The 117343-nt window shown below is 37.7% G+C and overlaps 6 protein-coding genes across 17 annotated transcripts in view; 4 read left to right on the top strand and 2 right to left on the bottom strand.

The window, feature by feature from the left end:
- Positions 1-12692: 12692 nt before the first annotated feature.
- LOC104589136 (pentatricopeptide repeat-containing protein At3g20730) lies at positions 12693-29648 on the bottom strand. 3 transcript variants are annotated; one of them, XM_088889375.1, is made up of 5 exons: positions 28862-29648; positions 27955-28740; positions 24194-25428; positions 13386-13557; positions 12693-13088 (listed from the first exon to the last, which is right to left on the bottom strand). In XM_088889375.1, exons 2-3 carry the CDS (start codon positions 28664-28666, stop codon positions 24365-24367), a joined length of 1776 nt encoding a protein of 591 aa, XP_088745501.1. In that variant the 5' UTR covers positions 28667-28740; positions 28862-29648; the 3' UTR covers positions 12693-13088; positions 13386-13557; positions 24194-24364. The 3 variants fall into 3 exon arrangements, with proteins under 3 accessions (XP_088745501.1, XP_010245665.2, XP_010245656.2); XM_010247363.3 differs by having other exon boundaries at positions 13393-13557; positions 27955-29648; XM_010247354.3 differs by having other exon boundaries at positions 13398-13557; positions 27955-29648.
- Positions 29649-32603: 2955 nt separating this feature from the next.
- LOC104589112 (uncharacterized) lies at positions 32604-47289 on the top strand. 4 transcript variants are annotated; one of them, XM_088890541.1, is made up of 9 exons: positions 32604-32759; positions 32871-32905; positions 34877-36650; positions 37027-37277; positions 37383-37521; positions 37602-37730; positions 37921-38011; positions 44380-44520; positions 46522-47289. In XM_088890541.1, exons 4-9 carry the CDS (start codon positions 37129-37131, stop codon positions 46635-46637), a joined length of 765 nt encoding a protein of 254 aa, XP_088746667.1. In that variant the 5' UTR covers positions 32604-32759; positions 32871-32905; positions 34877-36650; positions 37027-37128; the 3' UTR covers positions 46638-47289. The 4 variants fall into 4 exon arrangements, with proteins under 4 accessions (XP_088746667.1, XP_010245639.1, XP_010245614.1 ...); XM_010247337.3 differs by lacking the exon at positions 34877-36650 and having other exon boundaries at positions 46645-47289; XM_010247312.3 differs by lacking the exon at positions 34877-36650.
- Positions 47290-52378: 5089 nt separating this feature from the next.
- LOC104589100 (beta-fructofuranosidase, insoluble isoenzyme 1) lies at positions 52379-57126 on the top strand. The gene is made up of 6 exons (XM_010247294.3): positions 52379-54688; positions 54784-55637; positions 55771-55929; positions 56053-56291; positions 56405-56495; positions 56623-57126. The coding sequence occupies exons 1-6, from the start codon at positions 54490-54492 to the stop codon at positions 56800-56802; spliced, it is 1722 nt and encodes a 573-aa protein (XP_010245596.2). The 5' UTR covers positions 52379-54489; the 3' UTR covers positions 56803-57126.
- A 2770-nt stretch (positions 57127-59896) lies between these two features.
- On the bottom strand, positions 59897-66931 carry LOC104589092 (1-aminocyclopropane-1-carboxylate oxidase homolog 4-like). The gene is made up of 2 exons (XM_010247286.3): positions 65950-66931; positions 59897-60441 (listed from the first exon to the last, which is right to left on the bottom strand). Exons 1-2 carry the CDS (start codon positions 66784-66786, stop codon positions 60187-60189), a joined length of 1092 nt encoding a protein of 363 aa, XP_010245588.1. The 5' UTR covers positions 66787-66931; the 3' UTR covers positions 59897-60186.
- A 5058-nt stretch (positions 66932-71989) lies between these two features.
- Positions 71990-106041, top strand: LOC104589073 (Endoplasmic reticulum vesicle transporter protein). Of its 5 annotated transcripts, none has more exons than XM_010247269.3 (13): positions 71990-72145; positions 72276-72508; positions 78043-78150; positions 81590-81672; positions 81859-81934; positions 82059-82126; positions 82820-82904; positions 90344-90459; positions 90538-90621; positions 96508-96654; positions 102142-102250; positions 102334-102453; positions 105687-106041. In XM_010247269.3, the coding sequence occupies exons 3-13, from the start codon at positions 78063-78065 to the stop codon at positions 105758-105760; spliced, it is 1050 nt and encodes a 349-aa protein (XP_010245571.1). In that variant the 5' UTR covers positions 71990-72145; positions 72276-72508; positions 78043-78062; the 3' UTR covers positions 105761-106041. The 5 variants fall into 5 exon arrangements, with proteins under 5 accessions (XP_010245571.1, XP_088745372.1, XP_010245563.1 ...); XM_010247274.2 differs by having other exon boundaries at positions 72010-72145; positions 72258-72508; XM_010247261.3 differs by lacking the exon at positions 72276-72508 and having other exon boundaries at positions 71997-72145.
- A 2857-nt stretch (positions 106042-108898) lies between these two features.
- Positions 108899-117343, top strand: part of LOC104589058 (pentatricopeptide repeat-containing protein At3g20730-like) — a 22059-nt gene continuing 13614 nt past the window's right edge. For 2 of the 3 annotated variants that reach the window (XM_088889214.1, XM_088889212.1), the window contains exon 1: positions 111030-112034. In XM_088889214.1, coding sequence (XP_088745340.1) covers positions 111323-112034 — 712 coding nt within the window. In that variant the 5' untranslated portion in view covers positions 111030-111322. Of the gene's footprint in view, positions 109617-111029; positions 112035-117343 lie in introns of those variants that run through there. The other variant, XM_088889213.1, reaches the window with a different exon arrangement.

Genomic DNA, 117343 nt, shown 5'->3' with positions numbered 1-117343 from the left:
AAAATAATTACTAGAATAATTAAGGAAGGGCAGACAAATTCGGGAATCCCACTTCTCCATAGCCCATAGAGATGGGTTTGAGATTAGGATTTTTAGCCCCGATGAGATACAGGTGAAGATAGAGCAGGGCATTTGAGTATGAAATTAAGGGCCGTTTTTTTTTTTAAGAGGGAAAAATTGGTCAATAAGATTTTGAATTTTGGTTCCCATTAATCAAGATACCTATTTTCTTTTTTCAAAATCGAATTTCCTGCATTTGGTTTCGTATATGCTAAGGTGTACTTCCAATCGAATTTTAACACGTTGAGGTTCACATGCACATCTGGCTCACATGTGCCATAAAATTATAGAAAATTTGTCCCGCTGTATTTTCTGTATAACATTTTTTGAAACTAAAAAAGATGTGAATTCATCTTCTTCCCCAACTCGACGACTGGAGAGTGACGGCTGGCTTCAGCCACGGTGACCGGAGGAGCAGCAGATCCCCTTCATATTCTAATTTCCCTAATAATCGACTTAGACTAGGGAGCTAAGACGGTAATAGTAGTAGGCTCGCCATTTTGGAGAGCGAAGTGTGTTGACCTGTGGGCCGGCACGGCCCAGCCCGCAGCCCGGCCTAGTACAGCCATGGCATAGTCCATATATATATTATATATATATATATATAATATTATATAAATTATAATTATATAATAATATATTAATAAAATAAATATATTTTTTTATTTTATTATACTAATTTATTTAATATTGTATATATAAGCAATTGTATACATAAAATTCATATAAAATTAAAATTTTAAATTTTTTAAATAAATAGCTTTGGCCTGATGCATGACTCAAGGCTCAGCCTACGGGCCAGCCCAGCCCACAACACGGCATAGGCCCTCATGGGCCTGGGCCGTGGGCAATGTCAGGCCAACCCCCAGAGTTTTCACTGGGGAGGGCAGCACGGACCGTAATGACCACAGGCCAGCATGGCACGGCTCATGCAAAGTGCGGGCTGCCCAAAGGCCGTGCCATGCCAACTCGGCACAACCCACTTTACAGTTCTAAGTACATCTCAGCATACATGAAACTATGTACAGCAAATTCAGACTCTTTTTTCATATTTACATGGGATCTAAGGAAAATTTATTTATTAATACTTGAAATAAAATTATCCCTTTTAATAATTGATTTTTTATAAATAAATTGACCATTTTCTTAGTTTACCTGAAAATAAAAGAAATATAGATAAATCCACTTATCTAAATAAGTATTTCTTACATTTTTACCTCGATAAATAATTTCCCGACAAGCAAATGAGGCCTAGGATGGAAGATGCAAAACCCGATGCCTCTCTGCCTCCTGCCATTCCTAGAAAAGACGTAGACAAAATCAATAATGTAATTACACGTGGTTATGAGCAGGTTAGGTGTCCAATTGGTGGTCACTCCTTTCAAGCCGAGGTGAGACAAGCAAAAAGATGTCAACACTAGCGGAATTGAGCATCAAAACGTCATTAGCAACAACAGTTTTACACGTTTTTTAAAATGAGAAAAGTTAGAATGCAAATACGTGTTTTAGTAGAGAGCCACAGAAAGTGCATGCTGGGGTTTAAGCCCAAACGAAACACGCAAGTGGGTAGAGACAGTCTGATCCCACATCTGGTCCTGTTATTTCGGATTTGGATGAGCCTCATTAATATTTTATTTGGATTTTGGAATCTGGTGTTGATTTGCCCTAACCAATCCGATTAGGATACAGTCCAATACGCATGGGCAGGGACTGTAGAGACATGTTTAGAGGGTCAAATGGGTGGGGTCAGGGACTCAGGGTCAGTGTGGGTTGTGATTAGACTTTTTAATTTACCGAGTAGCCTGATAGGATAGTCTGGCCTTGCCCGTTCTAAGTCAGGTTTGGACATAATTTTAGGTCTGTGGGTTTGGGTTTGGGTTGGGGCTCAACTTTTTCCGGATTGTGCTTGAGATTGGGCCTAACATTTTTTCGGATCAGGCTTGAGCTTTTTTAAAAAGGCCTGACCCAAATTAGAGCCCAACTTGATAATATATATATTAATTAATAAAAATATATACAATATTTTTCTATGTTCCTCTTCTCTTTTTTCAAGTAATAGTGAGATCTTTTATTATTTTTGAGTTTTGAAGGTTTTTAATATAAATAAAACACTTTTTTATTTAATAAAAAAGAAAATTCAATTTTTAAATTTCTAATCGTGTTCAAGCTCGGGCCTGGGCTTCGGGCTTTATATGAAGATTGGGCTTGGACTCAAGACCTAGGTCCAATGGTCAGGTCGGGCTCAAACTCGAGCCTGAATGCATTTTTTTATACATAGACAAATGGGTTAATATGGGTGGAAAATGGGTTAGCGGGTTAATATGGATGTGTTGATGCTCAACCCACACCACATCCAACCCAGCCCATCTATTTGCCACCCTTACTTTTCACGTTTCGAATGGAACATTAAAGGGTTTTAGGTTGTAGGATACTAAGACCTTCTTCATTGAAGTCTTCCTTTGTCTAGGGTTGTCAACAGTTCGGGTTTGGGTTGTAGGATAGTAAGACCTCCTCTACTTCATTGATGTCTTCCTTTGTCTACGCTGTCAACGGTTCAGTTTTGGGTCAGAACCAATTGGAATTGGAATTGGCTTAACATGAAAATGTTGACGACCCAAACCTGATAGGGTCTATAATTTTTGGATATGGAATCGAACTGATCAATTCTTGGGACAATTGGGTCTAACAAGATAAACCCGATTATAACAAATAAAAAATAAATATTTATGTTTAATATATATATATATACACAATATTGACCCTGACCCTTTCAACCCATCCATTCTAGCAGTGGGCAAACCATTAAGGCCAGGATGGATTGGGTCGAGGGAGTCCGTATACTGTAAACCCGTGGCTTCACAGGACGCATGAACCCGCCAATGAAAAGCTTCCACATCGGTTGGGTGCCATTCAATGTAATGTTAACAAGCCTTTCGCCGTTAAGTGAAGTGGTTGGTGGAACTGGATACAAAATGACAAAAATCTATATATCCTCTCAGTTCGAACTCTACTCCTCTCTCTCCTCCCTCCCATTTTTGTTTCTCCTCCACCGAACTCTACCCCACAAGCATAGCGAGTTCAATCCACACCGACGTCCGTCAAAGCATAAGCCACAAGCGATGAGAGGGAAATCATATGGCGGTATGTTCTTCGGTCGTTCTTCTTCTTCCTCTTCCTCTCCCTCTTCTTCTTTTTTCCTACAAGCTTAATATTCTTTGTGATTTTCCATTAAAGAATCGAAGCTCACACCGATAGTTACTAGTAATTTTTTTGGAAAAGTATATTGCTGAATTCTGAATTCCACTATAATCCTACATAATTCAAATGATAAATACCCTCATCCTAAAACATTAATATCAATTCCTGTATTGGCATCAATTCCGAACTAGCACCTACCCCAACTGAACAATAGAATTAAGAATTCTTAGAGTGTATTGAATAGTCATTCTATTGTTTTATTTGTTACTTCAAAAGAAGAAGAAACTAACACTTCTATGTTGATTCAGATGATTGCCGCCCTGCTCAAATTGTTATGACCTGGCCATCAGGCAATTCCGTGTGGAAGTTGACATCCACATAGCTGAGTCACTCTTTTATATCCCTAACAATTTGCCTCTCTGCTGATGAATTGGTTAACACAAGGCCTTTGGATCTTGGTAAAACTGTCGGTCAGGTGCTTGTCACCTACATCAAACCTCCAGATGGCATGTGGAAGTGCATATCCCTCGTAGATGGTAACAACATGTGTCACCCCTTCCCCACACTCCATCACAATTCCTAACAACAGTTCACTTCGCAATCCATCATCCCCATATAACAATAGGTTAATTTAATTTAATTGTAGAAGGAAAAGGTGTTAGCTAGAGAGATGACTTCTAAACATAAAAGAAACATCATATGAGCATTCTAAGTTCTAGAAACGAACTGAAATGAAGAGATACTGACTTTGAGCTATTGAGGTAAAGCTGGTGTCCATGGCTCTATTCCGATGCTAGAGACCTTCAGAAACACCTCTTCGGCTTTGCCACCTTCTCTTGTATTCTTCTCTATAAGAAACCGAACCAGACAACACCTTTCTCATTGCTGAACTGCAAAACTGAAAATAAAGCACAAGGGAGACTCTTCTCTTTAGTCATGGTTTCTCTCAACCAATGGATGGCTAGTACGTGTATGTATGTGTATAGGATTCTATTTATAGAGCCTAAACCGCCTAGAGAGGGGCCTTCCTTCATGGTTAAGGAACTGCAAAAACTAGAAGCTCCACAAACCATTAAATCTGAAACCATGCACTCCCTCTCTTAGTGGGAACTTTAGGTGGGCTTCTAGAATAGCTTGTCATTTCAGTAGCTAGCTCCAGACACCTCAAGCCACTATGAACTCTTGAATGAGTTCTAACAATCTCCCACTTGGCTGAGATGAATCTTTTTGTTTAACTTTATATGACCATCAATGACCTAGTATGGTGAACCTAAGGGTATCTATTCAGTTCAATTGAAACCACTATCCCCAAATCATTAAAGTCACTTGAATTTTGTCAATTTGACTCAAGACCATCGATGGTTATAGAGTTAGCAACTTCAACCAACATGAACAAACTACATGCATCGCTTAGACAACCTAAGCACGATCCACATATCTTTGTCTTACGTTATGTGTGCACACTTAAATTGAGAGAAAGAGTTATGTTTATCAAAATCAATAACTTTATTGTGATCACATACAATGGTGTCAATAAGACACCATTACACTCAATATAAATCCAATTGATCAAAACTGTCCACCAACCCTATGCGTGCTACATGCTCCAAAAAGAGCTTAGGTGAAGTCCTTTTGTTAATGGATCAGTCGGCATAAGTGTAGTACTAATATGTTATTGACACAATCTGATCTTGAACCCTTTCCCTCACAACAAGGTACTTGATGTCAATGTGCTTCAACCTTGTTCTTGTTTTGTTATTCTTTGAGAGAAACATGGCAACAACATTATCACAACAAATCCTCATCAATCTCTGAATGGAGTCCACTACTCAAAAACTTGAGATAAAATACGTAACCATATGACATGACCAGTTGCTTCATAACAGGCTATGGATTCTTCTTCCATAGTATATGAAGCAGTTCTTGCAGTTTGTTTTGCACTTCTCCATGAAATAGGCCCTTCCGCCATCATGAAGATATAAACAGAGGTAGATGCACGAGTATCCCGACATCCAACAAAGTTGGAATTTGTAATACCCTATTACCTCCAAGTTTTTTGAGTGCTTATAAATGAGCATATAATTCTTAGTCCCTTGCAAATAGTGCATGACTTTCTTGGTTGCCTTCCAATGATTGATACTAGGATTCCTTTGGTATCTTCCAAGCATACCAATAGTAAATGCTATATTAGGACGGGTACATACATCTGCGTACATAAGACTTCCCACAACCAATGCATAGGGAATGTTGTTCATCTGCTCTTGTTCTAATTAGTTCTTAGGGCATTGAAGTAAACTGAATTTATCTCCTTTTACCACAAAGGTAGTAATGCTAGCACAATTTTGCATGTTAAACCTTTTAATCACCTTTTCTATATATGCTTTCTAGGATAAACCCAGGATACTACGGGACTGATCTCGGAAAATCTGAATGCCTAAAACATAAGAGGCTTCATCGAGATCCTTCATATCGAAATTGCTTGATAAAAACCTTTTGGTCTTGCATAACATTGCAAGATTGTTACTAGCAAGCAAGATATCATCAACATATATATATGGTTAAGATGATGTAATTGCTCCCACTGACCTTCAGGTATATACATTGGTCAACAATATTTTTCTTAAATCTATAATTACACAAAATACTATGGAATTTTAGGTACCATTGTCGAGATGCCAGCTTCAGACCATAAATGGATTTTTTTAATTTACAAACTAAGGCTCTGTTTGGCAAATATTTTTGAAAGATCTAGTGGGCTTTTAGAAGTCCGGTAGACCAAAAACCGTCTTTTTTTGTTTGGATAATGAAAGTCCATCTCTCTCTCTCTCTCTCTCTCTCTCTCTATCTATCTATCTATCTATCTATCTATCTATCTATCTATCTATCTATCTATCTATATATATATATATATATATATATATTAAAATTGGACGGTCCATGTCAACATGTCTCTCCTTTGAGAGAAGCTATTTATCTATTTTCTCCATTTTTTACATTTATTCATATTTTCTTTTGTTTTAAAAATATAAAACAATAATTATTGCTTATCTTGATTAGATTAATAAAGCTTCACTTATTAGAGATAAACCTTTGGATTTTCTAAAGCCTCTTATTTTAATGCATGTTATTATTACACTTACAAAAGACATTTAAGAGAGAGAGACCCCTCGATTTTCCTAGGCCTCTTATTTTAATGCATGTTATTATTATATTTAAGAGAGAGAGAGAGAGAGAATAGTAATAATATAAATCAAAGTTTTTACAACCAAATCGAACAATAAACCAGTCAGAGGTCTGGTTCCTGGGTCGAACGGTTCGACTGTTCGAACCAGAGGATGGTCTATTCGAACCATTGGACAGTTCAAACGGTTTGACCACCCGAGTCAACGGTTTTTGGTGAAATAACGGTTCTGGGGTAAAACGGAACTGGTCACCTAACCGGTTCCCGGTTTTTCTAGTCCGGTCTGGTTTTGAAAACCACGATATAAATCAAATAATATAAATAGGTTGAGGTAAAACAATCAGAAAACTATTAATTTAAAAATCCATTAAACTCTCACTAAAAACAAATATTAACAAAACTTAGTAAATATTAAAAATGTGTTTCAATTCCACTTAAAAATCCAACTTAATAAACAATAATAAAAATAAGAAATTTAAATATAAAAATATTAATTGATAGTTTTAAAATGCCAAAAATTAATTAGAAATCCAAAAAATTATGAAAAACTAAACATAATTAAAATACTAAAAATATTGAAAATTAACAATATTTTATATTAAATATCATATATATATATTTGAGCTGGCTCGCGAGCGTCACGAGCTCGATTGAAACCGAGCTGAGCCAAGCTCGAGCAGCTCGTGAAAAGCTTGACTCGTTGCCACCCCTATGTATACATCAAAAATCATATGAAATAAAAATTTAAACATCTTTTTCATTTTTTTTAAATGGATCTATCATAACTTGGCCCGGTCCACGGCCTGGCCTGGCCCAAGGCTTGACCTAGCACGACTCGATTTACATCTCTACTTGAACGCGTTCAATACTAGGGACGGGGTGGGGAAATACGAGGATTCCCCATCCTTGATGAAGAGTGGGGTGCCTTGCCCCTAAACTTGCCCCCGACATTGAGGAGTGGTTGCCTTGCCTTGAACCCGCCTAAGACTAGGGACGGGGCGAGGATGGGGTAGAGTGTCTTGACTATGGGGTAGAAACAGGGATGGGGTGCCTCGCCCTGAACCCACCCCATTGTCATTCCTATATAATTTTAATTATTAGTGAAATTAATAAAAATGTTAGCTTTTTGTAATTTTTTATTTATTTAAATTTAGGGTAAATTACAAAGACCTCCCTTGTACTATGGGGTCTATGACAAAAACCCCCCTATACTTTGTTTTGCAACAAAGACCCCCTTGACCATTAAATCAGATGACGAAATGCATTAAATTACCAAAATACCCCACTAAAATTTTTCTTTTTTTTTTTTGCCCCTTTTCTCTTAAAACCTATTTAACCTATTCTTTTCCCTTTCTTCTCTTCTTTTCCCCTCCCTTACCATCCTCTCTCGTTCTTTCTCTCTCCTAACTCTCCGAAATGAACCGTGGCCTCCCTCACCGTCCTCTCTCATTATTTCTCTCTCCCAACCCTATTTAACCTATTGTTTACATGAATGAAGAACCCACAGTGCTCGTCAAAGATGGTCTTCTGTGGGTAGCCTGCAGCTAGCTGCTTCTTGACGTGGCTGGTCGAACCATGAGACGTTGCAGAGTAGACAAAGAGCCTATTTGGTTGGGTTGGCCCAGGAATTGAAGAGAACCATCGATCAAAGACGAAAAATTCACGCACCTAAGGGTGTCAATGGACCGGTTTTGGATTGGATCCCGTCCAATCCAAAATCAATTTAGACGGATTGGATGGACTAACAAGATATATTAGATTGGACCTGATCCGTCCATAACAAATTTATATTGGATTGGACTGGATTAAGCCAATATCTAGTCCATTGATATAAGATAAGAATATATGTATCAATGCATTGGGTTTGGGTTGAAACCAATCTAAATCAAAATGAATTTGAACAGATTGAACGGTCCAGACATTGAATTGGATCGGTCCAAATTAATCCAAAATATTCATTGAATTGGATTGGACCTGGTCCATTTATAATGGATTTACATTGGACTGGATTTAGTCCATCGGATTAGACCAAATCCAGTCCAATTGACACCCCTGTATATACCCTATTTATATAAAAAAAAATATGTGAGATATGCTCAAATACTTTTCACCTCCTTTACATTTTTTAATAAATTTCCTAGATGATTTAACATTCGAAATGATATTGAAAAGAATAATTAATTGAGTAGGAAAGAAAGTTACAACTAACTGTAAAGCTATTAAAGCCACTGGCTCCTGCTTTCTTATACTTTCCCTTTCCTTCCTCTCCCCTAATTCGTTTGCTGTGCCATTCCGATAAGGGTTGATTTATATATTGTTTCAGAAGTCTATAGATTCTTATTTGTACATATTCCAAAAGCAAGTAATTAGAGGCAATAGTTGGTTGTTCAGAGAATCAGAAAGAATGAAAAAATAATAATAATTAAGATTTTCTTGAAAAAAATTCCCAAAAGTTTTTGACTGGCCAGAAAGTGGATGCCATGGATTGCAGGTTTTATGGTTTCCAAAAGTTAAATTTCTGTTAAATGGTAGTTATTTATTCTTTGTATAAGTATTTAACATGCAAAGAGTGCAAAGTATAAAATTGATGTATAGGAGTTTTTCTCCGATCAAATGGTTTTTAGAAAATAGATGTTTTCTTTTAGGGTAAAAGAATTATTTAAAAAGAAGGTAGATTCTAGCTCTGAAATTCATATTTATACCCGTTACAATTAGGGGTGCAAATGAATCGGATCATGATTTGATCCAAAGTCCGATCCTATATTGTTGGATTTGGATATCTATCTTTCAAATTTTTGGATTGGATTGGATAATCGGATCTGAATAAAAATAGGATCGGATCGGATAATCGGATCTGATTAAAAATAGGATCGGATCGGATTTAGATCACCCCTATCTGATCCGAAAAGATCGGATCCGATATATATGTTATGTATTTATTTATTTATATATAACTATGTATGTATGCTATTTATTTATTTATAAATATGTTATTGGTATTGCATTTTTGTAAAATTTTTATATTATTTATTTTTTATAAAAACTTGTATATATATTGATGAAAATAGTTGAAAAAATACTTGTAATTTTTGTTTTTCTTTATTTAAACAGTTATATTTTTAATAATTTATTAATTCTTAAAAATTAATTCGGATTGAATCAGATTAAGATATCCGACATTTTGATCGAATTCAAATTCAAATCAGTATTTATGAGATCCAATTGGACCTTTGGATTAGATCTAGTGTTTTGGATGGGATTCGAATTCGATCCGATCTGTTTGCATCACTAATCACAACCAAATGCAATACAAAGTTTATAAACATGATGCAAAGTTTACTAAAATGAAAATTGAGTCTAAGACTCAGTTTGGAAGGAGTACAAATACAAATATATAGAGTGCAGAACCTTGTATTTTGTATGTATTTGTAATGTGCATATTTGTATCTGTCAAACCCGGCAGTCCAATTGCCATGTTTTGTTGAACTTAATATGGGTAAGGCATAAATTTACTAAAATGACAATTGAATCTAAGCTCATGACTGCCTCCTAATCTGTCAAACCTAGTCCTCGCGGCCATAATTGCTGCATTTGATAGAACTAAGGTGGCAGTCAAGGAAGAAAACCGCTGTCTTAGATTATGTAAACTGGCAATTCTATCAAGAGTCACTGTCTTTTGTTACTATGGCTGCGTTTGGAAATAATGCAAATGGAATATAAATCTCGGTTCATGGTAAATTTGCACTCTGATTCACTTTTTCCTATGTATTTACATCTACATAAGTATGTGTGCTTTTTGCACCCTTACCAAACACAAAAGGGAATTTCCTTTGCCTAGGCAAATGGGTTTTACAAGTGACTTTAACTCTCCCCTCATCCCCAAAACTCCCCTATACTTGCTTGATGAAGGCACCTTCCCTCACGTTAATTTCAAAAGGGGGAATATACTTGCTTTATTATTATACTTGAACCTCCTCCACTCACGTTAATAGACTGTTTTTTTCCGATTTTGAAAGGGGTGGAAGTCGGTCAAATGGGATTTTGGTTTTTATTGATAGAGATACTTATATATATATTTTTTTATTTATGTGAGATCCATAGAAAATTTATTTTTTCTAGGTATCACTTATCAGGTTAAGTACATGATACCCCATCTTTCATATAGAAAAAGTTTTCAACATTTGAATGGGACGAAATTACCCCTTTTGATAATAATTTTTTATGACTAAAACGGTCATTGTCTTATTTATTTAAGAAATAAAAAAGCATGGATAAGTAACTTCCCAAAAAACCTAGGCGGCCTAAAGTTTTCAAACTGTGGTAGAATCAACCAACCGGTAAATCCATCGCACAACTATGTTTCCAGGTCTGTTTCACACCTGAACTGAACTGCTTACAGAAAAATAAATGCAGAGAAACTACCAATTTACCAAGAAAAGAATCTGTCCCTCCTTTTAACGTGGGATGACATGGAACCAACTCAATTATAAGGTTGTTGGCCTGCAAATATCTGTTCATGTGTAATCTGTCCATGTCAGCTTATTCTCTTTTGCTTCTCATCTCTTTAGAATTTTTTAAGTTTTATTTTATTTTAAAAAACTAGGTGCAAGCAGGATTCGATCTCAAATCTCTGTTACAACCAGCAGGACACCTTAGCAACTGGTTGGCACAGATTTACCCTCTGAAACAAATATAGATTTTATCAAAACAAACTCCCTTAACCCAAGGTAAGCACTTCATATATATTTTCTTCCTGTAATTTCTAACCCTTTTGTAAAATGAAAAATCATTAGATTGCGTTCAATTAAACCAATTTGTCTTTCTTCCTTTGCCATGAGACTTTTGATCATAGCCCCATGTTCAATCAACACCTGCATTAATCTCTTATCTCTAAGCAAAACTTTTCCCAGGCATTAATTGCTTTATACATTTCTCTGTAAAAAATACTTATTATGCTATATATGCATATAATCCTTAGCCTCAATGTTCCAATCAATTATCATCTTCATGAGCATGTTCAACACATTCCTTTGATCCCAGCCCTCTTAAATCGCATCCAATCAAAAACCCCAAAAGTGGAATCTACACCATAGTCCCTAAAACGCCTAAGCAATAAAGATGTGCATTAAAATGTTTGGTTATAATTGAGCCCGAGAATCTAGCTATCCCACTCAAAACTTGAATCCTTCCATATTGATATAATCACTTAGAAAAAATAATTAATCACATCAAGGTCTCCAAAAGTGGTATCTAATTATCTTTCCACCGTAAGACTAAAACCTGAATTGTAATAGTGATTCCATTTGTAAAAATTATCACCTTTTGTAATCTATTTCTTCATTGCTACATGTCTTGTTCATCAGTATCCATGATTTAATAGGACAATAAAAGAATCTATACCATGTTTTAGAAACCCAATAGAAGCACTAAAACGCTAATTGGAGAATACTCATGAGTTGATGGGATTTTAGCTCAGGGATGTTAATTTTGTCTGTAAGGACATGTTTGGGGGGGTTGAGCTGAACATCCAGCTAAACTGGTATCGGCTGTTTTAAGGGAAAATTGCAGATTAATACCTTGTAAGTTGGGCTTAGTTTCACCCATATAAACTTTTTTTTTTTTGACTTCATGGGGCTACACAACTAGCTAGCCCATCCCCCAACCATGCTGCAGGTGGGTTTTGAGCCCAAGCCTTCGGCACCTTGCAACTGGTCCTTACCAACTTATCCATGTTCTCGTACTGCTATAATGGGATCCACATAAAACAAATTTCAAAGAGAGTAAGGGTGAGTACTATTCGGTTAAAATCGAAAATTTTGATTTCGATTATTTCGGTTCGGTTAATTTGGTTTTTAGAATTAGAATTTCGGCTAACCGAATTAGCCAAACTTTTTATTATTATATGTAATATATAACATATAATATATAATATACTGAAATTTGATTTCACAATATATATTTTATAATATATATAATGGAGTATATATTATTAAAATTCGGTTTTAACCGAAATAATCAAAAACCGAACCAAAAATTTTGGTTTCGGTTCGGTTTTAAAAATTTCGATTTATTTGATTTGATTTTTAACCAAATAAACCTAATGCTCACCGCTAACAGAGAGTACGCTACTTGGGCAACCGATACTCTCCTGAAGGATGGATAAAGTTACTCATCCACCCACGGAAAACGTAAGTGAAAGTGCCACTGAACACGCCACCAAAATTTACTCGAGCAAATAAGCACATCATCCAGATAATGAAAAACAAACGACGCCTTAAAAGTTCTTGGCTTAAACTACAGTTGGGGCCGAAATATGAGAGGGAGAGGATGGTAAATGACCAACCCTTGTTATTAACCTATAAATATTCTCAATCAATCTGTCACTTCTAATGTAACATTCCAAATATATAAGCTAAATTATCATAGTATGGCCAATATGATTGCTACAGAAAACGCACCAGTCAAGGGAAAGAAACCTGCGCTCCTTGCATGAGAATCACCACCTCGAGAACCACCCCTACCACCACCGGAGCTGCCAATGCCACCGCCACCACGACCCCCAGCAGCAAGGACAGTAGTTATTCTTGGGCTTCTCAGTAATCCAATCTCAATCTTTTCTTCTCCAGTGGCGCTTCATGCGAATGATAAGCTAGAAGCAAAAGGGTAGAAATAATTAGAGCTAGTGTAGCAGTTCATACTGATTATAAGAATGCTTGCATTCAAATTGATGCTATCTTTTTTACTCAAAATGCAAGAATACAAAATTGTCAGTGCAAAACTAAACAAACTTTGCATTTTTCTGATCCTGAGAGGTCATTAACACTTACCCAATCTCATCCCTTCTAATAAAAAAAATCCATAAAAAATCATAAATCACAAAAAAGAAAAAAAAATCGAAATAAGATCAAGCAAAAATATATATTTAGGCCAACATATCCCTACTTACCATAGACCTTACCATAGAGAGCCTGCAGTCACGGAGGTTTGATTTGATATCATGTTTTGTATTAGGAGGGGCACCAAATGACCATCTCAGCTACTTGGTCACGGCACAATGCAATTGATGGACCTTTAATTCTAAAATTGTTCATACATATTTACCCTCCTACCAGATCAACCTGAAACACAAAAAAAAAATACATGAGAAAATTATTACTTGATACATACTTAAAACCAGATATATCTTACACAAGGAAAATGGAAGATAAAAAACAAATCAAGACGATCAATTCATTGATGTTACTAAAAAGAACATATGTTCCAAGTTTAAGAGCACCAACTTGTGCAAAAAATGCGAGAGTTCAGGTCCATATCCAATCTACACGTCCCAAGACCCCAGATAACTGGGGCCGAAATTGGGTAATGGCCTTTTACTAAAAAGAATGAATAAACTCCATTCAGAAAACGAATGATGGGGTAAATTTATCTGACCATCCACCTGGACTTCAATGGTTTATTTGCAATCAAAGAAGATTACCAAGCAGGCTCTTTGCAGAAAAATCTGTCTTGAACAAATGAAAAAGGAATGGAAAATACAAATTGTGCCCATCTTAAATGGAAAAGAATCAACATATGTTTATTTTTCTTGCCATGTTTATCTGGATTGTAGCAGCCAAAGGGTTACTAAAGAAGGAAAACAAGAAAAGAACTATAATAACTGGGAATGAAAGAACTAGTGCTACAAGCCTTTTCTATCTTGCAGATAAATAAGAAGCATTTATTCAGTTAGTGGCAGGGAGTACAGTGAAGTGGTAAAATGTTGATGAAAAGGTAAGGACCAAGAGCGATCTAATTAGCCAGATAATTTCATTCAAAATGAAAAGGAGGTGAAAACTGCTAGTGGTGAAGATCAGGCAACAATACCCCCTAAAATCTTAGTGACCAGTTCGAACACAATACAGAAACTGATGATAGAATTGGAAAGAGGAGAATGGGAACACCGATTGATTTTAACTGCAGGTTTTGAAATTAAAGAATGGAGGAACATTTTAAACATTGTGGTGGAAAAATTGGGGAAAGAAACCAATGTTATTCTCATGCCATTTTATGACAAGAAAAAACTGTATTTGATGTGGGGACGAAGAAATAGAGTTTATGATGACAAGAAAGTTCAGTTTGGAAGGAGTACAAATACAAATATGTAGAGTGTAGAACCTTATATTTTGTATTATTTTTTATGTATTTGTACTGTACATATTTGCATTTGTACTCCTTCCAAACTGAGCCAGAGCAAGGTCTAGTTCTGGTGCAAAGACAGACTCCTTCGTGTAATGAGAAGATTGTAAAAGGAGGTAGTGCTAGGACTCCTGTTCCCTTTATGGAATGAGCCAGTCCTTGAAGAATCGCAAAATCCTTGGGAGGTATAGTTGAAGATTTGAATCTGAGAGACTTGTATGCTGCAAATCTTTGGATTGTATGGGTGAAACCTGAGAACATCCCTTGATCCATTGGTGTTCTCTCAGATGGTGTCTGGAATAAAGTGTGGTTGACTTTAGAAATCAAAGCGTCCTTCTGGAGAGGCGGTTCCATGGTTGAATACGATGGTGACCTGGCAATGTGGTGCACATATGGAGGAGAGGACAAGAGGAGATGTGCAAAGATTTTAGTGAACGAGGAAGGTGAACAGTCTACAAAGGAGGTTCGAATGAAGAAGTAATTTCAAAATCTTTTGAAAAAAGAGAGAAAGGGGCAGGAGTTAATTCTTTTGCTGATGTGGTTAAAAAAGGTACCCACTTCAATGTGAGATGGGGACCATTTGAAACTAAAGCAGTTTAGAGGGAACATTATCCGAACCAACTGGAAGGATCCCCAACTTAAGAGCTGAACTGGGTAAAGAAAAAACCAGTTCACATGACAACTTAAGTCATCATGTGAGCCAAGAGAAGGGCTTGGTTGGCAACAGGATTTTCCATCTATCATCTTCCCAAAAAGAATGGAAAGATGACACCGATTCCCAAAGATGCTCTTTACAGTGGGTTCCAAGGACAGATGCGCAAGATGATAGTGCTAAAATTTCTGTTATCGATCGCCCTAATCCAAGGTACACTACTGTTTGATTGGAAGAATGTTATGAAGATGTTGGTTGGGTGGATTGCAGTTCGGTGGAAGAAGAAGACTTAGATTCAGATTTAGACTCTAGCCTTGAGAGTGTGGGGAAGTTGCTCAAATTGAAAGCATTGTAGGGGAGACTCTAAATTTCAGGTACTTCATGCAGAAGAGAAAGGAGAGAAATTACAAGTTTTTTTGGATCCAATTGATGAAGTAGCAGAAGCAAATACTGCGATGCACAGTAAGGCTGATGGGGAGATGAACTGAAGCATGGACAAAGAGTTACCAGGGCCAAATAAAAATACTAAGCAAGGTCTCTGTAAGGAAATAGCCGAGGATCACTAGAGACTGAACAGGAATGTATTAGATAGGTAAAACAACAAGCTATGGGAAGCAATCAATGGATTGATAAAGAGATGGGAAGCAATCAATGGATTGACCAGTCACTATGTCCCCCCTTTGTTAGAGCCCGGGTAACTTCCTCAATTCAGTTTTAGCTTTTAGCTACTGTTGTGAGGATTATTTAATTGTTATTTTATAGTTGCTGTTAGTGGGTTGTCAGCTTAAGATGCTGTCAGTTAGTTATTTTCTTTCTTTCTTATTAGTTTGTTTCTAGGGAGTGCCGCCTGAGGCATACTTGTAATCTCCATTCTTTTTATATTAAGTTAATATAAATAATGAACTGGCGGCAGCCAGAAGTGGTTTTGTTCTTTTTCTCTCAATCATATCTTCCTCTTCTTCTCTTTCTCTCTCTCGTCTCTCTCTCTTCATGAATGATTACATGGTATCAGAGCAAGGTTCTGGGCTATAAAAGAATTGTGGTCTCTCCTATTTGAACCTACTTCGTCCTCTTTTCCTTCTTTGATTTCTTAGACATGGAAGACAGAGAAACCCTAGCAGACTATTTGCGGCTCTTCCTGTGGGTTCTTCCTTGGTTGTAATATCAAGGAAACCCTGTCGAAGAAGGGCGATGCAGAAATAAACTCCCTTTCTTCTCTGTTCAATGCTGTGAAGTCAGTTTCTGGTTGGCACCTTCGTACAGGTGCTGGACAGGGTATGTGTTCTTGTTTTTTTTGTTTTTTGGCCAATGGTGTGAAGGCCTTATTCCTTGGTTCTATACATTCGTTTGGATGCTGGATTGTTAGACTGTATGGGCTGTAGTCGGACTGATAGTATACTTTTCTAACGTCTGCCTTGGCTGGTGTTAGACTGATTACTGGGCTGTTTTAATGACTGAACCATCACTGAGTTGATTTCAGCAGTCTTTTTGTTTTCTTTTCCACATCCCAGAAGTAAATTTCTTGAGGGTTGGTATTCTGTTTGTGGCTGTTGTGTAGTTGTGTGGGATTTGGTTTGATTTCAGCAGTACTCTATGGCAAATTATGATTCAACTTCATTGAGGGTTACACCGACCCGTAGCACAGCTGGTATGGGAGGTGAAAACATGATGTTTCTCATGCCCATTACCCCTTTAAATGGTCTAAACTACCTGGAGTGGGCTAAAAGTGTAAAATTTTATGTAACGGTAAGGGGAAAAGCTGGTTACATAAATGGAAGGGTGAAAGAACCCAAGAGTGAGACAGTTGAACATGATAGGTGGGACCAAGAAAATAGTATGGTGATGTCTTGGCTCCTTGCAGCCATAGAACCTGATGTGAAGAAGAACTTTATGTGGGCAGACACCGTTAGTGAGATCTGGAAACAGGCCAAAACTACCTATTCTGAGCAAAGGCATTATACCAAGGTTTACCAGTTGCAAGCTGAATCCTCAACCTGTAAACAGGGAAATTGTAGTTTGTCTTCCTATTATTCAGCCCTTACTTCCATATGGAAAGAATTGGATCATTATCAGGTTATTGAGTGGAAACATGATGACGATGCTAAGGCCTACAGGAAGTTGGTTTCTCAGCAGCGTGTATTTGCCTTCTTATTGGGACTGAACCCTACCTATGAACCCTTGAGAGTTCAGATCTTAGGAAGCAAAGAGTTGTCGTCGGTTCACGAGGTATACTCCCTTGTTCAATCAGAAGAAAGTAGGCGGAGTGTGATGGTTACAACCGAGGGGGAGCAACAAGTTGCTTTGGCTGCAATGAGTAATAACAACATGGGGAAGAAAAGTGACACCAAGAAGGCTGATGATAAAGACATGTTGTTTTGTACCCACTGTCGACACTCACGGCGCTCACGGCATTCACGGGAAACCCAAGTGGGCAGTGAAAAACCAAGAACAGGGTAAAGGGCAAGGTCAGAAGAAGATGAACACAGCACATAATGCAGCACATGTGGCAACCCACTTGGAGTCATATGGTAGGGCTTTGCGACAGATGGATAGCTCAGTCACTAGTACTCCTACTTCATTTGCATCTACATCAGGTAATACGGCTTCTGCATTCCATGTCACTCCCACTGGTTCTCCTTGGATCATTGACTCAGGGGCCTCTAACCACATGACCGGTAAGCCAAACTTGTTTCAGAATTATAGCCTTTTGTCAGGAAGGGATAAAGTGAGGCTTGCAGATGGCTCATTCTCCTCCATTGCAAGCCAAGGATCAATATCTCTTTCCCATGGCCTTAACCTGAATTGTGTATTGCATGTCCCTCAACTTCCTATAAATTTGCTTTCAATTAGTAGTATCACAAGCTCTTTAAACTGTAGTGTAATCTTTTTTCCTGGTTCGTGTGTTTTTAAGGATCTAACTTCTAGGAGGACGATTGGTAGAGGGAGCCTAGTGGATGGTCTCTACATTCTCGACAACAAAGCTGATCTCTCAGTGTCATCCTCAGAGTCACATAGTCAGTCAAATAAGAGTCAATTTTTTTTGTGGCATAGTCGGTTAGGTCATGTTTCTTTTGAAATAGTAAAGTCTTTGTTTCCAGTTTTATTTAAGTCATGTTCAGTGTCAGAGTTCCAATGTCAAACATGTCAGTTGAGCAAACAATGTAGAACAACTTTTCACTCAAATAATAAAAGATCAAGTGTTCATTTTCATGTTGTGTATTCTGATGTATGGGGGCCTACTACTGTAATCTCTGAGGGTGGATATAAGTACTTTATCACATTAATCGATGACTACTCTCGCTATACATGGGTATTCCCTATGTGTAGTAGAAACAAAGTTCCAAAGATTGTGAAAGACTTCCAGAGGATGGTATTTACGCAATTCCATGTTGAAATATAGATCTTCCAATCCGACAATGCAAAAGAATACTTCCATGGTGAGCTCAATGAGTTCTTTGCCTCCCACGGATCTATTCATAGGAGCTCATGCACCAGAACACCACAACAAAATGATGTTGCAGAAAGAAAAAACAGACACCTCCTTGAGGTAGCTCACAGGATGATGTTACACATGAATGTTCCAAAAAGGTTTTGGATGGATGCTATACTTGCAGCTGCTTATGTCATCAATCGCATGCCCTCCAGAGTGCTAAACTACATGGCCCCTCATCAGTTGTTGTTCCCTCAGTCCCCTTTATTTTCCATTCCCATGAGAGTTTTTGGTTATCGTGCCTTTGTCCATGATTTGTATACTTCGAGGTAAGTTAGACCCTCGGTCCATTCCTTGTATCTTTCTGGGGTATCCCTCCTCTCAAAAAGGGTATCGGTGCTTTGATCTCGTTAGTCATAAGTTTTTTGTGTCTATGGATGTGTCCTTCTTTGAGTCTGAGCCATTCTTCCCTGCTTCTCCTCAGAGGGAGAGTAGTAGTGTGGAAGAGGAGAAGCAGGTTCAGGTCCGCCAAGTCTCTCTTCCTTCTATTCCGGACCTTGCTCCCTTTCGTGTCTTCCAACGTACACATCGTAGAGATCAGCAATGTGATAGAGATGTGGAGCAGCCAAACATTGGGCAACTGACACCGTTAGACTCCCAGGAGGTAAGTCCAATCCCTGATACCCCTACTCCTACTGTGGATGACCTTGGCATTCCTATTGCTCAAAGAAAGGGAGTCAGGTCATGCACTACCAAACACCCCATTACCTAGTTTGTCTCCTATGATCACATTTCCCCCTCATACCGAGCCTTTCTATCCGCAATTGATTGCATCCCTGTTCCCAGAAATGTTGCAGAAGCCTTAAAATGCCCCGAAAGGACAGATGCCATGAAGGAGGAGATTAATGCTCTTCATAAAAACCCCGTGGGGTGTAAGTGGATGTTTACAGTTAAACACAAGGCAGACGGAACAGTTGAAAGGTACAAAGCAAGATTAGTAGCCAAAGGGTACACTCAAGTGTACGGGGTTGACTATGATGAGACTTTTGCTCCAGTAGCTAAGATGAACTCAATTAGGGTTCTCCTGTCATTAGCTGCTAACTTTGACTGGGAATTACATCAACTGGACATAAAGAATGCTTTTTTGAATGGTGCCTTAGAGGAGGAAGTATACATGGTTCAACCCCCTGGATTCTGTGCCAAGGGAAGTGAAAATAAGGTGTGCAAGCTGAGAAAGTCTCTTTATGGTTTAAAACAATCTCCCAGAGCTTGGTTCAGTAAATTTCACATGGCAGTTCAACAGGTGGGCTTCAAACAATGTCAATCTGATCATACACTCTTTGTGAAGAGATGTCAGGAATAGGTTGTTGTATTGATAGTGTATGTGAATGATATCATCATTACAGGAAATTGGAGTTAAAAAATACAAAAATTGAAACAATTCCTTACATCTAAATTTGAAGTGAAAGATTTAGGTCCCCTGAAGTATTTCCTTGGAATTGAAGTTGCCCGCTCAGAAAAGGGTATCTTCATTTCTCAAAGGAAATACGCCCTTGATCTATTACAGGGCACAAGCAAATTAGGTGCAAGGCCAGCAGATACTCCCATGGATGTTGACCACAACTTGGGCGACTGTGATGGTGAACCTCTGAAAGATGTGAAACAGTTCCAAAGGTTAGTGGGAAAGCTGATTTATTTGTCCATGACCCGTCCAGACATTGCCTATTCAGTTGGTGTTCTAAGCCAATTCATGCACTCTCCTAAGAAACCACACATGGAGGCAGCAGAGAGAGTTCTTAGATACTTGAAAAAGTATCCCGGAACAGGTCTACTATTCAGTAAACATAATCACCTAAAGGTGGAAGTCTTTACAGATGCTGATTGGGCAGGTGTTGTGGATGACAAAAAGTCCACGAGTGGGTATTACACATTTATGGGAGGAAGCCTAGTACCCTGGAAAAGCAAGAAACAAAGTGTGGTAGCAAGATCAAGTGTTGAAGCTGAATATAGAGCTATGGCAAATGGGGTGGCTGAAGTCCTTTGGCTAAAAAATCTTCTAGGGGAGCTTGGAGTTGTTGTTCATAATCCTATGTCTCTTTACTATGACAACAAGGCAGCCATAAACATCGCCAGCAACCCTGTCCTACATGAGAGGACCAAGCACATTGAGGTGGACAAACACTTCATAAGGGAAAAATTGGAAAAAAGGGAAATTTGCATCCCTTATGTCAACTCCAAGGAACAACTTGCTGATGTCCTCACAAAAGGGCTTTCATACTCGCGGCACAATGAGTTATGTGACAAGCTGGGCATGATAGACATATTCAGCCCAACTTGAGGGGGAGTGTTGTGAGGATTATTTAATTGTTATTTTATAGTTGTTGTTGGTGGGTTGTCAGCTTAAGATGTTGTTAGTTAGTTATTTTCTTTCTTTCTTATTAGTTTGTTTCTAGGGAGTGTCGCCAGGGGCATACTTGTAATCTCCATTCTTTTTATATTAAGCTAATATAAATAATGAACTGACGGCAGCCAGAAGTGGTTTTGTTCTTTTTCTCTCAATCATATCTTCCTCTTCTTCTCTTTCTCTCTCTCGTCTCTCTCTCTCTCCATGAATGATTACAGCTACTAATCTTTGCTCTGTGTTTGATGCTTTTGTTCCAGATTCTCATCCAATACATAGCCACAAGCCCATGATAGAGCTAATGGTGATACTGAAAACGTTGGGGAGGTGATGAGGAGAAAGGAAGTAATGTCTTCAGAAGAAAAAATAGATAGGGACAAAAGAATTTGGGAACTTATTGAAGTACTGTTGGAAGAATTAAAAGTGAAGGAAATGCACAAGGAAAAAATAGGCAAGGCAAATGAAAGAGTTAAGGTAACTGAGGGAGGAATAGAGTTAGAGAAGGACAGAAGAGAGAATAGAGGGAAAGAGAGCGTAGAAACTATCAAAGAGGATTCGGTGGCAGATTTTGAAGGAAAGTTTGGATGTAAATTGAAGGATCCAAATGACTTGAAAGTTTTCTTGAACAAAAAGAAGGAAGAGAGTATGATGAGGAAGAGGGAATTGAGTGAAGCTGAAAGACTGAGGATGGATGTGGAAGGGGACAAGAAGCTTAGTGGAAGAAGGAAAAGGAAGAAAGGGAATACGTAGGAGGTCAACAGAAGGAGGGTAAAATAGAAGCAAGTTAACAATGAAAAAAAAATAAGTTGGAAAGTGAGAGGTCTAAGGAGTGCGAGGAAGAGATCATTAACAAAGTTGGTGATTGCAAAAGCAAACCCGGATGTGGTTTTAATTCAAGAATCTAAATTGGCAAAATTTGATAATAGATGGGCTAGAAGCATTTGGAAGGCTAGGGGATTAAATGGGCAATGGTACCATCTTGGGGATCCTCAAGGGGTTTAGTGACAATGTGGGTAAGTGAAGTGCTCATAGGCATTGAAGAACTTGTTGGTAATTTCTTAGTGTCCATTAAATTTAGACAAGTGGAGGATGGTTTTGAGTGGGTGTTGACAAATCTATATGGTCCCAATGGTTATAGGGAGAGAAATGAAATGTGGGAAGAATTGGGGGATATTAAAAGGTTATGGGAAGGACCTTGGTGCATAAGAGGATATTTCGATGTAATCAGATTCACAGAGGAATAACTTGAGGCAAAGAGTAACGACAAGCATGAGGAAGTTTAATTAGTTTGTGAGTACGTTTGAGCTTAAGGGAGTTTGAGGAAATAGATTTGGAGGAAGAAAGGGGTTATATTCACCTCAAAACTCTGGATACACCTCTCCATTTTATCCATATTGCTCTAGTTCTATGGAGGATATCCTCCTCATTCTCTCCTTTGTTATGAATTATTGAACCAAGGTAATGGAATAGGTCAAATTGAATTATCTATTGGTCTCCAATCCTAACTAAGTGTACCCTGGTTTGCACACCTAATATTACTAAAGTCACATTGCATCTATTCTTAGTCCTACTAATTTTAAAACCTCCTATTTCTAAGACATTTGTCCATAAACCTAATTTTGCATTTAATCTTTTGCTAATTCCATCAATTAATACTATATCATCAATAAACATCAAGCACCATGGAACCTTCTCTTGAATATGTTTAGTTAATTCATCTATGACTAGCGCAAATAAATAAGGACCAAGTTCTGAACCTTGGTCAAGAGTGAAGACCCATTGTAACTTTAAATCTGATGACTCTACCATAGTAGTTCTAGCACTGGTTTTTGCACCCTCATACATATCCTTAATTAGGTCATCAGACCAATTTGGGACTCCTTTCTTTTCAAAGTTCCACCATATTACCTCTCTAGAGACTTTATCATATGCCTTCTCTACATCAAAGAAAACCATATGAAGACCTCTCTTCTTCTCCCTAGCATGAGCATGAAAAGACAAATCAAGATCCATGACCATGAGAGTTTGGTGAAAGTTTTTGTGTCGGCTGTCAACCTGATGCAACCCTCCTTTATCTGGGCTTGGAACCAGCAGTGTAAGACAAGCTCACACCATTAAAATTGATGGATGTATGTGATTAAACACCATAATATAATGCAATACTTTACCTTAAAAAAATAGAAGCATAGATTATCCAAATGAAAGTATGATACCAAATGAAACATATTGCATGCATCAATGAAACCATGAGAGGACTTATTACTGAGGAAAACCAAATGAAAGTATAACACCAAGATCAGGAGCTAATTAGAGGAATAAATGAAGAACATGACCCTCAAGGAAACAGTCAGCTATAAAGAAATACAGGTAGCAGATTTACCGCTGCAAGGCTATATCTTCTATAGAACAAAAAATCCAATTCAAACCAACAAAAACAGAATCCAAACTACATAATGTCAAGTCAATCAATCTCCCTATGTAACATATATAGAGAATAGAACAGGTTAAAACAAACTATTTTAGTTATCTTCTTAGATTACCAAGCAGAGATTTGACATAAAAGCATGAAGCTAACCCATTAATCCTAGAAACCAAACATTCAAGTTCACTGAAGAGCTGAAACTGCTGAGAGGTACATACAAGAAATTAAAATATCACTTCATAGCACCCTGGACACATAATCAAGAAAGAGAACTATGCAAGGGAATCAAGGGATATATTCTTGAATTCTAGGAAGGCTCTTTAGAAAATCAGGAAGTAAAGGAACTTGAGGCAATAGTATCAGCTTATAGGGAGGAAACCAAGAGGTTCAAATCACTAATAGCAACAAGATTTTAAGGATTCAATCAGTAAGAACTAAGAAGATTGGCAAATGGTTTGGCCGATTCACTCGCCAAGCAAGGGGTTAATAGGGATCGATTGTATTGGGCTCAAGTGTAATCTGATCTGTTTTTGTGTGAGAGGATGCACCTCAATCCTCTCCTAGGGATACTTGTAATATATGTATATTTCTGATGTTTATTTAATAAATTTTCTTTGAAGTTTACCAATCAGAAAAAAAAAAAAAATCAGGAGGTAAATCCAGCTTTAAAGTACCTTAAAAGATCATCATCCTCATGGAATACAGGAAATAAATTAAGCCATCTCACTACTCCTTGGATGCATCCTCCATGGCTTGAGCCACATAAATCCTTTATATTCTCCAAGGAATATTGTTCGATGGAAACAACTCTATTCTTCATTTCTCCTCTAGAAGAATCCAAATTCCTATTTTGTGCATTGAATAATGCAGCATCCTGGATCCTTTTCTATACCTTTATCTTTCATCCCTTTCCTTGTCTTCCAAGCATCCTCCCAAGAACCTGCTATGGCATATATACTCGATAGAACGACATAGTTGACTGCATCCTGGGGGGCTAAATTAAATAGATGCCTCGCTGCCACTTCACCAAGAGACATATTGTCATATATTCTGCATGCCCCTAGAATAGAACCCCAAAGTGAGGCATTAGGTGTAACATTCATCTTAAGCACCAGATCATAAGCCTTTTCTAACTGGCCTCCACGTGCAAAAAGGTCAACCAGGCAAGCATAATGTTCACCTCTAGGATTAATGTTGTATTTGTTAACCATAGAATCAAAGAATTGATATCCTTCACTGATCAATCCACTATGGCTACAAGCAAAGAGAAGAGCCAAAAATGTCACATCATTAGGCTTCAGCTCACTACCTTCCATCTTCTGAAAAAGTGTAATAGCCTTTTCTCCATATCCATGTTTCCCATATCCAGCAATCAATGAAGTCCATGAAATAACATTTTTTCCCTGCATCTCCTCAAAAGCATGGTTAGCATCTTCAATTTCTCCTGATTTAGCATACATGTCTATGAGAGCATTACCCATTGCTGTATCATAGTTGGGTTGATTCTTTAAAGCAAAGGCATGAAATTGTCTTGATAAGCTCAAGGATGCTATATTAGCGCATATATTAAACATGGAACAAAGGATGACCTTATCCATTCTCATGTGCATCCGATTTATTTCATTAAAGAGATCCAAGGCATCAGTGGTACATCTCTCACGTGCATATCCAGTTATCAGTGCAGTACAAGAGATCAGATCTTTTTCTGCCATAGAATCATAAAGAAACCTTGCATTTCTCACACTTCCGCATCTTGCATAAGCATCAATCAATGATCCAATCACCACTTCATGATATCTAAAACCCAGTTGGATAATGAAACCATGAATCCGGTTAACCTTCATAAGATCTTTACCTCTATCACAAGCTCTTAGAACACTTCCAAAAGTGAAGTTGTCAGGCATAACACCTGCTAAATCATGTTAACATCAATAATACAACTGAAGGAAATCCAACCTGGTATGAAAATAAAAAATGCAAAGAGGAAGACCTAAGTCATATGGCAATATAACTTCTTCAGAAAGAAGCAACATTGAACTGCATAACAGAATAATACAAATAAGAAAAAGATTAATAGAAATTAGAGAAGACAAATTTTCAAATTTCCAATCTTCTCTTATCTATTTGTAACTTCTTTCAGAGTATCTTTCTATAAGAAAATATGCACTAGAATATGCAATGTAAAATAAAGAAAGTACAAAGAAACAATTCCAAGGAAAAAATCCTTATTATCACCCATGATGTCAAAGAATGTTATATGATTAACTAAGCTAATGGTGAATGAATTGATATTCTTCTGAGGTTTCAGGAAAAAAGAAAAAGGGAAAAGAAATTAATATTTCCTCAAATACATAAAGAACAGGGACAGAATCAAGGTGGGGACAGAGTAGGGGCCATCGTCCCCCAAAATTTTAGAAGAAATTCATACAGTTCTCTTACAAACCTAGGAAAAGATCCCTTGGAAAATTATTAGGAAAGTTTAACGTAGCCCACCAAAAATTTAAGTATGGTTAATTGGTTTAGAGTACAGATTGACAAGCATGAGACACTGGGTTGCAGTGGATGGTTGCAAACCAACCAACCAACTCCAGGAAGCTCTGGCATTTCTTACTGGGGTTGGTTGGTTTGCAGTGGATGTTCCCAGGAAGTTTTGATTGCTAAGACAATGGAGAGGGCACTAGTTGGGAAAATGTGGCAAAGTATGTTGGAGGGCTAGTATCCATGTGATCACATGAGATATTTGACCATAACACCTTTTTGGAAATCTAAGGGGCAAAGTTCTTGGACACCTTAGAACGTGAATTCTTACAACATCAGAGTTAGAAGGAACATTCTATGCCACACTATGAAGAATCTCCCTGTGATCCTACAAGCATCATTAAAAGATCCACTACCTAGAGTCAGTAGTTCACCTCCCTACCAAGAAATACCATACTCTGATTTGATAGCAGTTCTTTTAGAAATTCTGGTGCTAGTCAGTAGTTCATTAATATTATTTTTGGAAATAATGAAATAATATGTTTAGAAGATTTTTATCTTTTAGATATGACAGTTTACCACATTTGAGAGAAAATTTAAAGTTCTTAATAAAGAGAATTGCTATTTTTTCAATTAATATGCATGCAGATGGTATATAAAACTAGGGAAGTAGCCAAAAGTTAGTTCTTTATATTATAAAAATATAAAGTTCTTACCGCCTAGGCGACTAGACACCCCACTGTCGCCCAAAATCAGCTAGACACCTTGACAACTATGGTCAAAACAAGAAATAAACTTTTGAAGGAGTTGTAGATTCCCAAAACACTTTGTGAAGGAATGACTGACCACTAATGCAACCATTTAGTTGATTAAAGGAGTTCACAGAGAAACCACCACTGTTTGACCATTTCCACCATCTCTGGTCAGATTCATTAGAATTTAAGAAGATATTATGCAATCTCATTAGCAGGTTGGAGACTTCTTGCACTTTCCAGTCATACAGATAACAGATTTCTACTAAAGTTAGGAGACAAGTGCCCTCCTCCAACTCCATAATCATATTCCTGGGGAACTGAGGCATATAGGTTCACACTTCATAGCAGTATTCACGAGATTAGGGAACAAGTCAACCAATGGACTGCTGTCAGCCCAGCTATCCAGAAAAAATGGCACTAACCTTACCACCAGTTCTGTAATCATCTTATAATACCATGAATTTGATATGGTTAATTGATCAATGTTAATTTCATTGTATTTGATTACAGAAAGATGAAGACAATGGGTATAAATAGATGGTGAGGTAGAACATAACAAATAAAAGAATGCCAAGGATAACATCTATAGATCATACATATTCATAACACTTAGTTAAAATTTCTATATTTCTTGTTTCTTGTTCATTGTTGGATACTACCAGGATAATTTCTATCACATGACAAACTAATCAAATTATTTGCTTGAAGCAACAAAAAAGAGAATCTTTAGGTGCACATCTAAAGGTATTCGTTGATACTCTTTTTTATGAAAATCATTACCCTCCCAAATAACTTGTCAGATCAAGTACATGATGGATGACATAGTTACGTCTGTTGCTATCTCACTGAGATGCATAGTGTCCAATAATGAGCATCCAATCCACTTTTTTCTTATTGCAGCCTTGGGCCTTGAACATGCACTATTTGCATCAAGAATTAAACGCTAAGTTCTGTTTCTGATAAGAAAGTTATAGAGGCATCGTAATGAAACAATGGATGATGTTTCACCACAAATTTAAAAATATTAGGCCACCTCCCATATGATCATGCGTTGTGACCCTGTTTAAAAAAAGGCATACGAACCATTAAATGAGTAGCTTAACACTCAGAGAGTCTAGACAATCAAGTATTAATATTCTGGAAATAAAACTATACCATATAAAAAAAGAAAGAATATTCTAGTAAAATGATTTGACCATTACCTTCACACAGCATTGAACGAAACATACCAAAGGAATCATCTGCAAGCCCCTGAACAGCAAATCCGGCAATTACCGCATTCCAAGAAACCACATCCCGCTGTGACATCGTCTCAAACAAAAGCCTAGCATCTTCTATCCTTCCACACTTGGCATAAAAATCAACTAAAGCAGTCTGTACAAATAAGTTTTCAATAAATCTACTCTTCACAATACAACCATGTATCTGCTGCCCCTTTTCCAAGCACATCATATTCGTGCATGACCTCAAAACACTTCCATAAGTGAATTGATTGGCCTTAAGACCAGAAAGATGCATTTCGGAGAATACCTCCAGAGCCTTCTCTGAAGGCCCATTTTGAGAAAACCCCGAAATAATTGCAGTCCAAGACACAACACTTTTTTTAGGCATTTTATCAAATACATTGCAAGCAGCATCCATGTCTCCTATTTTCGCATAGAAAATTATCAGTTTGGTGCTCAAATACAGGTCCGAGCTGAACCCATTTCTTAGAAGATGGTCGTGAAGAAATCGACCTTCTTTCTCAGCCTTTGAATCAATACAGAGCTGCAAAATTGATGAGTACGAAGTGGAATTTAAGGGAATGTGTTTTGACTGGAGGAACTGCATAGCTTCTTCTAGCCCTCCAAGCCTGAGTAGAGATGACTGGTTTTCTACTAGGTGGTTGATCGCTCTCTTCCATATTCTGTTCATGTCTACATAGGAGCGGTTGGGGACGTGTGTTTCAAACTCGCCTCATCTTACGATGAGGGTGCCTCCACTTCATCCTGGTTCATAAGAAAGGCTTCAGCCTAGTTCATCAAAAAACGGGCCTTGTTTTGGCATAACGTAAGAAATGAGGAAATTTTTGTCTTTTGAATACTCCTAAAACATATCAATATTTTAAACCTTGGTCGAGAATGATTCCTTGTTGCTGATCAACATATTGAATTCCAAGGCTTCCCCTCCTTCACACACTTGTTCTTGGTTAATACAGTTGTGATGACAGGGGTAATAGATTTTATTTTTTGATCGTCTAAAATTCCCGATTCTTGTACAAGATGTTGTTTTTGATGATGTTTTATTTCTTCCTAAGATCAGAGTGGGTTAATTTTGCAAATGGGTTGCTGGTTGACATGAGGGAGTGCTATTTGTTTATTGCAGGCTACATCCTCCCCTATATATTTCCACTTATTTTTATTTCTTCCAGTGAATTGGTAACAGGGCAAAAACCAATTCGGGCCTCGTTTGGCTTCACCCCCTTACGAAACCCATTTTTTTTGTCAACCCTTCACATCCCACCCATATATGCATATACGTGCTCATGCTTTGGGACTTGGGAGAGAATTTCGTTTTCCTCTCACAAGAACTGCATACTATTTGCAAATTGCAACAAAAGTTTGAACTTATATTACAGTAGAACTATGTAATTTGACACATGGAACACATGGAAACAGAAAAGCAATTGTTACTAATCAGAACAGTCGCCAATTAAATGACAGGAAACCACAGGTTAGGCATAAAATTACATAAGTTTATGAATTGGGGGTATGTCGCTTTGGTGCCCTAGATTCAGGCTCTCACTCAAAATGCAGAACTATAGAATCCTGCTCTGATGAACTGAATATTCCCTGGGAATGGTCAATAAGTGATTTTTAATTTTCAACAAGAATTACTCTCTCTCCAGAAAGTCACCGAAGTATGCTCCTACTTGATGACTTGGTAAATGACTCAAGAAGCCTGTACATCCACCGATCTAGCATTCCTGTCATTTCTCTCTCCTTTTTCTTCTGTGTACATTCCAATGCTGCTTAATGAATAAAATTTATTCTGTTATTGATAAAAAAAAAATACACTAAACCTGCTAATGACTGAGAACGTTTTGAGACCAAGGTTATACAGGTCCACCTCAACAAGGCATTCTTTCCAATTGGGTGATGTAGGACAAGCAGGCTTTGATACCAAATAATGTAATGCACCAATAAAATTGAAGGTATCTGTTAGCTATAATACGGTCTAGATTGAAAAGGTCCTGAATCAAATCGCCAAAAATGGCAGGTTCTCCATAGGAAGATGTGATTACAAAGAAGAAATAAAACTAGGTTTACATTTTTAATGAAACATGTAATGATATATTCAGAATAATGCATCATTGGATTGTATACAAGATTAATCTAAACCATTCTAAGCACTTTTTTCTTTCTTTTGAGTAAAACATTCTAAGCACATTTTCTACAAAAGAACAAAAACTGCCTTTGTGGAAGGAACTACCAAAGTTCAAAAACTAGCCTTCTAATAGATTTTTTAGATGAAGTTTAGTGAAATGAAAGGTCATAAAGATCTGTGAAGTGCCCTTTATATATGATTACAATCGGAGAGTGACACAAAAGGATGATATTTGATATTTTGTCAACATCTTACAATTATTGATACAATTCATGATTTGAATAATGTATTCTAAGGGTTTATATTTAAATCTTATGTCTGAATCTATCCGTGTGTTGATGAATCTTATGATTTATACCATTTAGTCATGTTAAGAGGTGTATGGATACGGGTATTATGCCATTTTATCTTATTTTATGTTATATGCTTGGAGATGCAAATCTGTCCCATCTTTATTAGGGACAGATGGGTTATTTGAATCTCATTCTAAACATATAAATCTCTCTCTCCCTCTCCCTCAGGCTTAATACCATTTACATGGTATCAGAGCTTGTTCAATCACTCCAGAGAACATTCCAGATCTGATTGGTTGTTAGAAGGTGTTCAGCTCCATCGTTGTGTAGTAGATGTGTAGATGTGAGGGTTTGCAGCTATGGTTTATCTTGGAAGCATTCATAGTGTACAACATTAATCCCTCTTGAAGTTCCTTGCTGTTGCAACCAGTTCTGTAGTTACAGGCACTACAAGAAAATTTTGATTGATTTGTAAAATAAGGTATACTCCCTGTAGATTCCATCACCTGATTCTAAGGAACCAGATATCCTTTCTTGTTTTCTTAACATATTAGTCATTCTATTCTTCCAGTAGAAAATTATGTGTTTGGATTAAACATTGGACCCACTTTTTTGAGTGATTAAATACTCATTTTCTTAAAAATTCTAACAAATTCAGCATCGTCAGTAAAGTAGATTGATTGGGACTGTGGGGTTTTAGTTGACACAGGGTTGCATTCCTTGCCTGTGACTCCATTGATTGATGGGTTGACAGATTTCTTCAACCATCCGAGCATGTGATCGAAGGACCGGTTCTCGAGGATAAGGATTACAATGGTTTTGATGGGTGATTGGTTAGAAGCAGCAGCAGAGGAGAACAGTGGAGACAGGAGGGTATTCTCTGGTTCTGAATCTTTCCATGTGTGGTAATGACTAATGAAGAGGTGGAACTACAGCAAAGGAGATACTCCTCCAGTTTCTTTGTGAAGCATGAATGAACTGGGGGTCCGGGGCGAAGGTTTTTTCCAATGAAGTATTGTGGAATTGGATTTTCTGCGATTGCTCAAGATAGAGCTGAAACTGTCTTTCCACAAAAGATATTCGGAATTATAAAGCTCAGAGACAATAAAATCATGAGATTCAGTTCAATAACAGATAAACTGGGGAGGCTTTGATTCATAGATGTAGGTTGGAGTCTGAGAACATATTGGGTTTTTTTTTGGACAGATTGTCCAACTTGCGATGTTGTAATTGTAAAAACTAGTGGGATGGATTTGTTCACATATGAACTTGAGGTTAAAATTCCTACCCGCAATCGATTTGACTCTAATGCTTTTGTGGAGTCACAAGTTCCTTCTACGGCAATTTCACCTGATTAAATGTACATTTATGTATTTTCTCTCGTTGAGGAAGAATGGTTGGAGACCTTGCTTATTTGGTTGCTATCATTGTTGAGTACTTGTAGTGTGCGGCTGTGGAAAAACTCGAAGTACATCCAAATCTATATCTTTTGACCGTACAACTACTAGCTCGTAGTGATCGCTATGTAGAGCTTATTCTCCTTGATATCAAGTAGAAGAAAAGGGAGGAGAGAAAGGGGAAGGGGAAAAAGAGAAAACGGGGGAGAGAAAGAGTCGTGAGATCGGGGAAGATGAACAATATTTTTTTCCGAATAGTTATTATATGGGTAGTACGGAGATTTAAAAATATTGTAACGACGGATTTCAACGGAAGGGGGTCTTAATTGCAAAACAAAGTACAGGGGGTCTTTGTCATAGACCCCATAGTACAGGGGGGACTTTGTAATTTACCTTTAAATTTAATAAAAAATTCACTTAAAATAATAAAAATAATAACAATTATTAAAATTACTATAAATTATTAATAAAACAAAAATTATTCATATTAAATTAATAATAATAATTTTCTGTAAATCAATATTAAATTAAAATACAATTATTAAAATTTTAGATATTAACAATAATTTTGAATATTTTTAATTAATTAATAACAAACTTTGATTATTAATTAATAATAAATAAAATTATTAAATCATTCAGATTTCCCCCCACTAGTTAAGGTAAAAGATAAAACCCCTAAAAGACCGAAGGCTCAGTTTTGAAGGAGTACAAATACAAATTTGTAAATTACAAAACCTTCTATTTTGTATTATTTTCTATGTATTTCCAAAAGCTTAAAAGTCAAAATGCTCTTTATCTGAAAAGTTACAACCGAAGCTTTTGGTCTATTCGGGCTTTCCACCTACATCCAACAAAAACTCGAACTCTACGAAACATCCTTCGTTCAATCGTTCTCCGCTTTCCAAAGTGAGGAACTTTGCCCCAAGCGACTGAGAAGCATCTACGCAGGTAGTTCTTTTCCTTTTAATTCCTTCAATCCTCTATTTTTTTTCATCGTTCCATTAATTTCCCCTTCTTCTTCTTCTTCCATCAAGTACTAATTGACATTTTTTCTTGTAGGAGGCTAATTACTAGTTGTTCTTCACCGTGTTCAGGTATAATCAACTGCCATTGCTCATTTTTTTTTTCGGATTCCATTGACACATTAGGCTCCAGGTTAGGGCTTAACATTTGTTAGTGTTCTATCATCAACATTTTTTGATGTCTATTTACATTTTAAGTTTCTGCGGTCTGAACCATATATACATCTCAAAAAAGAAAAAAAAAAGATAAAATAAAAATAGTTGGCGTAGCAAATGATTCAGTCATATTAGGAACACTCGTTTGATGCGGTTTGGTGAACCATTTGTTAGAATAACATAACCTATTCCATCTGCTCCTGTTACTGGATCGTATGAGCCATCAACATATATGTAGGCTTCAGGATTTTTCTGGGGGTGTATTTGTAGTGTTCGGTTGGGACTAGGTGGACTAGTGCAAAAGCAGCCTGTGTGGGCACTGGGACTGCGGAGCATGGTGGAATGTTACGATCCATTTGTTTCACATTGGTAGTATGGGATGCTAATGTGAGGTATCCCACATTGGTAGTATGGGATGCTCTTGTGGGGTATATATGTGCTTGGGTCTCCCTTCCTCTAACAGCTAGCTTTTAGGGGTGAATTCTCCTAAGACACCTATCAGAGGTGACCGAGTGGAACTTAAAGCTTAAAGCTTAGGGGATGTCAAGGGGAACTGTATTTTATGAAATTCAGGGGTCTTTGGAGCACTTTGGAAAAGAATTCTTGTAATTTTGTTTCCTTCAGTGTATTTCTGTTAGGTTGTTGGTTTGTCAACTTGACAACCAGTATTTTGAGATGTACTGCTTTTTTCAAGTTTAATGAATTTTCTTTTTATCCTTCCCCCCAAACCACTCAATGCCTCCACCTTTCACCTTAAATCAAACACCACCAAATACCTACAACCTCAAACACTAATGCACAGCCTCCAGCCCATAAGCAAAATCTCAAAACACCCTCAGTTTGCTCTTGATTCCAAAACTGTATCAAATGAAAACAAATTAATCCCAAAAAATGCAGGACTTTTGTATTCAACTTTCTGTCGAGGAAACCCTAGTTGGTTTGCCTCTTTCATTCCCTCTCTACTTGTTTTTATTATCTCCATATCTATAAGAGACAGAAGAATTTCAAGGCTTTAAATTAACTAAGATAAGGTTGTACAAATTTTGGAATTCAGCAAGAGTGCAAAACTCAATGAGCGTTTGATGCCAACTATTATAAAAAAATTGAAAGTGTCTCACAATCTTTTTTAATTTTCTTGTTGTAATTTCAACTTCAACCAATGATGAGGGAGATGTATGTGGAAGAAAAAGGGTGTTATGACTTTTCTTCTTTTCTAATACAGGGGTAATTTGGTCCTAGAAACTTTTTCCTCTTTTTGTTCACTGTTTTTGCAATTAGTTTCTAAGTAGCTGAATTTTCCAATAGAACAAATAAATTAAATTCCAAAAGCCCATAAATAAATACATAAAAAATGAAGAAACTTATTTTCCAAAATAAATTAAATTTTTTGTTAAGCTTATTAGCTCAAGTTAACATACATAAGCATAACATATAAAACAAATTTAAAGTGAAAGTGAAGGCAATTGAATGTGGATCATACCAAAGCGCTTCAAGAAACAACAATTTAAGCTTGTGAAACTTGCAATGTGTTTGTCTATTTCTTAGCTGCATTACTTAAAGCAGCTAGCATGATGTTAGACAGGTTGGGGCCTTTACATTGGTATAGGAATAAGTCAAGTCTGTACAAGCCCATATGGGGGAAGGGTGTTGGATGCAATGGTTCTCTTTAGCCAATATGTATAACGGGGGTAGGTTTTGTGATTTTGGTTGCAGTTCATCCTATTTTAGGTTGATCGGAGATTAGTTGTATTATTGTTGCATATTTAGTAGAAGTTTTGCTATCTAATATCTTATCTGCAAAACCAGGTCTCCATGTATTCAAAAGGTCTTTGTTTATTGTTACTTAAGTTAACTGACTTACTGACAATTACTATTTTTTGGAAAAAGGTAATGTAAGTTTATTCATCATAAGCGAAAGAAGGTTACAACTCAGACCCAAGAAGGCAGTCTGAAAAGTAACCAAAATTACAACCTCCACCAGGAGCAAGACTGAAGCAAAACAGACATACCAAGACCTCTGAATTCCCCAGATGTGGAAATCCAAGAGATCAACTTGCCCACAGCTCTCTGAATTACATGATCAACATCCTTATACCTATTACAAAAGATTCTACTATTCCTTTCAGCCCAAATGGACCGCAGGATTGCAGCTGGAATTGTCTTCCACATTAGCTTCCCTCTCTTACTAAGACCATTCAGCTTCCAGGAACACAAGTGATCCTTAACTGATCTCGGCAAAACCCAGTTAGCGCCCAAAGCTTTAAGAGAATGCAGCCAAATCTGTAGAGAAAATGGACAATGAAGATAAAGGTGCTCCGTAGATTCTTCAACGGTCCCACAAAGCACACAACTTGCATCCGGAATTGGAATACCCCTTCTCAACAAGTTAGACCTGGAAAGACATTTATCAAGGGCCATCGTCCAGACCAAAAAGTTGGCTTTTGAAGGGCTCAGAGGGTTCCAAATCTGCCTAGCAGGGGACTCAGAACCTCCCACATTATCTAACTTATCAGCCATGGATTTCACAGAAAACACCCCATCCGGCTTCCATTTCCAGCACCACAAATCCTCCCCTAGCACATCAATCTTCTGAACAAGAAGCAGAGACATCAGCTCCAAGAAGTCATCCAATTCCCAATCAAACAAATTCCTCCTCAAGAGAGGGGACCAAGACACTGAATTCTCATTCAATGATAAGTAATCAGCCACAGTAGCCTCCTGATTGACTGCACATCTGAAAAGGTGAGGGAAGGAACTAGCAAGGGGACTGTCTGAACACCATTTGTCTTTCCAGAATTTTGTTCTGTCTCCTTTGCCCACACACATTGAAATCCCTTCCCCAAAGATAGGAAAGTACCTCATAATTCCTTTCCAGAGAGAGTTGCCCCAATTTGGAGGGGGATCTCTCGTTCCCCAATTTCCCCAATCCACCCCATATTTTTCAGCAATGAGAGATCTCCACCATGCATTCCTTTCAACTGAGAACCTCCAAATCCATTTGCATAAGAGAGCAGAATTAAAATTCTTCAATTTCCTGATTCCTAGACCGCCTTCCACTTTAGGAAGACAAACTTGGTCCCAATTAACCAGATGGACCTTATTGTCCTCCTCCCAACCTCTCCAAAGGAAATTTCTCTGAAGTTGTTCCAACCTTTTAGCCACATCAACCGGGATAGGGATAAGGGATAAAAAATAAGTTGGAAGATTTGAGAGAGTACTTTTGATCAAGGTTACCCTTCCACCAAAAGAAAGGTATTTTGCCTTCTAAGATGCTAGCTTTCTCTCCATTCTCTCAATGATAGGACCCCAGATCGAGGAAGAGAGCCAGTTAGCCCCCAAAAGGGAGACCCAAATACTTCACAGGAAGATAATCAATCTTACATTCCAAGACCTCAGCACATTCCTCTAAATTATCAACCGGCCCCATTGGTATGATAGAGCTTTTGTTCAAGTTCACCTTCAGACCAGACACCACTTCAAACCATATTAAAATACCAAGGATGAGATTCAATTGGGACAGAGAAGCATCCAAGAAGCACAATGTATCATCAGAAAACTGGAGAATATTAACCTTTTCTCCCCCCGGGCCGATAGCAAAGCCTTCCCAACTCCCATCATCAGCTGTCCTTTTACAAAACAGGGTCACAAGTGCCACTAAAAGGTAATTTAAAAGTTAATAGGCCATTACAAGGGTGTTTTAAGATTGCATAAAAAATAATAAAAAGCAGAGTGCTTATAGAAGGCATATGCCTAAGATGATGCGCAATGTGCATCACTCATGTGCCTTCTGAAAGAGGTCTTGAGGGAGGTGCATTCCTTAAAATGTGCCTCCCCTATGTGCCTATGCATACTTTGCTAAAACACTGATATTACCTTTAACAAATAATTGTAATAGTTCTTAATATATCTAAAGTTTTATAGCACTGTGTTGATTGATCCCATCTTAGCGTTTATGAAATTTGACTTTGAGTTGTTTCTTCATTTGTGCCTTCTACTGATCTTGATCTGAACTCTTACCACGCATACTCTCTTCTCAGTGAACATTGAATTGCACTGGAGGTGTTTTTGACTTGCTCCATGAGGACACATAATCAACAATGCATTTGATTAAATGAAGGGGCATGATCCTATAAATTCATATGGTCAATACAGCCAGGCAGGCAAGAACTGCTGAGAGGGAGCACCTTAGATTTGCAACAATGGTTCATGTTCTGGCATACACTATATCTTTTCTGCTCTTCCTTCATGGATGCAGTATCAGTTGTCTTTGTTTCAGTCACAAGAATATGTTAGTATTGATTTTTCATGGTTCCTCTGCTATCCAGTAACTGTTAATCACATAATTCTCTGTTCTTAAATTTGAAAAATGTTTTCTTTACTTCAAATTTCACAGCATAGACCACAAAGTGTTGAATGTTGGGGAAGAGCTATATCAGGAAAAGTTACCTTTGCAAATGGGTTCTCGCCTTTACCAGTTAAAAGGGCTTAAACCATCCATGTGGTACGAAGTGAAGATATCATATCCAGCTTCAGTATGTATGTTCTTTTTGTCCAGTGTTTACTTTTTCAGCCTTTCCTTTCTTGAAGCTTACCCAATTTTCTTGAATAATAGATACCAGCTAGCTTCTCTATTTTGCTGAAAAGGCACGATGATGTCAAAGGTCTAAATGTAAAAAGAAGACTACTCAACACTGAGAAACTCATTTTTAAGGCTGACAGTCCTGACATCCTTAGTCTTCAGGTCTGAGTAAAATGTTTCACATTTAAGGATTTCATTGTTTTTGCGAGAAGTTTGTGAATATATTATTATTATCATTATTATTTTTATTATTATTATTATTATTATTATTATCATTATTATTATTATTATCATCATCATCATCATCATTATTATTATTATTATTATTATTATTATTATTATTTTTGTGCAGAATGGATTGCATGTTCTTGTAATTGTGGAGCCTGCTGGAGTTGTTGCTATCTCGCATGGTCTGGAGAGAGAGTTCATTGTTTTCAACATAGGTAAGCTAGAGATTATTTTCAAGCAATTCTTTCCATAATATCTGTAGTAATATCTCTACCTTCTTCTGACTTTCCTCTGTCAACATTTCTATTACAGGAAACTAATTCTAATTCATGTCACAAAGTTATCCACTGTGGATATTTAAACTAGATCTTTAACTAATTTAAACTTGTATAGCTATTTGTTGGCTCCCATTATGCATCTTCTCTGCATGCCCTTTAGGGTTAATTGCTTCCTGTCATAGGCTGAAAATCCTTGGACTCAATCAGTTCAAAATAAAGATACTTGGGTTAAATATGTTTCACGATGGTTATGGGAAACTAAATACTAATTGAACCATCCAGATTTCAAAGTTCCTTCTTAGGCCTTCTCCATTAGCTCCCAGAAAATGATAACTCTTAATTTATTTGTAAGCTGTAATCTAAATCTTGGAATCTTTATCTTTCGTACCAAGCCCAAAACAAAAACCTTAAGAACCTTATACATATTTCCTGTAAAAATCATGTTTTTGATTCTCTTCTGCAACCTTTCCTATATACACCTTCCATATTTTTTAAGTTGCATGGAATCATAGACCATAGAGGGATGGGTTTAAAAATTGATTGCAAGTTGTAGATCTGTAAATCATTATCATCTAAGCCTTGTCCCAAGTATATGGGATTGTCTACATCAATCCTATTCCACCATTCCATCTTTGACTTACTGATTGGTGCAAAATGCTATTCCAAATCCATTTGGGAGCCAGTGGTTGAAAAGTTGGAGAAGAGGCTGGGGGCTGGGGGCTGGAAATCCAAATATCTTTCCAAGGGAGCTAAGATCACTCTGTTAAAAAAAGCTCACTAGCAAATCTTACCATACATGTCTTATCTTTATTTCCAATCCCAGCCCAACTGGCTCAGAGACTGGAGAAATTAGAAAGGGATTTCCTTTGGTGTGGTAAGGAGGGTGAGTGGAAGACCCATCAGGTGAATTGGGAAACTGTTTGTAAACCTTTGGCTGCAGGGGACCTAGGTGTGAGAAGGTAAGGCAAGTCAACATTGCTTTAATGGGGAGGTGGTTTTGGATTTTTAACTCCCAGCCTCAGAGACTGTGGAGGCAGCTATTGTGGAAAAATTTGGTACCAGGAACAATGGCTGGGACCCATGTATCACTTCCTCTTCTTTTGTTTGTTCAGCTTGGAAGGGAATTGAGGAGTTTTTCCCTAGTTTATTCAAGGGGTGAGGCTGAAAGTAGGGGTTGGAAGAAGGATCTGTTCCTAGCAAGAGCCTTGGTGTAACAATTCTGCCTTAATGGAGACTTTTCCTTCTCTGTTTATTATAACTGAGGACGAGAATGTGCTGGTGGCTGATCAGTAGGGGTTGGAAGAAGGATCTGTTCCTAGCAAGAGCCTTGGTGTAACAATTCTGCCTTAATGGAGACTTTTCCTTCTCTGTTTATTATAACTGAGGACGAGAATGTGCTGGTGGCAGATCAGTTTGAGTGGTTTGGGAGAACAGAGACCTGGTATCCTAAATTCAGGAGACAACTCAATGATTGGGAGATTGCAGTTCTATTAGCTCTGCTTCAGTAACTCCAGAATCAACATTTATACCCAAATCAGCAAGATTTAAGCGTCTGGAAATGGTCCAGTAATGGCAGATTTTCAGTGAAGTCCTTCTATAAGAATCTGATTGCTGGTGTTCCTCAGGTTTTCCCATGGAAAGAGATCTGGCTCCCTCACATTCCAACTTAGGTGTCTTTCTTGGTTTGGACTGCAGTTCATGGTAAGTGCCTCTCACTCTCAAGGGATCATCTGGGTAAGAGGGGCTTAATGCTGGATTCTTCGAATTGCGTGATGTGCGGTCAGGAAGTTGAGTCTGCTGACCACCTCTTCATACATTGCAAGGTTGCAAATTCGTTTCAGCCTTTTTTGTTCTATGCTGAATGCTGGTGCCAGCCGAGTTCCTTGTTTGATCTTCTGTCCTCCTGGAAGTTGCTGGATTTAGGCCAAGTTTGTGCTTAAAAATAAGAGTTTATTTGAATAAGCACTTATTTTGGGCTGGGACGACACCAATAAGCGCTTATTTGCATTTGGGAAATAAGCTTAAATAAGTGCTTATTCAAGAAGCCCAAATTTTGGGCTTATTTTTAAGTGCTTATTTCCTTTCTGGCCTGCCTTGGCCTGCCACATCATTTTGAAAATACCTATACTACCTTGTTTGAAATAAGTACTTCACCAAATGCTCATGGCTCTTATTAGAATAAGCACTTATTTTTCAAATAAAAACTCCCAAACTCCACCTTAAGTTGCAGAGGTAAGGTGTTATGGAGTTCCATTCCTCGTGTGGTTTGCTGGGTTCTGTGGAAAGAGAGGAATGGGGGGATCTTTGAAAGAAAGTTCAGCTCCTTAGATGATGTGGTGGCTCGGGCTGTGGCTACTCTGCACTCTTGGTTGTCTGCTAAGGACTCTTTCAAAAATATCCCATATCATCATTTTTTTTTTATTAAAGTATCCTTTTTTCCTTAGATTCACAGTCCTAGTTACTTTTTGTATTTATATAGAGGGCATAACTCTTTCTCAAAAAAAAAAAAAATTTCTATTCCACCAATTTGTTATTTTCAATGCCATATCCATTGTTAAATTATGAGCACTTGAATCATTCCTTACTACTTCAACCATGTCCTTTTTTGTCTTCCCATAGCTCTTCTAGGCACCTCAACTTGTAATAGATCACTTCATGTTGGTGTTATTAGATGGTTTGCTGTGTGTCTGACCAAACAATCTTAGTATACTTTCTCTAATTTTATCACCTACTGGATCTACTCCTAGGTTTCTTTGAATGACTTCATTTCTGACCTGTCCCTTTCTAGTTTTTCCACTTGTCCATTCAACATGCACATTTTTGCCACATTCTTTTTTTCAGACATGTTTGTTGGGATATGGCTTGAATGATGATGATGATTGTTGGACATGTTTCTTGACTTCCCAACAACACTCTTCCTACACATTTTTGGCTTCACAACCATTTAAGAATTTTCTTTTTAGCCCAAGTGGTATTCACTTATCACATAAGACTACAGATGAATCCCTCAATTTTTTCCATTCCTGTTCTAATTCTATGGGCAACATCCTCCTCAATCTGTCCCTTATTATGAATTATTGAACACAGGTAATGGAAGAGGTCACATTGAGTTATCTCTTGATTTTCAATCCTAAGTTTAGTCTGATTTGCACTCCTATTATTATTAATAATCTTACATTGCATATATTCTATTTTAGTCCTACTTATTTTAAAACCTCTTGTTTCTAAGGTATTTGTCCGTAAGCCTAATTTTGCATTTAATCCTTCATTAGTTTCATCACTAACTACTATGCCATTTGCAAACAATAAGCACCATGGGACCTCCTTTTCAGTATGTTTAGTCAATTTATCCATGATTATTGCAAATAAATAAGAAATGAGTGCTAAGCCTTGGTGAAGATCCATTGTAACTATAAGATCTGATTTCTCTCCTATAGGTGTTCCAAGATAGGTTGTTGCACACTCATACATGTCCTTAATTAGGTTTATATACCTATTTCAAACTCGTTTCTTTTTTCAAAATCCATCATGTGATTTTTTTTTTGATAACTATCCATCATGTGATCTCTCTAGAGACCATATGGTTCAAATCAATACATGGAAGCAAGAAGGATTAATTTCTTTGCTGCATCCCATTTAAATATGTTGGGATACAAGGAAAGGAATAAAAGACGATTTTTGTTTGAATCCTACGATTTGATTCATAAATCTTACGGTTTATACAATTCCTACGATTCATTATGATTTAAATCCATTCAATTAAGAATTTGTTCTCTACTTTTGCCATTTTATTTTGATTATATTTTTGTCAAGGGTGTCTTGTTTTAAAAAGCTTACTAAAAATTGATTAATTTATTTTATTTAAGTCAATATATTGAGTTTATTTTATATCATATGTTGGATAAAGAGCCATTGTATATGGATTATTTGACTTTCAAGTCAAACCTGATTATATCATCTTAGACTTCTATTGTTTAAGTGGTAAATTCTATCATTTTAGGTACACACATGGTAGATATGACTTAAAAAGAGGGTAAAACACTATTCTATATATATTTAGCCTTTTAGCATATCTATATTTAAATTTTTGACAAGTTTGTATAAAATAGAAATAATCTTACGATTTGTGATACAATTCATGATTCAATGATTTAATTTTCTCGACGATTTATGATACGATTATGATTTTTAGAACATTGATCTAGGGACTAGCTCATCATCCTACCTATAGGGCTGTCATGAACTTTGAAGCCCAATTTGACATCCAATCTGATTATTCTGGACCATATTTGACATCCAAGCATAACAAGTAGGGGTGTCAATGGACCATATTTGGGTTGGACCCCGTTTGGTTCACATCTAAATTGGATGGATTGGATGGTCCAAATTTTATTATCGGGTTGGATTGGTCCACGTTTTTGTTGTCCGTTATAATTAGCGGACCGAAATGGATGAACCCCATTTCTTTGCAAATCGTATGAAAGTTCATTGAAACCTTGAAGGCTAAAGCTTGGACATTTCATCATTGGCGTTTTTGAAGCTAGTCCCTCTCTCAAACCCTCTTTCAAATGCCTCCTCTCGGACATGACCCATCAACAAAATGGTCGTCTCCTTTGCATTATCGTTGACATGTTTTTGGTAGAGGTGTAAACTGGGCCATGCCGCTTGCATCTTGGCACGACCCGACATGATTTTGGGCCGGCCTGACACGACAGAATGCGGGCTGTGTCAGGCACGACATGATCGTACGGGCCGTGTCGGGCCTGGAGTTTCAGGTCCATGGGCCGACACAGCATGGTGCCTCCCGCGGCTCGTGTGTCGGCACGGCCCAACACGACCCATATATATTAATATATATTTGATATATATTATTTTTTTATCAATATATATGATATAAAATATAAAATATATTAATTTATATATAATTTTATTTTCAATTTTATTATACTATTTCATTTTATTATTGCATATATAATCAATTGTGTACATCAAAATTCATATAAAATAAAATTAATATATTAATTTTTGTCTGTTTTGTTAATTTACTTTAAATTTTTTGTTTTTTTTTAGAAAATATACCTTTCATGGCTTGACCTGGTCCATGGCCCGGCTTGGCCCACGACACGGCCTGGGCCTGCGTAGGATCAGGCCGTTGGCTGTGTCAGGCCGACCCCCCAAAATATCCCAAGGGAGGGAAACGCAGGCCGTGCCATGTCAGCCCAACACGACCTGATTTACACCTCTAGCTTTTGGGATGGTTGGCCGAGGTTGCCGATGACTTGGGTATATTTCATTCCATCTTCAAGACTTCAACACTAGCGGTGCTTATGGGATGGCCATCTACTTCTCCTTCTAGTCGCACTGCCCTCACAACCAAACAAATTCTCTCGAGTAGGGGTGTCAATGGACTGGTTTTGTATCGGATCCAATCCGATCCAAACCTTATCAAATCAGATTTGGACGGTTCATTATAATTATTGAATTGAGCCGATCCAAAATAAATTGGTCCATAATCTTATTGGTCTGAATCGGACTTGAACCAAATTCCCAATAATCCGATCATGAGGCCAAACCCTTATCCAATTTGAAACCGATCAAAACTGAAGCCGACATAAAAACGCTTTTATGAAAACACTTTTACAAAAGCACTTTTATAAAAGTAATTTTATGAAAAATACTTTTATGAGAGCAAAGTACTTTTACGAAAGAACTTTTATGAAAGCATTTTCACGAATGCACTTTTATGAATAAGTACTTTTATTCATTCACTTTGGATTGGATTGGACCCAATCTGATCCATTTGCATTTTAATTGGATTAGATTGGAGCAGGTGTTGTAGTTTTTTTATATATTTTCTGGATTTCTTATGTTATTTTGGTGTTTGATTCAATTTGGATTGGATTGGATCCAATCTGGTCCATTTTGCATTTTATTTGGACTGGATTGGACTTGGTTTGTATGGATTTGGAGTTTTGGACTGGATTTGGTCGAGTCTATTTGTAAATGGACCAATATTGGATTGGACTGGATTGGACAAAATCCAGTCCAATTGATAGCCCTAACAACAAGGCAGATGCAGGTTAAATCTGAATCTGATCCGATTAAAGTCGCACCTACCTATCAGCCTACTTTTTTTATTTTTAGTAAAATTTCTTTCTATTTATTATCAGAGAAAAATGATGAAATTATTGTGCATTTATTACTTTATAAATTGTTCTTTTTTGTGTTGTTTTTACTTCTTTGATCTCTCTAAAGAATTCATTAGCGATCATGGAATTTCTAACCATGTTTAATTGCAAATGCAGTTTGCGATGAATTATTAGTTGGGATTCCACACAAAGCTTGGTGGGTCGGTATGCTAGTATTTCTCTGTTTGGGATTGGCATTAATAATTCCATATTTTCTCCCATCATATCTATTAGAGAACAGTCAAAGCTCACGTACAGGTAATACAACTACTGTAAAGGACTCATGAATTTGGTTCTTTATTTCATGTCTTCCACTTGTTAATGGATGGAAAGAAATTACATCATGATTATTTGATTGATCAAATTGTACTTGAAACAACAAAATAACCTAACTTGATATGTAAATTTTCTTTGAAAGAAACTCAGTCCATGAATCTAAGAAATAGTGAGAATTCTTGATCTCTCTCAATTTGTAAAAGGTCCAGGATTTGAATTGATATTGTTTCATTTTTTACTCCTAAAGATTTCATTTAGATTGGGAATGTGCAAAATTCTCCCTAGACTAAAATAGGTTAATAGCAATGTTTTCAAAACCGGACTGGACCGGATGGTCGGACCAGAAAAACCGGGAACCGGTTCCATTTTACCCCAGATCCGCCTTTTGGCCAACAATCGTTGATTTGGTCAGCAAATCGCTGACCCGGGTGGTCAAACCGTTCAAACCGTCCAACGGTTTTTTATTTTTTTGGCAGAATGGGCCATCCGTTCGATTCGAATGGTCAGGACCATTCGACCCGGGAACTGGACCCCTGAATGGTTCGTTGTCCGGTAGGTTTTCTAAAACCTTGGTTAATAGACTAGGTCACGTAGAGAAACTCCCTACTCGATTAGGAAATCGTTTTCCATTTGTACAATGCTTAACATACTCTCATAAGTAGGATTTACCTTTATTAATACTATCCGTGTTAAGGGTATTTGTGTCTTGACGGAGGTGGTTTGGTAATTAGACCATCTTAAATGGTCACATGTAAAAGCAAAAGCAATGGTGAGCACAGCTGTCATTCTACTTGCAAGAATAGGAATAACATTTGTATTTTACAATAAGATGAGGTGTCCCGTAGGGCTATAGCCAGGCACACCATCAAGGCCTCAGGCTTTGAAATGCAACAAGATGGGAATGTACCGTTGAAACTTGAAAAATAGATTTTTCTGAATGGGAATTTATAGCAAAACTTGGAGGAAAGGTGTATCTGATGGGTGGAATTCCTTGTTCCATCTCTGTTGAGAGCAAGGCTTAAAATATTGACATGATAATGCCTGTCTCCGTTTTCATAGATATCGAGATGTGGCATATGTTGGCGCCTTCATTCCACATGTATTGGGTCTGTATCATAGGTATCACTTTGTATCTAAGCTGTACAGAACCGATAGATCTCAATAAGGACTGATTCGGATAATCTGCTGGTGGAATTATTAATGTTTGCTAGTTTCACTTCTACAGCACATTTCTCACTCGTCATTCTTCATACTAAACACTTGTGGCCTTGTGGGAGAGTTCCTATTTGCAAAAGCACTTTTGGAAGAATGCATTTCTTTTATTTAATCCTTCAATATTCAGTAGATTTACATGTTAAATCATTTGAAATGCAAGGATATATTGATTTGTTGGGTCTATGATGTTTCTGTAATCATAATGAATAACTTATCTTAAATGGTTTTGATGGTAGGAAAGAGTCATACAATGGATCTATGAATGATTTATCAAATCCGTTGTTCCATGAACAATTTATGCCAATAAAAATGATGTTTTAGTGATCTACAGATATAAAAATAGTAAAAACAGAACAATTGTTTTAGTAATTAAAATTTATGAATTGCATATAATATGATATGTTGATATGTATCTTAGAAATTCTAATGGATTTGATATATTTTTAAATTAAGATTATATATTTCTTGAAGTTTATATTTAATAATTTGATTTGTAATAAACAAAAGTAAAAAAAAATAAAATATGGAATAGTTGGTTTAATAATTAAAATATAGTGGTTGCTTATGATTTGTTGGTTGATGCATTATCATTAATGTATTGTATGATTTCTACATGTCTCCATATATTAATTGTAATGTATTTTTTCATATAAACTATTAATGTGTTTCTTACATGTTTGTACTTTACGTATAATGATTTCAACTTAAATTTTTAGTGTTGTTACTGTATCTGCGAGGTTCATGAGAGTTTTCCTATTGTTTTAATAGGTATCCAGATCTTTCTAATGTATCCATATCCATGTGTATTCAAAACATATTGCGACATATATCCAGTTCCAACCTTACTGATACATTGTGATACCGATATTTTGAACCTTGCTTAATATCTAGAGTGCGTAGGGAAAAATAATGGATTCTGGAGCCTTGAACTGCACAAAATACTTTGCCTTTTCATTTGATGCATCATCTAGGAAGATTGGCACTGCTTTCGGCAGAAAAATGGAAATGGTTAACCTGCATGGTGAAATGGCAAATGATCTCCGTCCCATATACAGAGAAGTTAAGGAGAAAAGGGTTACTGGGAAAATTGTATCTACCACAGGGGAAGAGGAAGAAGAAGATGAAAGGAGACGGGGGATTTATCAAAAAAAAAAATGAAAGGAGACGAGGGATAACTGGGATGAAAACAACGAAGCATTTCTATCTAGTGCAGAATTCATCTGGGAGAAGTCCAATTGCTAAACCTCTGCTCAGTTTGCAAAGAGTATAAAACAAATACTTAGAGTGCAAAACCTTGTATTATTTTATATTTGCACTGTATCGTAAACATTTGTATCTGTACTCCTTCCAAGGTTCAGTTTGGGAGGAGTGCAACTACAAATATGTACCTCCCAAACTGAGCCTAAGCGAAAACTGAGGTTTAGAATATAGTGGCATTATCTTACATTATGTATCGTTTTTTGAACCCACCAATACTGCCAAATATTAGGGTTAGAATATATACCCTTTCAAGGCTCAATTAATTTGGCTTGTTCATTCCTTATATGTTCTATATATTAGTTTAGAAAATGTTATATCTCTATAAACAAGGTTTAAAGTATCGTTATGTATTGGCCCGTATCGGCCGATATGTATCGTTCTAGGACCCTTTCGATACGCCCCTACAGTGGGTGTATTGGGTGTCTGACCGGTTTAGGGGATGGAGGGGTTCTAGACCGGCTCTCCTGAACCAGTTTTGATAAAAAAATAAAAAAACAAGTATCGAATTATGAAAAAATTGAATCATAGATATGTCTTTTAATTTTAATTTAATAACAGCCTGGATTGGCAGTCCAATCGTTTAGGTCCTGTTGTCAACTTGTCATTACTCATATAAAAAAATATATATAAAAAAGATAATCTGTAAGACTATAAAATTACAAAAAAATAAGCATACATCTAATATTATATATCTATCATATTAATTAAGCAAATATTAGTATGTTTCTAATATTGAAAAGGCATGAAACCTAAAAAAGGGATAATCAATCAACCAGTGGCATCCAATTTGTAAGCAACTAACCACTCAACTGGTATTCATTGGATTCTAATTTTCCTTTTTAATTGGTTAACTTAAAGTTTCTAAGGTTTTCATACCTTCCTAGTATCATAGAAACTTCTGGGAAAGGACATACACTAATCACTATTTATTTATTTGATATGAAATTTTCATTTTTACTTACAATGATAAATATGACGAAATTATGAATATAAGTAGAGTCTGACAACTATGATACCGAAAAGATATCTACCTAAAAAAAATTGATAACCAAATCATAGTAACCAATTAACTGGTATTTATTCAATCACGTTAGTAACTATTTTCTAAAAGATTTTCAAGTATCAAATATATCATATGCAACAAAAAAAATCCCCAAAAACTTTTGTCTTCCTTATATGACAAACTAGCAAGGGTGAGAATAAAGTAGTAGAATCTTCAAAAACCTTCTTAATTAAAAGTCTTTTTTAGGAAAAAAAGATTTGCTTAAAATAAACAAAAAATTAAATATATTTTGTTATATATAATTGAGGTTGAGAAAGGGTAGGGACTTCACTCCCCATCACCATCATTATCCCTGATTGGATAGTTGAGGAGAGGTACCAAGAGTGGATGGGGAAAATTGTCATCTCTCTCTCTCTTTCATGGCATTGGGTTCCACACAACCCCCTCTCACTTATAATATGACATATAATATAAAAATATCTTATATTGTAAAAACAAATGAATATAATGAGGTTCTACTTCATCCGGTCTTAGGCTTATATTGCAAGTTTTGAGCCAAAAGTGTCAATTAGGGAAAGTAGGTCATTGAGATTTGTTAACCTTCTCCACACTCCCTGAGAGAGAGAGAGAGAGAGAGAGAGAGAGAGAGAGAGAGAGAGAGAGAGAGAGAGAGAGAGAGAGAGAGAGAGAGAGAGAGAGAGATGGTTCTTGTCATTATTATTTTTGTTTAATATAATGGCATCATTGTAAGTAGACTTATTCATGGGTCAGGCTTAGGCTTGACTTTTACCAAAATTTGAATGGTTTTGACCCAAAGCCCAAGCCCAAAATAATATAATGTTGGGCTTGAAACCCAGCCCTTAAACAGGTCTAATTGTAAATAGTTAGATGTTTTGTTGCAAGTGGGGTGAGCCTGGGTCGACTCGGTTCGGTTTCATGGCAAAACTTGGAACCTACTCTATATGTGTCAGTTCTAGGTTTTTGGAACCGGAACCTACCCTATGAAGGTCGGTTCTAGGGTCGATTTTGGCCTTGATGGTTCCGAGGTTGGTTCCAAGGTCTACTTGTAAATATGATATATATAATTTAAAACTTATATTGAACAAGTTTTAAAAACTTGATTTTCAATAAATATGATATATATAGTTTAAAACTTGATTTTTAATGGTTTAAACTCTCCCCCTTGAAGAAAAAAATGTTCTTTAAAAATTTGATTTTCAATAAATATGATATATATAGTTTAAAACTTATATTGTCTTTATTGGTTAAATTGAATAAGTTAATATATAGGCTATTATTATATTGTTCAAAACTTATAATTTAAATTTAAATTTTGTACATATTACCCTTTTACATTACTTATTATACACATTCAAATATTAATACAAAAACAAATGATCAAATCACTTAAAGTAACTCAATGGTCAAGTGAGACTATGGTCTTTGTAACAATGAGTACTTGGGTTCAAATTTTCACATCCCTAAAAGTATTTCGGGGTTTATTTCAAGGCAAGTTCAGTTCCAAGACAGGTTTCACCAAAATCAATTCCACTAAGACCAACCAAGGTCGGTTCAGATATGATAAACCCCTAAACCCTAGAACCAGCTTGAGTGAAGACCAGTTTTAAGAATTTAAAACCAGACCAAATCAGGTAGGGTCGGTTGAAGGCCGGTTCAAGATGAATTTCATTCGATTTCGGTTTAAACTTATCCCTTTATTCATCCCTAATTGCAAGTATGGAATGGGGGATTTCTAAATTCCATTACATACAAGAGCAGTCCATTGATAGTGTTGAAGGTCATAATTTTACGCTCTAAAGCAAGGAAAAGGACAAAAAAACACAAAAAATAAAATAGCCCCCAGACATGGAACATTATTGAAGAGTAAGGTATCAATTTGAAACGATAGTAAATAAAACCGAATTAAAGTACAAAAAATATGAAGCAGTTACTTTGGGATACCGTAATTATTGTGGAATAGCATTCTGCACAGAAAGACATCGACACATTGATCCCATACAACTGCTGCACCATAAAGCTCTGAAAATTTAATAAATTATCTTACTTGTAACGTCACCCTCCATTGCCGTAAGTATCATCTGGACTCTAAACACCTCTACTTATAACATTCATACCCGCCTCTAAATTAGCATTAATTTCGAGCTGGCACCTACTCCAACTGAGGGTGAAATAAACAGTAAAAACCAATGTTGATTTGGACGGTTGGACTGACCATTTAGTTTAGAAACCTTAAAGCAACCGGTTTTGTTTAACCTTTAACTCATTCCTAGGTTAAAAACTATTGATTTTGTCATAAAACCATTGACCGGGGCAATTAAACCGTCACTCATTTGACCCAAATAACAGTTCTCAATTTAAGAAAGTTGCAGAGAGGAGAGAAACACAAATTTAGATCTGAGATCCAGTTTGAGACACGAATTCAGATTTGATATCCAACACAAAGAGAGAGAGAGAGAGAGAGAAGAAGAAGAAGAAAAAGACCACAGTATAGACATTGCAGAGAAATCAATCTCAGGTCTGCATCTGTTGCTGCTGCCTCGCCGTTGCCATTGCCATTGCCAATGAGTGTCGAATCATCCTCCTCCTCTTCCTTCTTATTTCATCATTCTCTCCTTTTGCTTTCTCTTTTTTTCTTTTTTTCCTTTGTCCTCCCTTCCTTTCTTTTTTTCTTTCTTTCTTTTTTTTTTTTTTTTTTTTCTTTCTCAACCAACAACAATCTCTTCTCCAATTCTCCTGTCTTGTATAAATATTTGCCTTAATACAAACCTTCCAAATCTTTCAATCCAGACGGTCCAACGGCTGACCCGAAAACTGATAACTAGACGTGTTCCATTTCTGGGTCGATTTTTAAAAGGTTGGTAAAAACTCCTAATCCCAATTGGGATCTCCTACCAATAATATCCGTTTCAACACCCAACCAACTTGATCCCACGCCACACATCTAATTATGAACGTACGTGATCTCCTACCAATAATATCCGTATCAACCTCAGTACCAGTACAGTACCAGTGAACGTACGTGAAACATGTTATCATGCAATGCAAACTATCAACCTCAACCCGTGCGCGATTGATGCGGGCGATCTGACACAAACCGTCGATGTCACATGCGGTTCTAAGTTCTAACAAGTGGATTACGATAAAGGTGGGGCCTACATGTGTGAAGTCAAGTCTCAAGTGTGAACTAACTCAGTAACTGCTGCTGATGGACCTCACATGGGTGGCACCTTCTGTCCTTCCCTTACTAAGGGCACGCTCACATATTTCCCTCCACTCACCCCTAATTTCAGTGGACTGAAATACCTCTATGGCCAAGCTTTGCTTGTGCTTGCCACAGAAATCTCTAGAAAAAAGGAAAGTCAGCATGCCAATAGAAAGTTCTTATCTGCCACGTCAACAACGAACCTCGAGGTAAGGCCAATTTTGTCAAACTACAGTACAAAATGACGAAGGTGAGTTGGAGGGAGATTAAACCAATTCGAATTTCCTACCCACAAAGACATTACAGTTATATATTAGGAATATCTCTCATGAATGGTAATATATAGATAGGAGAGATATTCTTGATGGAAGGCTGTAGTGATGCGTGGGTAGATATGGATAGGATTCTTGTGGGTAGGAGATTGGAAGGCAGAATAAACAGGGGCAGAAAATTTTCAAGAAGAAAACCGGAGAGAAATTAATTCTGTTACCTTGCACAGAATTTGAATCAATTCCTGAGAAATCACGTTCTTCAATTAAAATCGATTAATGACGGTCTTATCCAAATCGAAATACCTACCATAATTAACTCACCCTCTCCCTTATTTATTCGCTCTTCACTCTTCTCTTTCTACTGCATGTCCATTTTTTTTAAATTTTCTTATCTCTTTCTTTCCACACTGTTTTATCTTTTTTCCTTCTTCACTCTTTCGTTCTCGTTAATGGCGACTTGTTCAGTTCTCTCTTCGGTTCTTATCTTCTTCTACAGCAATCTTCTGATATGGAACAATGGCGTCTTTGTCGAAGCATCTCACAGGGTCTTCCCTCAGTACCAGCCTCTCGCAGTCTCAAAAGTTAGCCAACGTTACAGAACCGGGTATCACTTTCAACCCTCCAAGCACTGGATTAATGGTACTCTCTCTCTCTCTCTCCAAGTTAGTGGCTCTAGAAGAGAATATGGGCAATGGAGGCCTGCATTGCCATATCAACCGGAAAGGAGGAAAGCTCCATTTCCGTGGTGTATTATAGCATGCATGGAAGGAGAACCCATAAGCATTCAGAGTCTCTCTGATGAATATTCAATATTCAGGGTCTTTGTCTGAAGGTATCTGCCTGCAAATATCCAACAGAACCCATAAGGATAATTCTAACTAGGGCTGTTCACGGATCGGGTTGGGTCGGTTTATTAGCGTTTTTTCAACTGACCTGACCTGGTTGGTTTACCTAGAAATGAAATTAAAATTGATTCAATACTAAGTAAAACTGACCTAATCAGTTTGAATCCATTAGTTTTGTGAATGATTCTCTCACTGTAAACGATAAAGAATTCAAGTATAGAAAACAAAGACCGGATGCGCATCTCTTATCATTTCACATTATTATTATTATTATTATTATTATTATTATTATTATTATTATTATTATTATTATTAACTTTGGATGTGAAGAAAGATCTGAGGGATAAGGTTTTTTGAAAGGGCTCTTAAATCCTTTTGCTGTATTAATCTTTTCTGAGTAGTTTGAAAATTATATGAGTTGAATACATAATCAACCCTTAATCAATCTGAATGGTGTGGATTTTGCATGGTAGTCTCTCCATGTGGCCAATAAAGGTTTTCCTTGCAAAACTTTTTTGATGGGATTGCACTTCTCTGACGTCGGATAGGAATCTACTTGCACCCTGCATGTAACCCACCATCTAGGGTGTGATTTGGAGTTTTGAAGCAGTTAGTTTTCTGTATTTTCAGCCTTGCATGAACGCGGTTACTCGGTCCCCTCTTAACTAATGATACACTTTTGTGGTTTATTAATTTGACACGTGTTAATACCCTATCTCCATAGTTAAGCTTTGATAAATGTTTTGTAGGGAGGTTATAATTGGGCAAATCCCCCTTTTGATAAGAGGGACGCTAGGATGCATTCAAACATGATCTGTGTTTGCACATATTTCACCCATAAATTCCTTAATGGGTTCGAGTTTTATTGTGGGTCTCACTCTTGTAGTTGGGATCTGCTCTAAACTGAGCGCACCCCACACGGACCTCACAGATGAGGCTATGAAATCCTCATTTCATAACAAGATGCGTAGACACAGATCATGTCAGAACGTGTTAAAAATGTATTTTATTATGGGTGATCATAGGTTGGCCAGGTTAATACATATGATATGGGTTACAGTCCGGGTCCATTCTAGGTTTTTGGGCCTATGACTTTAAATACATTTATATGATAAATACACCATAGTAGGGAGTTCAGATCGGCTCCCCTCAGAATGCACCCCAAACATGCCTCACAGCACATCTTAGAATGCATTGAGACTTGAGACCATTTCCCGCATTTGTCATGGGGAGAACAGAGTTGTTCCTAATACACAGTTGGGATAGCTGTGGGGTCATATCCTTAAGCAATAAGCCATTTAATTCAACCATTTCACTTGATATAAAACGATCCCAAGAGTATATTCGCGAAGGGCCCATTTAATTTCCGATTAGTATCTTGTACTTTGGGTCTAGTGTCATTTTGGTCCCCGAACTTTAAAATGTGACAATTCAGTATCTGAACTTTCGAAACATAACAATTAAGTACCTGTCGTTAACTAGCTGTTAATCAGTTGTTGAGTGATATTTGACACAAATGCCTTTTGAGTGTCATCTAATTTTCTTTATCAACTATCCAAACATTGACAAAAAAATTAGTAGTCTCAAATCCTTACCTCTTCTATTCGAAAAAGTTAGGGTCACAAAAATGCCCACTCAAATGTTATTTCATTTATGCTAATAGGCCCTTCCCAATCTTTGTTGCCTTAACCCTACTAACATGATAGCCAGGTCTAAGTATATATCACCTCACCTTTTTGGGGGCCAAATCCACATTATATTATAGACATTAACCCACACAAAAACTAATAAATAAAAAAAAAGGATATTCTTGCTAATGTGGGGTTTGGGAAGGGACAGATGTTCGCAACCTTACTCCTATACATACATACAAAGAGGCTGTTTCCAAGATTTAAACCTTGATCACCCCTCACCTTTTTGGGGGTCAAATCCACATTATATTATAGACATTAACCCACATAAAAGCTAATAAATAAAAAAAAGGATATTCTTGCTAATGTAGGGTTTGGGAAGGGATAGATGTTCACAGTCTTACTCCTACACATACATACAAAGAGACTGTTTCCAAGATTTAAACCTTGATCACCCAGGTCGCAAATAAAATGGTGTGCTCAAAGCTATCCACTTTTAACAATGAGATGTGAACCATTGTATATGTATGCCATTGCTGAAGTTTTGTTCTTTCTTTCTGCTCTTTTGTCTTTATATTCTCGATTTGCTTCATTTGATACATTATTGCTAGTTGCTCAATTGCTACTGTATCTGACTTCTCTTCCTCCTTTGCATTTGGCACTTGATTCCCTGCAACAAATGAACCAAACAGACCCAAATGGTAAGTTAATTTGGTCGCTTTTCCTTCTAATATTGATTCCTATTTTGTTTCTCTTGGCAATGAACTCTTTACATCCATTTGATTAAATGAAACAGGACCAATGTATTACAATGGCATCTACCATCTATTCTACCAATACAACCCCAGAGGTGCTGTATGGGGCAACATCGTGTGGGCCCATTCAGTATCAACCGATTTGATCAACTGGGCCCCGCTCGAACCGGCTCTCTACCCAACCGAACCATTCGACATCAACGGATGCTGGTCCGGGTCGGCCACAATCCTCCCAGGCAATAAGCCTGTTATCCTCTACACAGGCATCGACACGCAGAACCGGCAAGTTCAGAACATAGCGGTGCCGAAGAACCTGTCGGACCCGTATCTCCGGGAGTGGACGAAGCCTGGTCACAACCCGCTGATGGTGCCGGCGGGAGACATTAACGTCAGCTCATTCCGTGACCCCACGACTGCATGGTGGGGAAATGGACATTGGAAAGTTTTGGTTGGGAACAAGAGAGGACGAAGAGGGATGGCTCTTCTGTACAGGAGTAGAGACTTCGTAACATGGAAGAAGTCGCCTCATCCTCTGCACTCTGCGCCGGGAACGGGGATGTGGGAGTGCCCGGATTTCTTCCCTGTTTCATTGGCCGGAGAAGAAGGACTAGATGCATCAAGAACTGGGGTGGGTGTTAAGCATGTTTTGAAGGTCAGCCTTGATTCTTCAAGGTTTGAGTACTACACGGTGGGCAGATATTTCCCGGAGAAGGACCGATATATTCCTGATAACACATCTGCAGATAATGCAATGGGGCTGAGGTTTGATTATGGCAACTTCTATGCGTCCAAGACATTCTTTGATGCTGGGAAGAAGAGAAGGATTTTATGGGGCTGGACTAATGAGTCTGATACTGCTGCAGATGATGTTGCTAAAGGTTGGGCTGGAATTCAGGTAATTAAATTTCTAGTTAGGCCAAATGATCATTGCTTTATCGCTTGTGTTTGCCTTCCTCAACTATCATTTCTGAGATAGAATAATGATGCTTCCCTTCTATTTATTCTGTGAATTTTTCTTTTTTCTTGAGACAATTCCGAGGAAACTGTGGCTTGATAAGAGTGGAAGACAGATAGTCCAGTGGCCCATCCAAGAACTTGAAGCGCTAAGGCAAAATGGAGTTCATTTGAGAAAGGTACATCTCAGAAAGGGAGGGATTGTTGAAGTTAAAGGAATAACAGCTGCACAGGTTAGTTAATTAGATATCTGTTTCTCATTTATATTTGTTTAGGTACTTCTAGCTAGCTGATCTTCTATATTAATGGCTTAGGCTTCTCCCATGAACTCATTTGGGTGCCAATGTTCTTCACAGGCTGATGTTGAAGTCACCTTTAGTTTGCCAAACTTGAAGAAAGCTGAGCCCTTTGATCCTAGTTGGGATGATCCACAACAGCAATGTAGTCGAAGGGGAGCTACTGTTGAAGGTGGCGTAGGACCCTTTGGGTTGTTGGCATTAGCTTCCAGAAACCTTGATGAATACACATCTATTTTCTTCAGGGTTTTTAAAGCACAAGACAAACATGTTGTGCTTATGTGCTCTGACCAGACCAGGTTCATTCATATATCCTTAGTGCATGCCCATCTGTTCTTATCAATTAGTATCTCTGTTGATTCACCTACTAAAAACCTGATTTTTGCATGGTTCATCTTGCTACCTAAAACAGGTCTTCACTAAGGACAGAAGTATATAAACCAGCATTTGGAGGCTTTGTTTATGTAGATTTAGAAGATGGAAAGCTGTCTCTAAGGAGTCTGGTATGGTTGCAGCCTTTTAACTATAACCTTAATTAATTTCTGTGGATACAAGAAATGGTTTTGGATCGACGCTGGCTTTAATTTGTTTTTCTCTATCTTAAGCTTTGGTTTTAATGAACTGTTACAGATTGATAACTCTGTGGTTGAAAGCTTTGGTGCTGGAGGGAAGACATGCATTACATCTCGTGTTTACCCTATCTTAGCAGTAGCTGAGGGTGCTCATTTGTATGCATTTAACAATGGGTCTGAGCCTGTTCAACTTGTGAAGCTGAAAGCGTGGAGCATGCGGAGACCCCGGATGAATTGAATGGAAGATAGATAAACTAGGAGGATTATTTAGCTGCAAGTCTTCAAACTTGGAGATACGTGCAGGAATTTTGTATGCAGTTTTCCTGTAGTATTGTTCCACCATAAAAGAAAAATCAACTTGAAGCTCTTCTGTTGTCAAAACCCTAAAGGTTGAAAGACTGGCTTCAAGTCTTACGTTACTTTGCTCTAGTTTTTGTTTTACTTTTGTCTTCATTGTAACAATTTGTAATTCATTTGCACTTACACTAGTGCAAATAAATTTTCATGGTAACAAACAAGGCTTAAATGTATCCCTAAGTTTCTTAAAATTGCCTTTTCAATATTACTAATCTTGTATTAAGAAGAACTAACCAAAATAAAAAGACCAATCAAAGATGGGCTTAATTAGACGGCCATCAATTCCTAACCACGACTCAAAAATCAAAACAGACCATCAAAGGGATCCAACGTCCACCTTGTGCCTGATACTTTATATCTAGTTCTGGGCCGAGGATCCAAGCATGCCAGACTGCCAGTATTAAGTAAAAACTATGGTTTTTCAAAAATTAAAATTTTAATATTAGTTTATAATTTTTTTTGTTGAAGCCAATTTAATTTTATAATCAAAATTACATATAAAACTATTATTTAGATATTAATATATTATGTTATATACATATATACATGCCATATTATCCAAGCTGGGCCGGGCCTGGAAGAAAATAGTTGCCTGGTCTTGTAAATTTGCAGGTTGGTCGGGTCATAAATGGAGGTGAATTGCGATGATTGAGCTATGGTGGTTGAGCATCCATGTTCTAGTAGAGTAGCTTTGTATCACAGTCGTGTTTCTTGTGTCCAGAATGCTGATATTGGCTTTCTAGATTTTCCCCAAACGCAGCTTTAGAATGTAGTTTCTGTATAGAGCCCAACTCGAAACAAGAGAAGCCACACACAAAAACTCTCCCATGTGGGCACTATATGTAATATGTGTGTAGGGGTTTCAGATTATTTATAAACAAGGTATCTCACCTGTTTCTAGCTAGGAATTAAAGAAGACTACAAGAAAATGGACCCATACACTTAGCATCAGTCCATAAACATCAATAAAAAAGAATCCAGCAATGGATCCCAAGTGTTTGCACTCTACGTATTTGTATTATTACTCTTTCCAAACCGAGCCTGAGCACAATGGCTGTTCAGCCTCACATTAACCCTAACACCTTATACTCCCAAAACCCTCTTCCTCTCTTAATGTGTCAGTGTTGAAAAGCCCTAGAATAGGGTAATACATATTTATATAGCGAAGGTTAATGTTATAGGCATTATTGTTCTGACTTCTGAGCTCAGATATTTGAGCCGTCGAGGCTCCTCTCAGAAGGTAATCCTTTGGTTATTTTCTAATTAAGCATCGCAAAATCATCAATTAGTAAGTAGATGTAAGAATCAGAATGAAGAAACGGAAGAATTGGAAATGGGAATTTAAGATGAATAGGATGATCACAATAAGAAGGCTCTAAGATTGAATTTGGAACAAGTGTCAATGTGTCATAGATGGATTTTTTTTTTTCCCTTAGGGAGCGTTTGATTTGAAGGAAAAGATGGGGAAACCTTTAAAAACATCCATCTCTCTGCCCAACCAGATATGCAAGGGCAAGTTTATAATGTAATTACTTCATGCCCATTTAAATAAGCCAAAGGGGTCTGTATATATAATTTCTGCCGAATGGTGGGAGATGGTGACTTAGGGCTACTTGGTGGTCATATTAGGAAATGCAAAAACATTTACGGAAAAATACCAAGGGAGGATTAAATAATTTATATACTTTTTAAGTTGTACTCAATCCGACCATACAGTTGGCCTGTGTTTGCTTTAGGTTGTATTTGATACCATTGTCACTTCTACTTGCAAGCTTTAGAGTAGTCAATATATTCTTTTCCATGAGCCCCAAAGTGCTCCTCACACCAATCTCTCACATGTCCAAGATGCAGATGGGGAACATCTCCCATACATTGTGTTGTCATTCATGGGGACATGCTTCCAATACACCATGGGATGGGGCTGTGAGGTTGGTGTGAGGTGAGGTACACTGAGTGAGGAGCAACAAAGAAAATCCTGATTCCTTTTCCACCACAAATACTTTGAATTATTAATACAACATTGCTTTCCACCACTCATGTGATGTCTCTACTACCACAAATGCCAATACCCAATCCAGTTTAGTGGAATTATGTAATGTAATGTGACAAGAAAATTTCTAAAAAATGCCAATACCAAATAGTGTGTTGTGGGCTTTAATAACATCTCAAAAAATGCCACGTGTCTAGATTTCTAGAAAGATGAAAATGTCACTATCTAAATGGTGGGGGCTATAGCCTTAAAAACATTCTTTTAATATATATATATATATTAGATTTGCTTCATATCTACACTACTTAGGGGGCTTTCTTTTTTCGGATTGTGAGAGGGGGGAAAGTTGGTCAATGGGATTTTGGTTCCCATTGACCAAGAATCCCATGTTCTTTTTTCGGATTTATGTGGGGGTTAGGGAAAGTTTATTTTCCTGGGTATCACTTACCCGGGTAAGTGATATCCATCTCCTATGTGGGTAAATAAGTTTCCCACTTGGGGGGAAAGTTGCCAACACTTGAATGTGACAAAAATACCCTTTTTAATAATGGATTTTTATGGCTAAAATAGTCATTGCCTTAATTACATGAGAAATAAAAGAACATGGGTAAATGCACTTACCCGATTAAATATTTTTCAGGAAAAACTTATCCAGGTAATTGCATTTACTAAGATAAATAACTTACCAAAAAGCAAACGGGGCCTTATAATCAGGCAGATTATTTATTCGGAAGGTCTCCATGCCTATTATCTTCTGCAATCCAAGCCCCTTCCCACTCTGCCGAATAAGTAAGGCTTGCACATGTTTCAGACATGGGTCGTTGGGCTTGGATGGTGGGTCTTTAAGTCCATGCGACTAATATATGGGCTAGACTGGGGAAGGATTTGGGGCCAAGGCATGAGCCTGTTCATAAGTCGTTGGCTCAGAACTAAAGCATTTGCGTAAATCGATCAAAAAGGGATCTACGAATTTGTAGGGCATAAAAAAATAATGTGTAAGAGGAATTTGGGTTTGTACAGATATACTAACTAGTTTAGTTAATGAGTACATATACAGATATACTACTGACACATCAAATCTAATAATACATTGATGCATAGAGGTCTTTGTATATACGAGTCTATTAGTTTGGGCATTAAGGAGGTTCCATCACATAAGACAAGAATGAAAACCAATAATTTGATTATTGCACATAGATTGTATGGTAGATATGATGAGATGTGGTTTTGTCAAAAATGGTAGCAGTTTCCTTTTCCACTTCCAAGCTCCACTCCTCACAGTTTAAAGAAATCTATCAGAGGCTTATCAGCAATCTCTTTGGTAAAGAACTTGTTTTCGAATTCTTCGATTGTAAATTTTCTGTAGAGGGCTGGTTTTTCGGGTGACAGCAGCTCTTCCAATGGTCCATAACTGTCTGAGTTTTCTGTTTTATCCACATTGATTAGAACAGCTATAGAGATTCGTGGCTCTCGGACACGGTTGGCCAATACACGATGCTGCCCGCTCATGTATTCATTGTTAGACAAGATCTGGACAATTACCAAAACAAAATAATTATTGTTAGCATGCCAAGAGTGATCCAATCTGAGGTGTTTGAACCCTTTGCTCAACCTCATCTTCAATCCAAATGTAATTTGTGTTTGGATTAGATTCAGGATTTGTTCTTTTAAAGCCCTAAAGTACAAAACCCCAATTTTAGGATTCACACTTTGGGGCTTGGTTTTAGATTGTTACATTTTTAGAAACAACTCTTACCGAATACTCAAAACACTTTTTTGCTCATTTTTGTTCTCATATTTCAAAGCTCAAAAGCAAAAAGTTTATCAGAATTAAATGAAATCTACAGTGAACTCTAATCCAACCCAAGCCATTGAAAGTGCATTTGGCTTAGGTTGGGATTGGGTTGGTATAGCTTTTTCACCTCTTTTTGTTTACAAAAAAGTGTTTCTGATGAGGACTGTTTGAGAGGGCTAAAGCCCACAACCCACTATCAGGCTATAGCCCCCACCATTCAGGCATGTGGCCTTCTCATTTTTCTGGAAAGCTAGACATGCGGCATTGTTTGAAGAGTTGTTGCTAAAGCACTAAAGCCCACAACCCACTACCACTATTTAGACGCGTACATCCTATTAAATCAAGAAATAGAATTCAAAAAGTGGGTAGTTTTATTTCTCAATATACAATTATTTATTATCTTAACACATGTTTATCCATAGTCTATTAAATGTAAATGGTGTGACCTATTAAAAGATCACTATAAACCCACACTTGTTTTTAAATTATTTTTTTTTCAAAAAGAAAATACTTTATTAATTACAAAATTGATTTAACTTTTATGAAGCAACCTATTTCTAACTTTTAAAAATAAATAACTCAAAATAGATTTATTAGATAAATAGTAAATACCAAATGAAGTGGGTTATTGTTTACCAATAAGATCTCATTTGATATCTTAAATTAAATTAAAAAAAAAACATAAATTAATAATGGGTTTCAAATAAAATAGATCAGAATAGATTGTCAATTACAAAGAAGTAAAACCCATATTAGTTTTTTTTTTTAATTTAATTTTTGATAACTACAGATCGGTGCTTCCGTCGAGGAACCCCTACGAACCGAACTGGTGAGTTTTTTACTTCAAAATTTAGATATTTTTGCCTGGTCCGTGGCCGACATGCCTGTTATTAGCCCCGGCCTGATAACTCACAAACTTAATACTGACCCTGTAGTCAGACCCGTTAGACAGAAGAAATGCAACTTAGCCCCTAAGCGCTGGAAGGCGGTCGATGAGGAGGTCGAGAAGCTCCTCGCAGCAGACTTCATAAGGGAAGTCCATTACCCAAGCTGGGTAGCCAACCCAGTGCTGGTGAAAAAGGCAAATGGCAAGTGGCGCATGTGCGTCGACTACACCGACCTGAACCGAGCTTGCCCGAAAGATTGCTTCCCCCTCCCCAGGATTGACCGCCTAGTGGATGCGACCTCGGGACATGAGTTGCTAAGCTTCCTAGACGCCTACTCAGGCTACAACCAAATCAGGATGGACTAGTCCGATGAGGAAAAAACCAGCTTCATAACCGAGTTTGGCCTGTACTGCTACAAGGTCATGCCCTTCGGATTAAAAAATGCTGGGGCAACCTTCCAAAGACTTGTAAATAGGCTGTTTCGGCCCTTAATTGGCACGAAGATAGAATGTTATGTGTCATCAAGACTCAGTTTTCACAAGAATTAATACAAGACTTAGATTCTGTCTTACAAATCCTGCGTCAATTTAGCATGAAGCTGAACCCTAACAAATGTGTCTTCGGTGTCACCTCGGGCAAATTCCTAGGGTACATTGTCAACCGGCGTGGTATTGAGGCCAACCTAGACAAGATAAAAGCCATCCTAGATATGAGACTACCCCGGAAAGTAAAAGAAGTTCAGAGGCTAAACGGCCGCATAGCTGCTCTAAGCCGCTTCATGTTCAAATCAGCAGACCGCTGCCTACCCTTCTTCAAAGCAATCAAAGGCAAAGGGTTTGAATGGACCCAAGACTGCCAGCTCGCGTTTGACGAGCTAAAAAGTTACTTCGCTAGTGTGCCAACCTTAGCCCGACCCGAGGAGGGCGAAGTCTTAGAACTGTACCTCTCGGCAAGCGACGAGGTGGTCAGTTCGGTACTAATAAAAGAAGCAGACCGGGTCCAGCGACCCATCTATTATGTTAGTAAAATTTTGCAGGGAACAGAGACAAGGTACCCGCAGATAGAAAAGCTAGCATACGCACTAGTGATAGCAGCTCGGAAACTCTGCCCGTACTTCCAGGCTCACACCGTCATCGTCCTGACTGACAAACCTCTGAGGCAAGTTTTACTCAAACCCGAGGTTTCCGGTCGACTGACGAAATGGGCCATCGAACTCAGCGAGTACGACCTCCAGTACAAGCCAAGAACTGCTATTAAGGCCCAAGCCTTGGCAGATTTTATCGCCGAGTGCACGTTTAGCCTCGAAACCCCTGAGCCGGTCGAGCCCGAGATCCCCAGTTCGGGCGAGCTCGGAGCTCCCAAGCCAATAGAGTCCGAACCCCGTGAAGTAGCACCCAGTGTAGCATCTCTCCTGGTTAGGCCAAACGCGAACTGGGATGAGGAGCCCTAGATCCTTCACGTAGATGGCTCCTCGAACCAGCAAGGCAGCGAGGCTAGAATAGTGCTACGCGGCCCGAGCGGAACAAAATTGGAATACACACTACGCTTTGAGTTCGCGGCATCCAACAACAAGGCGGAGTACGAGGCACTAATAGCCGGGCTGAACGTAGCACACAAGGTCGGAGCAAAGCACGTAGTTATCTGCAGTGATTCCCAGCTCGTGGTTAACCAAGTCACAGGTGAGTACGAAGCACGCGAGCTCACTATGATTGCATACTTGGCAAAAGTAAAGGAGGCTCTGCTCAACTTCCAGTCACACTTCATTAGGCAAATCCCGAGGTCAGAGAACATTGAGGCTAACGCCCTGTCCCGGCTAGCCAGCACGAGTCACAACGCCATGAGAACTGTGTACATAAAGGACTTACCTCGGCCCAACATTCTCGATGGGACAGAAGAGGTCGCTCCCGTCCTTGAAGCAGAGCCGAGCTGGATCGACCCACTCGCGAGCTTCCTGCTAGATGGAACCCTCCCTGCGGACCGCAATGCAGCCAAGAGGGTGTAGCGCCAGGCAGCCAAATACGTCATAATAGACGAACGGTTGTACCGACGATCCTACACGCTCCCCTACCTGCGTTGCTTGCGACCTGCCGAAGCCGAGCTCGTACTCCGCGACACTCATGAAGGCTTGTACGGCGGACACCTGGGGGGCAGAGCCCTCGCTCAAAAGACACTTCGACAAGGATACTACTGGCCAACGATGAAGGCAGAGGCCATCGAGCTCGTCAGAAAATGCGACAAGTGTCAGAAGCATGCCAATATCCACCATCAGCCTGCTGCCGACCTCAAGTACCTCACCAGTCCATGGCCTTTTGCACAATGGGGCATCGACCTTTTGGGGCCATTCCCGCCAGCAACAGGTGGGAGAAAGTTCCTAGTGGTGGCAGTAGATTACTTCACAAAGTGGATAGAAGCTGAACCCCTGGCAACAGTTACAGCCCGAAACATATAGAACTTCTTTTGGAAGAACATAGTATGTCGCTTCGGGCTACCTCGGGTACTGATCTCCGACAACGGCGAACAGTTCGAGGATATCAAGTTCCAAGAATGGTGCCAAAGTATGGGAATTCGTCAGAACTTCACGTCGGTTGCACACCCGTAGGCAAACGGTCAAACAGAAGTAATGAACAGAGCCATCCTCCGCGGACTGAAAGCACGACAAGACCGAGCTAAAGGGTTGTGGGCGGACGAGCTACCAAGTGTCTTGTGGGCTCACCGAACCACGGAAAAAACCGCTACGGGAGAGACCCCCTTTAACCTCACCTACGGCACCGAAGCGGTAATTCCGGTGGAAATCGAAGTACCTACACTGCGACTAGAAGCATACGACGAGCAGACAAACGGAGACGAGTTACGCACCAACCTTGACCTACTGGATGAGGTACGAGACCTCGCGCACATCCGAACTGCGGCCTACCAGCAAAAGGTAGCTCGGTACTATAACGCCAGAGTAAAGAAGAGGAGCTTCCGCGTCGACGACCTGGTTCTCCGTAAGATCACGGTACCCAAACCCAGCGTGGGGAAACTCGGACGCGACCTCAAGAGACACAGAAGTGACAGTGACTGGGGTCCCCCCCCCCCCCCGCTATTTATACTCACAGTGATCGAAAAGCGACGGCTTAGATCAAAGCCAATCCGACGGCCCACAGCCGCACCGATCGCGCGTCCCTTGAGACCGAGACGTGATTGGCGCACGTCTTTTCAAAACTGATGGAATGCCAGTGCACGCCTCCTCAATAAAAGTGGCAGCGACACACGTTTTTTCAAATTTGAAAAGACGCCTGCTATCGCACCTCCCAAGTGGCGCGCTTTTTTGAAAATTTGAAATAAAGTGCGCACCGTCACATCTATCGGCGCCTAGGCAGGCCGGCACGCTTCCCGCCTTTTGGACGCTCGAAGAAACCCAAGGAACCCTGACAACGCACCTCGCACCATCAGAACCAAGATCCAAAGGTCAGGGTAAATCTACTTGACACCTTGCGAACTCCCCGCGCCAGGGCAAGACGCTTAGCGCGAGGAGTGGGGGGCAATTGATGAAGGAAGATTTGGCCCGACCTCGCAATCACGCCACGTGGCAAAAACAAGTAGCTCGGCACTTAAAGCAACGTACCTAGGGTGCAAACACCAAAGGGAAGAAACCAGCAGTCCGAACTCCCCTCGAGGAGACCGAACTCCCTTCTAAGAGCTCGAACTCCCTACAAGGAGCCCGAACTCTCCCTTTAACCCCGAGCCAGACAAAGCTGTGACCCGAACTGGCCCGCCTCATGGCAGTTCGGGACACTCCCCTATCCGAACTCAAGACTTCGCCTCGCACACTGCTCCAAGCACTTCGCCTCTAGAGCATCGAACTGGACAAACCACACCGTACCTGACACCGATGGAGTCCGTATCCCGGGGCGGCGCACCTGACTGACTTGGGATCTGACGCTTGACAGCCGCACTTCAACGGCCACCTGCCACCGCCATCTCCAGTTACAGAGACGGCTCCGACAAAAAGAGCAGTGGTAGTTCTGCCCCAGCAGAGGTGATGACACCCGAACTGGCAGAAGCACAGAAGTAAACATACCCGACCTGACAGAAGCCTAAGAGTGAGTGCGCGAGGTGGTTATAAAAGGCTCTCTACCCCCCAGAACATGGTATGCAAACTTTGCGCTATCTGGTTTTATCTCGCCTTTGAAGGATTCTAACTTGAGCTTCGGAGCCTTTACACCGGGTTCCCCCCAGAGCTTCCTCATCTTCTCCATTTCTGGTTCCTTGCTGTTCAGTTCAGAGGCAAGGTCGTTGACAGCTAAGACCGGCCGGATTGGACACCATCAGGTTCAAATGCAAATATTGATGGATTTAATTTGGATCGATTACCTGTAGAAAGTCTCCAATGTTAATGACCAGAGCTCCGGGCAGGGGCTTCACTTCCACCCATTTCTCTCCATGCTTCACTTGCAGCCCTCCGATCTCATTTTGCAACAACACCGTTAGTACTCCTGGATCAGTGTGAGGTGGGAATCCCATTGTCAGATCTGCCTGCGGGCAATAGGGGTAGTAGTGACCCACCATTGCCCTTGATTCTAAACACTTGAGCTCCTTCAATTTACTTGGTGTGACGCCCAATCCTTCACACAACAATTCCATCACTGTCTCAGCCAGTCTCTTCACGTTCTCATCCCATGCCATCACTTCTTTCCGGCATATGGCCGGAATTTGGTCGAGTTCAGGTGGGTTTGGTCCAGTCCACACCTGGAGTGTATGTCCCCAGTTGGCTGCCTTGGACCGGAAGAGATCAAGATTGGTGGCATACCCAACGCTGCCTCTTTCTTGTCGACCGTAGTACTGCTTCTTCATCTCCACCGGCTGCTCGTGGAAGGATTTGATGGCGCTGGTCGTCTCACCGAGGATCTTCTGTGAAACACCATGGTTGACGACTTGGAAGAAACCGCATATACCGGCTGCTGCTCGGATTTCATTGACTATTTCTGCTCGACGACTGGAATTAATGCCGGCCAGACTGATAACTGGGATGTCTACAGAAAGGAAAGAAGAAGGAGACAAGGTGGAGAGCCTATCAGGTGGGTGCACAAAGAACCTGGGGATGGTGGAGAGGCCAGAATCGACAAGGCCTTTGACGCCAATCCTTGAATCGTCGAATTCTTTCACCTCCTTCATCCGATCATACTCCAGAGTTGCACCTGCAGCTGCCATCTTCTCTTCTTGCACCAAATGCTTCTGTGTTGTATGTTCAGTACAAGGGCAACATTAATTTAAGCAGCCTCCGATGTTGACCAGATAGTCAGAGTTGCGTAATCAGATTGAATGCCAAACTTAAAAAAGTAAATAAATAAATTGTTTAAGCCTCCCTTTGTGTACGTTTTTCCACAAATGCTTTAGCCTTGCATTCTGTAATTGATATGGCCACGTGGCCCTCGTCAAGTGACCAATACTGAAAATGACCTTACCATTCCTGACGCCGTAGCAAGTACGGGGCTAGTATTTTTTTATAACTTTTATTTTGTTTAAACAAAAAGTGTCTAATTTATTATTATTACTTCTTTATTTTTTAAAGATTATTTGTATTGTAATATTTAGTTAATTAATTATTATTGTTATTATTAAGTATTTAATTAATAATTTTATTATCACAATAATTATTATAATTAAATTTTTTTACTATAAAAATTTAAAGATTAATCAAAATGTAATATTTACTTAATTATTTAATTAAAGATTAATGTTGTTTTTAATTAGTAATGGCAATGATTATTTTCTTATATTTGTATTAATATTCAGTATTTAATTACTGAGTATTGTTGTTATAATAAATTTTCTAATTACACTAAATTCTGGTAATTTACATAACTTTAATGCACAATCAGTTTTTTAAGTTCAGTGTATTGGCCAACCATGCCCGAGAGCCACGAATCTCTATCGCTATTTTTATCAGTGTGCATAACACAGAAGACTCTGACAGTTATGGACCATTGGAAGAGCTGCTGTCACCAGAAAAACCGGCCAGCTACAGAAAATTTACAATCGAAGAATTCAGAAACAAGTTCTTTACCAAAGAGATTGCTGATAAGCCTCTGATAGATTTCTTTAAACTGTGAGGGGTGGAAGTGGGAAAAAAAACTGCTACCACAATTGACAGAATTTCATACCATAATATCTATCATACTATCTATATGAAATAATCAAATTATTGGTTTTCATGTTTGTCTTGTGTGATGGAACAACCTCTTTAATGTCCAAATTACTAGACTCGTATATATAAGGGTGTCAATGGATCGATTTTGGTTGGACCCCATCCAAATTAAAATTAATTTGGACGGATTGGACGGACCAATATGACATTGGATTGGATCTGATCCGTCCATAATGAATTTATATTGGATTAAACCAATATCTGGTCCATTGATAGAAGATAAGAACATAGGTGTCAAGAGTACCAGGAATTCGAGCAGATTGGACAGTCTCTGGACCGGTCCAAAATGGTCCAAAATATTCATCGGACTGGATTGGACCAGGTTCATTTGTAATGGATTCACATTGGACCAAATCCAGTTCAATTGACACCCCTACATATATACAAAGACCTTCTATGCATCAATGTATTATTTGATTTGATGTGTTAGTAGTATATCTGTATATGTGCTCCTTAAATAACTAGTTAAGCTATTGAAAGATAAATTGAGTTCTATTTTCCCTGGGCAACTGGTAGGGGTGGCCATGAGTCGATCTCTTTAGGAGTTATTTCAGTTCAGTTCAGCTCGGCTTCAACCGAGCTTCGATCCCAATTTGTAGGTTCATTTATTAGTCGAGTCGAGGTCGAGCCAAATAAAGCTCAACTCGTGAGGCTCACGAGCCGGCTCAAATAACTATTCAAATTCAACTCGGCTCAAATCCACCCCTAGCAACTGGTGATTCAACCTCTATATCTTATTTTTCTACCACAAACCCAAGTTCTTACATATTACTTAACCCTTAGAAATTTGTAGATCCCTTTTGATCTATACTTAACCAACGACTTATGAAGTGGCTCAGGTCTTGGCCTCAAATCCTTCCTCAATCCAGTCCATGGACCAATGCATTGTTCTGGGCTAAAGATCCACCATCCAAGCCCAACAACCCATGCCTAATGTCTAAAATGGGATGATCATCCCCCTCACCCAATCTTGAATTCGGGCTCATCACTTGAGTTTCCGACAAACCGGCTGCCTCAACACAAAACATTCCAAATCAGGTAGGCACAGAATTGTAAGCACATTCAATGAGCACTTAGAAAATTTTTAGATACTTTTTCTTTTTTTTTTTGAATTTTTGGACACTTGTTCCTTAAAATACTTTTGATAGTGGTTTGAGTATTTATTAAGTACTCATTGAATGTGCTTATAGTGCTGTGCCTACTAGATCCGGACTCAATACAAAATGGTTCCTCTCCAACATCAAAATTAAATTTTGAATTTGGGAAAGAGTTGTATGGTGGCTCTTTGAGGTAGTGAGGTGACGGGATCTGCTCCTCACAAATGAGCGCCTCACAAGCACATTCACCGTGCATTGAGAATATCTCCCGTGAATAATAACAGATAAATACGAGAGATATTCCCAATGTATGATAGGATGTATGTGTGAGGCACTAGGTGTGAGGAGCAGATCCGGTCTCGGTAGTGAAGTGTACTCCTTGATTCGAGTCTATTACTGTCCCCGATTGTACAAACAATTAAAACTTTATGAAGAATCATCTGAAAATATGCCTTTTGTTTATGGATAAACGCAAATACAATATGGCCGGATGCTAAAGATTATAGTTTCATAAAATGGTATTTACCAAACAAGAAAAAAATTTCTGGTGGAGTGGGGATAATATATCACGTCCACTGTTTTGTTGCACTTTTAGAATGTCCAAAATTGTATAGTATATTATGGTCACAAAGACCATGGTCTCACTTGACCACTAAGTTATTTAAATTATTTGATTATTTGTTTTTATTGTAATATTTGAATGTGTATAATACGTAATATAAAAGGTAATATTTACAAATTTTAAATTTAAATTATTTGTTTTGAACCATATAATGATAATCTATATGTTAAGTTACTTAATTTAACCAATAAAAATCTATATGTTAAGTTACTTAATTTAATCAATAAAAATAATATAAGTTTTAAACTATATATTATCTTTATTGAAAATCAAGTTTTTAAATAACATTTTTTTATGAAAGGGGAGTAGAGAAATAACAAGTTCCACAAATAGACCCTGGAACTGACCCCGAAATAACCGACCCCTATAGGGTAGGTTCTAGGTTATGTCGTGAAACCAAACCGAACCGACCCATACTCACCCCTATCTCTATTGTTTATATCACTTGTAATTAAGCATTTTAACTTGAGATGTCATTAAATGCTAATTTAAGTCACTTTTAATCACGGAATTTTGAGACACCATTAAAAGCTAATTTAATTACTTTTAATTAAAGCAATATAATTCAATCCACAGTTGAAAATATCTTGTTAAAAATCATAAAGTTTAAACCCTAGTCGTCCATTCACAAGTCACAACAACCATTAGTCCACCACTTTCTTATCTTGTTGTCAATAAAAGCTAAAATTTGATTATTAAAATTTATATACTAACAATGTTAACACAAATTACATTTATTACTAAAATTTAAGATAATATATATACATATTATAAATATTATCTAAATTTATATATAATAAATATTAGTGTATGTACACACACATTTTAGTTCCTCCATTATTTTTCAAAGATGACTAATTGTGTCTTGATGCATTATATAAATCATTAAAGTATGATTTTTATGTTTAAATAAATTAGTTATAATCATATAAAACTCAATTTTATTGTTGTTAATATATTTTTAAGGGTTTTTTTTTTGAATTTCCTAGTGCACTTGTGTATATTGATTTTCCGTCTATATCAACACTTATTCAAAGTGTATCATGATATATATTTTAAAATTATCTTTTCAATACACCTTGTGTTTTCAATGTTGTTCTGAGGGGATTTTTGGCATTGTTGCCAATTTCCTAAAAAACACTGCCATGTTGGTGCTAGTGGGATTGGCATTGAAATTTATGTTTGACTGGCTGATTTTTGTGAATTTCAAGAAATCACCCAAAAATCGATTCTTGAAACGAGCCCCTTTTTCAGGGATAACCATTTTCAATGATTTCTTGATTTCCAATTGATTTTGTTTTTTTTAGAATGACATGGCATATGATGTGGCGTTGAATAGTAACACCAATGTAAAAATAAATGACCCTTGAGAATTAATACTAAACGGATTCAACGTTGATTTCTCAAAAAATCGGCTTACATGGCATAAATGATAGCAAATAACAAAACGTATGGATTTTTGAAAAATGATTGATTTAAAAAATCACCAATTTTTGAAAAATCGATAAGAAAGAAACAAAACGGATGCCAAACATCACCGGAATTGCTTTAAGTGTTGCTACTGTTGAAAGGAAATCTTTTTTAATCCCATATCTTGGGGTGCAAGTTGAGAGGGTTGGGCTTGATCTATGGTTAACCCAGGCCCAACCCTAAAATTTGTGCTTAAGGCTTGAGCTTGAACCAAACCCAAGGTCAATCATGATCTTTTCAATCTGAGCCCAGCCCCATCGTAATTTGATATATTCGGATTTAGCTCGAGCCTAATCGGGCTTAAGTTGGTCAATGAATCTACTCTAAAATTATATATTATGCATATATATATATAAATATATACAAACAAAAAATTATAATATATATGTATGTATGAATATGTATAATTAGCCTGTACTTAGATTGAGCTCAGACTCTTTCTAATATTTCAGCCCGAAAAATAAAAGTAACTAGAATTCTTGGGCGGTTGGACCTGAGCCCAAACGGAAGACGAAAATTCAACCCATAAAATTTTGGGCTGAATCGGTTCGGGCTCAGGCTGGACCCGCCGAAGTTGCACCCCTACCCATATCGACGAGCTTGGTCAAATAAGTGTGTTCCTGTGCGCCGCGGATGATAGGACGTGGGTGTCATCTCATCGTTTGATAAATCATCCTCGTAAAATATTTTCACACTCAATGAAAAGATCGTTGTTGCCGCACATTGAGAATACCTCCTGTACTTATTTGTTTTATGGGCCTTGAGGTGCGCGTAAGACAGTCGTAAACTCGTAAGATTATGTTTGGTTTGAAGAAAAATATAGGGAAAGGTGAGAAAATTTTTACAAATTTTGTATGAATTTTCCTACCTTTTTCTTTCTTTCCCTGCTTTTTTCTTCAAACCAAACATACCTAGTCGTAACCCGGTAACCGTCTAAGGGGGAAATCTGGATTCTGATGCAGAAACTATCGAGTCCCACCTAAAGTCAATCGAATGATTAGGAACTCTTGACTCATGTGGGGCCGCCCTTCCGCGCGAAGAATTGTTAGGCATATAAATGAACGGCAGACATTGCGAGCAATTTCCGAATGCGAACATCGTGCGCGGTCTCCGTCTTTCTACCTAGCCGGCGAACGTTGCTCTGCAGAGGCCGGAATCTGGAATTCCTCGCTGGTAATTTGTATATTGCTTGAAATTCTCGATGTTCCACCATTATTTTGCTTCTTTTAGTAGCTTTTCATCCGTACTTCTGGTGTTTGAACTCCAAAAACTGAAATTTGATTAGGTTTTTGCCTGCCTTTAGAATTATAAATTCACCATCGTATAAACCAGAACAGAGGAGGTAATTCGCCGATCCGCTATTGTCATCCTCCTGAAGCAGACACACATTACCGTCATTCGCAGCTATCGTCACCGCCACCCATTGCTAGCATTCTCATCTTTGGCATCCAGATTAGTTCCCGAACTCCCCCTTCTTAGACGTGGCTCATTCATCACGGGTTTTCCAACTCCAGTTCATCGAATTCACTTCAAAAGGTGCATCCTTTTCTACCACAGCGGCAAATCAAAAAAGTTGAAGGCAAAATTAGGCATTAGTCTCGCCACAATTGCCTTTCACGCCTGTCCAATTTTCTTTCTAGTTTTTATTTTTTATTTATTTTTAAACTTTTACTTATGATTCCGACTTGTCTCACTTTGTTTGTTGATCTGTGATGATGTGTAATGGCTTAGTGTTGTAATGGATCGATGCTAGGATTGTTTCATGACTTGATTTTTTTGACCCTATTCAATGCTTCCCTTTAACGTTTTGTATAGCTATCCCGTAATAGTTCTTTCTAGAAAACCACCATGCAAAGGTTGAATTTAATCAGCATTGCTTATGGCGTTTTCTGGGTTTTAATCGGGTATGCTCATTCCGTGATCTTTGTCTTTTTTCCCTTTTCATATAATATAAATCAGATTAGCTAGGATCAATTAGTTTATTTGAGTGCCTATTTTCGGATTATCTAGGATCAATTAGTTTATTTGGATGCCTATTTTGTCTAGTTTCATTTTTTTTTGAAACAGGTAATATGAAAAATTCATTAAGACAAAAAGCATGTACAACAAGTAGCTGTACACGGGGATTTAGAAAAACTGCAACCAGCAGAACTATACCCCCAAACCCTGATTTACAAAAGGATTCCCAATAGCAAAAAAGGAACTAAAACTTCTGTCCTTAAATACATTGTTTACTGCTAACCAAGATAACATTTTTCCCACAACTTTCTAAAACACTGTCTGAAGAGCTATGGTAGTTCTTGAAGATCCTTGCATTCCTCCCCTGCCAGATGCACCAGAAAACTGCAACAGGAGTTATGGGAAAATGATTTGTGAAATAATAATCAAAATGACTAGTTCTCTCTGGCTAGAAACGTATACTAGTGACTAGTTAATGATTCTCATTTTTTTTTCCCTTTCTTTCTTCTTATTATTAAATACTGTAACTTAGGATCTTTTTAGTATTGAATAGTTCTCACCATCATCATTTGTGCCTTATCCCAGCTATATGAGGTCAGCTCCATGAATCTTGTTTTGCCTATCCGCTCGATTTAAAGCCACATCCACTGTTAAATTATTAGTGCTCAAATCATTTCTTACTACTACTCATGTCCTTTTTGGTCTACCCTGAGCTCTTCTAGCCCCTTCAATGTGTAACAAATCACTTCTAGGTTCTAGTCTACTCTTTCTCTCTCTCTCATTTTATCACCTATTGGAGCTACTCCTAGGTTTGTACAGATAACTTCATTCCAAATCATATCCTTTCTAGTTTCACTCATCCATCTTGGCATATATGTCTTTGCTACATTCAGTTTTTGGACATGTTGTTTCTTGACTGCCCAACACTTTGCTTCATACAACATAGCTGGCCTTACAACTGTTTTATAGAATTTTCCTTTTAATCTATGTGGTATTCTCCTATTACATAGAAGTCTAGATGCACCTCTTCATTTTACCCATCCTACTCTAATTCTTTGGGTGATATCCTCCACATCCCTCCCTTGTTATGAATTATTGAACCAAGGTATTGGAAATGGTCACATCCAGTGTAAATCTCTTGATTTACACTTCTATTATTACTAAATTTACATGTCATATACTCTGCTTTAGTCCTACTATTTTTAAAACCTCTTGTTTCTAAGGCATTTGTCCATAAACTTAATTTCACATTTAACCCTTCATTAGTTTCATCAGTTAAAGCAATGCCATCCATAAACAACATGCACCATGGAACTTCCTCCCGAATATGTTTAGCTAATTCATCTGTGACCAATGCAAATAGATAAGGGCTAAGCGACGAACCTTGGTGAAGACCCATAATAACTATAAAATCTGATGTCTCTCCCATTGGTGTTTTAACATTGGTTGTTGCCCCCTCATACATATCCTTAATTAGGTCTATATACCTATTTTGTACCTTTTTTTTCCAAGACCCAGCATATTATTTCTCTAAAAACTTTATCATATGCCTTTTCTAGATGAATGAATGCCATATGAAGATCTTTTTTCTTCTCTTTGAACTTTTCTACAATCGTCTCAAAAGAGATATAACTTCTATAGTTGATCTCCTTGGCATACAGCCAAATTGGTTCTCTGGTACACTTGTTTCAAAGCTATATTCTTCTAAGGTTCCCTCTAATTCCTACGATTTTTTCCAATATATCTTCCTTCCAGAGGTTGAACGGCAGACCATGGTTCAAAGTATCGATACGCCTCTGCGTATCGGCAGAGGCGTATCGGTACTTTAAACAGCACGGAAATATGATTTTTTTTATTTTTTTTTTCAAAATTTGGTTTTTGGGGAGTTTTTAACCTATATTTTTCATTAAAAAAAGTAGGGTTCCGATACACCTGTTTTGCAGGTGTATCGGGACCCAAAAGATACGATATGATACGCCCGATACGGGGCGTATTGTATCGATTTTTTGAACCTTGCGGCAGACCCATCACCTTCACCACTATTCTCAAGTCATCTATTTCTAATTTGTTGCGCATCATCTTCCACGTCTTGTACAATACCTGGCCTACTACTATTTTCACCATTAATACTTCTACCTCCTCATTCCTGATTTCTACAGCTCTAAGTCATGCTGCTGTGTTTTTAATCTGAATCTCTTTTATCACTGAGTTTAATATTGCTTGCCAGTTGTTCACCTTCCTTTTTGCTGTAATTACATACCTTTTATCCCAATTTCCTTTCTCCACCTCCATTGACACTTTGATTGTTGTCTGTAAGCTAGTAATTAGCATAATCTTCTTTTTTCTTTTTTTTTGTCTCCATTACTGTAGCTAGACTCACCTATAGTGGGGGCTTGGTTCTCGTCTTTGCCCTGAGACCCATCTCCTTTTATTGAGACTTCCTTTTGTTCCTCCTCCATATAACCTTCTTCGATATGAATCAGGTAAGTTTGCAAAGTCTCTGTGACCATCTTCTGTCCATAACACTCCTTCCCTTCCAACAAACATATTATTTGTTTTTTTTTTCCTTCTTTGAACTCCTCTATGATTGTTATAATTTACAAACCAGCCCTTCTTGTTCCATCGTAGCATCACTTCGTACCTACAATTTGATGAAGAGATTGAGCTCTTCCACCCGTGCTTCCTCACAGAGAAAGTTGCTCCATCCACGAAACTTTGCAGCCACTGTATAGCTTCTCCAACCAAGAAAACTGTAGCCTTTCTTTCCTCCTTGATTTTCAATGACCTTTGACCCTAGCTTTTGTGTTCTTCCAAGATAATTTTTTAGCTTCAACCTGTAACTCTCTTCTCCACTTAGTTGCATTCACAAACCCTCCTCTCTTCTCCATCACAAAGTGACTTCCTTCATCTTCGGATATATAAATTATTTATTCGTAATAACACAAATATTAAATGATTGATATGATTATGAATATATGGCTTAATTCTTATTATTGATTAAAATTTATAATAAATCAGAATTGAACTTTATAACATTCTAGAAAGGTGTATTAGTGCTTCTTTTATCATTAATATCATTGCATATTTCCACATATTTCACAATATTTCCACAATGTCTATACTTTTTACAATATTTCCATCCAACATTTCTAACATGTCCTACATTTGGGTAACCGACATTTCGATTGACAATAACATTTTAAACCTTGCATACTAGCAACAAACTTGCTTATTTTGTGTTGAAATAAGAAGAAAAATAAAAGGGGAATAATTTCTGAACAAGAAGAGAAGAAAAGAAAATGAAGAAAAAAGAGATGAATTGGCAGGTCAGATCATGTGTAGCATTGTTCTTTCCCACTATGTGATATATTAACTTCAAGTAATGTATGGTAAATAACAAATACACCCTTAATAGGTAAGGGTGGCCATAGGTACATATACACATATCTATGTATAAATGTATGATATAAAATAACACACAAACACACACATAAACAGACACATGCACACACACATATGCATACATGTAGTGTGTAAATAATTCTGGGCTGGGTCTTAAGTATTGGGCCCCAGGCCTAGTGTGGATATTTCTTGGCCTGATGTGGGCTTGAGTCCAGGCTGGGATTGGACAAAAGAACTAGGTCCAAGCCTGGAAATTTTCAGGCTATACTAGGCCTGGTGACAGATGATCACCCATAGGGGAAGGGCTTGCTAGAAAGAATCACAAATGGACAATCCAAAGAGTTTGCAGTCCAAAAACTATGGTTAGGCTTATTTGGCTCAATAACAACCCCTTTAACAGAGTCTAGCAAATTTAAAATATAGAATTTTGAATTTCCCTTAAACTCCTAAAACCATAGTTCTAGGCGATACTGTGAGGTGTAAAAGAGACAGGGAAGGGAATTGCTTCTGATTTACATGACGACATTGCAAGAAATAAGGAAAGCAGTCCTTTGGGGGACTGTCACCCATACATAGGTCTTCCTAGAATTTAATTTTGTTTCCAGAGAAGCATCATAGTGCACAATAACACAAGAAGAGGAACTTATCAAAGAAAAAAAAAACACAAGAAAAGGGTGATTACTCCAGAAATGGATTTCCAAAGTGAAGCTAGAGAATTTTTTGGAGCCAATCCAAATTCAACCATTAGCTAGTATACCATGAATTTCAGTCACCACCTTGTGCTATAGTTTATTGGTTTTCTATGAGAATCTCCACAGCCAGTGGCTAGAAGAGCTAGGGGCAGACTGAAAAGGACTTGGTTGGGAGTAGTAAGAAATGATTTAAGTGCCCATAATTTAAGGATGGATATGGCAATGAACAGAATAGAATGTTGAAACAGGATTCATGTAGCCAACCCCATATGGTTAATGATAATTATAAGAAAAAAAGGCATGGTTAATGATAATTATCAAAAAAAAGGCTTGGTTAATGATGATGATCTGTCTTCATTTCATTTGTAATATAAAAATGCCAAATGTTTTGAAAATTGTAATTATATTGTAAATTACAAAGAAGGTTGAATTTAATTGAATTGTGAATGACAAGATTTCTTCTGTTTTTTAAGAAATGTCAAAAAATTAAAAGCAAAGAACTTAATTATATATAGAAAAGTCATTTTACCCCAAAGTCCACGTCAATATGTACTTAAATATGACAAATTTTACTATTTGTACATTAGAAGTATAAGATGATTTAGTCAAGTTTGACTTGAATGCTCACAAACCCATCTTGGCTCTTTAAACTACATATGATGGAAAATAAACTTAAAGGTTTTGAAAAAGGTCTTAAATAACCTAAATAAATCTTTACTAGTAAGGGTTTTAAAACAATAGCCCTTTGGGAAAAGTTGAAAGAATTGAAGGAATGACAAAGTAGAGAACCAGGTCTCAGTTGAATTGTATAAGTTGCAGGATTGAAATGTTAACTATAGGACTTTTTTTTTGATCAATAAGTTAACTGTAAGACTTTCCTAGAAAAGTACTTAGATATATGGTTCAAATCAAAACCCTTGGGATTCATGACTTGAGTTGTATATTGTAGGATTTTGACAATAATGGATGGTCTTGGTTTCACATCACACCTCTGAAAATTGTAAATTATGGTGACAGGTCTTGGGGAAAAGGCAAATATGGGTATCAAACAAGCTTTAAAGAGTATTGATGCTTTTCCTCGTGCGGAAGAGCACTTGTTGCAGAAGACACAATCTGGAGCAGTTGGTAAGGATATCTTGTTTTTTTAGTTATGCTCACCAAAATATAAATAACATTGACCCTGTAAATTCTTTTATTGACTATTCTTTATGCATCTTTTTTTTAGTTCCTTACTACCAATAAAATAGGAAAATGACAGGGTTAACATTTTTATAAAATAGAAAAAAAATGTGCCCAACACCCCACAATTCAGATAATCTGGGAGTAGAAATGCCAGAGGAATTAAATGCCACCCATATTGTCTTGATTCCTAAGGCTAATGGGCCTGAGAAGGTTGAGCAGTTTCCATCCCAAAAGTCATTGTAAATGCTCTCTATAAAATCTTCTCAAAACTTTTACAAATTGTCTTTGTGATATCCTTACCAAAGTTGTGCCGCCCTAGCAAGGAGCTTTTGTTCTTGGATGGCAGATGTGGATAATGTCATCCTTGGTCATGAGATCATGCATTATTTGAGGAAGAAAGGATATTTTGGGGCGTTTGTACTTAAGGTGGACATGTCGAAGGTCTATGATAGGGTGAGTTAGTCTTTCCTTTTGGAGGTATTGGCAGCCTTGGGGCTTTGACAATAGTTGGAGTGCATTGATTCACAACTGTATATCTACTACTAAAATGGTTGTTCTTGTGAATGGTGAGCCTGCAGTGAGTTTTTTATCCTTCTCGTAGTCTACGCCAAGGTGATCTGCTATCTCTATATCTTTTCGTTATTTGTATGAATGTGTTGCTCATTTATCTCAATCATCTGCTTGAGATGGGTGGATTGAAGGATGTTAAACTTGGAAGGGGATGCCCAAGCATCTGTCATTTACTCTTTGCTCATGACCTCTATGTGTTTGGTCAAAGAAAGAAAGGTGAGTTTCGGATGTTACAACATGCCTTGGCTTTTTTTTGGGTGGCATTGGGTGAAGATGTTGATTACAGTAAGTTCGACATAATGTATGTGTATTTATTAATAATATATACTTTTATACATATGGACATGCTATTGACCGTGCTGTGGGTTGTGCTGGCATGGGTGCATATGGGTCACGGGCCATGCCGGCCTGTGGGTCTTAAACCCATAGCCCAGCCCGGCCTGGCATTGTGGGTTGTGCTGGGCACAACATGACACTGTAGCACGACGAGCCGTGTTTGGCATAATCCACATCGTGCCAGGCTGTGCTGCCCCATGGGTGGCCCAACCTGTTTTACACCTAAGTTAGGCTTTGTATTGCAGAGCCTATTCTTTGTAGGGCTATTCATCAGTAATACATTATTAAGATCGTTGGGCTTGTGATATACTGATGTTAGATTCTAGGTTCTTCTTCTCCACTCACTTCTTTGTCTAGCCTTGGAACTTGGATGGAGTCTATCTTCCATGTTGCACGTTAGAGTTAGGTTGAGAAGAGGAAGAAGGAGAAGAAGAAGAAAAGAATTGAATGGGTGTCTCACACACTATTCACACCTAGAAATTGATATTTATATTAAATATGTAAAAGGACAATTCTGTCCTCAAATAATGTAGAAAAGGTGTACAAGAAATAAAGAATATAGTGTACAAGGAGTATAGTATAAATATGCTCCCAAGATACATAAAAAGTAAAAGACAAAATTAACCCTATTTGTCTCTACATTCCCCCTCAAATTGATGTTGGGGAATGGGCATCAATTTGTCCATGAGATAGGTGTGCTGTGCTCTTGACATAACTTTAGTGAGAAGCTCTGCAATCTGAAGTCCAGAAGAGACACAAGGGAGAGAGATATTGCCTGCAAGGTGGAGATCCCTAATAAAGTGACAATCAACTTCAATACGCTTTGTACACTCATGGAACACAGGATTGGAAGCAATCTTGATAGCATTGAGATTGCTAGTAAAAGGAACAAGGGATGGGAGGTCAATATGAAGGTTGTGCAAAAGAGCCTTAAGGCAAATAACTTATTGCAGACAGAGGATATGGCCCTATATTCTGCTTCAATAGAAGATTTAGAAACAGTAAATTGCTTTTTACACTTCTAAGATATGAATCCCCTAGAAATACACACCAACCAGTAGTAGATCTTCGAGTGTCTGCACAACCAGCCCAATCAGCATCTGCATAGGCAGAAAGATGGAGAGACGATGATGATGAAAGTAGGCCATGAGATAACCCTCTTTGTCTCTACATTGCATACACCCTGAACTATCTTATATTTGGACTTGCTTTTCCTCTTTCTTCATCGTTTGAGTAGAATTCTTTTCCTCCAAGCCACTCTTCTCTCCTTTATATAACAGGGTTAATATTGGTATTTTCTTCATCTTCTGTTGAGCAACAGCATAGTACATTGTTTTTCTTTTTTATCATGGAAAGAGGTTGGTACTAGGCTTTAAATGTCCATAAATTTCCTTATACTTTTGCAACATATTTCCATTTCCATGGATACCAACATGAAATATTACTAGAATCAACATATTCTCCAGTGAAAACTACTGGTGCTATGTGGAGTACAAGAGATAGTATTATAACTTAAGTTGGCGACAACATTTTAGATATGTGGGATATCAGTTTCATTGCCTACCTAATGGACATGGTTGCCACTTTGAGCCAGCTTGAAATTTTTTCCAAACATGATGTTAAATCTTACCTTTTATTGTACGATAAATTATTTTATTGATCTATTAGAATCATTTGTACTTTGAATTTAAATTTTGCTTGAACTCACTTTATCATGTAGCTTTGATGATTTAGAATGAGATAATAATTTAAATGGGTCTACTTATGAGGGTAATTTATCCAATTGAAGGTTTAGATCTGTTGAGTTATTTGGGCTGTGAGGAGCATCTTTTTATATGGTCCACTCTATTTATTTTATGTTTTTACTTTTTAGGTTTTAGTTGTAATGGGCCTATTTGGTCTGTTCTTTTCTTTATTCTTGCAGCCACCCTCTTATGGGCATTATTGCAAATGTACACTAATGCATTTAATAGAGAGTAGCTTGAATATGTCAAAGGAGAAGGCTGGAGAACAGCTACGATTCCTTCTTCCCAAAACCCTCATTTCCTCCTTTTTTTTCTCAACTGTTCTAAACTTCTCACATATTTCTGCACTTATTCTTTGATTAAAACTTAAGATGTAGTGCTATTTTGGTCTTATAGAATCCTTCTGCATGGTGAAAATTGGAGACATGCAGCAAGCTTACCTAATTGTGGTCACATTGGAAACCATTTCCTATGTATACACTTTAAATACTTTTCCATCTTTTTTCTATATTAAATTTCATAAAGTAAAGATTTTTGGAAGTGAACTTTACTACATCCAAATCTAGCACATAAAATGTGAAATTCTTCTCCTTGACATATTCTATGTGGAAGGTGGGACTAATCTAATGTGATATCTGCCTCCATCCTATCCTTTATTTTTACTTTCTCAATTGGAATATACTGGATTTAGAATGAACTTGAACTTACTCCATTTTCCTTTTTCCCTGTAGTCTCCGTTATTGGTCTGGTCATAATGGCTACATTGTTCTTGCACGAACTGAAGTATTATCTCACCACATATACAGTCCATCAGGTTTGTATATCTGCTACAACTCCTTTATTTGTCCTGTATCCATCCTGCTTTTTCATGTATTATGTTTGTGTTCCGTTCTTTCCTGCAATTATATTTTTACAGTGTTTTAATAGACAATGCTATGAATGTTGCTGCTTTTGCCTGTTTCTATCTATTCTATGATTCTGACTTCTATGTTCTGGTCAGATGTCTGTTGATTTGAAACGTGGTGAAACTCTTCCTATCCATATAAATATGACATTCCCATCTTTACCTTGTGATGGTCAGAATTTCTCTTTCTCATTTTAGACCAACAGTCTGCCAGATTATTGTTGATTTGGAGCACATCTTTGTGCTGATAAACTTCATTCCCTGAATTGAATGATAAACATTAATGTATTTTGCAGTTTTAAGTGTGGATGCAATTGATATGTCAGGCAAACATGAAGTGGATCTTGATACAAACATATGGAAAGTAAGGACGTTGACATTACTTACTCTTTAGGTTTTCTCTTGCAAGTTACATATTTCATATATGTTGATTATTATTTCCTTATCATGATGGTATGTTTTTCTGTTGCTAGTGATGGGTTTATAATTTTGTATTTCTTTGTGATTTTCCTTTTCTTTTAGAGGTGTTGTCATTTCTCAGGATGCTTTCCCTTGCTTTCATGTCTTAAGATTGTGGGTGCTTGTATTATTCCTTTGTTTTTTGCCTGGTAATATCTTCCTTATTTACACCCTTTACAACTAAAAAAGAAGGAAAAAAAATAAGGGTTTATGATCAATGTTAGTTGGGTGAGGTAACTGTGGGCCTGTGGCTACCTCAAGGAAAATTTGGTTTTCTATATCATTGTACATTCATTTATCTATGGTTAATACAATGTACAGTTTCCAGTATATAATAACCACTCTTCACTTTATTTCTTTGTGGAAATGAGCCTGAAAAGTTCCTTGAATCTCAATTTATTTATTTGTTCTATTTATTTTCCTCCATTCATCTCCTGAGCCTTTGGCCTTAAAATCATGGTTTCTTCGTAAATTCCATCTTGTTTTCTCAATTCATTCTCCTGAGGCTGTGGCTTTCTTGTTTCTTCTTTCTTCCCGAGCAAAGCTGATTGGACTTAGCAGTATTCTGTCAATCTGCTAACATGTTGAATGTCTGCAGCTTCGCATAAATCAAAATGGTGATATTATTGGTACTGAATATATATCTGATCTTGTTGAGAAGGAGCATACAGCTCACAAACATGGTAAGTTTGCACATCAGGCATCCTTTTTTCTATTAAGAAATATTTCCTTGTAGTTTTTAAGTTCTTTTTTAGTGACATTAATATTATCTTCCTCAGTCTATTCTGAATGATATTTACTGGATAAGAAAGAAGGCTATCTCATTTATAGTCAAGTACACAATTGGTGGAAAAGTGGTTTTGCTTTGTTGTTTCAGAAGAGTCACCTTATCCAGAACCATTTATATAGAATTGCTTGTAGAAAATAATGAAGAAATCAAAAATTGACTTCAGACTTAAGATATGTTATATGTGGATACCTGAACATACATTTGGGCTACCAATATTAACATGGTATGACAAAGCTACTAACCCTTGATACTTGTTGAGTATTAAGTTCCATTTCCTAATGCTATTCTCTTGATCATATAATTTATGTACTTATTTGTAGCAAAATATACAGAATGATATTTGATAAATTTTACCATACGAAATTAAGTAGATTTTTGAAATTTCATTGAATTTGAGGGAATATAGATTAAAGACTACAAGTTGTGAAACTATTTCCAATTTACCAATCTTCTTTCTTTTTCCTCTGGCATTTTGGAGTTTTTTTTTTCTCATTTTTGGGATGTAGGTGGACTTCATTGGCGATGCAGAAAATCTTTTAGGGCCTCATGTTTTTTCTCTTGACCTAAGAAGAGATGTAATATCTTATTGAGATGCACAAGAGCTGCAATCCTGTGGAAGAAAGAAATGCTGGACTATTCAAAGAAAAGGCCCTAACCAGAAAATTTTTGATAGGACACATATCTTTGAAGGTGGTCAATTGGGTAAAATATTAAAAAGATCATTGTTCCTTTTTTTGTTGAAAATATATTAAGGGGATGCCAGGTTGTGGCTCAACCGTCATCAAGACATCTGCACCACCTTTCTTGTGGACCCCTCCCATCTATAACTTCATTAAGCTTGATTTAATGGTTAACCGAAGCCCTTCTTGCATAGATAGTTTTTTAGGAATTGTTGAGGAAGTATTTTTAAGGTATCTTCTGGTCCTACAGGCCATGAAAACTAGGGGTCCAAAAAACTGAAAACCGAACCACACCGAGGAAATCGAATCGAAAAATCTAGTTAACCCAACTGATTGATTCGCTTTTGGTTCAGTATTTTGCAAAAACCGGTGGTAACAGTTCAGTTTTTGTTTAACCTAAAAGAAAAACCAACAGTTAACCGAACCAACTGGTATATATATTTATATTATATTATATTTAATAGTATATATTTATTACCTATATATTATATATAAATTTATATGCATATATATTATATTTTTAATTGTCTATTTATAATATATTAAATAAATTATATATTATATATTTGTAGTATTTATTATATAGTATATTATATATTTATGGTATTTATATTATATTTTTATAATATATATTGATTATATAAAAAACCAAGAATTAAGGTGTTGGCTGATGGGAGTTATGAAACTGGCATAGGTGTTATGGTGACCTCTGCAAATATGGATAGAGATGTTCAGATGTTGGCAATTAGAGGGTGGTAAGTAACAGGTCAAAGAAATCCAAGTTTCAAAATGAAGGTAGGGGGAGGATAAGATCGGTGCAAAGGGCAGAGGAAAGAAGGGAGGGGCGAAGTGAGGAGCACCTTCTAGGAAGGGAGAAGGCAGGGGAGGCCCTCATTTCAGGGTCGCACCAAGCAGGGTTGTGGACGGGAAGTTGAGAGGCAAAGAAAGAGAGGAGCGTTTTGTGGAGAAAGCCAGATTGCCAAGCTGGTTGACAGAAGGGAAAGTGACCCTAAAGGTGGGTATGGAATACTTCTATCTCATTTCAGATGGGCAGGGGGAGAGAAAACAAAAACAATTCCTAGAATCTTGTTTCGAAGAACTAGGGATTGTTATTGGTTGCAAGGGTTAGGAAACTGGTTAGAAATAAGTTCTTATTCATTTTACCTTCGCCTGGAGAAACTTGAGAGACTTCATTAGATACAATTGCACACTTGAGGCTCAAAAAACCATAAACAAAAACTTTATAATCAAGTAGGAGAAAATTGAGAGACTTCATTAGATATATCTTTCTATTTATTTCCCTTTTAGTCTTTTAGCCATCTTCTCTTCATTAGAAAAAGGCAGCCCATCACACGAGGCTCCCACCAATGCGGGGTTTGGGGAGGGACAAACATATGCATAGAGAGGTTGTTTCCAAGATTTGAACCTGGTCACCCAGGTTGCAATGGAGCCATCTTCTCTTCATTTAATATGTGAATTACTTGCCATTTTTACTTTTTTTTTTGTTACCATAAATTTTGATTAGTTTGAGAATACTCTTTTGTAGTTATATGCATTTTACTTTTTCTTTTGAATTGTAGTGACTTTATAAGTGAGTAATATCGAAATAGTAAGCCAATTATCCAATCGCCAATTGCCCATATTTATTTTAGGAAAATATTTTAAAAAATTATAATGATTTTAATGAAATTCTGAAAATTTAAACCTTAAATATATACTCTATCAGTGAAATCTGAAATATCATTGACATATCAGCAATCCGGAATTGTCAGGGATTGGAGGAGTCTTGAAAACTGAAGAGAGCAATATCCTATCACTGTTTTCAGGCCCGGTGGGAGTAGGTGATTCTACAAGGGCTGAGCTGTTGGCTGCTGTACAAGGAATTCAGATTGCCAACCAACTTGGGATAGAGAAATTACTGATTGAAGGGACTCTAAGGTGATTGTGGATTGGTTGCTGGACCCTGATTCAGTTACTTGGAGCTATAGGGATCTTATGAAAAAATTAAATGGTTAACAAGACAGATGACAATTAGGGTCCAATGGCTTGAAATGCTTTCACTTTCTTGCCAAACAAGGGGTATCTAGGGAAGAGTTATTTTGGGCCAGTCTGTAATTTTTCTCTTGTTTTTCTTGTCTCACTGTAATGTCTAGGAGAAGCTGCACCTCGCTCCTCTCCAAGGGATACTTGTAACACCTTATTTTCTTTGATTAATGACTCTTCCCTAGATACCAAGCTCAGGTATGGCTTGTCCTTTGGTAGTAAGACTAAATTCTGGGAAGACTTTTGGGTTAGGGATGCCCCATTGAAGGATTGCTTCCCCTCTATTTTTTGTACTCTCTTACCTCAAGGATAGACCAATTTCCGACTTTGTCTCCTTGTCTCACCCTAATCTTGTTCTTGGTCCTTCTTGCAATTTTGGTTTGAGAAGGGATCTAAGGATATTGAGTTGACTCCTTTGTCTAACTACTTACAAGTTATTGATGGGGTGTATCATGTGTGGGTCGAGTTGTGTGTTTGCTTTTAAGTTTCCTACCCTTTTGTTTGTTGTATTTGGGAATGGTTTATCTCTCTTTTGGTTGCAGTTAGACTAATGTTAGTTTGGACAAGCTGTTTGATCCAAATACCGTTCCATGGCAAAAAAGAAGAGGGAGGATAATGTGGAGATGTACAAGAGCAGCTTTGATTTGGACAGTCTGGGAGGAAAAAATCAACCACATTTTTGTGGAGAGGAAAAGAAGTAAGGAAGCTGTCATTGAAAGTATAATGGTGAGATAGCACATTGGGTAAGAACATAGGAGGCTTTTGCGGACTTCATGATTGATGATGTAATGAGAAATTGGATTGCTGTGGTGGGACCTTCAATTAGGAGCAAAAGACAGTGAGGAGTTGGTCTCATCTGAAACCAGGTTTTATTAAACTAAATTTTGATGGTAACAACTTTGGCAATTTGGGGACCTCAGGTATAGGAGGGGTTTTTGGGAATGAAAAGGGAGTGATTTTTACATTGTTCTCAGGACTGATAGGGGTATGAGACTATGAGAGCAGAACTGATGGAAGTGGTGCATGAGGATTTGTGCATTGTCCAGAGATTTCCTCTCAAGATCTTCCCTGTTAAGATCATTAATTCTGAAATATCAATGGTCCACTCAGTCACCAACGCACAATTTCTGTTATAAGCTTTCTTCCATGTTTATGTTTGTCTTCGAAAATATGGATATTCCTCTTCCTCCAAATGCTTTAGCGGATGACAAATAGATTGTTTGACTGATAGGGTCATAATTATTGTTATTTGATCTTAGGCTTGATAATGATACTTTTTTTTTTCTTTTTTTGAGAGAAGATAAGCAGAATTCATTAAATAAAGAAGTACATGAGAAGATGTACAACTGAAAGAAACACTGCTGAAGATTCTGAGTACAAAGGCAGATTTCTGTTGCTATACAAATTCTCTCTCACGGCTCCTAGTCCTGACTTAGCTAGACTATCAGCTAGAGCATTTAGGTCTCTGGTAATCCAAACTAAAGACACAGTCATAGAATCTAAAATGTCCCTAGCCTCATTCAGGAAATGAACCAGCCTTCAAGGACCACATTATTTCCTTCATAACCAGTTTATTCTGTTTATGGTGTCTCCTTCATTATTCAAATTCAAGATGCCCAAATTCCTGTCAATTCAGATTCCAGTAAGAGCAGTTAGAACCTCTCTGCCATAGTTGAATCAGCAGTCCCAATAAGGCTATTAAAAGCCAAATAAACTTGATAATGATACTTTGTCTTATCTTGAACTTGATTTTCTTTGACATGCCAAACAACAAAGACCAATTGTGGGATACACCTAAGGAGATATTCTCTGAAGGGATGGGGGCAGGTAGTCATTGTTAAGGGATCAGGATCCACCCCTCTAATAGTTGGAGCTAAGTCCTTTCTTGAATGCATTAATGGTAAATATTGGAAGGGAATACCTTTTAAATACTACCAGATCATTATGACCTTCTTTTGGCTGGGTTTTGCAGGTGGCTAGACCTTTTGTGTAACCATATGGCTGTATTTGTAGCTGTACAACTATTTAGGCAACCACATGGAAAATGGTGTTGCTGTGACTTCTCAAACTGTTTTATTCCAAGTGAAGATTAGTGAAAGACTTGGATTTGATGCAAGAAGAAGGTAGGAGCTCTGCTTTGATACCAAGATGTAAATCCCACCTGTAAAAAATCTGAAATAAAATAAAAAAGATGTGGAAGATTGAAGATGGAAGAGAGAAATTATAGAGGAAGAAGATGGAAGAAAAGGAAGAAAAGAGGAGAGTTAATCAAACCTCTCTCCACTCCCCCACAACTATATTTTATTCTTTGATTGTAAAAAGAATGCAATTACATGAATGCCCTTGGTAGGGCAGCCAGCACTAAAAGCAATAGTAAAAGAAATAAAACAGGCCCATAACTAAGGCCTGCTAATCACAGATATAAAGCATAAACATAAATAAAGAAACAATAAGAAACTTTGGCCTATTTGGCCCACCATCTCTAAAAAATTCAAGAGCATATTTTAGTTTCAGTTTTGGGAACAAAAAACATATATGTAACCAAGGACATGTTTTTTTTTTTTATGTTTTTGTTTTCAGAACCAATTTGTTACCAAATCAGATGGTTTTGATTTATTTTTATTTGTCACTACAAGAAAAACAATTCACATTGGAGAACACCCCATAAAATATTAGGTGCTTTGAATCAATTCAGCAATCTGCTCTAATTCGGATTGTAGCATAACATTGAATCAAATTGCCATTTTCAAGATTTTTGGGAAGAAAAATAAGAAAAATACTAAAACAGCATAAAATAACCATGTTTTTGTACCAAATTTCTCTATAATCATCCTCTATTGGAAACTAGGGCTTCTAGGATCTGAGGTTTTAGTTGACCATATGATCTATACTTACATCATCACTGTTGTCAGATGATGTCAGTATTTTGTGGATTTTGCAATCTGTGACATGTTTTTTTTTTTTTTGAAACTGTAAGGTAAAGTATTTCATTAAAAACAAAAGGGCAGAATACAGAAGGCCCCTGTACAATGGGAGACTGTACAGCAGATTTAGACAGAAAAAACTCAGAAAAGCCAGCCTCCAAAAACAACCCAACAGAAAAACTATGATCTTCTTACAAAAAGGAAATCAGGCTAAAAAGAAGAACAAGTTTGCCTGTTTTTAAAGAGTGGATGGTTTGTCAGCCACGAAAACACTACCCCATAATCCTGTTGAGCACCTCTTCTTTTGATTTCTGCCTTCCTTAAAAAATTCTAAAATTTCTTTCACCCCATACTGCCCAGAAAACAGCAACGGGAAGGATACTCCAAACTACTTTTCCAGCCTTTCTGAGGCCTCCTAGGAACCAAGCCTCTAGGAAGCCCTTCACATCCTTTGGGAAACACAAATTAACTCCAAAAAATTTTAGCAGTCTTGTCCAAACCCAGTAAGTGAAGTCACAATGCAGTAATAAATGACTAGTACTTTCCACATTTTCCTTACAGAAAGTGCATCCCAGATCTTTCACTTCTAAACCTCTTCTATATAAATTCTCCTTGGTTAAAATCTTATCCAGAACTGCAGACCAAACAAAAAAAGCTAGTTTTGATGGAACAGGCCTGATCCAGACCCTGTTGCTCGGAAAGTGAGAGGTTTCTTCCCTTGACAGGTAGTTAAAAAAGGACTTTACTGAGAAAGAGCCCGACTTCTCAATCAACCATTTCCTTTTGTCCTCCCTAGAACCCAGAATCTCGGCATCACACAAAATCCGCAACAGGTTCACTAGAGACTCCACCTGTCAGTCATTCAAGTTCCTCTTGAACAGAGGGTTCCAAGTAACAAAACCATTTTGCCTCTCTATATAGTCAGCCACATTCATCAATGCTCTAATACCAACCTGAGTCTTTAGTCTAATTAGCTTATTGGTTTTAGAGAGAAATAGAAAGAGGGTGAGAAGTAGAAAGGAAGAGGGCAAGAGTAACTCATTTGAGGGCAAGTTCTCGTCATAAGTTGCTAGCCCTTCATTAATATTTGTGTAAAAAAAGTATAGTTATAAAATTGCTCTTATACATCATTGATTCCATGTCCAGACCTTGGAACTCAACTGTATAAAGACATTTATATACTTACATTTATGATTCATTTAAGGTTTAGTGATCCACATATAGAAACAGCTGGATTGTTCCTTGATCTGAACCATCTGATCTGTCCAATGTTTCTGCTAATCCGGATGCCTTTTTCTAAGTTCATCTATCACTAAATGACTAATCAATTGATTGCTCACTCATTTATTGATCCTATCTATGCATGAGATGGCAGTAATTCAGTTGGAGGGACCTAAGTTTTGTCTGCCATGTACATACAGTGTAGCCCCTTGGTTCTTTTTAGGGATTGTTTTAATTTCGTTGTGTTCTTTTCAAGCAGCATTGTTTGTTTCACCATAGGAGGGGTGGAAAATTTTAACATTGCAATATTTTATATTTTTGCCCCATTTTCGGGGACAACTTTGTTTTCTGCCATTTTGCCATGGAAACTCAGTCTTAGGGTAACAATGTCTCTAGTTACTGCATTCAGGAATTTACTTGTTATACGAATTGATATCTTACAAAAAAAAAGATTATTTCTCCAGATGGTGACAAAGAACATCATGAGTCAGAAAAGGCTCATACTCATAGTTTTGATCAAGATGCTGAAAATATGATCAAGAATGTGAAACAAGCAATGGCAAGAGGGGAAGGATGTCGGGTATGTCTTAATAGTGCCTTAGAATGCTCAAAGTATCTGCATCTATCTGGTGTTTGATTAACATACATCTCTCTGCAGGTTTTTGGTATTTTAGATGTCCAAAGAGTTGCTGGGAACTTCCATATTTCAGTTCATGGTTTAAACATTTTTGTTGCACAACAGGTTAAGTTTCTGCTCCTCTGCTGCATTTCTAGAAATACCCAATGAATGCACCTAAACTATTGGTGATAATCTAAGGCTATTATGTTTTTTTTTTTTGTGTCATTTTATTACAGAAAATCTATTGTTTTCTTCTATTAGCTTGTTGTATTCTACTTATTCCTACTTTTGATCACTTATTTGGAGTGCCCTGATATTGTGTTTATATGTTGATTCATTCAATTCTCTTTATTCTTATGTACTTTTATTATAGGATGTTGTATATCCTCTATTTGGAGCATTTTGTGGTCTTAACATGCCATTTGTAAATTGATTGCAGAAGTAGGATGAAACCCAAACATTCATTTTTTGCTTTGTAATAATTGCACTCTGGGCTTTTCTATAAATAAAGTCTTTCGGTAAGTGAGGTGACCCTCCATAGGCCCCTCGTTGCCTTGACAATTATGATTTCATATTCAGGGTTGAGTCCAGCTAGAAAATCAAATACCCAATTTCTATATCAGTTTCTGATATGTAGTTGCATCTTTTGGACTTTCCTATTGTATTGCCTCAAAGTGATATCTAGCTCTTACCATAAAGACTTAAGTGTGGAAAGGTAAATTGCAAAAGGTTTCTCTCTTGCTTCAAATTGTTTATCACACTCTATAGTTGATAGTGTTAGAGCCCAGCCCAACTACATGGCTATAGCTAGTCCAAGCCAGCCCCAGTGATTTAAAAGGCGCGCCTAGGCGCATAGGTGAGGTGCATTTTGGGGTATGTGCCTCGCCCATGTCCTAGGCGCACCCCTTTCAAGGTGTGTGCCTTTTTAAAATTTTGCACTTTTTGCATTTTTTTGAGTCTAACGGCTCGGCTGGGGGCTCCGCCCCCGGACCCCCAACCATGCCCCTCGAGGCAAGCCCGAACAAGTCTTATGTTAGGGTCTGAAATTCTAATTTCTCACATACACCGAAGCTCTGAGAACCCCCTATTTGCTAATGTTGTTCATTCATTCATTGCAATAAAAATATCTTCTTAAAAGGCAATGAAAGTTATAAAATCATTGTTTTTTATGTGAGAAATAAAAATTTCAGACCCTAACATAGACTTGTTCGGACTTGCCTCGAGGGGCGTGGTACAAAGGTGACTCATAGAATCAAGAATGCAATATGTTTTACATCACATTAGCTACTTGAAGTAATGCAATTAAGGAAAAAAAAGAGATCGTGGGTTTTACATGCTTGAAAATGCTTTATATGTTTGCTTTTATTTTTAAATTTTCATTTGAATATGCTTTACATGTTATGTTTATGTATTGTAATTTTAAATAATAGGTTTTTTAAAACATTTAGTTTACAATTTAAGTTTATATTTTTTATTAACATTATGTTCAATATTTTTTGAATTTTTGAAATTTTAAATTTTTTTAGCATTTTTTTGATTTTTTGACTTTTTTATTTTTATCTTTTTTTTTTGTAATTTTGCACCTTGCTTAAAAAGGCGTGCGCCTCGTCTTGCGCCTTGCGCCTCAGGCGCAAATTGTCCCTTGCGCTTTTAAAACACTAGCCAGTTCCAAGATGTTGTTGCAGTAGGTCCAGGTCCATCAGCAACTGATCTCAGTACCACTAAAAACCCACCCATTCATCAGACTGTTGGTTGAGTTTCTAGATTTGATTATAACGAACTCAGAATGAAGCATATGAATAAGGGTGACCGAGAACAAGGGCATAGAAACTTTACCTCAAAATTCTCTCTACTTTTCTTCTTTCTAAGGAGGTTGAGCTGCCCTCGAAGCTAACTCTTGAGTTGAGTAGTAACTTAAGAACTGGTATTAGAGCACCGGTTTGTGCCTAACACCAAATTAATATCGACAGAGGATAAATTATCTCATCGATGGAGGATAGGGTTGAATTGGTCGAGGTCAGTTTGCACAAATTTGAAGGAGGTCTAGAAGATATTAAGGAGGCTTTATCAGCGATCGTTTCTTAGAGATCCAAATCCAAAACCAATGGAGGAAGAGACCAAGAAAATGAGGGATCCAGTGGCGGAAGCAGCCGCAAAAGCTGTGGGTGTTCATATAGAATGATCAATGATGAGACTTCATTTCCCTTTCTTCTGCAGTGAAGATCTAATGGCCTGGATATCCAAAGCAAAGCGATACTTCAAAGTTCATGAAACGCTGGCATACCAGAGAGTGAATGTTGCATCATTTACCTGGAGGGCAAATCGATTTCATGGTTTTAGTGGTATAGGAACTCCTATCCACAGGACACCTTGGCGAATTTTACAGAAGAGCTCTCTCTTCATATGTTTTGAGATCTTAGCTTATGTTGATCACGATGAAGCTTTGGTGAAGTTGAAGTAGACCACCACTGCTTGCGAGTACTTGGTGGAATTTGAAAGCTATCGACCAGGGTCAGAAAAAAAAGGCAAGAACAACTTGGGTACTTTGGTTTTACAAATAATTGTTAGCATTTCTGTGCTTTATTGTAGGAATTGCAAGAAAGTGTTGTCAGAATGTTAATTCATTGAAACCAAATCGACCAGGCGTGCACTCATTGGTTGATTTGATTTTTTACTTGAATCAATCCCTTGTTATTGGATTTTTTTTTAGTATAATTTCTCACAACATAATTCACCCAATTAGACTAATAATTGGCTTTTTTGTTATTTGGGTAAGCCCCATTCGGGAAATCATGTAGATATTCCTTTAATTACATCTTTGCTAGGGGTAGGGAAAGCCTTTTGATTCTGATTCAGAAGTACAAATGAATAGACTAACTAAGTATCATTTTTTCTATAGAATTTTCCTTTGAAAATTCTGGTATATACTCCCTCTTTGTTTGAGAGAAAACCAGCAAATAAATAGACAAACTTTTTATACATAATAAGTAAATAGGTATCATAAATAGTCATATTTCATCAATAAGGCTGCCAATGGCCTTTAAATTGTGATTATATGCATTTATCATGGTGTGAGGAACCATGATCAACAAAGTTTCATGAACAAGGTTGTAGATGGTTTTCCCCTCACACATAGGTTAATAGGTTGTGAGGAACCATACTCAACCAAGTTTCATGAACAAGGTTGTAGATGGTTGTCTCCCTCACATATGATTAAAATGAGACAAGGAGAAGAAGAAAAAAAAGGAAATAATAACAACAAAGAAGGAAAGTGTGTGAAAGGAGTATAAGGAAAGACAAAAGTTTAATAGAGGAAGTTGTAGGAGTATCATAATGTAGAGGTGGAGGAATACTGCAATCCCTACCTTCTTCTTTCTCCCCTTCACCCCACTTAAAATGGGTTAAAGAAGGAGAAGAAAACTCTTCCTTCCTAAGGTGACAAGTGCCCCCCCCCCCCCCATTTAAAGTGGCTTAAGGAGGGGAGAAGAAAACTCTCCCCTAGGATGACATGAGTTCCCCCATTTAAAGTGGTTAGAGGAGGGAAAATAACTCTCCCCCCAGGGTGACATGTGTCTCCCCACAAACCTTGTATATGTTTCCCTACCTTTTCCTTCAAACCAAACATAGCATTACGGTGACATGTGTCCCCCCACTTCAAGTGGTTAAAGGAGGGAAAATAAATCCTTCTTCCTAGGATGACATGTGTCCCCCCACTTAAAGTGGTTAGAGGAGGGAAAATAACTCTCTCCCCTAGGGTGACATGTGTCTCCCGACTACAAGTGGTTAAAGGAGTGAAAACAAATCCTTCTTCTTACGCTGTATTTGGTTTGAAGGAAAAAGTAGGGAAAGGTAGGGAAACCTTCACAAACCTTGTATATGTTTCCCTACCTTTTCCTTCAAACCAAACATAGCATTAGGGTGACATGTGTCCCCCCATTTCAAGTGGTTAAAGGAGGGAAAATAGCCCTCTTGTTAGAATAGGACAAGTGGCATCCCCTTATAAATAAGTGGGGCACCTCACAAGAAATTAATTAATATGGATTTAATCTTTTAGGGCCTGTTATTCCATTAAATGGGCTCTACTGCAGGCCCATTAGATGCTTATTGCATTACAAACAAGCCCAATTAACTTGGGGCCTGTTGTTCACTAAACTAGACTGCAGGCCCCTTTCTTTATTAAAACGTTTCAGCCAACCAATAGGACTGACTGGGCTTATAAGAAAGCCCTGTTTCTTCTTTGTTATTATTATTATTTTTAAGCTGTGTCTGGGAGTATCTTAATAACCTGCTCTCAGTCCAACAAACTTAAGGACTTAACATCCCTTAACATGCTAGGCTACCTTGACTTTTCTAACTTGTCTTGGTAAGAAAGTAGACCATGTGACCACAAGCAACACATGTTAGGCTACCTTAGCAACTCCTAATAGTCATAGTAAGGTAGTAGACCTTGGAGGTAGCATCTTTTTTTTTTCCCCATCTGTTAGTGTTTTTTTTTAATGTCATTTGGGGTTGGAAAATAGCCCAGAAGTCATTGGGTAATTTAGTTTTACACATAATTGTTAGCATTTCTATGTTTTGTTGTAGGGTTGCTAGAAAGTGTTGTTAGAATGTTAATTCATCGAAATTAAATCAACTAGGCATGCACTCATTGGTTGATTTGATTTTTCACTTGAAGCAATCACTTGACATGTTAGGTTACCTTGATTTTTCTAACTTGTCTTGGTAAGATAGTAGACCATGTGACCATAAACAACACATAGTAGGTTACCCTAACAGTTCCTGAAAGTTATAGTAAGGTAGGAGAAGTTGGAGGTAGCCTCTATTTTTCCATATGTTAGCAGGTTGTTTTTATGTTATTTGTGGTCAGAAGAAGGGCAAGAACTCATTGGGTAATTTGGTTTTACACATAATTGTTAGCATTTCGGTGTTTAATTGTAGGGTTGCAAGAAAGTGTTGTCAGAATGTTAATTCCTAGAAACTAAATCAACTAGGCGTGCACTCATTGGTTGATTTGATTTTTTTACTTGAACCAATTCCTTAACATGTTAGGCTAACTTGATATTTCTAACTTGTCTTGTTAGGATGGTAGACCATGTGACCACACACAACACATATTAGGATAAATTAGCAGTTCCTGATTGTCATAGCAGTGTAATAGACCTTGGAGGCGGGCTCTATTTTTTCATACGTTAGTGGGTCTTTTTTATGTCATTTGGGGAAGGAAAAATGTCTACCACTCACTGGATAATTTGGTTTTGCACTTGATTGTTAGTGTTTTGTGTTTATTGTAGGGTTGCAACTTGCAAGAAAGTATCGTCACCATGTTTATTCATCGAAACCAAATCATCCAGGCATGCACTCATTGTGTGATTTGATTTTTCACACGTTAGTGGGTCTTTTTTATGCCATTTGGGGAAGGAGAAAGGTCTATCACTCATGGGATAATTTGGTTTTGCACTTGATTGTTAGTGTTTTGTGTTTATTGTAGGGTTGCAACTTGCAAGAAAGTATTGTCACCATGTTTATTCATCGAAACCAAATCATCCAGGCATGCACTCATTGTGTGATTTGATTTTTCACTTGAATCAATCGCCTAACATGCTTGGCTACCTTGAAGTTTCTAACATTTCTTGATAAGATAGAAGACCATGTTACCACAAACAACACATATTAGGCTACCTTAGTTATTCCTGATAGTCATGGTAAGGTAGTAGATATTGGAGGTATTCTCTATTTTTCCATATGTTAGTTGGCCGTGCTCTTTGTTTCCATGGGTTGTACTTCTATTTTTTGGCTATTTGTTTCTTTCTTTTGTATTTTCATGAGGAAGAATGAAAGAGGGGTGAGCATGGCTAGTTGAATGAAAGTTTTTTTTTTTGATAAATACTAGTTGAATGAAAGTTGATTTAGGAGTGTTTAATTTTATTTGTTCTTTGCTCAACTGATCAAAAAATTTATTTGTTCTTTGTTCAGTTTATGTTGATTATTGCTCTTAACTTTCTTTCTCAGATTTTTGAAGGATCTAGTCATGTGAATGTGAGCCATATGATTCATGATTTATCATTTGGGCCTAAGTACCCAGGAATTCATAATCCACTTGATGGAACTGTACGGATCCTGCGGGACACAAGTGGAACATTCAAGTATTACATAAAGGTCTGGATCATGCATTTTATTTGATGAGCACATAACAGTTGGCATCAGTTTTATGCTTTTATTTGATCTCGGCCTACCTCTGGAATTCCTGGTCATAACATGATGTCTTTTTACATTGGCTAATCGGAAAGAAAACATTTTCCTGATAATGATAACTTTTACTTTTATTAGTTGTAAAACATTCTGTTCAGGAAGCACTAGTAGAATGTCCAAATTGTTTTTAGGATTGTGGAAGGGTAGTGATGGTTTGGAAGTGAGAACTTGAAAGGTTTTTCGAAAGTGGTTTCTTTTGAGGTGGGTTGGTTGGACGAATCGATATCTATGCCCATTAAAGATACGTATAGGCTATCTGAGCAGAGTTTGAGGGATCATGTGGCACATTCTCTCTTAAATGTGCACATACCTTTGAGAGAAAGTTGCTTAATGGGCCACAATCTTTTGAAAAGAGGTTTTAGTAGAACTAAGTAGGTAGTTTGAGGCAAAGGCAAAATGGGGTGGTCACAAGATTTGATTGAGAGATAAGAGAATAAGAGTACACCAGTAGAAGAGGTCTATAGTACAACTGAGTTGACCTATTTGAAAACAGTTGAAGAAGGTAAGGACGAAGTGTCTTTTAAGAATGGTTTTTGCGATTCTGTGCTGTGGTTGAGGTCTTTGTTTCTTTTCAATTAGTTTCTGTGGGTGCACTATCAGAGGAAGTGCTCCATTAGAGTGTACAAATAAGGAGTTGGTGCTGGGTTTTCATGTTTGGAATAGCAAGAACCTTCAAAATTCAATATTGATTGTGTTCTGAAGACTGTTGCTGAGGGTGCTAAGAATTTTTCTTCTTCAAATCTTGCTTCCAAAGAAGAAGGCAGCATTTCAGAGACAGTAGGTAGACATTGTTTACAGATAAGTGCCACTGATGTTTTCCAAAAATATTAGTGGATGCAATGAAGAGTTCTTTGCTGAAGTAGTAGTTGGAAAGATGGGCAAGGATTTGGGTTGGTTCGGTGAATTTGAAGAGATCAGAAGGAATGTGTAATTATCATTTAATCCATGTAACCGAGGTCTTTTTTTGGTTGAAAGATGGTCTTGTTCATGTTGGTCCATTCCAGTGTTTTAAAAGCGCAAGGCACAGGGGTCAATTTGTGCCCGAGGCGCAAGGCGAGGCGTGCGCCTTTTTAAGCAAGGCGCAAAAATTAAAAAAAGGCTAAAAAATCAAAAAAATATTAAACATAATATTAATAAAAATATAAACTTTAATTTTAAAATAAAATTTTCAAAAAACCTATTATCTAATATTAAAATACATAAATATAACATGTAAAGCATATTCAAATGAGAATTTAAAAATAAAATCAAATATATAAAACATTTTCAAGCATATAAAACCCACAATCTCTTAAGACCCTCAGACTCTCCTTCAGGGTTTGGGTGGAACCTAGGTCTGAGAAGGGCAATTAGGGATGCAGACTTGGACCACCTTTTGTCTTTGTTAGCTATCCTTGAAAATGTTTTCTTGGATCCCAATAAGGAGGACACTAGATTTTGGGTTCCCTCTTCTTCAGGTGTTTTCTCTTGTGCCTCATTTTTTGAGACTTTAACTCAGCCTTCTGATCTCATTGGGTTGTCTTTCCTGGTCAAAGAAATTTGGAGTAGACCCATTCCTCCTTGGGTTGGTAGTTTTTGTTGGGAAACTTTTCTAGAAAGAATTAACACAAATGACCCACTTCAGAAGAAGAGACCCAACTCTTGTTTACTTCCTAATAGATGTACTCTCTGTAAAGCTGATGGGGAAACTGGTTACCACCTTATGGTTACTTGTTCGGTTGCTAAATCAGTTTGGGAGTGGGTCTTTTACCTTTTTGGGTACTCCCAGGGAGTGTCCAAAGTTGTTCTCTTCCTCCTTTTTCAGATGGCCGAAGAAGAGAGGGAAGACTGTGGAGAAGCATCAGGGCTGCAGTGTGTTGGAATCTATGGGAAGAAAGAAACTCACGAATATTTTCAAATAAGGAAAGAACCATCAGAAACTTATTAGATCTAATTCTGTTAAGGGTGGCACATTGGTTGAAAACTATGGAATTGTTCTCAGATTATTCTGTGGCTGATTTGGTGAGAAATTGGAAGGAGATAGCTTCCTCTGCCCTCTGTAAGAGGAGCTGTAGTCCTTTGTGGTCCCCTCCTCCTTCTGGGTTCATAAAACTGAATTTTGATGGCAGCTGTTTAAGGAGCCCAGGGCCTTTTGGGATTGGGGGAGTTTTCAGGAATGAGGTGGGGGCTATTATTGCTATGTTTTCAGGCCCAATTGGGGAAGGAGACTCTCTTAGAGCTGAGATCCTCGCAGCCCTGGAAGGCATCCAAAGAGCAAGGGAGCTGAACTTCAAATGTTTGGTCCTTGAAGGTGACTCGGAGGTGGTGATTAGGTGGCTAAAAGGGGGAGACAACGGCTTATGGAGTTATAACAATGAGAAGAATAAATTTAAATGGCTGAGTAGGGATATGGTGGTTCATTACAACTGGGTGAAGAGGATTGCTAATTCCTTTGCTGATGGGTTAGCAAAGCAAGGGGTGGATAGGGATTCGATTTTTTGGGCTAATTTTTTATTTTTTCCTTGTACTCTTTGATGGGGAGTTAAGTCTTTTTACCTCCCCTTTGTACCTAAGCTTCACATAGTTTCATATCTTTAATAAAGTTTCTTGTTATTGATTAAAAAAATGTGATGTAAAACATATTACATTCCTGATTCTACGAGCCGCCTTTGTACCACACTCCTCGAGAACCCCCTATTTGGTAATGTTGTTCATTCATTCATCCTAATAAAATGTTTTCTTAAAAAGCAATTAAAACTATAAAATCATTTTTTTTGTGTGTGTGAGAACTAAGAATTTAAGACCAAACGTGGACTTGTTTGAGCTTGCCTCGAGGGGTGTGGCATGGGGGTTCGGGGGCGGAACCCCCGGCCCAGCCACTAAACACAAAAAAAGCAAAAAAAACGTCAAAGTTTCAAAAGGCGCACGACTAGGCTGAGGCACAAGGCGCACCAGGCATGCGCCTTTTGAAAGGGCTGCGCATAGGACCTGGGCGAGGTGCCTACCCTGGAATGCGCATCGCTTGTGCACTTAGGCGCTCCATAGGCGCGCCTTTTAAATCACTGGCCCATTCAAAAAATTTAATAGGTTGTATAAAAGAAAGGGGGTGAAAATAAAGAACTCAACAGAATCTCGGAAGCCATGTTTCTTCGGATTAGTTGAACAAATAGGTGAGCAAGGTGAATTTGGGTAAGACTCAGAGACACTAGAGGAAGAAAACAGAGAATTTTTAGACCAAGTTGGGGTTGGAAAAAATTATTGATATGGAAGTTCAAATATGTGAGATGCTGAAGATTTTCTTTTTGGGCTGAAGTGGAGGAAGTAGAAGATTAATCTGTTGAGGGCGGTTTCATGGACTGATGTGTTTCGATGCATTTTAACCCTTATTTATACAATGTGACATGGTTTAGCAATACTAACCGGCACTAACTTCACATAGGCTCTCACTATACTAGGCAACAACCTTCCCAGGCAGCATCCCTACCACCAATACACAACATGAAGATAAACATTCAGTTCCAAACTGAACCCCACATGAAGGACCTCCGACCTGCTACCATGAAACTTCCCACCAATCCCCAGTTGACACTCAACCCTATGATCTGAAGGATTTAAGTCAGGCTGGGTTGAGGTGAACCCTAACCCAACCTGAGTTGGCTTATGACCACCTCAGTTTTGGTTGGGCTTGGGTTACATCCAGGTTGGCATGATTACTTAACTTAATTTTGTTAAAATCTTCCTATTTCTTATATTGAAGATTAGCAACTCACTTTGGCATTTACATAGTTTGGTGCTTTAGGAGTACTAATTTTTGTCTTTGAACATAAAATTGTTGATGCGTATATATAGATACATATATACATGGTCACATGATATTTATACATGCAAATATGAAGACATGTTGGGTTTGGGTAGCCCAAGCCTCAAGCTTAACCCAACTCTATAGTTAAGCCAGGTTCATATTTTTCAAACCTAAACCTAACAGGAGTACAGGACCCTAGCCAATCCAACTCTTGGGTTGTGTTCAGTCTAACCCATGCCCAAGTTGCAGCCCTAAGTTTACCTCTTTGGCCACCTGAACCTTCTCTTTCAGGCTCCATGTTGACACTGAAAAGGGTAATATTGACTTTTTACTTGGTCTGATCATTAGGCACTTGTCAAAGGGGCATCTTATAATTTAATGTTTTAATATATAAGCAAATGACTAAAGGGCATGAGAGCCAAGAAAGATTCTCAACCCCATTCTCTTATATTGTTTTATGCCCATAAAAAAAAATTGGATTGTGTGGTGGGTTGTGATTTTAGATTAATTTAGGGATTATTTGTTTGTGGATTAGAAGTTGTTTCAGTTTTTGTGGAAATTTACATCAAAATTTTACAACTCCCAATCTTTTCTTCATTGTCATTATCATTGTCTAAGTCACTTAAACAATCTTTTCTTTGTTGTCTTTATTCTTTTTAATGTTTTCAATCTGTCATTGACCTGGCCAGATGGACTGGTTGACCAGTCACCAGCAAGGAATCTGGGTCTGGCTGATCAAACCATCAAACCCTTCAACCTGGTCAGCAGGTCATGGATTACATATTAAACCTCTTTTTTTTAACCATAAAATATCCTTTCTTTTATGAAAAAAACTCCTAAAAACCTAATGCCCATCTAAGTCATATTTTTTTTTTTGTATTTTTAGTGATTTTCATCATTGATAACAATAATTCTGATTTGTTACGCTTATTTTTGTTTAATATGAACATAATATTTGAGATATGCTCAATTTTTTCTGCAAATTTCTGCAGTTTTCTGTATTTTCTGCATTGTAACTAATTTTCATGTTTTCGTTATGTGATTTATGAAGCTGGCTTTGTTTCCAGTTTGTTTTTTGAAATATTGGTTCTTCTTGTGTGACAGTTATTATGTGTGCATGGACATAAACTGCATAACACACATATGGTCATTGATAGTTGTGTTAATACGAAATGTTCAACTTATTTGGCGGTTAGTGATATCAATCAATCTGGTCTTTTGTCACTATATGTACAATGCAGATCAAAAAGATTTTCAACTACTTTCTAGAAAATACCAGGCACTACATAATAACATCATATCTGTTTCTTCCATTCACAGAACAAGTTTACACCTGTTAAGAAAACAAAAGAAAAAAAGAAAAAGAACAAGTGCACATTAGATTCGTTGTAGAATAAGCACATGATACCATATTTTGAAAGGGTTGTCTACATTCAATTTCTTTGTTGACATTTATATTACTAATACTGCTATTCTGAGTAATGTTTGTTTTGCTCTGTCAATGTTTGCTTTGCCTATATTTGAATATTTATCTATTTTGGGATGGATGGGATGTCTATGTTAGGAATGATCATGTTACTTTCTGATTTAATTTCATTTATTTTTGTGTCTAGATTGTCCCAACTGAATACAGATATTTGTCAAAAGATGTTTTGCCAACTAATCAATTTTCTGTTACGGAATATTTCGTCCCCATGAATGAATATGATAGGACCTGGCCAGGTTGGTCAACTTGATCTCCAAAAAGTAAAGCATTTTTATTATTTGTTTTTACCATTAACCTACTAATATCTTCTTTGGTGTAGCTGTTTATTTTTTGTATGATCTTTCGCCAATCACTGTGACAATTAAAGAAGAGCGCCGCAGTTTTCTTCACTTCATCACTCGGCTTTGTGCAGTACTTGGTGGTACATTCGCTCTAACAGGTTTCTCTTCTTTCAAGCTTCTTCTAAGTTCTTAATGGCAGTTATAATTATTGGAAACTTAAATATATGCATCAGCTTCTTGAAAATGCACATTTATCACCTTAGATTGAGGCAATGCAAACAAATCAATCGAGATTTGCCCAGTAATGCTGGAGGAAGGAAGCCAAAATTAGAATTTTTAAGAAAATGAATATTTAATCATTCAGAAAAGTGGGTCCAATATTTAATCCAAACACATTATTTTTCTACTGGAAGAATAGAATGACTAATATGTTAAGGTTTGAGATTTTTTTTTTTAGTTTTTATTTTTGGTAGAAAGGATTATAAGGTTTTCCTAGATGGAAGTTTAGTCATACAATTTAGATTGATTGCATTAAAAGATGAAGAAAACAAGAAAGGATATCTGGTTCCTTAGAATCAGGTGATGGAATCTACAGGGAGTATACCTTACTTTACAAATCAATCAAAATTTTATTGTACTGCCTGTAACTACAGAACTGGTTGCAATAGCAAGGAACTTCAAGATAGATTAATGTTGTACACTATGAATGCTTCCAAGATAAACCATAGCCACAAACCCTCACATCTACACATCTACTACACAACGATGGAGTTGAACACCTTCTAACAACCAATCAGATCTGGAATGTTCTCTGGAGTGATCGAACAAGCTCCGATACCATGTAAATGGTATTAAGCCTGCTGTACATGTGTAGATGTGAGGGAGAGGGAGAGGGAGAGGGAGAGGGAGAGGGAGAGGGAGAGGGAGAGGGAGAGAGAGATTTATATGTTTAGAACGAGATGCAAATAACCCATCTGTCCCTAATAAAGATGGGATAGCTACAGCTAAATAGGGACAGATTTGCATCTCCAAACATATAACAAAAAATAAGATAAAATGGCATAATACCCGTATCCATACACCTCTTAACATGACTAAATGGTATAAATCATAAGATTCATCAACACATGGATAGATTCAGACATAAGATTTAAATCAAAACCCTTAGAATCCATTATTCAAATCATGAATTGTATCAATAATTGTAAGATGTTGACAAAATATCAAATATCATCCTTTTGTGTCACTCTCCGATTGTAATCATATATAAAGGGCACTTCACAGATCTTTATGACCTTTCATTTCACCAAACTTCATCTCAAAAATCTATTAGAACGCTAGTTTTTGAACTTTGGTAGTTCCTTCCACAAAGGCAGTTTTTGTTCTTTTGTAGAAAATGTGCTTAGAATGTTTTACTCAAAAGAAAGAAAAAAGTGCTTAGAATGATTTAGATTAATCTTGTATACAATCCAATGATGCATCATTCTGAATATATCATTACATGTTTCATTAAAAATGTAAACCTAGTTTTATTTCTTCTTTGTAATCACATCTTCCTATGGAGAACCTGCCATTTTTGGTAATTTGATTCAGGACCTTTTCAATCTAGACTGTATTATAGCTAACCAATACCTTCAATTTTATTGGTGCATTACATTATTTGGTATCAAAGCCTGCTTGTCCTACATCACCCAATTGGAAAGAATGCCTTGTTGAGGTGGACCTGTATAACCTTGGTCTCAAAATGCTTATAGTTACCCTTGATGAACACGTTCTCAGTCATTAGCAGGTTTACTGTATTTTTTTTATCAATAACAGAATTAATTTTATTCATTAAGCAGCATTGGAATGTACACAGAAGAAAAAGGAGAGAGAAACTCTCTTATCTCTCCTGAAAAAATAAAGAGATTACAAACAAACCCAAAATAAATGATTTCTTCCCACCCTGTCTTGCCAAAAAGTCAGCAAAGGAATTAGCCATCTCTTTTCACCCATCGAAAAGTAAGCTCCATTCCTTGTAGCAGCCCTCAAATTCTTCTCCTCTCATGAATATATTCCCACAATCCGTCATCCCCTTGCTTTTGCAGCCAACTAATCATCACCAACTCCAAGTCTCTCTCAATTGAAAGTTTGCTTAAATTCAGGTTGTTTGCTTTCTGAGTTCCTTCCATGACAGCTAGGGTTTCAGCTCTTAGAGCATCACCCACCCCTATTGGACCACAAAGTAGAGCAATAATTTTTCCTTCCTCATTTTTGAACACTTCTTCAATACCCGAAGGTCCCGGGTTGCCTTCACTGCTACCATCAAAATTCAGTTTTATGAACCCACTTGAAGGTGGGGACCAGAAATGTCCATAATTCACCTTAGCAGGATCAGAATCATCGACTTCCTTCCATTTGCTCATCAACTCACCTGGTAGAATGCCCTCAAACCGCTTCAATGTCTTCACCCAATGAACTACTTTGATGGATATGGCTTTTTTTATCACTTCCCTACTCCTTTCTTTTTCCACAAATATTCTCTAATTCCTTTCTTCCCAGAGAGTCCAGCAGACTGCCACCCTTGTACATCTCCAAAGAATTCTACCCTTTCTACGATCATCTAACAAAGGTAGAGGAGAAAAGGCTTTGAACAGAAGGCGGGAGTTCCATCTGCACCCAAACAAAGAGAGAAACCAGTCCCAAATTGAACAAGCAAAAGGGCAAGATATTAATAAATGATAGCAGGACTCACCATCAGCCTTGCAGAGAGGGCACGGATATGGAGAAAGACACCAGCCAGGTCTTTTTCTTTGCAGCATGTCAATTGTGTTAATTCTTTCTAGATATACTTCCCGACAAAAACCACCAATCCTAGGCGGAATAGTAGTAGTCCAGACCTCTTTAACAGGAAAAGGCACTTCCAGACTCTCACTCGGCTGAATCAAATTCCAAAGAAGGAAGCACAGATAGAGGAACCAGAGGGAGAGGAGGTCCAGATTCGGCTATCACTTTTTGAATGGTCCAGAACTACTTTTTCAAGAATTTGAAGCAAATTTGATACACTACAAATTTCAGTCCCTCAAAGCCCTCTTCTAAAACCAAAATCCCCGCCAAATCCAAAAGAACTTCCTGATTTTTCTTATTCCAAGAAATCTTGAACTTACCGATTTTCTCAGTCATTGACCTTGAAAAATGCACTTGTATAATAGAACTCTTTCTCTCCACAATAGTTGTTGCAACCAGGCACCTGGTTGAATCTTATAGATGTTTTTAACTACAGACCTAGTTGTGTGATTGGATAAAATCTGTGATGTTTTTTCCCTTGCGTCATAGATTTGTTTCTGGTTCATATGGTAAATGCAATGTGCTTGGATGTAATGTATTTTTTTTTTCTACTGAAAATTGACAGGAATGCTAGATCGGTGGATGTACAGGCTTCTCGAGTCATTTACCAAGTCATCAAGTAGGAGCATACTTCGGTGACTTTCTGGAGAGAGTAATTCTTATTGACCATTCCCAGGGAATATTCAGTTCATCAGAGCAGTATTCTATAGTTCTGCATTTTGAGTGAGAGCCTGAATCTAGGGCACCAAAGCGACATACCCCCAATTCATAAACTTATGTAATTTTATGCCTAACCTGTGGTTTCCTGTCATTTAATTGGCGACTGTTCTGATTAGTAACAATTGCTTTTCTGTTTCCATGTGTTCCATGTGTCAAATTACATAGTTCTACTGTAATATAAGTTCAAACTTTTGTTGCAATTTGCAAATAGTATGCAGTTCTGTGAGAGTAAATCGAAATTCTCTCCCAAAGCGAGCACGTATATGCATATATGGGTGGGATGTGAAGGGTTGACAAAAAAAATGGGTTTCGTAAGGGGGTGAAGCCAAACGAGGCCCGAATTGGTTTTTGCCCTGTTCCCAATTCACTGGAAGGAAAAATTAAAACAAGAATATATTCGAGGATTGCTCATAGGATTCTTAGGTGCCCTTTGGGGATTACATCTTGAATATTGAATTATGCTTTAGTTATGTTTTAGTTCTATTATTTTATTTCTTTTTTAACCCCTGAAAATTTACTTGAGGTGGAGGGGTGGTTGGTTACCTTTAATTTTATAGTTAATCTAAAAATAAGTGGAAATATATAGGGGAGGATGTAGCCTGCAATAAACAAATAGCACTCCCTCATGTCAACCAGCAACCCATTTGCAAAATTAGCCCACTCTAATCATAGGAAGAAATAAAAGATCATCAAAAACAACATCTTGTACATGAATCGGGAATTTTAGACAATCAAAAAATAAAATCTATTACCCCTGTCATCACAACCTGTCTTCGCATGACTATCAACAACTGTGTTAACCAAGAACAAGTGTGTGAAGGAGGGGAAGCCTTGGAATTCAATATGTTGATCAGCAACAAGGAATCATTCTCAATCAAGGTTCAAAATATTGATATATTTTTGTGTATTGGTAGAAGTGCATCGGTACTTAGATACATGCGGGAACATATTTTGATTTGTTTCGTTTTTTTTTTTTTTAATTTTGGTTTTTGTCTTTTTGGGGAGTTAAATACAGGTATTTTTTTATTAAAAAAGAGTGGGGTCCTGAAACACATGAAAATAGATGTATTGGGTCCATACAAGGTGTATTGTATTTAAATTTTAGACCTACAACGGTAAGATGAGTTTTGCCCCGAATCTGAACATAGTAGTAAAGAACATCAACAATGACTCGTCTCCACATATGTGTTAGTGGCAACCCATAAAAGTGAGAGAAAGCTGTGCATCCTGTGACATAAGCACCATTGGATCCCTAAAGATGCCACCACCTGCAGTGATGCCGGGGTGTATTAACAATGGAAAGCATCAAACCAATGCTTATATTTGCTAATTAATTAGAATAGTTCAATGTCCAACTAAAATAAGGATCAAAAGGATCAAATCAATTGTTCAATGGAGGGGTGTATTATGGATTTTTGTTTGATAGTCAAATGCCATTTAGATTAAGGAAAATTTTATAAAACAAATAACAATTGTAAAGCCATCTATGTAGTATGGAGAAGAGAAGAGTGCTAGGAAGTCAAAAAAAAAAAAAAAAGAAAACATGTCTAAAAATGAGCGTGGCAAAATGTGAATATTAAGACGAATGAGTGAAAAAATTAAAAAGGATAGGATTGGGAATGAAATTATCCTAATAACATAGAAATAGCTCCAATAGATGATAAAATGGGATAGATTAAACTAAGATGATTCGATTACATGCATAAAAAACCACCAACATTTCAAGGAAGGGGCTAGAAGAACTAGGGGTAGACCAAAAAAAGATATAAATAGTAAGAAACGATTTAGACATTAATAATTTAACAACGGATATGACTTTAAATAAAATGGATCAGTCAAATAAAAATCATGTAGCAGACCGTTGGGATATGGCATGGACAATGATGATGATAACACAACGATGACAACAACTTGGGCTGATGAGAAAGTGAACTCTTGTAAAACTATTACATGTCCACAAGCAGAGTACTCAAACGTGAACTCCCATAACATGAGTCCAAATTAAAAATGATCAATTCAATAATGAATTTCTAAAGAAATGTTTTTGGCCTCTAATGATATCGAATTTTCTACCAAAAAAATATCAATTAAAATGTAGATGGGAGATGAAAGTTTTTTCTTAAAGCTAAACTTCTACAATGCCCAAATAAAATGTGAAAATACCATTGTAGTATCATTATCATGCTCACAACTCTCTTTGATTAAAAGTTAAAGGGTGGGGCAATTGACAAGTGTAGGATGCCAATGCCATGTATTGGCCTGGAACCTGGATAAAAGTTGGATTGGATTGGATTGTGGCTACTGGAGGCCCAAATCCAAGCCATTTCTAACTTCTAAGCTAAGGTTAAGTCCATATTTTCATCCCAAGTTAGACTTTATTTATTATAGTCGATTTGCAATAATGAATTTAATTATATTTGTAATTATTATTTTTTTTTTCATTTATTTTTAACCGTGTATCACACGGGTTTTTCTGTGCCATATTACAAAAAGAAACAAGAGTAAAATACACAAGCCCAATATACAACCAGAAAAAGGTATGAAGCCCATATCCCAACAAACCAAGACCCAGTTCAACTAGAAACCACCCACACAGAAACTGAAATCCACCACCACATAAAGGTCTGGTTCGCATCTTCATAAATGATTTATGATACAGGGTAAGTATTTGAAAAAGAGAACTTATGAGTGTTTTTTTATTCCTCTTTTTTGGTAAAAAATATTCATTAAAATCAAGCAGAGAACAAGAAGAAGCAAGCCAAACAGAAGACAACAAACTAACAACAGAGCTACTAAAAACTAAAACTAAACTAAGAACAGAAAAGATAAATCCAACTTTAGAGCATCTGAAAGAAAAAGAGGGACAGCAAAACTGGACTTGAAGAGAAACCCAACTTAACAGCAGTATGAGCTGCAGCATTAGCCATCCTCGGGCAGAACTGAAAACTGAACTTTTTCCTCTGAGCAACTTCTTTGAAGTCCCATCACATATTAGCAATGACAAATCGAGTCCGGATCTGCTCCTCCCAGAGCGCTATTCACTTCAAACGTTATCTTTTTACTCTGGAGACAGTGAACTTATATACAGACTGAAGTTGGCAGTGAGAAATGGGATCAGGGATTTGTGTTGTCAAAGACTCAAAGAAATCATAGAATACTTCAAGCATCTAATGGGTGAAAGGTCTCTATTTCCTTTTTCTAGTTTCCTTGGTATTACTTGCTTGGGCTGTTGAACGATGGGTCTCTCTGTTATCAAACCGTTCAGGTTTGTTCTTTTGTGAATTCATTTACTGACAGGTCCGCTGGTTGGAATTCCATATCGTCTCCCAACTTGGGAGATCCTAGCCTGAATTTCTAGCATCATGGGCCTCACATTCTCAACGAGTCTCTTTCCATAAGAGGCGTATATCCAAGGAAAATATTATTTGGGTTGGAGGAGATGAGCGTGTCAGCGTTTCTGTACTCTGGTCTTATTGTCTCAATAAGATAGACAGACCCAGAAGACGAGACCTCGGGATGGACAACAGAAACAATCCCAACCCATCGCCACCATGAGAGACCCATCGTCCTCTTTAGGTACTGAAACATAAAGAATGCTCCTGGTTGTCAAGAAAACAAGTGATCGAATTCGTCTTCTGTTCAGCAACCACGAACTGGGCCCGTAAAAGAGTCCCAGTGTGAGCTACTGAGCTCACAGTTGCTCCTTCGAGCCTTGCATAATTGCAATAGAATAGTTGGGACTGGTCTGGAAGCCACCAAAGCCCAGCCGATCAAGGTAACTCTGGTTCTTATTAAATGATACTCCCACCCTGGAAAAAACATTCTTATTCAAAATTTTCTTGTCGAGTTTGCCATTTGTTTGATGAAATGTTTTTTTTTTTTTTTCTGCAAACAAGGTTCAAAGTTTCACAATGGCTGATACGTATTATATCTTCAAGGGTTGGCATGGAAAATGCTACAAAATCATTTGTATCCTGTTTTTTCGTATTGTGCTCATATCAGGGTATATTGGACTTGTATTAGGGAGGTGTATTGGGACCGTATCATAACCATAACAGCGTGCATCGGCCAATACAGATCTGTATGCAAAAAACAAATTAAATTTTTTTGAGAAAAAAAAAGGTTTTAACTCTCTCCAAAAGCTTTTTTCTCTCCCAAAATCATCAAATCATCCCTACACATTTTTGGATTGTAAAATCTTTAAAAAACACCAAAAACAACCTCCAAAACTCAAGATTTTGGAGGTTTTTTTCAACCCTTTACAAAAATTGCAAAAATAAATACTTTTCTAAATTTATTTGATAGTACCTTACAATATTTTGGGTTTTTTTAATGCTTGGAAATGCTTATATATATATATATATACATATGTTGAAAATCCTATATTTTTTGTGCTTTAAATAGATGTATTTAATTTTTTAAGAAAGTTTAGAGAAAAAAAATAAAAATTTATATTTTTGGTGTAATTTTCCCATGAAGATAATTATGTCATAGATCTATGAGTGATCTACCATATCCATAAATCTATTGAAAATTTCAAAACACTCATTTTTTTTTGTAATTTTTGAATAAAAATATATATTTTTTCAATTTTAATATGAAAATATTTATTTTTTGTAAAATTAAAAATATTTATCTTTTTCAACTTTTTTAAATTTTAAAATATTTTTTCCTTTTCATAGATATATTGAAATTTATTGTAAAATATATACTTTTTGTTTTTTAGTAATATTTATTTATTTTTTCTAATTTTTGGTGTGATCTAACCATAATATTTACCATGTTGTAAATCTATAAATGATCTACCACATCTATAAAATTATTTTTCTATTACATTTTATTTTTTAATTTTTGTAATAAAAATAAAATAATTGCTTGAATAAGAAATAAATAATTGTTTAAACAATTATAAAAAATATTTCATTAAATAATTATTAAACTTATATTTTTATAACTATAACATTATTAGAGAATATCCTTCTGTTTTTATATATTGATTATAACATATATTTTTTATAAAAATCATTTTAGTACATGATTTTTATGTATATATAACTCATTTAAACCCTATATTTAATATTATTGATGTATACTTATGATTTATTGAAGTATTTATAGTGTTTTAGTTCATTTTCTTACCTATATATTTGTGTTTCCGATAAGGTTAGTGTTTATGGCGTTTATGATACTTTTGGCTGAAAGTTTGATGAAATGTTGTCCGATAGTTGAAATGATTACATGATAGGCATTAATATTTTGAAAATTTGATTAATAGTTACGGGTAAAAAGTCTTTTTGTGAGATAGTTTAGGAGTATTCAAAAGACAAAAATGTCCTTATTTCTTACGTTATGCCAAAACAAGGCCCGTTTTTTGATGAACTAGGCTGAAGCCTTTCTTATGAACCAGGATGAAGTGGAGGCACCCTCATCGTAAGATGAGGCGAGTTTGAAACACACGTCCCCAACCGTTCCTATGTAGACATGAACAGAATATGGAAGAGAGCGATCAACCACCTAGCAGAAAACCAGTCATCTCTACTCAGGCTTGGAGGGCTAAAAGAAGCTATGCAGTTCCTCCAGTCAAAACACATTCCCTTAAATTCCACTTCGTACTCATCAATTATGCAGCTCTGTATTGATTCAAAGGCTGAGAAAGAAGGTCGATTTCTTCACGACCATCTTCTAAGAAATGGGTTCAGCTCGGACCTGTATTTGAGCACCAAATTGATAATTTTTTATGCGAAAATAGGAGACATGGATGCTGCTTGCAATGTATTTGATAAAATGCCTAAAAAAAGTGTTGTGTCTTGGACTGCAATTATTTCGGGGTTTTCTCAAAATGGGCCTTCAGAGAAGGCTCTGGAGGTATTCTCCGAAATGCATCTTTCTGGTCTTAAGGCCAATCAATTCACTTATGGAAGTGTTTTGAGGTCATGCACGAATATGATGTGTTTGGAAAAGGGGCAGCAGATACATGGTTGTATTGTGAAGAGTAGATTTATTGAAAACTTATTTGTACAGACTGCTTTAGTTGATTTTTATGCCAAGTGTGGAAGGATAGAAGATGCTAGGCTTTTGTTTGAGACGATGTCACAGCGGGATGTGGTTTCTTGGAATGCGGTAATTGCCGGATTTGCTGTTCAGGGGCTTGCAGATGATTCCTTTGGTATGTTTCGTTCAATGCTCTGTGAAGGTAATGGTCAAATCATTTTACTAGAATATTCTTTCTTTTTTTATATGGTATAGTTTTATTTCCAGAATATTAATACTTGATTGTCTAGACTCTCTGACTGTTAAGCTACTCATTAAATGGTTCATATGCCTTTTTTTAAACAGGGTCAAGAACCTTACAACGCATGATCATATGGGAGGTGGCCTAATGTTTTTAAATTTGTGGTGAAACATCATCCATTGTTTCATTACGATGCCTCTATAACTTTCTTATCAGAAACAGAACTTAGCGTTTAATTCTTGATGCAAATAGTGCATGTTCAAGGCCCAAGGCTGCAATAAGAAAAAAGTGGATTAGATGCTCATTATTGGACACTATGCATCTCAGTGAGATAGCAACAGACGTAACTATGTCATCCATCATTACTTGATCTGACAAGTTATTTGTTGCTTCAAGCAAATAATTTGATTTTCATCCATCATGTACGTAACTATGTCATCCAGCATGATTTTCATAAAAAAGAGTATCAACGAATACCTTTAGATGTGCACCTAAAGATTCTCTTTTTTGTTGCTTCAAGCAAATAATTTGATTAGTTTGTCATGTGATAGAAATTATCCCGGTAGTATCCAACAATGAACAAGAAATATAGAAATTTTAACTAAGTGTTATGAATATCTATGATCTATAGATGTTATCCTTGGCATTCTTTTATTTGTTATGTTCTACCTCACCATCTATTTATATCCTTTGTCTTCATCTTTCCGTAATCAAATACAATGAAATTAACATTGATCAATTAACCATTTCAAATTCATGGTATTATAAGATGATTACAGAACTGGTGGTAAGGTTAGTGCCATTTTTTCTGGATAGCTGGGCTGACAGCAGTCCATTGGTTGACTTGTTCCCTAATCTCGTGAATACTGCTATGAAGTGTGAACCTATATGCCTCAGTTCCCCAGGAATATGATTATGGAGTTGGAGGAGGGCACTTGTCTCCTAAGTTTAGTAGAAATCTGTTATCTGTATGACTGGGAAGTGCATGAAGTCTCCAACCTGCTAATGAGATTGCATAATATCTTCTTAAATTCTAATGAATCTGACCAGAGATGGTGGAAATGGTCAAACAGTGGTGGTTTCTCTGTGAACTCCTTCAATCAACTAAATGGCTGCATTAGTGGTCAGTCATTCCTTCACAAAGTGTTTTGGGAATCTACAACTCCTTCAAAAGTTTATTTCTTGTTTTGACCATAGTTGTCAAGGTGTCTAGCTGATTTTGGGCGACAGTGGGGTGCCTAGTTGCCTAGGCGGTAAGAACTTTATATTTTTATAATATAAAGAACTAACTTTTGGCTACTTCCCTAGTTTTATATACCATCAACATGCATATTAATTGAAAAAATAGCAATTCTCTTTATTAAGAACTTTAAATTTTCTCTCAAATGTGGTAAACTGTCATATCTAAAAGATAAAAATCTCCTAAACATATTATTTCATTATTTCCAAAAATAATATTAATGAACTACTGACTAGCACCAGAATTTCTACAAGAACTGCTATCAAATCAGAGTATGGTATTTCTTGGTAGGGAGGTGAACTACTGACTCTAGGTAGTGGATCTTTTGATGATGCTTGTAGGATCACAGGGAGATTCTTCATAATGTGGCATAGAATGTTCCTTCTAACTCTGATGTTGTAAGAATTCACGTTCTAAGGTGTCCAAGAACTTTACCCCTTAGATTTCCAAAAAGCCAATTGATGTAGCGCGATCCAGTCACTCCTAGCTGGCACTCGCGCGACTCCTGAGGGGTATCTGAGACGAGAAGGAAGAAGAACTCCCAGGGGGTTTGCCCAGCGGGAACACTTCGATGATTAAGTCAGTATTCTGTGTGAGAAGCAAAGGGAAAACGAAGGCTAAGAGTGCAGATTGCGCAGGTGGTTCGAAGATACCTTGTTCCTTGAGAGTCAGCTTCTTATAACAGAATTCCGTTGCTTCAGGCCCTCTGGCTTCTGACAGGGCAGGTATAACCGCCACTGTCAGTCTGCCACAGCCGTTACAAGCAAGGATGAGGTGGCACGCACGGGGCCGTCGTTGCAGGGTACGTGCCTGTCAGGTGCGAGACACCTTATAAAGGTGACAGGCGCGATGCTATCTGACGAGGGACATGGCTGCTGTCCCCAAATTTGTCGGGTACGATGGTCGAGCAGGAGGCCTTCCTGTGGTGTATTGAACTACTGTTCCGCGAATTACCTTGCGCCGGGCTGTCTCTTGAGTGACGAGCTGCCTGTAGCAAGTTATGCCGAACTGGCTCACCCGAGGTGTCTATGCCTCGGGGTGTCCAGAGATGGATCGGTGCGTTCCTGTTTGGGAGTGGCCTGAAGTTCATTGGGGGGAGCTCGGGCCTCAAGAGAGGTCAGGGTGCCCCGAAGTGCCTTAACCCCGGGGAGGAGGTGCGGGTAAGGCGGCTCCCGGCGAGTAGTTTATCCGCCCAGTTGTCGAGCTGAACTCGGTGGGACCTTCCCTCCGAGTTGTGGTCACGTCCGTTGCGCTCTCATGTTGAGTCATTGTTTGAGCAAGGTCACGTCCGCGTGTACCCGTGCTGCGAGGTCGGGCCAAATTACCCTCCATCAATTGCCCCCCACTCCCTATGCTGGCGGCTATGACCCAGCGCGGGGAGGTCATGATGCGCCGGGTGGATTTGGCGTTGGTATTTATGCCGCTTTGTCGTGCGCTCCGTCCAGCTGTACCGGTCTAGCGCCCGATTCAACCGAAGAAAGACTCGAGTCGCGTCCAGGTTACGCGCGGACTTCACACGACTTGGACTTCGCGGACGTCAAAAACGCACTAAATCGTTTTCGCCTCGATGAACCTGTAGCTGTGGCTATAAATAGGGGATCCCTTGGCCATTTTCTTCGCCACAAAGCTTTCGTCGTTAGCGTTTGAGCTCGCGCCAGGGATCTCTTAGCTCGGGTCCTCCAGTTCGTTCTGTTCTCCCAGTCCGGTTGCGTTTCTTTGGTGTCCTCCCGAGCTTCCTTTTCCCTTCTAGTTTGTTTCTTTCCCTTCAGTCCGCTATGTCGTCTAGCGTAGACAGCCTTATCGACGAGCCCGAGGTGGGTATCTTGGCTCGGGGTGGCTCCTCTGCTGCTCGGCCATCCGAAGTACGAGTGGCTTCGGGTCATCTGGTGTCCACCTCCCACCGAGGTCGGGAGCCAGATCAGTTCGACCCTTCTATAATGACTTCGGAGAGGCTTCAGGACCTCATACAGAGGTTCCACCTCTCTAAGGAATACTCGTATAGCCTTCCCACTGGCAACTTTCCATGGGAGCACAGTCCTGATGAGATCGTGATCTTTAGGGAGCAACTGATAGCCGGGCTCAGACTTACTCTTCACCCTTTGATCGTTGAGGTGTTGGTACACTTTAACATCACCCTGGACCAACTCCACCCGAACTCCATACGGAATGTGGTGGGGTCCATTTCTCTTTGCTTTGACCATTCTCTCTCCATAGATTTAGATATTCTCAACACAATTTTGGCCATAAAGAAGAGCACTTCGGGCGCTCTCCCCGGGCACAAGCGGTCCTACTACCTGTCCCCCCGCCCAGGTTTCAAACTCATGCACAAGCTCACGAGTAAAGTCCCAGCTTGGAAGTGGGACTACTTTGTAGTTCGGAGCAGCACGGGGTGGCCCTTCCCCACTGATTGGAGGATGGCCATTCAAGACCCCGGTGTCATCCTAGACGGGAAGACCAAGAAGGCGCTCCAGTCACTGGCTCAGCTCGGGTTGAACTATAAAGACTTCACATCCGAGGAGAAGCTCATCCAAGCCAGCTTGAGCCCGGGTAGGTTTTCCTTCATTTCGGCTTTCTGTTCATATGTTTACTTCGGGTTGTTGATGTCATGTTTTGGTGCAGATCCCATGGAGGCGGAGAGAATAGATAACCAGAAGCTCTTCCGCCAGATGAAGAGAAAGAAGCGCGTAGCCAAGAAGGCGTGCGTTGAGTCCCCGCGAGCTTCAGCCGAGCCCCAACTTCCGCAAACTTCAGCCTGTTAGACAGTTTTGTATGCCCTTAGCTTCAGTCAGAATGATGTACTTTATGAGTTTATTGTAAATGAATAAAAGTGCATATTTGATTCATGTTCTCTTGTTATGTTTCTGTGTAATACCCTTAAACTGGACACTTATTGAGACTCGTGTTAGTTTAGAATGTTCACAGCCAGTGAGTCGGTCTGGGGAGACCTATCCTGACAAGGCTGACACTGTGGTGCCACCAAGTCGGTTGGGGTGGCCTGTCTCAGCTGCCAGGGTGAGACCCTAGGCACATACAGTGTAGGATTAATTGAATCTATGAACTGGACCAGATTTCCAGTATTGCCCTGGACCTTGGAGATTGATGGGCAAAACTGGAAAGTTACACCCGACCCCTAGACTCGATTATGATACTGCACTAGGTGTCGGATTGGGCTGTCTTTGATGTACCATTCAGTGAGATCCTTAGCGGGGGTCAAAATCTGGGTATGTTGGGACAGTCCGAGAATTCATCTGAGTGGGTGATCATAGTGACATGATCAGCCCCTTTGTCGGACAAAGGTAATGATCGGGGATGCACTCTCACTGATGGAAACCAAGACTGCCGGCAGCCGATTTCAACCGTTGAGATTTGTTTTGCAAAGTATATTTTATGAGATATAAAAGTATATATATTATGGTTTCTAAAATGTTTGCAAGAAGGTTTTAATTCCCGGGATCCATATAAGTAGAGAGTGCAACACTGTTCCTTGCAACCGAGGGAGAGGTCCTCTCTTGTCGGGCAGTGTATGATCATTATGGGCTGAGAGGTTAAGTGTAAGACCATTGAGGATAATACCTGATGGGCTAATCTTGCATCTGCCCACAGTCCCTGGGTGTTACAAGGTGGCTTGGCCCAGGGACCACTTAGGGTAAGTGTTGGGCCCATAGAGCCCATTTGATGGGTTTCAGGGGGTGCACTGTCCATAACAGTGTATTCGGCCAGGCCTTGTAACAAAGGATGGGCCGAACCCATGTGGCTGATGTGTAAATCAATGCTTGGGTCCCACGCCATACAAGGAAGCCCAATTGGGCAGCAGTTAGGAAGGTTAAGTGAGCACATAAGCTTAATGGGCCTAAAGCCCATTTCGAACTGGGCTATTTTATTAGTTAATAATGGGGCGAATTCTGAGATGGATTAGCAGATAGGATAGGGTCTTGACCCTATCCACTCATAGAGTCCAGATCTGAATGTGATTTAGATCTAGAAACCTCCTAATGAGATTAGGAGAAAGCTAATCTAATCTGCAGATAAG

The sequence above is a fragment of the Nelumbo nucifera genome, chromosome 6, assembly GCF_055504915.1.
Source record: "Nelumbo nucifera cultivar China Antique chromosome 6, China Antique-T2T, whole genome shotgun sequence".
In the NCBI taxonomy this organism is placed as follows: Eukaryota; Viridiplantae; Streptophyta; class Magnoliopsida; order Proteales; family Nelumbonaceae; genus Nelumbo; species Nelumbo nucifera.
Note: the sequence above shows the minus strand (reverse complement) of the source record. Positions and strands in the feature narration are given on the sequence as shown.

Excerpts from the sequence above, each read along its gene's own strand:
- LOC104589136 (XM_010247363.3), bottom strand. The coding sequence starts at position 28,666 with ATGAACAGAATATGGAAGAGAGCGATCAACCACCTAGTAGAAAACCAG. Across the intron at positions 25,429-27,954 it reads TCGTTCAATGCTGTGTGAAG|GTGTTATGCCTGACAACTTC; the intron begins GTAATGGTCAAA and ends ATGATTTAGCAG.
- LOC104589112 (XM_010247312.3), top strand. The coding sequence starts at position 37,129 with ATGGTCAATACAGCCAGGCAGGCAAGAACTGCTGAGAGGGAGCACCTT. Across the intron at positions 37,522-37,601 it reads AGATATCATATCCAGCTTCA|ATACCAGCTAGCTTCTCTAT; the intron begins GTATGTATGTTC and ends CTTGAATAATAG. Across the intron at positions 37,731-37,920 it reads CTGACATCCTTAGTCTTCAG|AATGGATTGCATGTTCTTGT; the intron begins GTCTGAGTAAAA and ends ATTTTTGTGCAG.
- LOC104589100 (XM_010247294.3), top strand. The coding sequence starts at position 54,490 with ATGAGATGTGAACCATTGTATATGTATGCCATTGCTGAAGTTTTGTTC. Across the intron at positions 56,292-56,404 it reads ATGTGCTCTGACCAGACCAG|GTCTTCACTAAGGACAGAAG; the intron begins GTTCATTCATAT and ends TACCTAAAACAG. Across the intron at positions 56,496-56,622 it reads AGCTGTCTCTAAGGAGTCTG|ATTGATAACTCTGTGGTTGA; the intron begins GTATGGTTGCAG and ends GAACTGTTACAG.
- LOC104589092 (XM_010247286.3), bottom strand. The coding sequence starts at position 66,786 with ATGGCAGCTGCAGGTGCAACTCTGGAGTATGATCGGATGAAGGAGGTG. Across the intron at positions 60,442-65,949 it reads ACATTGGAGACTTTCTACAG|ATCTTGTCTAACAATGAATA; the intron begins GTAATCGATCCA and ends GTAATTGTCCAG.
- LOC104589073 (XM_010247261.3), top strand. The coding sequence starts at position 72,061 with ATGCGAACATCGTGCGCGGTCTCCGTCTTTCTACCTAGCCGGCGAACG. Across the intron at positions 78,151-81,589 it reads GACACAATCTGGAGCAGTTG|TCTCCGTTATTGGTCTGGTC; the intron begins GTAAGGATATCT and ends TTTTCCCTGTAG. Across the intron at positions 82,127-82,819 it reads TTGATACAAACATATGGAAA|CTTCGCATAAATCAAAATGG; the intron begins GTAAGGACGTTG and ends GAATGTCTGCAG.